The 121779-nt window shown below is 46.3% G+C and overlaps 1 protein-coding gene and 2 long non-coding RNA genes across 9 annotated transcripts; 1 reads left to right on the forward strand and 2 right to left on the reverse strand.

Annotated features, from left to right (window-relative positions):
* Nucleotides 1-2664: 2664 nt before the first annotated feature.
* LOC122468280 lies at nt 2665-56624 on the reverse strand. 4 transcript variants are annotated; one of them, XR_006293191.1, is made up of 10 exons: nt 56329-56624; nt 54033-55685; nt 49690-49845; nt 48998-49045; nt 44373-44500; nt 43064-43188; nt 42301-42359; nt 42009-42185; nt 22861-22946; nt 2665-2761 (listed from the first exon to the last, which is right to left on the reverse strand). It is a non-coding gene; the product is annotated as an uncharacterized LOC122468280 (long non-coding RNA). The 4 variants fall into 4 exon arrangements; XR_006293193.1 differs by lacking the exon at nt 48998-49045; XR_006293192.1 differs by lacking the exon at nt 43064-43188.
* A 79-nt stretch (nt 56625-56703) lies between these two features.
* Nucleotides 56704-97789, reverse strand: LOC122468284. Its single transcript, XR_006293196.1, has 3 exons — nt 97387-97789; nt 58018-58158; nt 56704-56918 (listed from the first exon to the last, which is right to left on the reverse strand). It is a non-coding gene; the product is annotated as an uncharacterized LOC122468284 (long non-coding RNA).
* Nucleotides 95946-110834, forward strand: NR2F2 (nuclear receptor subfamily 2 group F member 2). 4 transcript variants are annotated; one of them, XM_043554774.1, is made up of 3 exons: nt 95946-96777; nt 104618-105145; nt 107932-110834. In XM_043554774.1, the coding sequence occupies exons 1-3, from the start codon at nt 96735-96737 to the stop codon at nt 108204-108206; spliced, it is 846 nt and encodes a 281-aa protein (XP_043410709.1). In that variant the 5' UTR covers nt 95946-96734; the 3' UTR covers nt 108207-110834. The 4 variants fall into 4 exon arrangements, with proteins under 4 accessions (XP_043410709.1, XP_043410708.1, XP_043410707.1 ...); XM_043554773.1 differs by lacking the exons at nt 95946-96777; nt 107932-110834 and adding exons at nt 101766-103030; nt 105528-107913; XM_043554772.1 differs by lacking the exon at nt 95946-96777 and adding an exon at nt 101786-103030.
* The last annotated feature ends 10945 nt before the right edge of the window (nt 110835-121779 follow it).

Genomic DNA, 121779 nt, shown 5'->3' on the forward strand with positions numbered 1-121779 from the left:
TTTTTTTTTTTTCTCAAAAGCCTTCCACCAGGTGTCACAGGGCTAACAAAATGAACACCCCCCACACAACCCTGCCCTTCGGGCACTCACAGTCTAGTTTACACATCTAAGCATGGGCAGTTGAAAAAATACGCACGCATAGACACAACATCGTTGTGTCTGCTACCGAATATCTCTGCAAAGGAGTCCAATATAGGCCACGCCGAAGCACAACTGAAATCATCTTTGATTCTCAACACCCCTAGATCATTTCGCTGAAATCGGCATATAAAATTTTCCATCTTTAGAAGGGAGGAATAAAGAATATGGAAACCGGGTCCTGTTAAGTTCAGTTCCGTATAACTCAATTTAGAATCAGGCATAACTAAAATGGATCAGAAAGATGGCCCAGATCCCAGCTTGACCGACAGAAGTCACACACCGCAACGCGGTGGAAAGGATTTGTGTTGACACAACGTTGGGATTTTTTTTTCTTCCCCCTTATCAAAAAACAGGCATATTTGGCATTCTGCCCAAAGTGCCTAAAGTGGATTATAGCTACATCTGACTTCGCGGTAAGGGCAAAGACAAAAATCTCTGAAATTTATAAACAAAAGTTTCTTTCTTACTTCAGAGTTCAAGGCAAAAAAACCAGCCTTCGCGACTCTCAGGCGTAGTACAACTTGGAAGTTACAAGGATGTCAGATATATTTATTATTGCGGTAGCTCGAAATTTCCATCCTGCTACATTTAAACACTGAGTTGGGGTTTGCAAAAATAGCATCAGCAGCATTGCCAGCGAGATCCTCTAACCTTAGCACAGAGTAAATACGAAAGGAGAAAAGAACTGTAACCTTTTCAAAGTTCTCTCTATGCAAATATCATGCAGAAGTCACTGATTCCTGAGCACTCTGTCGCTTTGATATCTGAACCAGCCCGCGAAACCATCACGGCAAGCGTCTTATTTTGATCTTTCACAGATTTCTTTAAATTCCCGTTCGCTCTCTGTATCTACTAAAAGTAAGTTTCTTTAGCATCTGCTACAGTCATAGCCACAAAATCACAAGAGAAGCCTTTTATGAAATGCCTGGGTCTGTTTATCCTTTGAGCCCAAGTTGCCACTATACTCAGGCCATCTTCCAAAATGATGCATTAAAAATAAAATATACTAACGGTAGCATTGTCTGTGCTGAGACTTGGGGGGGGCCACAAACCCCCTGTCTTGTTATCCCATTTATTTGAATGAGTGCATGTCCCATGTTGTTGGGGGTTTGGACTAACACAGAAAAATTTTGGAGAACAGACATCCGTGAAGGCAGGAAAAGCCAGGTACGTGGAGAAGGGTGCTGTTTTCCCAGGGCTGGAAACTCTGACGCATGAGAGAGACACTGCAGGAAGAGGCAGGGTCTATTTGGATGAAAGCCACAGGGAGACTCCGGTCCAAACTGCCACTGCCTCCGGGCTGAAGTGATAAAGTGGGACACACAGGCAGAAGGACCTCCCCGCCCCCCACACACTCCACTCACAGCCACTCTGACGCTCCGTGCTGAGCTGCAGGGGAGAACTGCCGAGCCCACTGGAGCCCAGATGGAGTGATGGAAGGGACCAGGCAGGCACAGGAGGTCCTGTCGTGTCCAAGAGAGGCTCTCAAGAGCTGATTAAGGCTAATTCGACCTTACGCATGCCCGCAGCTAAGGGAGACCTACAAATATCCAGGTTCCCTTTGAGTTTCTTTGTAACGTTCGTGTATTTATTTTGGGAGAGAGAGAGAAAGAGGTAGAGAGAGAGAGAGAGAGAGAGAGCGAACTCCAAGCAGGCTCCATGCTCAGCGAGGAGCTCGACACGAGGCTCGATCCCATGACGGGGACATCATCCCCTAAGCCGCAGTCAAGAGCGCGACGCTTAACCGACCGAGCCACCCAGGCACCCCCCCCCCCAGGTTCCCATGCGTATGGAATATCCAGCTGACCACATATGACCCACCTGTGAAACATAGGAGTAATATTTGCTAAGCTTAAATGTAAAATTTGAGAATCGCTGACGGAACTCTTGGCAGTAAGTTACCTAAAACGCTCGTTGACCGTGTGAAGCTGAATGCGGGTAGCCTGTCCCTGTGGCTCCTTTCTCTGGGACAGGCTGTCCACCGACGCTAACATACCGCTTCCGCATATTAGCAAAAACTTCTGCAACATTATCTTCGTATAGCTTCTAAGGATGCCTAATTTACAACTAAGCCATTGCTCAAGCATTAGGAGAACCCCGCTCCCTGTCTTTCAAAACGCATCAAGAATTCATAAAACCTAAATATTGTGACTCATCTTCATTGAACGATTGCTGTCCTTAATCATGGGTGTTAATACGGAAGTCTACAATTCGGCATGCACCTTGTGATGCACAATAAAGGATGCAGAAGTGATTGCTCTCGATAAACTACTCGGCGAATCTGGGTGCGGAATCAATCAGCAATCAATGGTATAGAATGAAAAACACTCGTGTTGCAACATCAGAAGTCACCCAGTAACGGGGCAACCCAAACAGAGGAGAAGAAGTCTGAATTCAGTCTTTCTTCCAGCTTCTGGCGGGAGCTCTGAGCAAGAGGAAATAATCGAAATACCCAAGACAGTTTTGCCTTATATGCCTGTTGGTTTGTTCTTGGTTTTTGAGGCAAGAGATCGTTAGAATTTGTACCTGTAAACCTGTATGACTTCTTCCCGCAGCATCACCGTCACCTTAGCAGTTAATGAAGAAGCCGTGTCTTCCCTGAACTGGATAAAACAACACCCTGATCTAAAACAAGAACAAACGGAGGCGCCTGGGTGGCGCAGTCGGTTAAGCGGCCGACTTCGGCTCAGGTCATGATCTCGCAGTCCGTGAGTTCGAGCCCCGCGTGGGGCTCTGTGCTGACAGCTCAGAGCCTGGAGCCTGTTTCGGATTCTGTGTCTCCCTCTCCTTGACCCTCCCCCGTTCATGCTTTGTCTCTCTCTGTCTCAAAAATAAATAAACGTTAAAAAAACAAAAACAAAAAAATTTTAAACAAGAACAAACAGACAAACAAAAATAGAACTGTGAGCAAGTTTTGCTCAATTAGTAAATCAAGGCCTTTTCTTATTCTAGAAAGGTGCGTGGGATCAAAAGCGCGGCATTCCCTTCGACCACACAATTAAGGATTTTTGCCCAGTTGTTAATCCAAAAGCATCTTCCTGTGCAAAGAACCGAGCGATCTGACAACGGGTCCGTATTTTAGCATTTTGAAAGCGTGCCTTTGTGAAAAACATGCCACAAAGAAAACATTTAGATGCGTCACATTCAACAATCTGCTCATGTTGGTAACATGAAACACACACAGTCTTTCACGAGGTCCAAACTTTAAGACTATTTTAAATGACCAGTGAGCAAAGAAGTTAAAAAAGAGTTGGCTTCAAACTTTCCTGTTTGATAGCAGTGATGTATTAGAGGAAAGAAAAAGCCGTCCTTGTCGAAACATCAGTTTGTCTCCCCCGACCAGGTCTTCACAAGTGTAACAATTGCAACCGAAGTTTTATTAAGCAGTTAAACTCCAGCCTTGATTCAAGATGCTTAGTGCCGGGCCACATTTGTCCTAGAAATGTTTTCTTTCTTTCTTTCTTTCTTTCTTTCTTTCTTTTTCTTTCTTTCTTTTTAAGTTTTTGCCCAAACGAACGCATTTCTCAGCCCCTTATATTTGATAGTAGACTCAGCGGATCTTGCCAAAGATCATGGAAACCTTCGGAAAAAATCGCTCTTGTCGACTCGCGAGAAGCCAGAATGTGAAACGGATATTGCGGGGCGGTGGGCTCCCTGTATCAAATCGGATGAGACCGTACTTTGTGAATGGTCGCCAAAGCCCCGTATGCGTGCAAAGTATTCAGACTTCCGTCCCAGCTTCCTTTGTGATGAAGGTGACGAGGACTGTGGTAATGAGAACATTAACAATGGCTATCATTTACTGAATGATTCTCTTTTTTGGGGAGAGACAGAGAGAGAGGCAAGTGAGAGCATGAGTGCAAGAGGGACAGAGGAAGAGGGAGAGGGAGAACCTTAAGAGGACGCCACAGCCCGCTCAGAGCCCGAGCCCTACGTGGGGCTCGATCTCACGACTGTGAGATCACGACCCGAGCCGAAATCGAGTCAGACGCTTAGCCAACTGAGCCACCCGGGCACCCCCTGAGTGATTTCGTTCTGTGCCAGCCACTATGCTAAGCACTCTACACGAAGTTGTTTGTTTGCTACTCACAACCGTCGGTTGATACACAGAATATTATTCTCTCCACTCTACAGAGAAACACAGAGAGCTCAGAGAAGTTAAGCAAATTGCCCAAGGTCACCCAGCTCATCGGCCTACGAGCACGAAAGTAGTTCTTGGCGCCCTCATGCCAACCGAGGCGTTGGCAGAGAATTCACGAATTGGGCCACCGTGTGATGTGCCCCAGGTAACCCAACAGATGGTCATATTACCGTGTAGTCATTGAAGAAAAGGGATACACATACAACTACACCCACCCCCCCCCACACACACACAAAGTTGAATTCACACAGAGTTGAATTCACACATGACAGTTGTGTTCCTGTCATGCGAAGAACGTGTCTAAGATGCGATTTTGCTATGCAAAGGGTCTCTCTGGCACAGAGCAAGCATCCGCTCAATGTTTGCTAAATGAGCACACGCTCCCCGGTGAGGCAGTATTTACCTTACTTTCTTGGCACAGCGCTCAGAAATCCTGGGCGTGCAAATGACGAAAACTCCACCAGCTCAAAGCTAAAGGAGGAGCCGATTAGTTGACGTAAGCGAAGGGTCTAGAGAACTCGGGGTCCCAGCATGGCTGAGCGCAGGCACTCGGGTGAGATGTCTTAGATTCACCCCACTCTGGAGGCTGCCCAGCTCTGCCCTGTCATCTTCACTGGCTTCCTTCTCAGCCAGGCTCTCTTTGCCAGCGGTTACGGGATTACCTCTGGCTGTTCCAGATAGGAGAGGAACAGAGCCCGGGGAAGTCCCGGGGAAGCCTTGAACTGGCTTAGCCTGGATCACACACCCCTTCTCGAACAAATCATCACCTTCAGAGGGATAAGAATCCGACTGGCTAACAGAGAAGGGGGCCGGGGAGGAAGGGAAGAAAAGAGGAGAAAGCAGGGGATGCTGGTCATATCCAGAAGTTTGACACAAGAGAGGCCTCTCCGCCCAGAGGTATCTTGCTGGGTTTTAGCTTCAATCTTATCTCAAAACTTTCGCTTCTAAGGCAGGAAGTGGATTACAGATCACCTCTCCTTCCTTTACAGATCACGTTATTTTATGCCTGCCTTGTTTGTTATATTTAAAGGAAATGAACACAGAGCTTTGAGGACGGCAAGGCTTACTACAGGTGATGCCATTCAGGAGGGAAATTGTTTCTCCCTCTGCTTTATTATATTGGTCATAATTATGATCCGTACCATGGTGACACTTAATTACACTCTTCCAATAAATCCACCTTTGCCTTCCAATTCATAAATTAACAAAAGGAGGCTACCCAGGGTGCCCCGTTACACACTTACGATTTTTTTTTTTCAGACCCTAGAGAAACGATGGAGTTTCCTGTGGTTCTCTCTCACGCAGTCACATCCTTTGGCCCCACTGCACACAAAGGTCTCATTGATTAGAACAGGACACTTCTACGCAGGGGCTGAGGGTTGGGGATCCAGGAAATTCTCAACTGGTTTTACAAGAATGAGCACCACACCTTCGTAAAACTCTACGGTGACCGAGCCACAGAAATTGAGTCTGTAATGAGAATTCTGGAAAAATTAGAGAACTGCCTTCGGGCAGTTCAGGGTCTGTGGAGATTGAGAATTCAGAGACGAGCAAATGAGTATCTCAGGCCCTTCGGCTTCATTCTCCCGTCACGTGTTTCCTAAGCCTTCTGAACCCCACCCTCGGCAGAGAGAGAAAGAGACCCTCATGGAGAGCCTTCCACAGCCAGACAGGTGCCTGTCCTCATGCCCTGAGCCCCCAAAGCACCACTCTTCTTAACTCCTCTCCCTTCCCGTAACTTTTCCGTCACCTTTTCTTTTTCTTTTGGACCCAGGGGCAGAACATTGAGGAAGTCATACTCCTCAACTCATTATCACTGCACGTGTGTGTCTCCCCTTCCCCCTGCCATTTTCCTGTCCCCCATTCCATAAAAGCTAGTATCAGGTTTGACGATATCCTGGAATATGTCTGTGTCTTCATAAGACACGTAGTATTCTCTTGTTCTGTCTGAGTGTGTTTTCAGTTGATACGAATGATGTCCACAGACTTTGTTTTGTCTTCCTTCCTTCCTTCCTTTCTCCCTCCCTTCCCTCCCCCTCTCTCTCTTTTCCTTCTTTCTTTCTCTTTCTCTTTCTTTCTATTTCTTTCTTTCTCTTCTTCCTTCTTTCTTTCTCTCTCTTTCTTTCCTCTTTCTTTCTTTCTTCCTTTCTTTCTTTCCTTCCTCCTTCTTTCCTTCTTTCTCTCTTTCCCAGCACGGTCTTTAAGATTCACCTCTATCACTTCACGCGGTTCTATGGTGTTGCGTGAGAAGCCTCCTTGGCATCCCATTATCTGTCCTGCTCCCTGATGAACCCTGAGATTCCATCACCCCCATTACCACAAACAACACTGCGATGAACCTCTTCATCCAGCCTCCCCACGGGGACCTGATCGGAGCTTCCCCGGGCTCTACACTCAGACGTGGGACAGTCAGGTCATGGGACTAAAGGATGGGTCTCCATCCGGCTCCCCGGTTGTGACTCCTTTGTGGGAAACCTACCAGGGTGACGCCATCAGGTTCATATCATGTAAAGGGGAGAGTCTGAGGCTCCAAGAGGTTACGCGATGCGTGTAACTTCACGTCGCCAGTTAAGTATAGAGTCAGGGTTTAAAGCCAAGTTTCTCTGACTCCCAGGTTAGCACCCTTCCATTGTACTATACTGCCTTCCACAGGAATCGTTTGATTGGATGGCCTAGGCTGGAGGCAGCAAGGCCTTCCCTTTGTCCGGCACCCACTCCCTCAAGCTCCCTTCAAGTCAGGAGGGAGTGGCGAGCCCACCCTGCCGCAAGGGACCAGGTTTCCTAGGCTTGGCCGGCAGCGATGTGTAATCAGAGGTGAGGGACAGTCCTACTGGCTGGGGACCAGGAGAGCTTAGCCTCCCCCTCCACGCACGCACGCGCGCACACACATACACACACACACACACTCCTGATGCAAGCAGATTAACAGCAGCCATCTGGCAAGCAGAGTTTCTCCATGCAAACTGCAACCCCCCACCGCACCCCCCGGGTGAATCACTAGTGCTCCCAATACCAGTCAGGCCCAATGAAAACTTTGATGGCTCTATTAATGAAGATGAAAACTCGAGATATGCCAAATACAGATTAAATGGCATCTTGGGTAACACGATTATCTCTGAATTACTAGCTGCCCAGTGAGATAGCCAAGTGACTAATCCCGGGGTGGGCTGGGCCCTTCGGAGGCGGGATCCACTATGTGCAGCCTCCAGAGTGTCGTGCATTGCATCAGGATGGCACTTCACCAAATGGAACGCCAAGAGTGACTTCCTCTGTTGAAGCCGCACTTTTTGAGGGAAGACTTCATTTCTTCAGGTTCTGAGGTTCCAGATTTAGAGTGGTCTCTGACAAGATGCACGGGGAGTGTGTCAGGCAGAAACAAGGAGAACACGCGAGAATCCGTCTGATGCCCATGTTTACAGCACTGTTGATAAAAACGGGCAGAAGGGACAGGGTGGCGACGATAGAGAGGGGTCGCAAAGCCACCAGGCCTTCTCTCCCACTTTCTACTTCTGTCCCCCATGAGCTGTGATCCAGCAAGTTCTACATTAATGTCTTCAATACGTCAGCTACGTTAGCACACGCAATTTCCACGAGGTAGGAACTGTCGTTCTCATCTTCCGTAGGGGAAAGTTGAGGCTTACAAGTGTCACTGACGTGTCGGAGATCCAACACCTAGTCTGGCCACATTGAAACTCAGTCTGGGGTCTTTTCACGTCCAAGGTTCGTACGGCCTTGCCACGCTTTGACCGTCCCGTTTTAAGGATTTCGAACGGGCTCCAAGAATTATTCCCAACACAAATGGAACGTCGGCGCAAGTAAAGAGGTTATGAAAAATTCATCCTTAAGACACAAGACTGGAGGAGGGCACCTGGCTGGCTCAGTCGGCAGAGCATGCTACTCTTGATCTCAGGGTCATGAGTTCGAGTCCCACGATGAGGGTAGAGATTACTTTAAAAAGAAAAAAAAAGGAGACACAAGATTGGAATTTGCCAAGTAGTTGTGTGTTGGGGGGTGGGGCTGTGTATGAAGACCTGTGAATAATTTGACGAGTAAAATGCCTTGCAATTTGACTGGAATTGTGTAAAAAAAAAAAAGTCTTCATCTGGCAGCTAGGGAATGAAGTATGAAAGCTCCAGGAATCCCACTTAGCCCCCAAATGTCTCTAGATATTACAGTTTAATTATAAGAGGCCAAGGACGTGAATTGGTGGCATGGCAATATGGGTCTAATTGTGCCTAGTAAGAACTTATCTAAATACATATTGAGAAAGCCCCACACTATCTCCTCTCTCTCTTTTTTAAGTTTATTTATTTATTTATTTCGAGAGCAGGGGAGAGGCAGAAAGACAGGGAGAAAGAGAATCCCAAGCCGACCCCACGTTGTCAGTGCAGAGCCTGATGTGGGGCTTGATCTCATGACCTGAACCAAAATTAAAAGCCAAGAGGCACCCCCTCCTGTCCCTTGAAGTGAGTGTATTTCCATGCACACAAGCTACGAAGCCAACCATCGGCTCTGAGACTTCTGACATACTCTACCTTTTCAATCAGATGCATAATTGTGGTAGGACTGCCGCTGTTTATGTGCATCCCACTAGAGACTTTAATTTTTGGTTAAGTTCTTAAAATCCCTTTCTGGCAAAACAAGTGAGATCACAGTCTCCATTCTCCCGGTTAACAGTGCCATTATCACGCACAGATCCTCAAACAATCAGCTAAATTCCATTGTCGTTCTGAATTTCTTCTCTTTCTTTTGTGATGCGTTCACAAAACTTATTCAGTCTTCTGCCTTCTCAATGGAAAAAAAAATTTTATAGAAACTACCATAAACGATACATAATTGTGAATGGCTCTAAGAAGCCATATGGAAGGATGAATAATCTTCCCTTTTGTTTTCATCTTTCCTAAATACTCTTTCCGCTTTGGGTTTTGCGGTACCTTTTGCACCCAGCTTTGGTCAAAATTGTTGTTGGCCATTTGCCAGTTTGAAGTGTCCTACAAAATGAATTGCTCCTTTTGTAAATGAGAACAGACTTTGAGAAATATTGCTTCAAAACACTGTGCTGGAGCTTTGGCTAGGCGGTGGCATTTTCTGTAGGGGCAAAGAGGGTGGCGAGTTTACTGTGTGTTCAGCATGTATAAATCATGATCTAGGTAATATTTTGTGCTTGCCTTCGTATCTTCTAGTGGCTGTGGTGCGGGGCATCACAAATATTCTTTCAGGAGAACAATCACCTACTTCCTATGTCAGGATGGCCTTTCACTTTGGATGAAACTTTCAAATGACACCAGCATCAGATGAAAATTGGGACAAATCTTTACCCGCCAATTTCTTGGCTGAGGCTTAACAAGGACACCATGAGTTCCAAGTGAACAAGTTCACCCACTTTTACTGCCTTCCTTGTCTTTTTACTTGAAGAAGTTAATTTATCCCTCTTACAATTTAAATGCCAAGCTCTTCTAATATTATTCTTGCAAGGTGATTTCTGATTTAGCCACTCTTCCCTTTTTCCCAGATCACCCTATGCTTTTCAGAAAAAAAAAATCTATATCTATAGATAGATAGATAGATAGATGGCACATCACAGACAAATATCAGAGTTGTGACCTCATTCTTAAACCAAAGAGGTTGTCAAAGTTAACCCAACAATGCACTGTGGGCAATTCATGTAGAGGGCACATTATCATATAAATAATGATGTTTTGTAATTTTCACAAACTTAGAAATGACAATGGAAGCACACTTAAGGGAAGTTTTTAAAGCTCACATTTAGAAGAGATAAGGTTCTCTATTTTTGCCCAGTGAAATACACACACACACACACACACATATATATATACATATAAATACACACACACACACACATATATATACATATACTCACACCATGATGATATGTAGGATTATTAAAATAACTGTCCTTTCAATATTTTACTTTCGAAATACAATTACTCTTGAGCCATGTATCTTAATATAATATTCAAAATTATGAGGACGGGACAAAAAAAACGTTACTGAGACAGTGGACTCTGTAAGGCAGAATTGGATCGATGGTAAATGAAAACTGTATCTGTACATTTCCATTCATGATGTGGATTCTTTTTCGTCACTTCTCAAAATTAGCTGAAATAAGATATATTCTTCCAAGACCTCTGGGCAGGAAATTGCCACTAGGTGTGAACAAGAGACAGCCAATCTCTCCATCCTCGGGCATGTCTCTACTGAGAAGAAAAGACAACATATGCCAAAGATTCACATATTTAGAAAAGTGCCATTTAAAATCAGTTTGTGTATTGGGGCACCTGGCAGCTCAGTTAGGTGTCCGACTTCGGCTCAGGTCATGATCTCACGGTTCGTGGGTTCAAGCCCCGCATCAGGCTCTGTGCTGACAGCTCAGAGCCCGGAGCCCGCCTCAGATTCTGTGTCTCCCTCTCTCTCTAACCCTCCCCCGCTCACACTCTGTGTGTGTGTGTGTGTGTGTGTGTGTGTGTGTGTGTGTGTGTCTCTCTCAAAAATGAATGAACCTCAGAAAAGTCTGGAAAAAATCCATTTGTGTACAACCTATAGAGAAGAAGTGAATCACTCAATGCATGATATGTAAAACAACATCAAGCTTTGTTGATTTTAAGTGTCTCTCCCACAGAGTTCTTTATATGAAAAAAAATTAAGAAAAAAAATCAGCTTATTAAATGTCTAACACAGAAGAGAAAAAACATATTTGGCATCTTGGTGCTCCTTAGACACACTGAAAAGAATAACAAAAGCTACTCAGGATCAATACATACGAAACACATGAAATAGTAGAAATAGTTCATAGCATAGTTACCCAACTCATAGCCAAATACCGGCTCAACAATACTCATTGTTGATGAGAGCCTGTTGAATAAGAGACACGCACATTCTCCATCTTTCTAGATCATACCGCTGTGATCTGAAAGACAACTTTCATCATGGGAAAGCCTTCATTCTAAAGACCAAGACCCAATACTCCAGCATCTTGGAGTTTAAACAGAGAATGTGGACAGCATAGTTTCAATGGAAATGTGAATGGAGACCAGCATTTACTGATGTCACGACAAATGACATACCATCTTGAAAAATATTAACTAACTCCTAGGCTTCACTGCCGTGTGTGTGTGTGTGTGTGTGTGTGTGCACGTTTTAATACAAGTGTGTTCTTCGAATCAACTCGGCCCAAAACTCCTTCTTTCGCTGTGAGTGTATTTTTGTTTTCATATGTGGCACAGAACGAATTCCTGTAGTTGTGAACAACTACAGTTGATTAAAATCTGTCAGATTTATCTTTTTAGCAGGAGAAAAGAAATATGTGTTTCCCCAGAAAGGAAATCAATGTGTCTGTATGATAGATGCAGAGAAGAAAGCTGGATACTGTCACTTTAAGTGATGAAGCAGAAAGACAGGGTAGCTGTCTCGTGATCATCATTGGCTGCTGACATAATTGTTGGGAGGCAAAGCCCTGTTGAAATTTTATAATCCTTGTTTATAGGATAGACATACGGCCACTGACCTAATAGCTATCATTCCAACTGGGTACGTTACCGAGTCTCATGTCTGAGGGGTCCACAGTTTGCTTTGTTTAAATTCTCTTGGCCATATCTTTTAGCCAGAGCTCTGCTCTGTTGCCCTTGTGCACCATGAGAAAGAGTGATCCTTTCCCCATAAGAAGGCACCAGGTTTTCGGGGCAGACAACCGTAGCGGAGAATCTCCTTTCTCGAGGTAAACCTCAAAATCATCCCCCAGGCAATGCCAGAGACCAATGAAGCCGAGAGCATTCTCAAAGGGACAATTGGGAGACTGCTTCGTGACAAAAACCCGCCCAGAGATTTCCTCCTTTCTCTTGGGACCCACCAACCTCCCCAGGATCCCAAGTGTCTCCAGAGACAGCTGTGCTAGATAGAAAAGAAAAGCTTCAGCCCTGGGATTGTGGGAGTAGAAAATTCTCCATTCAGAGGTGGTACACTTACCACAGGGTAAGAGGACACTTACCCTGTTAAGGCTGCCTAAGCAGACCGGGGTGAGCCAAGAAGTCTTTGCAGCGTGAGCCTTAGTGTCCCCATGGCTACAACCAGCAAAGCCATTTTAATGAGTTTCTTGCTTTTTTTAATTTATTTATTTTTGAGAGAGACAGAGAGACAGAGAGAGAGACAGAGCACGAGCAAGGGAGGGGCAGAGAGAGAGGGAGACACAGAATCCAAAGCAGGCTCCAGGCTCCGAGCCACCAGCACAGAGCCCGACACGGGGCTCGAACCCACAAACCGTGAGATCGTGACCTGAGCCGAAGTCAGATGCTTAACCGACTGAGCCATCCAGGCGCCCCATCCATTTTAATGAGCTTCTAAATAATTGCCAGGATCTATGAACTTACATGTCAGTTAAAATTATCATCTCTCTTGCTTCGTGAATGGCATCTGTCAGTAAAGTATTTGAAGTGTTTCTTTGCAGCCTATTTCAATAATAATGTTCTATGTATAAGCCCTTCTATTAACTAACTTTTTAAAAAATGACACGTTGTTCTTGTTCCTTTATGAACGAATGTTTCTAGAAGGCATTCCATTGATGTGAGTGTGCATGTATGCGCTCTGTTTGCACATTAACCCAGACCTGACTAAACCATTAAGAGACATTGTAGCCAGAGAACCTAGCCAAAGGTTTAGAACATGGTAGGTATTCCTTAAGGGGTCATTCTTTATTTATGATTCCTCTCTTCAACTGGCATCGCTTAAAAATTAAATAAATCAGCACAAATAACTAATGCATTTGCCTAAAGCCCAATGACTCCTTCTCTTTCCCCCCAAAGTCCCCCTTCCCTCCCAGCCTCACTCCTACAATCTCCAAACTATTCAAGAATCAAAATTTAAGAATTAAACATTAACAATTCATGGGCCACCATCACATCCATTACAAGTGATTGGAAGTCTTCCCACAATTTATGTAAAATTGGAAGAGTTAAGATACATTCTTATATTCTGGCAATAGACTCTATCTGGTAATGGTGTCATATGCTTTTGACACACTGATGGGTTTGATTTGCTAATATTCTGTACATAATTCTTTATATACATTGGTATTCAAATTCTGTACTGTCCTAAGAATCTGTCTTCAGAAAATTATTTTAGTATCTTTCCTTTTTATGGTCAAATAGATTTTATGTAACACTGCAATTGATTTTCAAAACTGGAATGCAGGGTGCCTGGGTGGTTCGGTTGGTTAAGTGTCTGGCTCTTGATTTTGGCTCAGGTGATGATCTCATGGTCATGAGATCCCACATGGGGCTCCACACTGAGTGTGGAGCCTGCTTAAGATTCTCTCCCTTCCTCCCCCTCTGCCCTTCCTGCACTTGCACGTTCATTCTCTCTCTCTCTCTCTCTCTCTCTCTCTCTCTCTGTTTAAAAAAAACAAACCAAAACCAAAACAAACAAATAATGTAATGAATTCACTTGTAAAACTGTCTAGGTCTGGTGCCTTTTTTAGTGATAGATCTTTTTCTTTCCAATCACTTCTACAATAATTGGTCTATTCATGTTTCTTAAAATAATTACTTTAAGAATTTTTATTTTTACCAGGGCATTTTCCACTGCCTCTAGATTTCCAAATTTATTTCTACAGAATTGTACATAACATCTACCAGTAAGTTTTCTTATCTCCATCTTTGTGGTTATATTCGTTAATAATGTTGTATTTATCTTGCTTTCTCTTTATTGAGCTTGTCAAGGGTGTATGTAGTTCGACAATCTTTCAAAGAAACTAATTTTGATTGTATATATCCCTTTTTATGTTTGTTTTCTATTTCATTAGTTTTAGGTTTTATCTTATTAATTCCCTCCTTCTACATTCTTATTTTATTATGCTACTTTTGGATTTGAGTTTTCTAAAATTTACTCTGAATCCTTATTTTGTCAAACAATAAGGGATCCCAATTTTGGGATACAAGTTATTTCCTGAATAAATTTTGCTTCAATGTCTCATGTAGTAAGTGTATACTCACACTATCTTATAAATTGTTAATGTTTTTTTTTTTTGAGGGAGAGAGAGACAGAGCATGAGCAGGGGAGGGGCAGAGAGAGAGGGAGACACAGAATCGGAAGCAAGCTCCAGACTTGAGCTGTCAGCCCAGACCCAAATGCAGGGGTCAGACCCAGGAACCACGAGATCAGGACCTAAGCCAAAGTCAGATACCCAACCGAATGAGCACCCAGGCATCCCACTTAATATATTATAACTACACTTTTGTAGCTGAACATCACACCTCAACAGTTGCCACCTTTGTATTATAAATTTTATGTATATATATCTCACAAAGGTTAGGACATCTTCCTCTTTAAATAATTCTTTGTGTCCCCAGAGTACTCAGCGCAGCTTTTTGCCCATGGTAGAATTAAAATGTTATGGAAAATTTTTTAAGTTGTGGAAAGCAAAAAGACTTGCTAGAGCATTTAACTCGGGGAAATCTATGTACGCCTACCATTTACCTTTTAAAGATCAGGTGATGCTGGAAAAATGGACACTCAGTGCAGGTGATTCTGGTGCATTGGATGATGAGAAGATCTAGCATCAGATTTAAGCAAGGTAGAGATGGGCTCCAACTCCACCTTATCCATTTACCAGCTAAGTGATGTACCTTCTCAGAACCTCAATTTATTCCGATATAAAGAAGGTCTTAAAAAAATAGCTCCTTCCGCGGAGGGCTCTTATGAGGATTCAATGAGATAATGCATGAATGTGCCTGGCACATAATAAGAGCTCCATAATTGTGAGTTCCCAGCATTATTGTTATTAATATTATCATTTCAGTCGGGGCAGGGTACTGAGGTGGTAAACAGTTGAGGGGCAGAAGCAAGGTAAGGGGAAGAGGAGCTGGGGAAAGGACAAGAAACAGAGAACCTTAGCTCAGTCTTAACTCAATGGTCCTGGAACCAATGATTATTTAAGGAACGTTTAAATCATTTCCCAATAATGGTGACATTTCTACAGGCTGGGTCTGTATCTTGTTTCCACTTGGCTAAATAACGTTCCACCAATCCTCTCAAAACAGTGCCCTTCCCACCCAATTCACCCCAAAGAGGACCACAGGGATGGCGTGTGTCAGACGAGGTGAAATGACACAGCAGTAATGGTACCACCAGCTGACCACTGACCACCCGTGATTGGAAAACTTCAGCATTCAGGGCCATTCTTGTGGAGAAAGAAAACACCTCTTTTGTTTTTATTTTGTGGGTGGAACAAAGTCAGTGCAGGAGCAACTGCAACTTATCACTGCCCCAACTGGCCAGAGATCTCTTCGGGGCAGCATGGGCTCCAGCCATATGGCTGGGTTCTAACCCCACTCCTGCCATTGACTGGCTGTGTGGCCTTAGACAAAGTGCTTAACCTCTCTGTGTCTCAGTGAAAGGCGGACTTTATCTACAAACACTTATGGCACTATTTTAAGCGTTTTACCTATGTTAACCTATGTAATCTTTCCAGCAAGCAGAGGAGCCAGGTCCGATAGGGTGTGGTGAGGAATAAATGGTGAATATATTTAAAGTACTTACAGACCCTGTTTGGCATAAAAAGTGCTGTGGAAGTATGAGCTGGTATCGTCATCATTAATGTAAATGCTCTACTTTAGCTGTCACCGTCACCACCATTATCATCATCATCACCACCATTATCACCATCATCATCACCATCAGCATTATCACCATCATCATCACCATCACCACCATTATTAGCATCACCATCATCATCATCACCACTACACTACCATCAACATCATCACCACCAGCACCACCATTATCATCACCATCATCACCATCATCATCACCACCATCACCACCATCGTCATCACCATCACCACCATTATCATCACCATCACTGTCATTATCATCATCATCACCACCACCACCACCATCATCATCATCACTATCATTGGGTTCAGTTACAGTACTGCACTCGGAGACGATACCAAATCCTCTCCCCATTTCTCAGGCACACAGAATCATTTTAGTATCTCCTTCACACTCTTATCCTCTCCTCCTCCCCATCTTCCATTTACCCTCCTCTTGTTCTGAGACCCTACTTCTTCCCACCAACTTAAAAGAATGCCAACTCTTGCCAAGTATAATGTTAGGTGTTCCCACCTACATACAGTCTGGACTCAAGGAGTCATGAGCAGCCCAGTCAGAAAGCTGAGATTCAAACACCTGCCCATTGGTCTCCAAAGTCTACTCCTTGTCCTATTATAACCACATCACTGTAAAATATCCACCCCACTTTCTAAACATTTTTTTCAAGTTTTTATGTATTTTAAGTAATCTTTACACTTAACGTAGGGTTTGAACTCATGACCTCAAGATCAAGATTCACATGTTCTTCTCACTGAGCCAGCCAGGTGCCCCCAAACATTTTTTTACCTTTCATTCTCAAACACTGAACTGGTTTGTTCACAAGGCATATCATCCAAGTTTTTAAAATAAAGACTCATGCTGGGGCACCTGGGTGGCTCAATAGGTTAAGCATCCGATTTCAGCTCAGGTCATGATCTTACGGTTCACGGGTTCGAGCCCAACATCAGGCTCTGTGCTGACAGCTCAGATCCTGGAGCCTGCTTCAGATCCTGTGTCTCCCTCTCTCTCTGCCTGTATACATGCTCTGTCTCTCTGTCTCTCTCTCAAAAATAAACAAACATTAAAAACTTAAAGACTCATGTTAACTTGATGTATTCCTATCTTATTCTCAATCTTCTACAGGCCCCAAATTTTTTTAAAAAGATACATGAACTGATTTGTAGCACACAATATGCCTTCTCAACAAACAATAGTTTCTTAGTCAAGTACATCAACCTCTTGAGATGATTATACCAATCAAGATGTCTTATTGCATACATTTTAGAGCAACATGTTGACAGGGAGCAAAGTTAGAAATGACCTGAATGTTGCGGCACCTGGGTGGCTCAGTCAGCTAAGTGTTTTGGTTTTGGCTCAGGTCATGATCTCACGGTTCGTGAGTTCGAGCCTCACATCAGGCTCCATACTGACTGTGCGGAGCCTGCTTGGGATTCTCTCTCTCCCTCTCTTTCTGTCCCACCCCTGTTCACTCTCTCTGTCTCTCTCTCAACAATTAATAAACTTAAAAAATAATTTTAAACAGGAAATGACCGGAATATTTAATAAAAGTGAATTGTTAAATACACATTAGTAAATCCAGAAAATGGAATCATTTGAAGCCATAAAAATAATACCAAATAAATAGATCTGTGTATGTGGAACAGGATGCGATTTTATGTGCTGAAAGGATATATACAAATGGGATCACGACAGCTGATTTATTGGGTTTTTTTAATGTTTATTTATTTTTGAAGGAGAGAGAGACAGAGCATGGGCGGGGAAGGGGCAGAGAGAGAGGGAGACACAGAATCTGAAACAGGCTCCAGGCTCCGAGCTGTCAGCACAGAGCCCGACGCGGGGCTGGAACTCACAAACCACGAGCTCATGACCTGAGCCAAAGTTGGACGCTCAACCGACTGAGCCACCCAGGCGTCCCCACAACAGCCTGTTTGTAATGGAAAGGAAAACTCATTTTAAGGATGTTCTTAGTTTTGCTCTTTACATATCTAAGTTTTCTCTGTAACAAGTATACATGGCTTTCTGAATATCAAAAACAATAGAAGAACCTAGATTCTGGTGGAAAACACAGCTGCACCTATCTCAACCAGCTCAAACTGTCCCCACCTAAGCTTTTAATCTTCTGTCTCATCAGGCTGTGCGTTTGTCTGAGAGATGGCTGAGTTGCCTCTGGCCTGTCACTGTTATTTGCTTTGAACTCTACACATCTGGGTGGCAAAGTCGGGGGCTGTTTAATATTGCGGAGGGGGGAGGTTAGTGTTTGAATACATAGAAAAAATACATTAAAATTCTTCAGATCATCAGCAGGGAGTTAAGAACAACTAGTCCTACCCATTAAAGGCAAAATCAGCCACATAAGCACAGTGCAAGAAGAGGAACAAAGATTGACCCACATCACGCTCCTGTGTCCCCTTCCGGGGGCATCCGACACAGCACAGGACGCTGAGTGCCCTTAGCCGTGTTGGAAACAATCACACATGCAGGTTCCTTACCCGCCTGCTGCATTTTCTTCCTGGTATAACTGGAGTTCTCCTATGCAAACTACCCCTATGCTTCAATATATAGTTAACCGTGCTCATTAACAGGTTTTAAAGTTCTCATTTTCGGGGGCGCCTGGGTGGTGCAGTCGATTAAGCGTCCGGCTTCAGCCAGGTCACGATCTCGCGGTCCGTGAGTTCGAGCCCTGCGTCAGGCTCTGGGCTGATGGCTCGGAGCCTGGAGCCTGTTTCCGATTCTATGTCTCCCTCTCTCTCTGCCCCTCCCCCGTTCATGCTCTGTCTCTCTCTGTCCCAAAAATAAATAAACGTTGAAAAAAAAAATTATAAAGTTCGCATTTTCATACCATTCCGAACGTGCACTTTATATATCAATGAAAATGAACACGTGTTCAGGAAATAGTAAAGATCCGCATTTAGATTTTTTATTGAATTTATATTTTATATGTATATTTTCTGATTAAAAATCAGAAGGATGGGGCACCTGGCTGGCTCAGCCGGTCGAGCGTCCAACTCCCAATTTGGGCCCAGGTCACCATCCCAGCCAGGGTCGTGGGACTGAGCCTTGTGTCAAGCTCCACACTGAGCGCGGAGCCTGCTTAAGATTCACTCTCTCTCTCTGTCTGCCCCTCTCCCCGGCTCGTCATCTTTCTCTCTCTCACTTTCTAATATAAAAAAAAAAAAAAAATCAGGATAGCTGGTATTTCATTGACTTCTACAGGAGAGAAAGGGAGGGATTGTGGCTGCTCAAAACCAAAAATGTATCTGAAAAACCAAACTTTCAGTTCAACATGCAGATACTCTATCTTCCTCACTTTTTGGGGATTTTTTTTTTAATTTTTATTTAGCCAATTGGCATTGTGTAGAATGCCATAGTGGAACTGAAAAATTCTCCTGTATTTCAAAAACTGGAATAAAATGCACTGATTTTTTTTTCTTGTATCTTTCTCAGAGCTTTTTGGAAAACCTGAAGAGTGTAGGTTAAAAGTATTAAGAGCCACGTGTTTGTATATAAGAGCTGTAAGACGGACATAGCTGAATATTAAGAAGTACTCAAGAGCCAAAGACACTGGAGAAAAATTAGCCTGGAAAAGAGAAGGCTGGGAGTGATTTAACAATCGGTTTCAAATATAACAGGATGGGAAAAAGAAGAGAGAAACCGTCTTTTGCCAGTCCCACTTAAAGACAAATATGAGAATTGGCTTTCAACCCTGTTACGTGTTAGACCAGACATAGCTTCAAGGCTGGGCACATGATGAATATCCTTCAATACCTTCTATTCAATACATCTCCCATACGCAGGCCCATGTGACCTTGTGAGACAGGGAGACAGATCTGTGCTATGCCACCTACCATAGAGGCGAATCCAGAATATTCCGATAGGAGCCACTAATAACCAAGGCAAGCTTCAGGAAAGGGCAGCTGTGTAGAAGAGAAAGGCATCAACTGTCTGAGTTGAGTTTGATGGGTGAAGACACAAGGATTCCAGGGAGAGGGAGCTATACGTTCAAAGGTAGTAACGTCCCATCATGTGGTCAGGGGACACGCTTCCATGTAACTACAGAGCAGGATATGTGGCAAGACGTGGCCCTGGAGAATCTGGCCCAGCCCACATTTGCAAGAGTCGTCCTTTGGCCACGTTAAAAAGTTTGGGTTTCGTCTCCAAGGCAATTGTAGTACTCTTGCAGCAAGGGCCTTTTAGGATAAACTTTTTTTTAAAGGTTATTTATCTTTGAAAGAGAGAGAGAGAAGGGGAGGGGCAGAGAGAGAAGGAGACACAGAATCCGAAGCAGGCTCCAGGCTCTGAGCTTTAGGCACAGAGCACGTCATGGGGCTCGAACTCACGAACTGCAAGATCATGCCCTGAGCCAAAGTCGGCGCTTTACTGACTGAGCCACCCAGGCATCCCAGGAAGGACCTTTGACAAGGAAATGCCAGAATGACGTTAGCATTGTATGTTGACTATACCATTCTGGCAACAGTATGAAAACTAGATTGGTAAGAAAGCATTACTGGAGGCTGGTGCAATATTCCAGATAAATAGACACATACATATGTATATGTATGAATGAAGATGGGGGTGGGGCGCCTGGGTGGCTCCGTCAGTTAAGCGTCCGACCCGATACCAGCTCAGTTCATGATCTCTTGGCCCGGCCCGTTGAGTTCCAGCCCTGCATCAGGCTCTGCACTGACAGCACGGAGACTGCTTGGGATCCTCACCTCCCTCTCTCTCTGCCCCTCCCCTGCTTGTTTTCTCTCTGTCTCAAAGTAAATAAATAATTTTTTTTTTAAGTTTTTTTTAAAGAACCTAATTAAGGGTGTTACCATTAGGGATGGAAAAAAGGAAGCAGAGTCAAAGAGTGGTAGGTCGTTAGCACGGACAGAGCCTGTGGGTTGCTCTGGTGAAGAGGAAAGATGAAGAGAAAAGCCTAGGATAATCCTGGGTTTTTGCCTGGAACAACTGGGTGGCACATTTTCCCAAACTGGGGCATACGGGAGGAGAAACAGATTTTTAGAAGGGAGGTAATTAGGGGAGATGGCACATTTAGGTTTCTAGCATGACGTTCGTGGTGTCTATAAGATGTCTAGGGAAAAAGTTGCACTTACTAGAACGTAAGATCCATGAGGCAGGGACCTTGTTGGTTTAGTTCAACCCATCAAACAACGTGGCTTTCAGCATAATCATTGCTTACTTAGCACAACACGTGGCAGATGATAAATGCTCAGTAAATGCCAGCTGAATAGGTGCTCTTGGATGAACCTGTGGGTCTGGATCTCAGGACAGCCTTCTAGGCAATTATTCAACGCTCTTTGGTGTCCTTGCGCAGAGAATTCTAGAACCTCCTTTGATGTTCACCAAGACCATTTTACACCTTGAAATATTGTGATTCTGGTCCACCCCCAAAGGAGTGAATTACAAAAATGCTGCTAAGGTTCCTAGCGGCCCTATTCCTCTTTGTTTACAAATATAAGCAAGGTGGTTTGTTAACTGACGGAAGAGGCAAAATTGCGAAATAAATTTTGGAAGTGGTCAGATTGAGCGAAATCAGTGGTAAAGTCACAGCATTGGAGTGAGCCTCTGGTATTTTTTTTTAAATCAGACATATGGCTTTCAAGTTCCTATTGAAAAGGCCAGGACAACCAAGTAGAATTGTCGAGGATGGCTGTGGTCCACATATACTGACTCTAAAGGAGATGCTTGCATGAGAATGAGTAGCAAGGAGAAGTATGTAGCTCCAGCAGAAATCTGGAAAAGACTTTAAGAAAGAAGAAAGCAAATCCCCCTAGTAAACGGCTCTGTTTCTTGGAGGAGTTGGAACAAATCTTCCTTGCCAGAGAAGCTTGAATTACCTGCCTATCCCTTTAAGCATTTTCACGTACAAATCAAACACAGATGGCCCATTACGTTTATGACCTCCTGTCAATTACTCTAGATGAAGCATGCATTAATTATTGAAATATTTTCATAGTATACAAGTTTTGAGTGGTTCCATTGCCTCAGATAATTTCAACTTTCTGATTAGAAGCCGGTATAAACTATTTTATTTATGAAAATTAATCTCTTGAATGTAGTAAAAGCTACAAATACAGTAGTAGATTTTTTTTTTCCACTTAACAAAGCCAAACTAAAAATCCTGGCCTCTATCCTTGGAAGTCGGCGTTATGTTAGCAGGGTACGCAATCCATAAACTCTGCCAAAATCTATTACAATTGTAGTAAATTTTGATTACTGGAGTTGTTTGTTATTTATGTCTAGAAGATAAAGATAATATTGGGAATAGCCCTCTTCTATTCGATGTATAAATTACATCCATAAAATACCTTGTTTTGTAAACAGTAAAATAAAAAAAAAAAAGGAAGCCTAAACTTGGTTGAAGCTTCAAATATTTGCATCTACTTTCTTTGAATCAATAAACATTTTGGAGGATGTGAAAGTCCACGGAATGTTTAGACTTTTAACTATGCCACTAGTGTTGGTCTGGCACGGTAAACAAAATACTGGGGCCATTTGACTGTTAGAGAACAATAAGAATATTCCGACGAAGCATCACTTTGAGAGAATGTGAAGAAAGTTGAGAAGGGAACTCAGAAAAAGGCTTACATATTTTCCGTCACTCTGGAAGGAAGCTATTCATTCAGTAAACATCCAACACCTACTATGTGCAGAGAGCCTCTCTGGGCACTTGGAGTACACTGGGGAACAAAACAAATATTTCTGCTCCTATCAGTATAGATTCTAATAGAATTGATTGCCTCCTTTAATCCTCACTGTACAGAGAAGAAAGCAGAAGCCCAGAGAGGCAAGCTAACTCACCTAACATCACCCAGCAAGAAGGCCCAGAGAGGTAAGCTAACTTGTGTACCATCACCCAGCAAGAAAGTTAGAATAAGAGCCCAGGCCATTGGAGCCCATCTTCTTAACCCATCCTATCGTTCAGGCCTTTACCGTTTCCAACTGACCTTTTTCTGGGTCCTTGAGAAGTTAATCCTTGCATGTAATTAGCTGGACTCTCTTCAGTAGATGTCTTCAGCTAGAGAGACTCACCCTAAAAAAAAAAAAAAGAAGAAGAAGAAAAGAAACTTTTTTTTTTAATTTAAAAAAATTAGTTGTCTGTGTTTCTTCTCTCTGAAATCCACTGATGTTTAGGCAAAGAATGTTATAAATGAGATACCATCACAGGAATGCTGATTTCACAGACCAGTGGGAGAAGGTGGCCCTAGAGGCAGCGAAGTTAGCACATAATCATTGACTTCTTTTTCTGGCCAAAGCCAAAGAGGGATTGAAAACGGGAACTCTAGGTCAAGCACAAATGGAGGGTGCCACTGGCCCTGTGCTGTCACAATGGGCTTACACAATATGAAAGAGAGTGATCTCTACATACTATGGTGGCAACTTGGGCCAAAAAATACGGTCCCCAGCTAGAATCTTGCATAGGGGGAATCTAGCCTATGTGTCAGGTGAAAACGATGCTTATCTATTGGATTCCTCTTGTAGGCATTCACCAAAAAACACAGCCAATGGAGAGAAGTCACGGAAATATTAATGATACTAATTAAATGCTGCTCAATTAATTCGGCGTGTTAATTTTGCCAATTAAAAAAAATATATTATATTTTCCGACCATGAATAATAAAAAAAAATGGTGTTTTAGCACTTCATACTTTCTACAACTTTCTCACTATTGGTGACACAAAGTCAGGTGGCTGCCTAAGGTCACATCAGATCTGACAGAGAACAGCCTACAACCCAAGATTCCTGATTTGTAACATCAAGCTCTGGATACTCTTTCAGGCTTCTTCTGATTTGGTCCTCGTCAAAGTAGATAGAGAAAGTATTATCATGGCCATTGGCCACATGAGCGCCTGAAGCTCAGGGACACAGCACAAGTCAACGCCCGACTCGGTTCAAAGAGAAGTAACGGCATACAAAGTCCATTAAGGGTCGGCAAGAAGGAGGGCATGCATAGGAGAAGCTGAATCGCTCAAAACTGAAAGATGAATTATGCAGTAATAGAGGTACGTACAAGAGAAAGAAGTTATACAGAGCTAGACGTAATTCATTTCATCAAAAATTGAGTAATAGTCTAACCAGTTAGAAATATACCTAATTGGCTGTAATCAAAGCTATAACGATTTTGTAACTTGCTAGGCAGTGTCGAAAGCTGTTGTTTTCTAGGAGAGAACATCATAATTGAAAAATTGTAGTCTCGGGCTTAATGAATTAGCAACTTTGGACCTACAGCATAGGAATCTGGTTTTTAACAAGCCATATTTGGAGCCCACGGTCTAGAGCCTTGCTACTCAGAGTATGGTCCCTGGGCCAGCAGCCTTTTAGGAATGAGGAATCTTGGGCATTCTGATTCAGAATATGCATCTTACCAAAATCCTTAAGCGACTTCCTCCACACATTACAGGTTTTTTTTAAGTCGATTTATTTATTTTAAGAGAGAGAGAAAGACAGAAGGGGAGGGAGACAGAAAATCCAAAGCGGGCTGTCTGTTGTCAACACAGCCCGATGCGGGGCTCGAACTCATGAACTTCGAGGTCATGACCTGAGCCGAAGTCAGACGCTTAACTAACTGAGCCACCCAGGTGCCCCTACACATCACAGTTTGAAGAGTACTGGTCTATGACATCCCTCGCCTGCTATGTATTCACCTTATCAGAAAAAATAAGTCAGCTTGACATAGAGTGTTCTCAGTGAACCCATGTGGGACCCACATGATCTCTGCTTCTATCCCCAACTCCCTTCCCAGCCTGACGTTCTAAATCTCCATCACCCTCTGATAAAAAAATTACCGAACATCCAATTAAGATTTTCTCCTAAATCCTGTTGAAACTCCGCATCTAATTCATGGGCTATCGAGTGTTTCAAGCATTTCCCAAAGTCACCTGTGAAATATTTTGGAAAGTAAATCACCACTTGCAGATCTCTCAATTTCCAGTAAATCTCCCATTTTCTACAGTTCCTTGAAGACTAGTCAGGCACTCTGGCAATCCCATCTGCTAGTTTTCTTTGCCCCCCACCCCACAAGATAATCAATCCATCAAGATCAGGAGACAAGGGTGTGTTTATAGTAGCTGGGGAAGATATGACGAATCCTACCCTTGTGCTGAAGCATCAGGTTCCTCTTACAAGTGTTTGTTTAAACCAGTCTCCTTAAGGAGAATTGGTACAGTTTCTCCTTGTTTGTAAGGGCAACGCGTCCTCTGCCCTACTTAGGAGAAAGCCCTCCCGCCGCCATTCTGGGATAACAGAGGAAGGAATCCTCTTCCTCCAGCCCAGGGGGGCCCCACTCAGCTGGGAGCAATACAGCTGGTGCAATGCTTGGATTTTGATATCCACTCAGTATTTCATTATAGAAAATAAATTGTTAAAAAAATAAAATTACTTGCAATTCTACCACGCTGGCAAGTTCATGGGCCATCTGCATCTAGAGTTAGGTTCCCGTATGGGTTTGCCATTTCACTTTCCTTAAGGGTATGTCAAAAAGAGTTTTCAATATTGTTACGGCCTTCACAGCAATTTCAGTATTGACCTGCTATGTGTATGTCACCAGTCTACTACTCTTGGACATACAGTTGGCTTCTAATTGTTCACTATTAGAAATAAGTTTCAACAGCTAGTTTTTAGAGACCCAATCCCAATAATTGCCAATTATCTTTAAAGAAAAGAAAAGTTGGTCTGTGGCCAGGATTTATGTTGCTAACTTCCATTAGGCTACTCCTAAGCATATATACCATTAGTTAGATGGGCGGGGGGGGGGGGGTGGACAGGAAGAAAAGTATGAAGAAAATGATATAAAATCAATGCTCTTTACCTTAAAAATCAACCGAAAGTATATGTTCTACTAAGCGACCCCAAAGTATCATTTTCGTCCATGAATTACTATACATAATATAGACTAAACATGCTATTCATATCCATCGGGTAAGCTTCACTGCGTTACATAGGAGCCCATTTCCTGATTAGATGCTTGCACTAGGGTAACACTGAATAGAAACTTGCTGTAGCCTAACATTTTCATACAGCTGTAATTTCATTACATTCTCACTTTCTGCTGTAGCCTGTAGAATTGAAAACACATAGGGGCACCCGGGTGGCTCAGTCAGTTGACCGTCCGACTCTTAATTTCGGCTCAGGTCGCGATCTCACAGTTCGTGGTCTGGAGCCCCGCGTTGGGCTCTGCCCTCTCTCTCAAAGTAAATGAACTTAAAAAAAAAAAGAGAGAGAGAGAGAGAAAACACATTGCCATCCATCACTTAGAATCTGCTTAACCTTTGTTGAGATTATACTCAGTCCAGCCATTTTATGTAGCACTAACCCAACATCCAATTTCTGTCTTCCCTTCCTTGTGCTAATACCTGTGGCTGTCCCCCCAGATAATGGTGACACTGGTTTTGGTGGAACATGAGGAAGATGGCACAAGCCACATCGAGTCCCCCACTTTGAGGACAAGGTCTCCTCTGGAGTTCAGGGAATGGCATTCCAGGTCAGGGGAAGAGCAGGAAGGGAGCAAGGTTGAAGGAATCATGATCATTCTGTTTTGCTAAGCTGAAGACAGAGAAAGGAGGAGAAAATACGTTTTAAAAGACTGATCTGGGGACAAATCATGGAGGACCTTGAGCAGTAGAATAAGGAGTCTGAATAATAAGCAAATATTGTAAGGGCGCCTGGGTGGCTCAGTCGGCTAATCGTCCGACTTCAGCCTAGGTCACGATCTCGCCTTTCCTGAGTTCGAGCCCCGCATCGGGCTCTGTGCTGACGGCTCAGAGCCTGGAGCCTGCTTCAGATTCTGTGCCTCCCTCTCTCTCTGCCCCTCCCCCCCTCAAAAATAAATAAACATTAAAAACTATATAAAGAAAAGAAAATATTGTAAACAAGAACTAATCTGAACGAGATTTGTGTTTCATGGATTTAACGGATGCAATGCATGGAAAAAAAGAGGCTGTGCTGGGGTAAATACAGACCGACCATATTGTTTAAAGAGCTGGTGGGGATGGGGAGGGTCTGAAGACGCAGCAATGAAGACGGAGAGGAGAACATGGGCATGAGGTACTGCAGAGAGGAACAGAAATTCACTGAGTGAAGGGGACAAGGAAAGTTGTTCTTGGCAGCTTGTTCCAGAACAATGTCCCTCCCAGGCCGTAAGTCCTGAGCAAACACCACCTTTGTCGCAAGGCTGTCTCCTCAAACGCTAAACACCTGCAGGCCTTAAGTATGAATTATCCGAAACAATTGTTTGATTTGGGCATCAATGTCATGGTTGAAATAGAAACATGTGATTGACTTTCCGAACCCATTTGAAAAGGATTCGTAGTGGGTTCAGTTTGGTCTGGTGCTGGGACCCATGCTGCACAATCCCTGACTAGCCGGCCACCTCAGTGGGCCTGAAAAGCCCAATTTCTAGACATCTGGCAGGTGACTGGGCTGCCCCGCCCAGCTTGCCCTGGCATGAGGACAACTCGGTGAGAAGGCTCTTTAGATGGTCTCCATCTTCTTGAAGAAGCAAAGGCAACATTTTTTTTAAATTTTTTTTAACGTTTTATTTATTTTTGAGACAGAGAGAGACAGAGCATGAACGGGGGAGGGGCAGAGAGAGAGGGAGACACAGAATCAGAAGCAGGCTCCAGGCTCTGAGCCATCAGCCCAGAGCCCGACGCAGGGCTCGAACTCATGGACCGCGAGATCATGACCCGAGCTGAAGTCGGACGCTTAACCGACTGAGCCACCCAGACGCCCCAAAGGCAACATTTTTAAACAAAGAACGAGAGTGACCAAGTGGCATGTAGGCTTGAGTAGAATTGAGTGGAATTGGAGATTCTAGGAGGACTTTGATTTAGAATTGCTAGGTAGTTTTGCAGTAGGGGTCGGAAAATAAAATATACATCCCCAGCAATTCCACGTTAGGTGCCCATGCTCAGAAAATACTGACAGCATATGAGCATTAGGAGTGTTACGCATGGAAGCATATGGGAAATACTTGAGTACATAAGGAAGTATGTCCAAGCATATTCAGTGTAACACAGTAGAAGAATATGTGTGCAGCGTATGGGAATAACTCAATGAGCGTTGATGGGCATTGGTATATTCGTACCCTGGGAAATTCCTGAAGCACTTGGAAAGAATGATGTATATCTCTTTCTCCTCACAACGCCCAAACCTCCAAGACACTGATGAGTGAAAATAGCAAGTGTACAATGAGACGTTGCCGACTATGACACACGCTTTAAGGCTTCTCTGGCTGGAAAGACAAAAGCAAGCCTTTGCTAACATAGGTCACATCAAGAAAGCTGGAGAAAACGACTCAGGTTGCAGGTAGTGGCAGGGAGAGCGTTAGCCTTAAGCTCTAAACTCTAGTATTTACAAGGACAGTAAGTGTATGGTAATTGCTTTGAGCTTCAAAATTCATTTAAAAATGTTAAATACCTTGGCCCAGAGGAATTGTGCTTTTTTTTTCCCCACCAAATATCTGCTCTTATGCCAAAGACATCTTTCCTCTAAAATGATGCCTTTTTTTTTTCCTTTTTGAAGTGAAGGAGGGGACACCTGGGGGGCTCAGTCGATGAAGTGTCCAACGCTAGATTTCAGCTCAGGTCATGATCGCGTGGTTTGTGGGATAGAGCCCCACATCGGGCTCTGTGCTGACAGTGCGGAGCCTGCTTGGGATTATCTCTCTCTCCCTCTCTCTCTGCCCATCCTGTCCCTCTCTCTCTCTCTCAAAATAAATAAATTTTTAAAAATTAAAAAAAAATAAAGTCAGCGAAGCACTGGTTTAATCCAAGAGTTAAGGGTTGACTAGCAACGGAAAGATAGATAGATAGATAGATAATAGATAGATAGATAGATAGATAGATAGATAGATAGAAATAGATAGGTGATAGATGATAGGTAGATAGATGATAGATAGATAGATAGATAGATGATAGGTAGATAGATAGATAGACAATAGACATGCAAACCTCCACTGGCCAATCTCCTTTAGAGCTACCAATTTCATCCAGGATTACCAAGGCAACTCTGTTCAATGTAATCGTGCGGTCCCCACAGCTTCAATAACACGGCAAAATAAATACCAATGGCACGCCACTGAATTGCCAATGCAGAGACATCCCTGTGCATGTCACATTTACAAGGGGATGTGAAACACCTATCTTCCCGGAAATGAGATCCATGCACGGAGCTGATTTAAAATCAGAACCAAATAATCTCGATTGGAATTTATTCACTGGAATATTTCTCTAGGTTCAGAAATAAGTAGAAGCAAATTATTTTCTAAATTAGAAACTATGTCTACGGTACCTTTATATGACTTCCAATCTTTGAGGACAAGTAGAGCTGATGCAACTTTAATATAGTTTAGCAGATAGTGATTGCTGCAAAATCGTCATCTGCTCCCTCAGGATTTTTTTTTCACTTAAGAACCTGATGGTGTTTGGGGTAAAGTGTTCTAAGAGGGGTTCAAGCACATGACAGAAAAGAAAACATTAACCCACCATGTAGCCAAGAGCTGGATTAATCTTTTAAGCAATTCAGAAGAGAATCCCATCACGAACCCTAAAAGACCATTCAAATAATCTGGAAAATGCTAAGCTATCTCTGCTTGTAAGAGACCACAGTGATGGGTTTTTCAGTTATTTGGGGCATAACTTTGACTCCTTGATTCAGAAGTAAGCTTTAGTGTAAGTTGTTTTAGTTTTCATGTGTTTGGAAGTAATAACCACCGGACATTTCTTTGAGCCTAAAGCTGGACACAGTCTGCCACCCTGGGCACATGAGAGTCACTCTGAGAAAGGGTGTTTAATGAGTAACTCTGCAGTAAAAGTCCTCGAAAAACTTCTTCTAAACATTAGACCCCGTACTTTCTTTCTGAAATACATTAACAGCCTCCAGAAGGTTCAGAGATGCTGTGGCAGCCCTGTTAGAACTCAGAAGTCCCTGATATCTCAAGTGCATTGAAAGGTTTGTGCACGCTCCCCACCCCTCCCCACCCCATCCCTGCTCTCTGCCCCCCCCCCAAGCCCACCCCCTCCACCCCCCAGCCAGTGTCTGGAGATCGCGTTGACTGCAGTTCTCCCGGAGAGAAAGATTGATAAAGCAAAGCAATCAGAGTTATTTCCTATGCATGAAATTGATTAAATGCTTCACTAAATGGCTTATAAATTTGCTTCTCATATTTCTGTCACCGCTGAAAAGATTACAGAATCTCTGCATATAACCATGTTGTATACAATACCAAATTACAAAAGGTTGTAAAAACTAATGTTTTGTTTAAAGTTTTGAGCAGGACCATATGCCTCCAGTGACCTTGAGTAAGCTATTTTAATTCAAACCATTTCAAAGAATAGAAAGGGGAGAAATATTCCACCCCGTAACACACCAGACAAGTTGGTGGGTAAACCTCAGTTAACTACGCTGAACCCCTGCTCTTTCCTGCCGGGGTGTGGAGTGAATCCTCTCCAGCAGAGGCCTTTGCGTCTCCAAAGCTGGGAAACACATGTGGTGTCAACAGGGATATATTTACAAAGGAGATGAAAATAAGGGCTTTGAGACCTCCCAAAGCTGAATTTGCCCCATTATTTTTCATTCAGAGACATCTCCTAATGAGTTCCGAGTCTTGCGCGGACGTGCGGGACCGTGTAAAAAAAAGACGACAAATATTAGCACGGGTGGTGGGGTTGTCTTACGTTTAGGGTTTTTGTTTGTTTACTTCTCATCTTTGCACATCTTGCAGATGCCGGTTAAGTCCCATTCTTCCTTCCGGGTGAGAATTGCTTCCAAGGCTGGTGTAACCATCGAGGCGGGGGGGGTGGGGCTTTAGCAAAGAAGTAATTTATAGGCCAGCACGTGACCCGCAGATGTTACTTGGGAAACGAATCCCATTCTTAACCTGCCCTTCAAAGCACCTTCACTTCTACGGGAAAAATGATATTCTTTCATAACATTTATTAGACATTACGTCCCCGGCAAGAATTAACATTTGGCATGAACAGGCAGCTCTGTAAGAGCTTCAAGAGAGGAAGGTTTACAACCAAGGATGTGCTTAACATCTCCACTGGGCTGACCTCTGTTAGTGCCCTTTCCCCAACCACCTTCAGGAAGAGCCAGTGTGGAAACCAAGGTGGACCCATGGTCCCTCCCTGGGACCATGTGGAACCCAGGGAGGTGGAAACTATCAGGGCAATACTGTCCAAGGGGAACAGAAGGGCTCGCCAGGATCAGGCGAGGTTCACATCTCCTTTCGTGTGGAGTTTCTGGGGTACATACGGGGAGTAGCCATGGAATTAGCTCTCATTTGTGAACACGCAATGGAATCTCACCAGTAACATCCAGATTTTTTTTTTCTCTCTCTCTCTGTCTCTCTGTCTCTCTCTCTCTCTCTTTTTAAATTAGTACCTGTTCTGGGAGATATGCCAAAAATTCAGGGATAATTTAACCTGACCATCAACAGCTGGACAACTTATTTAACTCTTTGGTGATGGTTACGTGAACTTTCTCGTTGGCTTTAAGCCACCGCGTAATTAATGTTGATGTCAGACACAGAGGGTTTAATAAATCATAACAAAGAAAGCGGTCCATTATTGTACAACACAGAGAATAACTACCTTGTGCCCACAGGTGTTTGCCATCTTAAAACATTTGAATCCGTGCTTCCGAAAGTTTACTCCTTGAAACGCTAATTCTCTAAGATTATCCTTCGCGAAAGGGTTTTGTCGATCAAATCCATTGGGCAACGCTGTCCTGGAGAATTACAGTGCGTGGTAACGTGTTAGAGGCCTCTGCTGCAAACCATCCCGTTTGACTCAGTTTAACCTAGAGTTTTTCGCTTGACCCGGACTTCTTTTTGTATTAATGTTTCGAACATCGGAACTGTTCTGTAAAACATACTCAGGGTAAGATATTTAAACCTACTGCCTGTCTGGCTGACTAGCCCACCTCTTTTGAAAGTTCAGCAAGCTCTGGGCTGCCCCTTCTGTAAGATTCTCAGCCAAGATAAGAGAAATACTCCAGGGGTGTCTGAGTGGTTCGGCCGGTTAAGTGTCCAACTCTTGCTTTCGGCTCAGGTCACAATCTCACGGCTAGTGGGTTCGAGTCCCACGTCGGGCTCGGCACCCTTGGTGCCTGGGATTCTCTCTCTCTCTCTACTCCTCCCCTCCTCTCTCTCTCTCTCTCAAAAATAAGAGAATGGCATTGAATGCCCAGATGAGTATTATTTCCATTTGTAAGTGAATATTCCACATACATTGATTTTTTTTTTCTTACGGATTATTTTTGGCCTATGAGGATTATTCACAAAGTCACTTCTCCTTTCTATTTTATTTTTTAAAACATTTTTCTAACATTTATTCATTTTTGAGAGAGAGAGAGAGAGAGAGAGAGAGAGAGTGCAAGCGGGGGAGGGGCACAGAGAGAGAGGGAGACACAGAATCTGAAACAGGCTCCAGGCTCCGAGCTGTCAGCAAGGAGCCCAACACGGGGCTCGAACTCATGAACCGTGAGATCGTGACCTGAGCCGAAGTCAGATGTTTAACCGACTGAGCCAGCCAGGCGCCCCTCCTCTCTATTGCAAATAATAGATTTCAAAAGCCATGTTTCTTCTTCCGTTTCTAGAATCAAGGTCACTCATGCACCAAGATCGTTCAAGAAAACCTGTGCGAGCATAGGAGAGTGACGTAATTCTAGAGATAGGCCGGGATTTACCTTCATTTAATTTTTTAAGGAAATCAGTTATTTGCACACTTCTGCCTCTTAACTCGTTTGAGTAACAAAGGCATCATGTGGCGCATCAGGGGTGACAGAGGACGGCATGAGCCCTGGTGAGGATCTTTGGCTCGAAGTTGTACTTCGATTCCCAAACCTGTAAGGTGCCTCAGGGTCCCCCAGAGGCCGTGTTGGGAGCACAGACCTCCGAGGCCCCGCGCCCAGAGCTCCTGCTTTGGTAAGCTTGGAGAGGGCCCCGAGACTCTGCATTTCCAACAAGCTCCCAGGAGATGAGGTCTGCCCCAGGCCTCTTCAAAGCGCAGGAAGGCTGAGGACCCGGGGATGCCTCATCCAATAACTTGTCCAGTAATTGGTATATTGATTGCTAATGTCACCATGTTTGAGTACCTATAAACCCCTCACTCTATTACACAGCCCCCAACAATCCAAAAAGTCATTGTTTATTCATTGTGACTCCCAAACTGGCCCTTGTCAGTTCCTGCTGGAAGGCTTGCTGATAAAAATCAGCAGATGATTGGACGCACACATTCTTAACATGACTGACCCATGACATCTCCGAGGGCAGTCAGGGAGCCTGTCATTATAGCACAATACTTCTCTTTCTTCCTCCTTATCTAGCCCCAGATGACTTTGAGATTTTTATTAACTCATTAATGACTGAAGATGTCATTAGAGCCACGAGAAGGTTCCCCCTCACCCCCGCCACCACTTTTCTTTCTTCTTCCTTTTTTTTTTCTAATAGGAATCAGCATACAATTTGCTCATGGGGGGGGGGGGGGGGGGGGGCTGCCAGCCAAGACAAACCAAATGGAGGGACCCTTTCACTTTATTAGAATTTGAAATCTGATGGATGGGTACTAGGATTGAAAATCTGCACCCGGAAATACCAAGTTGTTCCAGAAATACGGTGGGCAAGAAAAACAGGGCAGTTCAATAAAGAAACAGCAACCCATAAAATTCAGCAGTTTCTATTATGTTGCACGCTAAGTCTTTCCAACCTAACCGCTAAATTAAAAAAAAGTAAAAATTCAGAGGAAGGCCACTGAAACCTCTAAATGTTTCTTACCTCCACATTCATTAAAACATATCTTGTTTCTGCGTGCCTTTAATTTTCACATCTGCAGAATTGCTTTTAAAAATCAAATTAGATCTTTTGAAGGCACTTAAATGGCAACAGCCTTATGTTTTTTTATATGCTCCCCGGGTTTCAGCCTTTTTATCTGGGTTGTGTGTCCCATTAATGGCCTCTCTCAAGGAAGTGCTAATCATTTCGAAAACTTGAGAATATAAAAAGCCAGCAGATTATTTTCATTAGAACCGATTGGATTGAGAATAAGCTACAGAGGAAATGCTCAATAATCATAACTTTTTTGAGATGAGATCACCAAAAAGGTCAGTCACATAAGATGCTTTTCATTGCAGTCAAGTCTTTGAAGACCGGTTTTAGGAGTTGTTTGGTTTTTTGTTTAAGTTTATTTATTTATTTTGAGAGAGAGGGAGAGAGCGAGCACAAGCAGGGGAGGGGCAGAGAGAGAGAGGGAGAGAGAGAGGGAGAGAAAGAGAATCTCACGCAGGCTCCACGCTGCCAGGACAGAGCCTGACCAGACTTGATTCCACAAACCGTGAGATCCCGACCCGAGCCAAAATCAAGAGGCAGACGCTTAACTGACTGAGCCATCCAGCTGCCCCCAAAGACCTGTTTTCATTCCATTCCTCTTGGGGGTTCAGCTTTGGGCATGTCAGGAGGCCGGGTGGAGAGTGGGTTTACACTGATTTTATCAGGCCAGATCATTCGCTTGGCAAAGAAAATGTCTGTTACTAGATGTATCTCACATGTTATTAAGTGTTTACAAAACTTTACTATTGTCAAAACACTTTGTAAATTCACAGATCCTCATAATACATGGAGACTCGACTCCCTGAAAGAAAAAAGTAAAAAAAAAGAGTGTCCAAAGACCTAAAAAGATTTTAGCCCAAGGAAACTGCTGTCGATAAACTATGACCAAGATTGAAACATGCCTCAAGCTAAGTTTTTTCTTAAATCACCTAATTACATCTTTCTCTCGGTATTTACTGGCCTGCTGGAAAAATTTTCTTCATTAAATGTTATGTTAAATAGAATAATTAGTTAATATTTGCAGATTAACTAAATATAAAAATTGTGTCTAATTCAGCAGTAAGAGCATTAAATTCTTTTTCCCCCTTTCTGTCCGTGATGCCAACCACCAGATAAAACCTGGGAAATAAGAGTCAAAAACCCAGATGTTTTTAAAGCTCCAGATGTTTGCTGTCGTATAGACACGGTCTTAATCTGCTCAGTCATAATCACAACGTTCTTTAATATCATTTGCCAATATTTGAGGCCCTTCCCCCCCAAATCATGTCTAACAGTCCTGTTTAATTCATTCATGGGGGAAAACACAAAGCTATTTTCTTCAGAAAATACTGAGTCCTCAACGGACTCAAAATACAGGAACACCAGCCAGAACAGTGCCCAAGTCTTTAGGTTGAAGAACGTTTCCTATCTGCATTTTTTTTTAAATTTTTTTTTTCAACGTTTATTTATTTTGGGGACAGAGAGAGACAGAGCATGAACGGGGGAGGGGCAGAGAGAGAGGGAGACACAGAATCGGAAACAGGCTCCAGGCTCTGAGCCATCAGCCCAGACAGAGCCTGACTCGGGGCTCGAACTCCCAGACCGCGAGATCGTGACCTGGCTGAAGTCGGACGCTTAACCGACTGCGCCACCCAGGTGCCCCTATCTGCATTTTTTAATGATGAAAAATAATACGGCTTAAATGGAGGGAATTTTAATTGACATGTGCGTGCTAACTTCGATTCTGGTAAGTCGTTGGGAATAACCAGCTCTCAAGTGCAAATGGCGGCCATCTTTTCAACGGGCTCCTTCCCCAAACTCACTCCCTTGCTGCCAGGTCCCATAAGAGATGACACATTGGGAACAATTTCTGCTCTGGTGACTTTGGGTTAGAGAAGCACTAGCAAGGTAAAGCCTTGGTGAGCCTCAGCACCTTCGTGTTCTGTGTGACCCTGAGTTTGTCACTTAAGCTCTGAGCCTCGATTTTTACCTCTTTAAAACGGAAATAATAACCCTGCCCCCAATAAAGCTGAGGATCTCATGAAAGAACTCTGGAACCACAACCGGAAATGCACATGATCATCAACATTTAAAATATTTTACCAGGGGCGCCTGGGTGGCTCAGTCGGTTAAGCGTCCGGCTTCGGCTCAGGTCACGATCTCACGGTCCGTGAGTTCGAGCCCCGCGTCGGGCTCTGTGCTGACGGCTCAGAGCCCGGAGCCTGTTTTGGATTCTGTGTCTCCCTCTCTCTCTCTGACCCTCCCCCGTTCATACTCTGTCTCTCTCTGTCTCAAAAATAAATAAAACATTAAAAAAAATTTTTTTTAAATAAACTATTTTACCATGAAGTTTACATATTATTGTTTAAATATTATTACATAAAAGTATCGTGACTGTTAATGTGGAATCCAGGGGCACAAGAGAGACAGCCACACTCAAAAAAGATCTGGCCAGCTAGGGGCGCGCTTGGGTGGCTCAGTCAGTTAAACATCCACCTCTTGATCTCAGCTCAGGTCAGATCTCACAGTTCTTGAGTTCGAGCCCCTCATCGGGCTCTGCACTGATGGCATGGAACCTGTTGGGGATTCGGACTCTCCTTCTCTCTGCCCCTCCCCCACTTGTGTGCGTGCGCGTGCTAGAGCTCTCTCTCTCTCTCTCTCTCGCTCTCAAATAAATTAATTTAAAAAAACAAAGATCTGGCCAGCAATTTACTGTTTACAAATTGGACACAGGAATGACCATAACCCCTGGGTGTGCAAAACAACGTCAGATTCTCCTCCCTTGCGTTCCTGTGTCCTTCCTGAACTTCACCTGGTTGAACTGAGAAATCGTTTTAGTACTACTCTCTTTATGGTCACTAAATAGATTATTCATAGATCCCACTGGCCGGGTCTGTATTACAATTAGGGCACTTCTGCCAATCGGGAACCATAACCTTGACGAACTGTTGGCCTTAACTCTGAGGCAGCTCACACACCCTCTTGGCCAATGGCAAAGACTCCATCCAGCCTTTGCATATGGCAGTTTCGCGTCCTGCCGAATATTGAGACAGACCTCACGGTTTCTATCAAGGAACATTGCTTCCATGTTTTGTTTTGTCTTTTACTGTTAATAAAACGTAGGTCCTGGAAAGTTGTCATGGAAAAACACACCAACCTTCCTCCCCACAATGTAAGAGCGTGTCTAAGTGAGAAGTCAGCTCACACCCCTGTAAAATGCTAAGCACTAAAACACCTTTCCAGCATTTCATTCTTACACCTTTTTGTCATAGCTCCAAGATCTTTGGAAAATACCTCTGATTTTGAATTCTACTTTTAAGATATCGAAAGGTTTCCACAGGATAAAACAAAACAAAACAAACAAACAAATGGGAATGAAACTAATGAAAGGAAGGCGATGCGGTTCATTTAAAATTCGTAATGTATCTGCGGTGTCAGAATGCTCCGGTAAAACGAAAGCTCCCATAGTAAGAAATGTCTTGAAAAGTTTAGTCTAACTTTGTGCTCAATTATATGACCCCTGGGCGGGCGGGGGGATGACCGATCGAGTTTTCGTTTCTTCGCCTTTTTGAAGTCACAAATCACCCATTAGCATGTTGCTGTAGTCGAGTGCTCGCTTCGGAGAGCCAGGAGTCAATACAAAAGGAAACAATAATAGGAAAGGGAAAGATTTTTACCGTCATAATAGGGAAAGGTGTGTGAGCTGGAAGAAAGTACAGTACAGAAGCTCATGACAAGTCATGATAAATGGGTCGTTATAAAATTCATGTTTAGGCAGCACCAGGCCGGGGATAATGCCATTCGTCATGGCAACACTAGGCCGCTAATGAGCCCTCATTGCATATTCATGTTTGCTGTGGTTCTTTTCTCCCTCCCACCCTGAGCTAGTGCCTGGAAATATCTCCACCTCAAGCTGAAGCTCAACTAGGCCTTCTTCGTCTTCTTCTCCTTCTTCCTCTTCTTCTTTTTTTTTTGTTTTTGTATTTGTTATTGTTGTAGCAATTACACTGTAAAAGTGCTACCCAAGATTGATTGCTCTGATCTGTAGTTCAATTGTAAATTAGAATACACATCCCCCCAGGGACACACGGCCCCTATTTGTGATTAAGAAAAAAGCCCCATAATAGACTAATAGCTAAAGTTCTCTCTCTTTTACTTTCAGGCAATTAGCTTGATGAAATGGCCTCTTTTTGTGTGTCCTGGAAGTGTAAACCGATATCATAATGAAGTATATGATGTTTATTCTATTATTTTCACCTTGCAGGGTCTGCAGGAATGCATAAGTAATGGCCGCTTTGTCTAGTACGTTTACTGATTCACAAGTAAACTATTTCTTAAAGATGCAGTGTGTGCATTTTGAGGCTCGAGCTAAGTAACCCCTCCCTGTGGGCTCACCTCCCAAGGCAAAAGACTTTCTACCAAAGAGGAAAAAAACCAAATTGCTCAAGCGAGCTTGTGATATTCAAGAGCCATCTAGCTACTGGACCGCTCTGGGGTGGATGAGGTGGCTGGCGCTCAGGATCAGTAAAGACCCCCGGGGCACTGTAGCAAAGTACCCCACGGCGACGTTGTGCCCCCCCCCCCCTCCCCCCCCCGCCCTGAGCCCCGGTGGTCAGCTGACCATAATGTATCCCTTCAGCTCCACGAATCGGTGGCGGAACACCAACTGGATTTCTCCTCTTGGGTGGCCGAAGGCAGCCCTACAATGATTGGCCACTTTTAAATGTGTCGCACCCTCCCCCACTCCAAACGTCTTGTCTTTTCAAGATCCAAAACTTTGATCTCCCAAGTCGACAAGAAAGCATTCCTTAGCTTCCTACATGCACCAGCTGACGGAGGTATTGACCAGCAAGCCAATGAATACAACCACTTGTAGCTGGTCCATTTCCAAAGCCACTTGTGTTGTTCCTCTATAGTCTTTTAATATTTGTTTTCATTTCATTCATGAGGGTCTCAAGAGTAAAGGTGGGGGGGAGGAAGTGTTCCAACTGGCATGATAGAAATAGGAAAGAAGGAAAAACAGAAGAGAACAAAACAAATCTACCTTGGTCTAAAATGGTTTATGGTTTTATACTTCTCCAGATGTTAATTATGGTTCCGATTCTATAGTCTAATTCCCGGTCACTCATCAGTAAGCCAGTTTGTACTACCCCAAACGTTTTCTGGGCTTGTGTTGTCTGAATAAACTCACCCCTGTCCTCTTTAATACGAACCCGATCTGAGTCTCTAGAAAGTCATTTTTTTTATAGCAAAAAGATCTCACTAACGTTTTTCGTACTGACCTGGATGTGCATTTTTAGATTTGTCAGGTTGTAAAACTGATGTCTGAGAGAGAGTCTTCTGTTACATATAAAATGTGTTTGCATTTCCTCCCGGTTACGCGAGCTACTTCCTGGTTAAATAAGACTTTTTGAGAAAGTTTATTACTATATCCCAAAAAGTCATTTTAATGTTAGATCATCTCCAAACATACTACAAAATGAGCTACCCAGGAATATCCCAGGAAAATTCACTTTGATATCTTTCTTGCTATAAATCACAAGGTTTTACCAGTCTTTATTTGGGGACTGACTTTCTCGTCCGTGATATTTATACATTGAATTGCTTGCCACGTCGATGATAAACCTGCAACATAATGTAAATTTCCATTGCTTTCACAAATGTTTGAATGTCTGGCTGTTACATTGCCACCATATTTGAAATACGTTATCGTAAACTTTCAAGTGACATTGAGCCTGGGAGGGTCTCGTCCACACTTACAGCACCTACTTCCAGTAACCAGTAACATTTTTTAAGGGTACACTTATTCTATAACAATAATGCCTGATATTGACCAAGTGCCTTATAATTTTTGAATCTCTTTCAGACAGATCCCCTCACATGCATACTTCTATGAGACAAATGAGGCAAATAATTTAATTGTCACCCCAGAGTTGGAAGGGAGGACACTGAGGCTCAGAGAGGTTAAGTGACTTGCCCAAAGTCACAAGTCAGCAATCGCAAAGTTGAGCCTTGTCCCCAGGCATTTAACTCCAAACTCTGACCTCCTGCTGGCTGGCCATGTTGCCTTTATACTAGCTGCACATTCACCATTGGGAGTAACCCTCCAGAATCTCAAAGCTTTTATGAAAAACAAATCTTGTGATCTTCATTTATATCTGGGCAAGATAGACAAATAAATGTAAAGATCCGTGCGTACACACACACACACACACACACACCCCTTGATAAAAGCCTACAAGGAAAGGAGGGAAGGGATGGAATTCACACAGATTGTTACCTACCTACCTAAATATAAGATAAAGAATCTACATTTGATTACTAACAGATGCCTAGCCTAGGTAGGTACTAGCCACAAAATTGAAGAAATTATCTAGAGAACTCAACTTCGAGGGACAGGGGGAAGACCACTCTTTTCAAGAGACATGGGTTTGTATCCTAATTTTCCAGAGGCTTGGTTGAGCCTTCTTATCAGACTTATCTCCAGGACCTTTACACACACCACTGCCTCTGCCTCATCTTTACCTCCTGTCACATATTCCCATAGAACTAATTCAAATCTGACCATCAATCTAGAATTAGCTCAAAGATCATTCCTCCATGGAGATGGTCCCTGGCTTCTCTCTCTCTCTCCCTGTTCCACATACCTCTTAGATTTGATCCACAAGTGAGCCTCCTTCGTCCCCATCCATAATGACCTTTTCCATCCTGAAGCCAGTGAAGACAGGATTTGGATCTAGAATCCAGCTACCGACTCTTCCAAGGGTGTGCTGGACCTGTCTGCTGAAATGTTCCCACTGTCAAGATCACCAACATATCAAAGTGCCATGCTCAGAGAGCCCTGAGATTAGCAAAGAAGCTCCGGGCCATTCTTTGCCAATGAATGGTCATGACATTGATGAGGAATGGCCACTCCTTTGTTGGAGTGGCCTTGAAATGACCAGATAAAACACACAAAACAGAATCCACTGGAATAGGCCAAACCGGAGACCAAATCGCCTCAGCCAGGATTTCCTACAAAAAGCTATTCCTGCCTGAACATGAGATCAAGACCTCAGAAGTGAACCCAAAACAAATGATCCCCAAACAAAGAGTTTATAAATATGTCCAAATCCCAGATGGGACATTCCTTAAACTTAAGGGAGATAGGAGAGGCCGTATCATTATGTCATTCATTCATCTATCCCTCCATTCAATAAATCATTCAACAAATACTTATTGAACGTTGAGGAGATAATCACAAAAGTAGACATCATCCTTGCCCTCACGGAACTCACAGTATAATAGGGGAGACAGATATGTAATTGCATCATCGAATATAAGATTATATATGTAATGCATGCAAGAGGCATCAGTACAGATAAAATGGGACTCTTGGTGGGAACTTCATAGAGACAGACGCTTCAGTATAGAAAGTCTTACAATACAAGCCTGAAGAATGAGGTTACAGATGAAGGTACATGGGGGAAGCACTGGCAAAGGCCCAGGAGTGGAACACAGCTAAGTTAAAGGGCCATTAAACAGTCCAGCGAGAATGGATCCCTGGGATCTGGAGGCAAAGTGGAATGTGACCAGCCCCGGGGGACACAGGAAGGTTGGGCCAGACCATGCAGGGCCTTTGAGGCCACAGTAAGAATTTTGAATGCCACCTGGAGTCCAGCGAAAGTCAACTGAGGGGTTCTGAGCAGGAAATGCTCATTTGTAATAGGCTAGCTGAGGATAGTATGGTGACAGTCTGGATGAGGAACCTCGATGTTTAAAGCGTACGATGGTCTTCTTTTCCTGGCACGGTCTACTATCCCTGCTCTAGGGAACCACATCCCCCTTACCACTAGAAAACAGACCTCTCTCCACCCCCTGTTCTGCGTGAGCCCAGCTCCGCGCCTTCCCAGCGTTGAGCAGGGAAGATCTGGCATATCAGGCATGACATCAAAGAACATCTGAGTCAGTTCCAAGAAACAATGACCGCTCTTTTGGTAGCAAGCCCTCCGTTCACAGGCAACAGCCAGAGCTAGGAGATGCTATATAGGCTCTGAATGAAGCAGGCTGTCCAAAGATCCTGTAAGCGGTCATTCTCAACATCTTGAAAAGCGGGCTGTGGTCACAGGCCATGCTCCTGAGTCACTTCCCCGCACCCTTTGACCAGGTCAGGACCTACTCACTTTGAGCCCCCCGCCCTGTGGTAGAACCTCTGCTGCCATCACTTGTTAAGGGTCTTGTCTTCTCCACTCGACAGTAAGAGCCACAGAACGGGAGGGATGCCTCTTAATCCCTTTATGGCTAATGTACCTGTTAGCGCTCAGTAATGGGGGGCTGTTTCATTTGCTCCGTGGTATACAACTCTCCGTGTTGATTCTTCTTCTGTCTCCTTCCGGGAGTTCCTTGAGAGCAGAGTCAATGTCGCCATCTTTGTGTCTCGTGTCTCCAGTTGGTACTTGCTATAGGATTGATTATTTTCTTAGTCACCTAATACACGGATAAAAGGTCCTCGTTAAGACAACCAATCCTACCTCCCCTTCAGTCAGCCACAGGCTATGCAGAACCACATCATCTGAGGATATTTTATACCATCAATACTTACCAGTGAGAGATGTGCCTTAACACTGATGGTCAATGCATTTCTCCAGATTAATATAGACCCTAAAAGAGAATGCATAAAAAAAAAAACTGTTTAAGTCCCAATAAGGTCTATAGCTGCGATAACAGTGCTGAATCAATTTCCTAATGTCGACAAGGTACTATGGTTGTATGAGATGCTATCCTAGGGGGAAATTGGGTAAAGAGGACAGAGGATCTCTCTGAATTATTTTTACAACTTCCTGTGAGTCCTAAAACTTTTCAAATAAAATAGGATAACTTTTTTTTTAATTTTTTTTCAACGTTTATTTATTTTTGGGACAGAGAGAGACAGAGCATGAACGGGGAAGGGGCAGAGAGAGAGGGAGACACAGAATCGGAAACAGGCTCCAGGCTCTGAGCCATCAGCCCAGAGCCCGACGCGGGGCTCGAACTCACGGACCGCGAGATCGCGACCTGGTTGAAGTCGGACGCTTAACCGACTGCGCCACCCAGGCGCCCCTAGGATAACTTTTTTAAAAACACATTTGTATTTTTTGTTCTCATAGTCATACGCCTTCATATTTTTGTTTATATATATATATATATATATATTTTAGTTTCACATGTATTTGTAGAACACCAAAGAACCATCGTAAGGATTAAATGATGCTATCCTGCACAACACTATCATAGAGGAAAGGCAATGCCCTGATTCTGGGCATTGTTCTCCTGGTCTGATCAGGCTGGCATGTCAAATATGCTGGAAGGAGAGGGAGGTACATTACTTTTGTCTGATTCAAGCTCATCCTCAAAATGATGTTTTCATCAACAAAGCGCCGACGGCTATGATCTTATCTTCTCTTTTCCTTTTATCCTAATTCAGGTCAATAACAGGTATTTCTGCTGTCTTCTGCAGATTCCAGGTTTTGGAAGAGAGAGAGCTATTATAAGCTACAGGGAAGTGTTAGTGAAAAACTCACAAGAAGCCAGCGCGCCTTTAAAGTTCTTTCTACCTTAGCGTGTCTTTAAAAAAAAATGAAGGCTAATTTTATGTATTTTTTTTTAAATATTTATTTAGGTTGAGAGAAAGAGAGAGATACCGTGCAAGCGGGGGAGGGCAGAGAGAGGGAAACAGAGAATCCCAAGCAGGTTCCACATCATGAGCACGAGCCTGACACAGGAGTCAAACTCACAAACTGTGAGATCATGACCTGAGCCAAAATCAAGAGACAGCCGTTTAACCAACGTAGCCACTCGGGTGCCCCAGTTTTCCTTTTTTTACTTTTTATTTTTAAGAGAGAGCTAGAGAGCGAGTGGGGGAGGGGCAGAGAGAGAGGGAGACAGAATTCTAAGCAGGCTTTGCATTGTCAGCACAGAGCCAGACCTTGGGCTCGAACTCACAAGCCGAGAGATCGTGACCTGAGCCAAAATCAAGAGTCGGATGCTTAACCATTAAAGTCCCATTTTAGAAAGAGATGTTTCAAACAAATAAGGCTGGTGTTTGTGCTCTGACCGTGTTCCTGGAGTTTTTATTTATTTTTAAAAAAAAATTTTTTTAACGTTTATTTATTTTTGAGACAGAGAGAGACAAAGCATGAACGGGGGAGGGTCAGAGAGAGAGGGAGACACAGAATCTGAAACAGGCTCCAGGCTCTGAGCTGTCAGCACAGAGCCCCACGGCGGGGCTCGAACTCACGGACCGCGAGATCATGACCTGAGCCGAAGTCGGCCGCCCAACCGACTGAGCCACCCAGGCGCCCCATGGAGTTTTTAAATCACACGTTCAAGAACCCGCGGTGGGTTACGCGGATAACAATGTGGGTCATTGGATCAAAACTCTTCTGAAGCATAGTAGGCAGTTTTTCTACAATTGAGAGATCAGAGAACGACCCACGGGAAGTTCCTAGGCACGGAGATCGAGGTAAAAGTTCAGTTTGGCTTCAACATGGAAATTTAAAAAGGACTCCCTCGGCGTAAGAAGCTGCCATTTATAATACCGTTCGGTTTATAAGCTTCCCGTAGTCCATACCGCGAGAATTACCCCCTCGTTTTGTGATCACGTGCTTAAATTAAGTTCAGCTCGAGGTGTGATACCGTAGCCGCATCTTAGTGACCCTCAGGCTTGCGCAGAAAAGATTCAGCAGGATACGGTATGCCAGTTGCTAAAAAAGCTCATCAGAGAAGCCCATCCATCTTTACTTCTTCAGGATAATATCCAGAAGCTGTAAAGACAGAGTTTCCCTTAATAAAAAAAAAAAAAAAAGGAGAAAAAATGCAGAACTGTTTTTACCATTTGCCTTATTGATGCGGGAACCAAAGAAAACACACACACGCGCGCGCACACACACACACACACACAATCACCTGTGGCTCCACCAGAACTGAGCGATTTCTTCCGCACAACCTTTTCAGGAGCAAGAACAAAGCTTTCCTCCAAAGAAAATCCACTTTAAAATACCCACAAGATTCTGCAGCTCTTTAATGCTTGCCATGGGCCAAATCGTCCAATTAGAATCAGTCACTTTAAGTGCTAAAGTCATATAATGCTAATAGATCACTTTATAATGTGAGCAGTTTTTAAAAGTCGTATTTAATTTTCCATTATTACTGTACTGAATGCTAGCTGCGTCCGTCCATTCGCTCATAGATTCTTAAGTCCAGAGAGGGAGGGGACAGGATGCCGCTGGCCGAGGCATTGCTCGATTCTGGCTTTAATTCTCAGAGAATTAAGAACTCCAAACAGGCCCGATTTCAACCCTCTTCCTAAATGTGTTTGTTGTTATTTCTGAACCAAAGGATGGGGGCTCCTTTTGGTTTCGTAATTATTTTATTTCCAAACATACACATCGGGGCAAAAGCCTCACTGATGTGTGTGTGTGTGAGCGTGTGCACACACGTGTGTGGTTTTCTTTAAGAAAATGAAATGAAGCATAAAATAGCCCCTTAACGGTAACCTGAGGAATAAAACAAAATCATTTACAACACACGGGATTGTTGCAGGATATGTCAAGATTAGATGGTTTAAGGGCACTATCCCGAATGTGGAAGCAATTATAATGAAATTCACGACTCATTAGCAAACATTCCATATTGTGTTTCTCATTTCTGGGTCAATGTTACCGGGAAATATAGACTTAAGATTGAGATGTTTCATTGACTTCGCCGCTAGATTATATAGTTGGACCATGCAGTGACACAAAGCAAGGACTCCACGATGAAGTTCCTCGTTTCTCAGACGCTGGCAACTTGGTCCTCGAGCCAAGTGTGAACAAACTAACCTCGAAAGCATATTGGGAAGAATTAAGTTGGTGATAGAAGGGTTGACTAGCGTGAGACAAATACGAACCGGCGGATGGCGGGGGTGGGGGGGGGGTCGATTTCGCATGCACACTGCTTGGTATGCAAAATGCCTGGTGAACTCAAGTACCCAATACTGTACGTAATGGGAACCAGATGTCTAACAGAGAGAGAAAAATATTTTATAGCAATAAATGTGACATTGGCTCTTAAAAGGTTTGCCGCTTTTAAACAACTTCCCCGTCTTACTTTCCCTCATGTTTCCAAAGAGCTTCGAGTGGATTGTGTAAAGAGATGATTTTCCTATTTGAAAAAAGAAAAAGAAAAAAAACAAGTGTTTCACCTGCCGCGGACTTCTCAAATAAATGCCTATGTAAGGAGAAATGATCTGAAGGCGATAATTTGGGAACGCATTCGTTCACGAAAGCACTGTGCTCGGCGATGCAAAAAGGACATTGAGGCAACGAAAGCACAACTCCCCCTGCCCCTTGCGAACTTAAACTCTCCAGGCTGCCGCAAGGTGCGCAAAGCTGCCATGAGGTCGTGGCACAAGGGAGCCCGGGGAAAGAGACGCAGAGCGTTTTTGAGAATTCACAGGAGGAAGAGGAAACGCCTGTGCTGGCAGATTCCACGGAGGAGGGTCTAACTCCAGGTATCCCCCATCCACCCCCTTCTCCGCACCGCACGGACGCTGCTCGCTGCGGCCCTCCCGCTCTCCTGCCGGCCACGGCAGCGGACAGGCACGAAGCCCCCCTGCTCCGTCTGCTGGCCTCTCCTACCCACTCCCAAAGCAAGCCTGCCTTGGCTGCCGGGGTAGTGGTTCTGAAGCACGGATGCCATCTGGGAGTCAAGCGGTGAGCTCTGTAGTCAGGCCTGAGGTCCCCTTCCTGCTCTGCCGACTGACTGGTTGTGACCTTGGGGAAGTCACTTAAGCAACCTCCTTCTATCCGTCTTTCCTCATCTGTAAGGCGAGGGGAATAAAAGCACACGTCTCCTGGGCTCGGTGTCAGGACGTAATGAGGTTCTGCACACATCGTACTCTGCAAGGTGCCACCATTGAGGTCAGGGCACTGTTAGTAGGCACTCTTTGTAGCTATTCTTTGATCAGTCACCAGCTCCAGTTTTTATAGCAAAAAAAAAATCCAAATTCCTTACTTTGGCACGCCTCCCCAACTCTCTTCTCTCGGTCCCTTCCTTCGAATATCCAACTCCTCTCCCGTCCCATCTGTTTGTCATCACCCAAGCAGGCCTCTGTGCCCAAGCCCCAGTACCTTTGCACGTGCTATTCTGCTCGCCATGGGTGGTCCACCCTCCGCCTGAGCAACTTCTTGCTTACCCTGCAGCCCTCCTTTCTAGCACAGCTCTCGGGGGAAGCATAAAGGCCCCTTAACTAGGCCTGTGGTCATAAGCCCATGGCTCATCCAGATAGCAAACGTGGTGGGGACAGTGCTAAAAAAGAGAACCCAAGCCCTGGCTAACGGATCAGCCACTCCTCACTGCTGCCGGGGTAAATGAGGGCTCGGTATTACCAATACATCCATTTATTTGTTTGTTTCCAAAGGGAGACAGAAATCTCCAGTTGTTAACGGTTGGCAACTAAAAATGTTTTAAGTGCTGTAGCTTTGGACCAACCAACACCGTCTGGAGACCATCAGGCTAACCGTGCGGACCTTGGCTCAGGAATTTCCTTATGCGGAACCGCCTCCTTTCTGGCAAATTTAACTTGGACCTAGAATTGTGTGTACATCTGTTTGTCCAACAGACAATGCTCCTTGAAGACAAGGAGGCTGTTGGGTTTTCTGTGTCTCTCCAGTGCTCAGCACAGTGGATGGCTCAAAGAAGCATCTCACGGGATCTCATGTGGATATTTCCTGAGCCAGGAAGCCAAGGAAGGGTCTACAGGTGGATCATCCCCAGCAGGTCAAGGGATCAAGGGGTTCTTATTTCCAACATTCTTATTTCCAGAGAGGAAAGACTGCCTAGATATCATTCAGCCCTGGTCAGTATCTGACTTCCTTAGAACGGTCTAGAACTCTTCCTCAAAGCTCCAAAGCCCACTCCGTAGTTAGCAGGAGTCAGCTCTGAGAATATAAACCGATCCTTTAAGCCTAGCTTATACACAAACTTAATCTGCACCTGGCATGTGAGCGCGTAACTGAACGAGTGAGTGAAATCTACTCGGAAGAGCCTCAATTTAAGTGTCCGATGTAAAAGTCAACAAGTAAGTAAATAAATAAAAGAAATGTCAGATGTGACCCGGTTTTCACTTTGTTGGAAGCTGAGCGTACAACAAATCCTGGACCCAGAAAGAGACACACTGTCTCTGAAACTGTGGACAAGAAAAACATGGGAAAGCCTGGGGTGTAGACAACTTAGATGATTCAGCAAAAGCAGTGACAGTTCTGAACTCTTCAATGTCCATCATCTGTGGTCTGAAGATGCAACTTCCAGCACTTGTCTCAAGAAAATCATACATGGGGCGCCTGGGTGGCTCAGTCGGTTAAGCGGCCGACTTCGGCTCAGGTCACAATCTCGCGGTTCGCGAGTTCGAGCCCCGCGTTGGGCTCTGTGCTGACAGCTCAGAGCCTGGAGCCTGCTTCAGATTCTGGGTCTCCCTCTCTCTCTGCCTCTCTCCTGCTCGCTCCCTGTCTCTCTCTCTCTCAAGAATAAACAAACATTTTTTTTTTAATTTTTAATAAGTAAATAAATAAATGAGAGAAAAGCATGCATAAATATTTGGGGATCTTCATTACAGCTTTGATCATAATGCTGAAAAACAGGGGGGTCGTTTCATGAGTAATTACAGACAATTTAGGATTTTGATCATTCGTGCAACTATCCGCAAAATCTACTGAAGGCTTACTTGTGTGGCAGATTGTGTCCTGGGGACGTTTGATACATTACATCACTTGACCATATTGTTATATCCATGTTACGGATGCGGACTCTGAGACACAGAGTGTTTAAGTAATTTGCCCAAATCACATACCAAACTAAGTGGCAAAGCAGGCATTTTGGACTTAGTGCTACCTAATGAGTCAGAGTTTGAGTAGGATGGTCCACTTTCCCCATAAATATTCAAACATCCACAGCTGTCCCAAACTTATAATCTGGAAGAATGGATAACGACCCCCCCCCAACAAAAAGTTTATGAACCATGATTAAGTGACAAGAGCAGGTGGCCAGGGAGTGTCTCCTCTCTCAACTATTGTTAGGTGGAAATACCAGAATCCCACAGATACAGCTCCCCCACTGAGGAAGGATGTGAGATACGAACAAAAGACCAGGGGACAAAGTTCCCCGAGGGAGTGAGTGGCAGGATCCAAGCAAAGCCTGTCAGCAACTGTCTTCTCTACTTGTCTCTTGCAAACCACCTTCTCCAATAAAGCTTTAGGCTTCAAAGTGAAAATTCCAATTCCCACCTTGATGTGCTGTTATGGCTCCAGATCCTAATATCATCCGGTTTCATCCTAAGGCGAGAGCAGATGGCCACAGAGGTTCAATTAGCTGGGGCCCGAGACTGTAGATTTGTAACAGTTGAGTCTACAAACCGGGGGCGCCTGGGGCGGGGGGGGGGGTGGCGCTCAGTGGGTTAAGCGTCTGACTTCACCTCAGGGCGCGATCTCATGGTTCGTGGGTTCGAGCCCCGCATCGGACTCTGCACTGACAGTGCAGAGCCTGCTTGGGATTCTCTCTTCCCCTCGCTTACTGCCCCTCCCCTGCTCAAAATGAACAAACTTAAATATTTTGTAACGAATAAATACACATTTAAAAAAAGAGAAAACAGTTGAGTCTATAAAACAGCAAACCGCCTGAAGGAAGGCACTGCCCACTACGTAGATGGTCGTGATTCTATTTTGTTGCAAATAAAAATGCTCAGTATGGAGGGGTCAACAATGTCGATGGCTACGACGTTTGTTTTCTTATGGTTTTTTTGCGGGTTCTAAGTTTTCCACAGCAGGTATGTATCGCTTTTATACGAAGAGGAGGAAAGGATCCCAGTCTGCATGAGGATTAAAAGTGAATGTCTATAGTGGATAATATTTGGAGACCAGAGACCAAGACGAGGGGGGAAACATGTCTTTAGGGGTGATGGGATATAAGACACTCTTACCAGACAAAGGTGGGCAGCTGAGCAACATATCCCGCCTGAAAGTCCACGGGTGTGAACGAGGCCTCACCGCAAAGATGTCAAAACTGTATCCGACGGAGATGCTGGGCATTGGGCACACCGGGGCCATGGCCCTGAGACACGCCAGACAGACGGCACCTAAGATAAAGACAAGTCAGACAGAGAAGAAAGGCATGAGCTACATGGACGGAAGACATGGCGTTAGAAGGCAACAGACAATGGCCCGGAGGAGGGAGCCCTCAATGAAAATACAGATTTGCAAGCGGGCAGGTGCGTGGGACGGAGAAGGGCAGGGAGAGCTACTGGTCTGACAAGGGCAGCGGAGAAGCCAAACTCGAGGGAGAGGAAGGGGGTGGTGCGTCTTTTCCACGCACAGAAAGTATCAGGTGATGACCAAGGGAGAGAAAGTGATGGAGACAGCTTTCGGATCACAGAAGAATAACGTGGTTGAAAGCAAGGATGGTTGGTCGGAATGCAGGTGAGGCAGGGGGAGAGAAAACAGGTCACAAGATAAGAAGGTATCAAGACAGACACGAGGGCTTGGATAAAGCGAGCCGGAACACCCACTCCAGAGATAGGGGGTGTTAGCCGCAGCCATCTGATGCGCCCGCAAAGCCCTCCAGAAGATAAGAGGCCAGTGCCCCCCTGCCCAGTGCCGCAGGCCTCTCCACATGCAAGAGCTGACCTTGTACCCCACTTGGTGCATATCCCTCTACCGCCCCACCCTTCTGGAGCCTGGATATTTCATTCGTTTGCGAGGATCACTGGCTTGACTTTCAGAGCTCCAGCTAGACAAGAAGGTTTGAAGGTCGAGAACAGGGGACGTCGTGACTGGACATCTTGGCGGTTTTCAGCCACAGCCACAGCTTCTGGAACACTCCTCAGATCCAGAGGAAGCATCTGCGTGCCTTCTCCTTGAATCTGAGCTGAGCTTCCTCACTCGTGGACCCACAAAGTATTGCCTGGGCCGGGCCAGAGAGGAGGGTTCAGCTTCCACCTTGCTCCCTTGGGTTACTCGCCTTGGAGCCCCGAGTAGACCAGGAGAGAAGCACAGGGACGAGATGTGGTGAGAAGTGAGCAGGACCCAGCCGAGGCTGCGGCGAGGGCCAGCGTCAGTCCTCGAGTGCCGGTGGGGAAGCCTTATGGGCGACCCAGCCTGGGCCACCAGCGGACCTCATCATATCTCCCGATACGTTTTCTCTCTGTCTCACCCTCCACAATTTTACGTTCCTTAGTCGGGTTCTTCTTGTCTTCCAGTCTCTTCCTTACCCTGTTTTCCATCTCTCTCTCTCTCTCTCTCTCTCTCTCTCTCTCTCTCTGTCTCTCTTCAAATCCAGAATTCTCCCCTTTTTTTTTAATTTTTTTTGAATGTTTCTTTATTTTTGAGAGAGAGAGAGAGAGAGAGAGAGAGCACAAGCAGGGGAGGGGGAGAGAGAGAGGGAGACACAGAATCCGAAGCAGGCTCCAGGCTCTGAGCTGTCAGCACAGAGCTCAACACAGGGCTCGAACTCACGGGCCGTGAGATCATGACCTGAGCTGAAGTCGGATGTTCAACCGACAGCCACCCAGGCGCCCCAACTCCCCTTTTTTTTAATGGCCAGGGGACTTGTGGAAGAGAGCACCACATTCTCTTATACCTATAGAAGGCTTCTGTTTTCTCTTTTTTGGCATACATAAGCTCAGATCCTTTAAAAAATAACCGGTCCCATTTTTGTTGTCCTTTGCTGATACTATCCCTCCTTCCTGAAGGATCTCTGGGCCTCGGGCATACTTTTTGGGTTGTAAAAACTATGAACAAGGGGTGCCTGGGGGGCTCAGTCAGTTGAGCCTCTGACTCTTTTTTTTTTAAGTTTATTTTTATTTATTTCGATAGAGATATAGGAAGCAAGCAGGGGAGGGGCAGAGAGAGAGGCAGACAGAATCCCAAGTAGGCACAGGGCTGTCAGCACAGAGACTGATGTGGGCCTCGAACTCACACCCTGTGCAGATCATGACCTGAGCCAAAATCACGAGTCAGACGCCTAACCGACTGAGCCACCCAGGTGCCCCCCGGGGGCTTCTGACTCTCGATCTCGGCTCGGGTCATGATCTCACAGGCGTGAGCTTGAACCCTGAGTGGGGCACCCAGCTCGGCACGGAGCCCGCTTGGGATTCTCCCTCTCTCTCTCTCTTTCTCTCCTCCCCCCCCCCACTCATGCTCGCTCTCTCTTTCAAAAAACAAAACAAAAACAAACATCAACAACCACAACTGTGAACGAGATACTCTCCCCAGTGATGATATTATCTAGCCTCTTCTGGAAAGCACCGTTGTTCGGGCCACCCTCGGATCTTCCGGTCGCTGTCCCGCCCACTTGCTGCGGGGGAGTCCTGACTCGCTTTCCCCAGCGGGGACAGGGGTGTGCAGGCTGCAGCTGATCAGGAGCTTGAGTGGGAAGACAGCGGGACGGGGCGGGGGGCGGGGGGGAGGGTCAGGATCGCTGTGAGGACGCCCCAAGTGCAGCTCCAAATGAGACCTCCTAGGAGGGGTGCAGAGACCGCCCGGTCACCTTGCTCAGAGAGGGGGTGACGCCCAGAACGGTCACCGAGCGGCTGGTTGAGCAATGGAGGCTGAGGGATGGGGCAAACACCGGACCAGGACACGTCCCCGCTCACTGAGTGGAAGGGAGCGTCTCCCACCGACGCTGCCCCCAAGGGTCGCCTGAGCCACCACCTCGAAATGCCACCTAGGTGGGTGCACGTGGACAGATTCAGGTGCTTGCACAGATGCCCAGAACTCTGGAGGGGCACAGCACCCCCCAGCAATGGCAGGCACGTGGCTCAGAGGACCGCGTGCGGCCTGGCCGAGCGCACCCCTGGCAGGAAAAGTAATACCATCTCAGGTCAAGGAGAAAGCCCCGCAGCCCAAAATAGCCGCCCTTCCCAGTTGCCACACGGTCTAAAATTATACCACTGAAGATTTATTCCTTTGCACACCTCGCTTCCATGGGGGCCCGGCCTGGAGCCGGGGTGGCGGAGAACCCATAAAATGTCTTCACGTTAAGGTGCAAAAGGCCCGGCTGTTCCACAGAGTTCTGTAGGGCCGGGAACGGAGGGAGGTGTTGAAAGGAGAGGAAGAAGGCAAAGGACGCGTGGGTGAGGGAAACCAAAAGGGCCCTTCTCCCATTTCAGGGTTTCTCCCAGAAGGAGCCTGGCAGACCGCTACCTCGTAAACCCGAGGCCCGCGCACTTTGCCAGTAAATTTGAACCGTGCGTACCAACAATGCTAATAACTGCTTCCTTGAAAATGCCTTTCTAATACATTATCGTGCAAAGCTGCACGGGCCTCTCCTTCGAATTGCCTACGTGGGAAAAAACTAAAAGTGAATTAAGGGGCAATTAGAAAGAAGAAACGCTGTATGCCTCTCATATTCTGGAACACGGAAGGAAGGGACAAGCAGGCAATCAGGTCATTTTAACCAAAGTCTCCGTTTTCTGGGGGGGAAGGATTGCCTCAGAAATTCAGGCAAAGCCCCTGTCTTTCTAGAAGTGTGGTTCATCTGACCCCGGGAGACCCAGCAGTAAACAAAATAAAACCAAGCAATCGCTGTTGGAAATACACCTCCAGTCCCCTGTGTCAGCCGGCAAAATGTTTCAAGTCCTTAAGAAATAGACAACATTTCAGGGGTGCCTGGGTGGCTGGCTCGGTCGGTTAGGTGGCCACCTGTTGATTTCGGCTCAGGTCACGATCTCCCAACTGTGAGATCAAGACCCACGTCGGGCTCTGCACTGACGGCTCGGAATCTGCCTGGGATTTTCTGTCCCTCTCTCTGCCCCTCCCCTCCTCGTGCTCGCTCTCTCTCAAAATACATAAATAAACTTAAAAGAAAAGAAAAAGACAGTATTTCGGAAAAGTAACCACCGCCCCCCCCCAACCCCTGTGCCGCCCTCACCTAAGTCACTTAGCGGAAAGCTAAGTGCCACGGGGGGCCACTGATGAGTTTTAGGCAGAGGCAGGGACAAAAACAGGGAACCGAGAAAACAAGGAAGGAGACGGGAAAGAGAGAAGAAAGGGCGTGCAGGGCTGAGGAGGAGAGACCAGGTGACTTCCCCAAGGTCATCCAAGGGAGGCGGCTGGGGACACGGCAAAGCGCTTCACACCCACTGGTGTCTAACTAAGTTCCCTGGGTTTTTTTCTACTCCAACCGTCTTTGGAGTTACAGAATGTCGGGATTCAAGAAGTGTAACTCCTGGGTCTATGGGAACTTACTGGACGATTTCTATAACTAAGGCTTCCCTTCTCCACCTCCATTCATTCACTCACCCAACAAATAAGGATGGAATCTTACCTCCTGCCAGGCATTGTCTGGGAGCGTGGGTTCACCTTCATGGAGATTTCACACCGATGCTTCCTTGAGGGCCAGCTCAACCGGCCCCTTTTCAGTGAGTTACTCCCTGACGGTGCAATCTCATGGGGCCCCTTCCATCCTCTGCCAACCACTCTTCTCTAATTTTCCCGTAGTACTTACGACGACTGGAGACCCTGTCGTTCATCTTCGTTCACTACGTCGCTGCTCATCTTCTCTAGGAAATTGGGTCCTTCCAACAAGGACCCTGTCTCATTCAACGCTGTCTCTCCAGTACTTACAATGATTCCTGCACGCAGTAGGTACTCAAAAAAAAAAAAAAACCTGTCCAATAAGTGGAATGAATACCAAGGAGAGCTTTTTTCCGGTGCCTACTATGTGCCAAAGCCATATGAGACTATGCACATCAATCATCTCGTTTAATCAAGATCGGATACACCAAAACCGAAAATACCTGACGAAGACAGAGTTCTAATGATGACGAAGGGCTTGGAAAAATTAAAGCAGAACTTGAAACGCCTGGACCCCGGGCCCCTTCATGCAAGAACAAGGCCATCCTGTGACGTTAAAAGGTAACAAATTTAAAATGAAAAAAAAAAAAAGGAAATACTTCTTAAAACAGCATATAATCTACCTGTGGAATTCACTGCCGCAGGGTATTATTGAGGCAAATAGTCTAGCAAGATTCAAGAAAGGATTAGACATTTATATGAATAGGAATAATATTGGCAGTTACGCTAACTAGGTTAAAAAGTTACAAGGCATGGCCGTCCTGGGCTCCAGGGCATAACTGTTCACCAGCTGGGGTGAGGAAGGAATTTCCCCTCGCGACGGAGCATTGCATAATTGGCCAGATGCATGATGGCTCGGATTTTTGCCGTCTTCCGTAACATGGGCAGAGACGACTGCCCAGGGAAAGCTCCTGGAGAAGGCAGCCCAACGACTTCTTCCCATGGCGTTTCTGACTCCATACTGCACAATCCCGGATAAGAGGTAGGGAGGCCACAGAAAGTCCTTTGGGGGATTCACACCCGAAAATGTTTCCACTTCCAAACAACAGAAACGGTGCAAAATAATTTTCTTCATCCTGATGATGAAAATATTTCATGGGCTGATATCGGGCCCCGGCTGTCAACTTCTTAGCGCCCGGAGGCTGTATGGGCATCTCTAAACCTCAGCCCATCAGAGTCCTGGGAGAATCTTCTACAAAGGCATCACCCACCCATTTGTCACATCCGTCTAACACTGTGCCTTACGCACACGCGCTTGGCAAAGGTGTGTCTAAAGGTAGTGCCTTTCTGCAGGTGCGCTAAGGAAAGCTATTCATAATGCCGTCCACTCGCATTCCAAAGCTTTTTTCGATTACACTGCCAGGCACAGACATGGATTCTTGGTGATGTGTGTCGCGCATTTTTTTTTCACCCTACCATGGAAAATCCAGAAGGCAGTCGTGAGCCTTGCGTCCAAATCCAAGCGTTCACGGCAACGCAGTGCAACTAAATCCTTCATGAGACTCGAGTGACTTCACAAACCTTAGTGTCGCAGGTGTAGACGAGGCTCCAAAGAAACCGTAGGGGTGTCTGGAGCACCAGCGAAACAACACCCCCCCCCCCACGTCGGGGGCCAAAGAACATTCTGCAAGCCAAAACACAAGGGGACATTTTGATTTATTTTTTTTTTTAATTTTTTTTCAACGTTTTTATTTTTTTTGGGGACAGAGAGAGACAGAGCATGAACGGGGGAGGGGCAGAGAGAGAGGGAGACACAGAATCGGAAACAGGCTCCAGGCTCTGAGCCATCAGCCCAGAGCCGGACGCGGGGCTCGAACTCACGGACCTCGAGATCGTGACCTGGCTGAAGTCGGACGCTTAACCGACTGCGCCACCCAGGCGCCCCGGGACATTTTGATTTAAACCTTCAACCCAGCCACAACCCTGAAAGCTTTCAAAAGTAAACAGATATGTAACAAAACGCGGCACAGATGGACACGTACGTATTTTTCCCCCCGGAATCAGACACCACAGTTGCCACCAATATTGTCAAATGCATTCTCGCACAAAATAAGCTAAGAACCGCCGGTCTAGGGCCTGGTCCTCAAGAGAATTCTCAAGTCTCTTTGGACAAAGTCTTTCCCACCTAAACGCAAGATTTGCTTCCTTGTAAAATTTACTTCCTTAAATTGGCAGAATAATATTAATTGGATTCTCTCAGCGAAAGAGAGAATTAATTCCCATCCAGAGAAAAGACTTAAACAGTAACTGTTGCTTCAGATACCCACCTGGCATGTTATTGGCTGGTCGCAGATGAGCTTTTTCAACTTTGGCGCCTTCTCTTGGTCTAAGCTTTGCTATGTACTTTTCAGTGTGATTACCAGAAGAGCAAAGTTTGTCAGATTTGTGTGTGTTGATGCTGGCTTGTTTTGGGTTTGGAGTTTGGGGGCTTCTTTCCAGGGTCTGTTGCGGGGGTGGGGGGGGGGGGGGTGGGGGTTGGGTGGCTAATATTTGTTTTTTACTTAAAATTATCCGCATAAAGGATGCGTGGGTGGCTCAGTCGATTAAGCGTCCCGACTTTTGATTTCAGCTCAGGTCATGATTTCACGGTTCGTGGGATCGAGCCCCACATAGGGCTCTGTGCTGACGGTGGGGAGGCTGCTTGGGATTCTCTCTCTCCACTCCTTATCCGCGTACACATGGGTGCACGCTCTCTCTTGTTCTCTCAAGATAAATCAATAAGCATTAAAAAATAAAATTATCCACACGTCATGAGGAATGATAAGAGTGTAAACTCTGTCGTCAACCAGGATGGGGTTCAATTCTCACCCCAGCAGTCCGACCTCAGATAATCCAGTGAACCTTCCTCTTTCTTTATCTGTAAAATGGAGACCAAAAAAATCTGGCTTAATCTGGCGAGCACGCCCAAGGAGGCAGTGATTACAAAGGATCTGACACATCGCCTGTCATATATTAAGGAGACAATAAATGTTATCCATTATGATGACTGAGCATATCTTGCCCACATATCTGTAATCATCAGGAGTACACATCCATCCCGATGTTATGACATCATTTGCCAACCAACATCAAGAAAACATTTGATAGTTCCATGTCCCATATTCTTAGGTTTACATTAAGATTCTAAGTACTGTAAACAATAGTTTAAAGAACATCTTGGAGGGGCACCTGGTTGGCTCAGTCTGGTGGAGCATGTGACTCTGGATCTCGGGCTTGTGAGTTAGAACCCCATGCGGGGTGTGGAAATTCCTTAAATGAATAAAAATGTTTAAAAATTAAAATTAAAAAAAAAGTAAAGAACACCTTTGAGCAGTTGTTGTTGTTGGTACTGAGATTGATTCCCAGGAGTAAAATCATTTGCTCAAGGGTTATGAAAAATTTTTATGGTCTTCACACACTGCCAAATGGGTTTCCAAAAAGGGTTTTGACAATATACCCCAGCTCTATTGGACTCCCCCCCACTTTTTTTTAAATAACTCCAAGTGTGGGTCTATTTGTTTAATCTTTATTTTCGAGGGAGAGAGAGACAGAGTGTGAGTGGGGGAGGAACAGAGAGAGAGAGAGGGAGACACAGAATCCGAAGCAGGTTCCAGGCTCCGAGCTGTCAGCACAGAGCCTGACGCGGGGCTCGACCTCATGCACCCGTGAGATCATGACCTGAGCCAAAGTCAGACGCTCAACCGACTGAGACCCCCAGGCGCCCCTGTAGGACTCACTTTTGACCACTGCTCTGTAAACAATGGGAATCACCATTACCAGGAATAAAAAGGGTGGGGGGGATAAATAAATAACAGAAAGACCGTGTACAAGTAAGCTTTTGTGTTTCCAGATCTGGAAAAAAATGCTGTGAATGGTACAGATTTCCATTCCCTCAACATCTGTCAGTTTCCTCCCAAGCCCTTTCTCCAAGTATCCTACTCAACCTCTCAGCAATGTCTCATCCGACGGGCACACACCTCGTAGTTTTCCGGCTGACCGAAGTCACGGCTTCCTGTTTTCTGCCAGATGTCCAGTGGTCCCGTGAAGGCCAGCGATTCGACTGCCCGCCCCTGGCATGAAGACAGCCCGCTCAGGAGCAATCCCAGAGGAAACGAGACCTGGTGAGGCCCATATAGAAATATTTTCTTTGCAAGGTGGAGTCACGAACAATGACACAGCCCACATCTGACCACAAAACGTGGAAGGTGTAACCCGAAGAGGCATATCGCCTGAGCTCTGGAAGGCATAATCTGAGGAGGGACAGTTGGTCTGCGCAGCTTTGCAAGAGACCTAAATAATACCTGGTTTTGTGGGAAGAAAACAAGAGAGAAAGAGAACCCTTTGGCCTTCGCTAGTGAGTTTAGCACACGTGAAAGGTGAGGGCTTGACAAGGTCAAAATGGAAATTTTCTAACGCAAGGCAACCAGAAAGAGGCTTCTCCTCACCCTTTCCACACCAACGTCCTGGTGACCCCCTCTTCCTCTTGAAACCAGTCCTGAGGAGCCCCAAAACTTCATCTGAAGCCTGCGTGGGCATTTTTCTAATGAGGGGACCTCTGACCCCCGCTCATCCCCATAAAACTCTCCGAGGAGAAATCTCTCCTGGGTTGCTGTCTCTTATAAGGAGTGTTCAGCCGCTTCTCCTGGCTCCGTTACAATGGCATAGGGCACACATCACAGCTGGACTCTTTCGACGCTTCTGGATGGCGCATGGCACCCTTTGCTAAATTCCAGAACGTGGCGTTAGTTAAACAGGCTAGTGAAGACTAGTTACTCCAATGAGGGGGATCGTTGGCATGGCCTTTTTGCCTGGTTCCATGGATTCCTGCATTGCTGGGTATGAAACCCCCCTACAGGCAGGCCGCAGGGTTGGAGAAATAAAGACTCAGCCTCCTATCGCTTACTACCCGTGTGACCCAACACAAGCAGTGAACCAGTCTGAGCCTCCGCTGCCTCCACGTTAACGGGAAATAGTAACACCCGCCTTGCACAGTTATTGTGGGGGAAGTCCCTGTTCCTGGTACACAGAGGTTGTTATGTCCACACACACACACACACACACGCACGATGCATATGCAAATACAGGTGCGTGCACTTGAGTTTTTGAAAATCAATTACTCCTCTCCTTTTTTATAGCTCACAAGGTGATTTTTGAAAAGTCAATCAAGAAAGGAAGGAAAGAAACAGATTTTCCTCTCCAACAAGGAAAAGCAATTAAACGTCAAATATTAACTGTTCCTGGGAGTAAATTTTTTTAATGGGTTAAAGGCCTGGCCATTACAGGCCTCCACTATGTAATTTCTAAGAAAGGACCAGGTAATATTTTTAAAAATTAAGTGGAAGATAAAATGCTAGAACCAGCGCATCTATTCAGAAACCACTTTTTTATCCATTTTCAGGGGCTTCCCAATTGCATCATGCCTTTTAAGAGACCCAATCTGTTTAAGAGCACTTTATTTCAAACCTTCACTTGCGAGAAGCATTGATTTATGATAGGGCTGATTAAAGCAATGGTGTCTTAAGCAATAATGATTTCAATTATAGGACTTTTCACCAATGTGCATTATTCTGGTTTGCTCTCCACATGTCTGTTCACTAAGGGAGGGAGTAGAGGTCGGTGTAATTTTGAAAAGTCCCTGGACAAATTTAATACCAGAAAGGAATGTAGAGACAGGTGGACTGATGTATCCTTTTTGATGATGTGAATGTATTGTATTTTAATATGCTCTGACAAACTTGAACAATTCCCTGATGGGCTCCTACCCGATATCATTAGGGTTATTTAGAGCTCCAATTCTGCTCTATTCCCACGGGGGTATATTCAAGTCGTAGGAATGTGCCCACTACAAAATCCCTCCAAGCACAGTACGTAAGAGTCTCCAGTCTCGGGCTGGAGAAAACCATTAAGCTCAAGGTTAGAGCTTTAACTCATTCACATCTGACATCAATAGAACACATACCAGGGGCGCCTGGGTGGCTCAGTCGGGTAAGCGTCCGACTCTTGATTTCAGCCCAGGTCATGATCTCGAGGTTTCATGTGTTAGAGCCCCGTGTAGGATTTTCTCTCTCCCCCTCTCTCTCTGCCCCGCTCTCTCTCTCTCTCTCTCAAAATAAATAAATGAACTTTTAAAAAAAGGGGAAAAAGGGGTGCCTGGGTGGCGCAGTCAGTTAAGCGTCTGACTTCAGCCAGGTCACGATCTCACGGTCCATGAGTTCGAGCCCCGCGTCGGGCTCTGGGCTGATGGCTCAGAGCCTGGAGCCTGTTTCCGATTCTGTGTCTCCCTCTCTCATTGCCCCTCCCCCGTTCATGCTCTGTCTCTCTCTGTCCCAAAAATAAATAAATGTTGGAAAAAAAATTTTTTTAAAGGGGAAAAATATAACACATACCAAATATCCTCCCCTTATCTGAGTGTCTATCCCATGGACCTGCCTGGTAGGTAAGAAAGTGAAGTCATCCTAGAGTCAAATGGTTAAGTGGCAACAGGAAGGAGCCCGGTCTAATGGAGGCACCTGCTCTTGGGTCCCAGCTAATTGTCACCATATATAACTGTGGAACAAATAGTGCCACACCCTCAACTGTCAAAAGAATCCAGAAATCCATATTGTTTTTGTGAAGTTCAAGTTTTCCAATTTTTAAAATTTAGACAAACACTGGTTAATTGATCTAGTAACTGGGGGGGGGGAGGGGGGGAGATGGCATGACATCTTTTTGTTTAATTAACAAAGTATTTGGGGGCACCTGGGTGGCTCAGTCAGTTGAGAGGCTGACTTCAGCTCAGGTCATGATCTCACAGTTCGTGAGTTCGAGCCCTGCGTCGGCTGGCTGCCCGCTTCGGATCCTCTGTTTCCCTGTCCTCCCTCTCTCTCTCTCTCTCTCTCAAAAATAAATTTTAAAAAAATTTTTTTAAGAAAATATTTTGATGCTGCTACTTCATAAACATTTAGTAAAAATCTAATATCGTGCTAAGAACCATGTGCCAGGCATTGGGAAAGCAAAAATGAACACCCATTTTCTCCCATCAAGTAAGTAACAGTCTTGGGGCACGTGGGTGGCTCAGTTGGTTCAGCATCTGACTCGATCTGGGCTCAGGTCATGGTCTCCATCTGTGAGTTCGAGTCCTGTGCTGACAGTTTGGGATTTTGTCTCTCCCTCCCTCTGCCACTCCCCTGTTCACTCTCTCCCTTTCTCTTTCAAAATAAATTTAAAATCTTAAAAGAGAGAGAGAGAGAGAGAGAACTGATAGCCTAGCCCTTAGTATAAGAAGTATGAGGGATTTCATGTTCAAAAAATTTAGGAGAAATGCAACCTAACATTGGGATTCAATCTATTACTTTTTTTTATAGTAAGTTTCTCCTTTGCTATTCTTCAGGTCAGTTAGTTTGTCCTTTGGCTCAGCTTTGAAGCTCCATTTTAATTTGAGAGCTAGTCCCGTGAATACTAAAATTGAGGTAGGATATATTCCCTGGAAAGGAAAATTCGGATCACACCTTGACGGTGTTCTTCCCTCCGTCAAATCAACTTTACAGGTTTCTTAATTCAGTGCGATTAATTGGACTCTCGCGCAATTTCAATCTAGCTCTTAATCTCCACTATTCTGTGATGCTGTGGGCTTGATGAGAGCTGACCAGCAAAATGCTTTACGCATTAATCCCTCTGCAAAATCACCTTAATAAATTTTTTAACTTCTTTTTTTTTTTTTGGAATTAGAGAAGTCCCACGAGACGCAAATGAAAGGGTTTGGGTCCAGCCGTTAGAATTTTCAGCTTAGCACTTGAAAAATGATGAGCCTAATTGCTTCACAGAAGAAAATCAGATCAAAGTTAAGATTCTTTCTTTTTAAACTTCATAATTATTTCTCAGACACCTCCTTGAAATGCCTTAAAAATACTTCCATTGAAATGTATATGGGCTTCTCCCCTGTTCTTTTCAAATATGCTCAGTCGTGACTTTGCTGGGTCGTCTTCCACTGCCCCCTCTTTGATGGAACTGCCTGAAAGGAAAGTTCTCAAACATCACCACCACTGGCTGGGTATAGAGACAGACAAAACAGGTGGTTCGCTGTGCTAACAACTAGGCATCGCACCGTTTTAAACACAGCATTTGATACATTCTGTAGCTCAGAAACAGGCAATTACAGGAGACCTCATTTCCTTCTTTGCATAAAATTTCAGCCAACGCTTAGCACACAGATCTCCTTTCTGTCCCGTCCTTCCCAGCCCAGCCCCGTAGCAAACCCGCGTCCTGCTTCCCAGGAGCATTAAATCACAGCTAATACACTTCAACTGCTCTGGGCGCTGGCTGTTGCGGGAACATCTGAACCTTCTCGTTTGCTTTACACAGCAGCCAATTCTTGCAAGGTTAGAAGCTACCTTGGTGATTCTTCTCCAACCCCTTTATTGGACAAACGAAAGGGGAAAGACCCAAGGAGAGAAAGTGACTTGCCCAGGCTCCCACAGCAGGTCCCTGTGACTTTCCTTCCGGTGCTGTTCCCACGTCCACGCCCAGCCACTGTGCCAGACCAAGAAACGGTTCTCAAACCTGGGATTTTACGCAGGCATCGCCATGAAAATGAATTTATTATAAAAGCATTGATGGGCCCCTATTTTGTGCCAAGTGCTGCGTTCATCTCCAGAGACTCGATAAACCATGCAAAGCATTCTAATACTGATTCGATCACCCGCTAATGATCCTCCTCACTGAGCTCGTGCACAGAGCTCCTACTGACTGCACGTTGCATACGGGGTGAAAGCTGGGAGGAACCTTAGAACTTTCATCCTGACTTCTTGTTTTATAGGGGAGGAAACTGTGACCCTGAGAGGCCTTAGAGTCAGTTCATGTCCCAGGCAGGTGGAGGGCCTGGATGGTGTTAGAGGCAGGTCTAGAACCCACGATGCCTATCACTAAAGTCACATTCGCTTTGCTTCAGGACATTCATCTCATTCATACATTCAACCTAACATGGGGGCTCAACCTATCACATTTATCAGAAACATCGTCTTTGTTACCTGTGCCTATGCTGTGCCCTGAAGCTCCATTTTAATTTGAGGACTCCTCTATGAGTACTAAAGACCATGTAGGATATTCCCATTACAATCCCCACCAGCGGGGTGCTGGGAGCCGCAGTCAGGTAAGCAAGCATTGGCCTGTTCATCTTGGCTCAGGGCATGATCTCACAGTTCCTGAGTTCGAGCCCCACCTCGGGCTCTGAACTGATTGTGCATTGCCTGCTTGAGATTCTGTCTCTCCTTCTCTCTGCCCCTCCCCGGCTTGTTCTCTCGCTCTCAAAATAAATACACAGACTGAAAAAAAACTGGGAGCACTTGGGTGGCGCAGTCGGTTAAGCATCTGACTCTTTGTTTTGGCTCAGGTCATGATCTTACAGTTCGTGAGTTCGAGCCCCATGTGGAGCCTGCTTGGGATTCTCTCTCTCTCTCTCTCTCTCTCTCTCTCTCTCCCTCTGTCTCTGTCCCTCCTCTACTTTTTCACCCTCTCTCTCTCTCTCAAAATAAATAAATCAACTGTAAAAAATATATTTTATTATAAATAAATATATTTTTAAAATTATAAATAAATAAATAAATAAAATCCCACTAGCAATTGGACAGTGGTCCCTGGGACCCAGAGTTTAGCTAAAACCTGTGCAGTAGAGCTATAGTGACTTCCACGGTATGCATGAGAACGGCATACACCCATTCCTCTAACCCCTTCTAGATAAATCCAAAGGACTGGTGTGATGAGCCAGATCAACAGAAACACTAAGGGTAGTGTTTGCACCGGCACCATACTAACGGAATTGTTAGCGTTACCATAGACCTATTTAAAATAGTCACGGCAGTTTATATATATTTCCAATAATCTTGTAAATCAACAGTGTTCAATAATCTTAGCTGACGCTATAAATGCTATCCGGACCCATTAAAGAAGAAATAAGTTAGAACTTCTATCTTTTTTTTTTTTTTTTTTTTTTTTTTTTTTTTTAATGTGGTCTTCCAGGAAGCTGCCTCTGGACATAACTACAGAAAATTAACACAATAAGTAAAGCATTATAGAAGAGCTATTAACTGATTACGCTAATAAAAACCAAATGGGGGCCTTAATTCTGCCCCTCTGGGAGAGAAGGACAGATAAAATAAACAACAGAAAAAGAACACGGAGTAAAGGATAATTGACTTTAAACAATAATAATACAGAAACCTCCCACCAAGCAACCAAAAAAAAAAAAAAAAAACATCCAGATTGCTACCTTCACTTTGGGAAACATCGAAGAGAAACTTCATTCCGCCTTGTGAAGACCTCAGTTTGATACTGATCAGGGTGCTTTCCAGGCTAACAAATTGGAAAAATTAAGGCGGGCTAACAAGGACGTTCTTAAATGCCAGGCACCTGGCCACGACGACTATTTTGCCCTCATATCGAAATGAGGAGCCCTTCCTGTCCCGCTCAGAGGCAAGTCAAAATCTAAACATTCAGGGCTCATGCTCGATCAGGCTGGGACGGGTCCAGTGATGTCTGGCCTCCATGGAAAGGGCCAACCCAGGCAGAGGAGAAGAGGAAGGCAGGGACTGGAAACCCCGAGAACCCACCCGGTGCACAGCGCTGCCTGTCGGCTAAACCCTGAAATCCTCGAGCGTGCTTGCAATTAACTCTGTGTAGCAGAGAAAGGCCTTTTCTTTCCATTTTGTTAGCTATAACATGGCCTGTGCCCCTGCCTTCAAACCTGCCCAGGAGCTTGCACTTTGTCTCCGTAAGTGCCTGGTAGGTAGCAAGTGTCCAGATGCCTGACACACGTTGTCTGTCGCCCTAACGTTTTACCGGTAATGACCCCCAATTTAGAATCGCAGAAATGCGGTCTCGGAGTAATAGGGAGACCATGCGTTCAGCTTCCCAAGGCTGTCGGGCCCGACCCTCTCCAAAGCGCTCAACCCTTCTCTCGCCACATAGGTGACCCCAACTGTGAGTAACCGTCGCTCTCACTCTTCTTCCCAGTCTCCCCCCCGTGGAACCGGCCCTCCTCGCACGGGCAGCTGCGAAATCCCAGGTCATTGTTACTTTTCGCCGGCCAAAAAGTCAGCAAACGCAAATGAAACGGTTCGTACGTGAGAAAACAGTGGAGCGTTTTCTCAAAATGCAACCATTAAAAAAAAAAAAAAAAAATCTTCCACAAGACGCTAACTTTGAAGGTGGCAGAAAATAGCCTGGTCGTCTCATATGCTGTGCTAAGCAAAACGATAGCAGTTCAGGTTTGCCATGAGTGTGGTGGTCTGAGAATTGATCTCCCCCAGAGGATTGTGGGTTTTTAGAAAAGAAGTTTCAGGAGGTAAGTGATGAGGTTGTCTGTATAGAGATAGAAAGTCTATGCGTCCGAAAAGGGTAAGACTTGTTCAGTGCTGGGCAGGGAGGGATGGGAGTCATCCAAGGGGACCAATGAACAGAAGGCTGACGAGGGGGATTGCCATTTGAAGCCAAAAGCACTTTCCAAAAGCCAGAGTTCTTCAAAACTGCCATGTATTCAAGCCATCACATTTAATAGTCAAATATCAGAGGCGTTTCAAATAAAGAATGTTTTTGAATAATCTGAAAGTTCTAACCATTTGCAATACGACAGGAAAAGATGAAGAAATGACGTAATTTGTTGGAAGAGAGCAAAATTAGCTCTATTTGCAGATAATAGTTAGCTATATGCTTCAAAAGAATCGATTAGCAGGGGCACCTGGGTGGTTCAGTCGGTTGAGCGGCTGACTTCGGCTCAAGTCATGATCTCGTGGTTCGTGAGTCCGAGCCCCGCGTCAGGATCTGTGCTGATAGCTCAGAGCCTGGAGCCTGCTTTGGGTTCTGTGTCCCCCTCTCTGTCCACCCCACCCCTGTTTGTGCTCTGTCTCTCTCCATCTTTCAACAATGAATAAACATTAATTTTTTTTTTTTTAAAGAATCAATTGGCAAACTCTCTAAATAAAAAACAGAAAAGTGGTTGGGGCACCTGGGTGGCGCAGTCAGTTAAGCATCCGACTTCAGCTCAGGTCATGATGTCACAGTTTGTGGGTTCAAGCCCCACATCGGACTTGGCACTGATTGTGCAGAGCCTGCTTTGGATTCGGTGTCTCCCTCTCTCTGCCCTCCCCTGCTCTCTCTCTGTCTCTCAAAAAAAAATTTAAGCAGTGAAGTGGCAAATAGCAAATAAAAATATGTAAGTAAGTAACTTTCCTCTGCAGTGGTGAAATTTAATAGAGAAATTGTATTCATAACAACAATGAATAAACTTGAGACTGTAGTGAGAAGTTACACATGGAAGCTACAACTTGGCAGGAATCTGGAGGAAAAGATAAATGGTAGATGAGAAAACTCAGAATTAAAGACTTCAAGTCCCCACACATTAATGCATAACTTGCACTCACATTTTGAACTGGATGAGTTCGTGCAGAATAACAAAAAGGGGGGCATAACCCAGAAATTAATTGTAAGGATGACAAATTTGTATTACTGGATGTGAAAGCATATTCTTTTTTTAATGTTTATTTATTTTTGAGAGAGAGAGAGAGACAGTGTGCGAGCAGGGGAGGGGCAGAGAGAGAGGGAGACACAGAATCCGAAGCAGGCTCCAGGCTCCGAGCTGTCAGCACAGAGCCCGACACGGGGCTCGAACCGTGAAATCATGACCCAAGACGAAGTGGGATGCTTAACTGACTGAGCCACCCAGGCGTCTCTATGAAATATTCTTAAATTGCAATAAGGCAAAGGGAGAGTTTTGGCCGAAGTAGTGGAGGCATACAGATAACGCAATAAAATTTAAAAAATACAGAAAAAGACCCAATAGCATTCAAGATTTAGATCAGTAAGCAAATGAGGTCTCAGTACCTAGATTCTTACCACACAGACCAAAATAAATTCCAACAACGGAGAGATTTAAACACTTTTTTAAAAAAAATAAAAAGAGCCACAAAAATACCAGTAGAAAATGTAGATTAATATCTCTCTGACCCTGGGATGTGCAAGGTCTTTCTGAACATAAAAGCAGAGGAAGGAAGAACAAAGAAAAATATTTATGTACTTGGATTTATAAACGCACACCTTAAGAATCCATTAACAATTAAAAATCAGGGGCGCCTGGGTGGCGCAGTCGGTTAAGCGTCCGACTTCAGCCAGGTCACGATCTCGCGGTCCGTGAGTTCGAGCCCCGCGTCGGGCTCTGGGCTGATGGCTCAGAGCCTGGAGCCTGTTTCCAATTCTGTGTCTCCCTCTCTCTCTGCCCCTCCCCCGTTCATGCTCTGTCTCTCTCTGTCCCAAAAATAAATAAACGTTGAAAAAAAATAAATAAATAAATAAAACAAGCTTCTGGGGCGCCTGGGTGGCTCAGTCGGTTAAGCGTCCGACTTCAGCCAGGTCACGATCTCGCGGTCCGTGAGTTCGAGCCCCGCGTCGGGCTCTGGGCTGATGGCTCAGAGCCTGGAGCCTGTTTCCGATTCTGTGTCTCCCTCTCTCTCTGCCCCTCCCCCATTCATGCTCTGTCTCTCTCTGTCCCAAAAATAAATAAAAACGTTGAAAAAAAAAATTTAAAAAAAAAAAAAATTAAAAATCAAATGATAAGATGGATAAACTGTTTGCAGTGCCTGATCGTGAAAGAGTTAATAAGCCAGGCGAAGAAGGTTTCCAATTTAACAGAAACTCAATTTCATAAATTTTTAAATACGTAAATGTGGAAATGACAGACAAATCACATACACACAAAACAAGCCAAGCAGCCAAGAAACATGAAGAAAGTTAGCATCACAAATAATCAAAGAAATACAAACCATAATAGGATTCTAAATTTCTTATCTTAGTTTGGGGAGACTTAATGATGGTTGGTGAATTCTGCATTCTCGTTCACTGCAGGTGGGAATATAAATTGGCATAAATACTTTGGGCTCTGCAAATCTTAGTCCAAAAAAAAAGGCTTTGACCCAGGAATTTTGCCTACAGTCATTTCTAAAGGAAATGGAGATGTATACAAAGATTTTATAAAGGCAAAAAGTGATAAACAACATGAATATCTAACGGGAGGTCAGTTGAGTTACGATACCTACAAATAAGGAAACAGGGCGCCAACCTAAAAGTCATGTTTTACAATGGTTTTAACCACATGAGCCAATACTTACTACGACTTGTCCGATGGGAAAGCCGGATGACAAACTAACGGATGATAGCAAGGAGTCAATCTTGCTGTTCAAGCATACACACGCATGCACGTAAAAAAAAGTAGAGGAAGAAGATTAGAAAAGTAGGGGCACCTGGGTGGCTCAGATGGTTGAGCTCCGGTCTTGATCGGCTGGGGTCACGATCTCAAGATTCGTGAGCTCGATCGAGCCCGAACATCAGCGCAAAGCCTGCCTCAGGTCCCCTGTCCGCCCACCCCCCTTTGACCTTCCCCGGGTCTCCAAATTAAAAATAAAACCAAAAAAAATGCTAAAAGGAAAAAAAAAAACCATACCAAAGCGTTGGCAATGATTTTACTCAAGCGATGGGTCCATAGGTCATTTTCATTTTGCCTCTACCTGTGTTTCCATAATTTCCAAATGTTCTACAATGGACTTGCATTATTTTTGCAATGGAGGCGGTAACATTTTTTTCTTGTGTGTTTTCCAGTCTAGTCGGCCGGAATCGTGGAAGCCTCGGGTCAAGAGGCTGCAGGAGAATAAAGCGGGACCTGGTCTGCAGCCTGCTCAAGCGTGTGAGTCCTGTGGCTTCACCTTATTCTGGCTTGCGTGTTTGTTTGTTTGTGGTGGATCCTTTTAAATCTGTTCGCAGAGAGCGTGCAATTTCTGACACTGTTTTATTTGCTCCTCCCGCGAGTGACAGAGCAGAGTGTCCCAACAATACTCAATGTATTTCGCGTCAGGGGCCTGTGGGTCAGCAAGGTTATTAATAAACATAGCCTCTCGTTCTAATTTAGCTCCCTTCTCTCCTTCGTGTCTCTCCTCCTGCCCTGCTTTTCCCTGGGCTGGTCTGTCTGACCCTCTTCCCTTTCTCCCTGATAGAAACGATTCTGCCTTCCTTTTCGCTCAACTTCTGGCGCTTTTCCCAAAAGCGCTTTGCTGATGCTCTTGTTGGTCCTGTTAAGTTTTCACGGGGAATTTAATTTTTGCGGAAATGCGTAGTGTCCTAAATCGATTCCAGACGGGCCGATGCGATACCACGATCTGCCACGCCTCGCTGAGTGCAAGATTGAGACAAAATGTGGACGAGCCACGAGGGCCACCTTGTTTTGCGAAACTGAAGTCTATTCAACAAGATTCCCGGACACAAAATTAGCTAGACGCGAGAGGCCGCCACGGTCAGCCCTTCATAAAAGGAAAGGAAGTTGAAAGGCACAGGCAGCTTTGAATTTTATTATTTTTCTATTGTCTTTTTAAAATTGTTTTTTAAATATTTATTCTTGAAAGAGAGATCGAGCACAGGCAGGGCAGTGGGGGAGGTGGGCGGGTAGGGGCAGAGAGAGAGGGACACACAGAACCCCAAGCAGACTTCAGGCTCCGAGCCGTCAGCACAGAGCCCGACGCCGGGCTTGAACCCACGAACCGTGGGATCATGACCTGAGCCGAATTCGGACACATAACCGACTGAGCCGCCCAGGTGCCCCTGTTACCTTTGATGAGACAAAGAGCATTTACAGAGTTGATCGTGTATATTTGGAGTGCGTGTATCAATTTTATTTTCTGTTTAGACCATAATGTACTACCTAAACTTATATTTATTTTTATTTTTGCTGTTTTATTTTTGCTGATGTTATTACACAGGTAGGAGTGGCTGGAGGGTCGTCTTGACTTACCGAATTTTTGGCCACGTGCCCTACAAATCCTCTGGTCTTTGTACAAATCCTGTTCCAATTTTTTTCACTGTCAACATTTCCTAGCTACAACTTCAAACCACAGAAGATTACTCTGTGAACTGAAAAGAGTCAGTTCCTGCACACACACACACACACACACACACAAACACGCGCACACGCGCGTGTGCAAACGTCTTTCCACATGTATTGAACTTCAATGGTTACTTTATTCTAATAAACACAGTATCGCATCTCCTGTCAGAGACCTCAGGAAGTCACACGTACCAACGGGGAGTTTGCTTAACAATGACAAAGCAACAGTTTTATATGGGAAAATACGTAAAAAGAAATGCATGGTTCTGTGTTGAATTATTCATACTTTTCAAATTAACCTATTGCACTTCTTCCTGTTCGAGAACACAGTAGTTTTTGAATATGACCTAGACTACCTTTTCTCGAATAAGTGAAAGTCTTTTACAGTGATGCGATTTTTTTAACACATGATTAATTCCACTCCCAACGAGGGTCCTCATCCTGAAGAAATGAGAACCAAAAAATGAAGAAATGACAGGGAAGCGAAATTTATTCTGGAGAAAGATAGTTTTCTATGTCCAAATTCATTATCAGGAAGCATACCACTTTTATAGCGTTAGTAGGATTGCGCCCGACTTTTGGTCTTTCCCAAACTAAGGAAGAAAATCTCTGTGCCCTTTGAATGAATCACGCATTCAACGTTCAACTTCTTAAAATGGTCTCCCCTAACCACTGCACATTGATAGAGAGGCAAGGCTCCTATACTCAGCTAAAATAGCCACTGGAAGTAGTCATTAATCGCGCCTGACTGAATGTCTAGTTCGGTCCCTTTTTATTTTTTCCTTTTCCTTTTATTTTTTATTTTTTTTCAACGTTTATTTATTTTTGGGACAGAGAGAGACAGACCATGAACGGGGGAGGGGCAGAGAGAGAGGGAGACACAGAATGGGAAACAGGCTCCAGGCTCTGAGCCATCAACCCAGACCCTGACGCGGGGCTCGAACTCACGGACCGCAAGATCGTGACCTGGCTGAAGTCGGATGTTTAACCGACTGCGCCACCCAGGCGCCCCTTTCCTTTTCGTTTTAAAAAGATCATGCTCATTTGCCCTCTAACAACCATCAAAGGAGGAGCATAGCTTTAAATGTGTCCTGTTACATATATGGCCATTTGTCATTCGTGGAATTCTATTTAAGTTATTTTCTTTAAAGGCAGTATTTTTCTTAATATACATAGGCTTACGTGAGCATTAAATTATTATTAGACCGTGGTGGGGAAAAAGAGGAAAAAAGAGGAGGAGGAAGAGGAGGAGTTGACCGAGTGCCTACTTTGTACCGTACAGTATGACAGCTGCATCCATTCATTCGGTGGAACTTTTATGTTGTGCTGAGTGCTTCAGCATAACCTTTTCTGGTGTTGTCTACACAGCACCACAATGAAGAAGATATGGGTCACCTCAGGAGGCAGATGAGAAGACTGGGGTTTAGAGAGGTCAAGCAACATACCCCAGACGCACGCTCAGGGCGCCACGGAGCAGGGACTCGAGCCGAGGCTCTCCTCGCCAAACTCCAGCCTTTTCAACGATTGGGGGTAGCCGACTTCATCGTCGACAGTGGCAGGTGCTCAGGGTAGAAATGAAATCCTGGAGTTTACCGCATTCTGGGCTTGAGGTCAGTGACACATGATGGTTTCTAAGGGGTGATGTGGGTACGTCTGGAAGAGCAAGAAAGAGGTCCCCGAGAATCACCGTAGATACCATGGTGGACAGAATCATGAAAGGGCTGACACGGTAATTCTCATGGGAGCGTGACAACACATCTGTTCCTATATCAGAACACCCATGACCGGGGCGCCTGGGTGGCTCAGTCGGTTACATGTCCGACTTCGGCTCAGGTCATGATCTCGCCGTCCGTGAGTTCGAGCCCCGAGTCGGACTCTGTGCTGACAGCTCCGAGCCTGGAGCCTGTTTCAGATTCTGTGTCTCCCTCTCTCTCTGACCCTCCCCCGTTCGTGCTGTGTCCCTCTCTCTCTGTCTCAAAAATAAATAAACGTTAAAAAAAAAAAAAAAGAACACCCATGACCCTGTGGGACTTGAGTGGACGAACCAGTAAATTTCAAAACCTGGGCATCTTTGTGCCCTTGCTTTAGGTATTTTAAGTACTCTGTATTAAAGAGGGTCATTGGTTCCAAGATGTTCCTTTACGTTTTGATAAATAAATATTCTGAGGACCGCCTATGGGGAATTCTTCCCTCACATAATAAGGTTGGATGCAAACGTCTGCCCTGTAGCAGATCTTTTGTGCATTTTTTTTTTTAGGTTTTGTTTTGCTTCGAAGTCTTTTGTTTTTTTGTTGTTGTTGTTGTTTTTGTGTGTTTTTGTTTTTTTATACCCACTCTGCGTTAGCTTCCTCCAACTCCCAGCCTGGGCTCGGCAGGCTGTAGGACGAGGAGAGGGTGGTGAGTGTCGGGCTACAGTTCTGAATGCTCCGGGGCTAAGATTTCATATGAAAACCGGCAGCTTTTTTGTTCTTCCTCGGCCTTTTCTCGTACACGGCCAGGTCTCTCTCTGTGTAGCTGCGCCCGCCATGGCTGCGGCTGTCCCGGGCTAAATTTTATGCCGCTGACAAGTGCCATTGAAGTGCCTCGGTGGCACAGAGTCAGTGGGAGTTGTGTGTATGTAAGCACAGGCCGACTTTGGCCCGCTGAGTGTAATAGCATATCTGCCTTGGGAGATTATGGGGATGATATGGGCGAGGCGTAATGGAGAGGGCAGTCTGTGTACAAATTTCAAATGACTTGCTACACCCCTCCAGGATGGTTGCTGTCAAAAGTATTAGCACTTTAGACACACAACAACTGCGTATCATATTACCGGTGGCCCCTGCTCCCACAGAGTGGCTCCTCCCACGTCTCCCAGAAGGTAATTGCTTTGGGGGTACCTATTGAACACATACAAAGGAGAAAACACTGGCGAATTTTATGCTTTGAGCTCCACTGTAGTCATATAGAAGGAGGAAAACACTGACCCTGTTTAAATTAGCATGGATGGAAGTTCAAAGGGAATTACGGGGCGGGGGGAGGGGGGGGAAGGTGTCTCCGAACGATTTCAGTTCGCCATCCAAGTAGGACCTGATGTCATATACCGAAGCTGAACCCAGGGGAGCGTTCTGTCGCTGTGCCCGTAAACCAAGACCTACCCTGATGTGGGTTGGCACTTTCGTTTCGGTGTTAGTGGAGAGGTAGGGGACTGCAGAAACTTCCAGGCCATGGATGATGTCTAAAAACATTTCATTTATTTCAGCATGGAGTTCTGAATGAGTCTGCCCATGGCTGGGGACTCTGCAAAAGTTGAAACCACGTGCGGATCTGACCAAGGGACGCTAGCATTCTTTGGTTGAGCTCCTTCCTGCGCTAAAAATAGACAGTGTCTCCTCACAGCTTGGTACAAGCAAATTAAGCAGAACCTTTCTTTTTTTTTTTTTTTTTTTTTTTTCCTGAGTTCAGACCGGGGACTGGACCTAAGCGTGTATGTGACTTTTCTGGCCTTCCATGCTAAATGGAGGCATAACAGATTAACATCAATAAAGACAACAGTGACATGGATGATCCTTCACGGAACAATTAGCAGCAAAATCACCACCGTGATGATGGTCTGAGGTTGAATGTGCTTATCCAACCTGTTTCCCGCGTCAAGGTCTTTCTTATAGTAACACTGAAAATCTGTTAGCGTTAGAGGCCATCGCGTTGATTATACTCCCTGCTTGCATCAGTGTCTAAAACGCTGCGGCACCTCTGTTGTCCGTTTACCCAATACATTAGCCCCAAATATATTCCAGGCACAGTACAAGTCTCTGGAGATACAGCTATACGTGGTCCCCGTCCTTAGGGATCTTGTCTTGATTTACGTTCTTTACACGATAAATAGTGCATGTTAGGTGCCTTTCGCTTTACCATCGGTGATAGTTACATTATCATCTCCATTTACAGATGAGGAAACTGAGGCACAGACAGGTTAAAGCCACACGCCCCAGGTCACACATCTGGTATATCAGGAGACTCAGGATTTAAACCCAGGCAAATCTACTTCCAGAGACCCTACCATTAATCACTGCTTATGAGCCTATGGAAGAAATAAACCTGTAACTCTCTTCAATATAATTACTAGTGGCATCAGAGATCCTAGTGACTCCAGAAACCCAGGATTCTGCAATATTTACATCACTAACTGGGCAACACTTTGTAAAAGAGGAGCACTTTGGCTGGCTCGTTTGGTAGAGCATGCGACTCTAAATCTTGGGGTTGTGAGCTCAAGCCCCACGTTGGGGGTGGAGCTAACTCAAAAAAAAAAATAAAAGTGGGAGTCAATTTGTAAAGGAACAAAAGATGAGAGAGACAGACTCTATAAGCTACCAAAAAGCCAAGTCAAAATGCAATTTAATGGGGATAAACATGAGACGTTCTTAAATGCAATAAATCCCCTGTACAAGCCTTAGATGGCTGAGATCTGACTCCTGGGATGGGGGCTCCTCCCTGGCTCACGGCTCTGTGTAAAGCCAGTCACAGGACCTAGTGGACAGCGCTGGTCGCGAGATGTCTAAGTATTTTATTTGTTTCTGGACACTTAAGAGAATCTGGCAAACCAAAGCCAACCGAAGAAGACCAAACCTCCGAGTCCGGGTCATACGTGGGAACCAGAGAATTTCACCAATAAAACAAAAGCGGTGGGGTACCTGGGTGACTCAGTCTGTGAATCACCCAACTCCGGATTCTGGCCCCGGTTATGATCTCACGGTCGTGGGATTGAGCCCCACATCAGCCTCCTTGCTGAGCATGGAGACTGCTCGAAATTCTGTCTCCCTCACTCTCTGCCCCTCTCCTTCACTCGCATGCTCTCTCTCTCTCTCTCTGTCAAAATACATAAATAAACATTTTTTTTTCAGTGGTGGTTTTGAGATGGTGAGGAAAGGGCAAGTTGTCTTCAAGTGTTTGAGGGTCTGTCATATGATAGAGGAGCGAGGTCAAGTTGTATAGCTTCTGAAGATAGAATCCAACCCAGTAGAAAGATACTCCAGAGACATGAATTTTTCCTTCCATAGAAGGAACAAAAATTTCTAAAAACAAAGCTCCCAACAGTGGTAGCCTTGGAGAGAGTCAACCCTGCCCCTCCCATCTCCTGGGTGGCTGGCCTTGACCAGTCTGGCAGCCTTCGCCCAGACCATCACACCTTTATGTCAGCCTGACCACCTGCCTATCTCCAGACCTCTGGCTTCGGCGAAAAGTTGGACCGGTGTCCTCCAAGCTTCCTTCAAAGGAAAAGTCGCCATGACTTCTTGATTCCATTACAAAGCCTTGAATTCCAAAACATTTTTTTTTAAACCAGTTACCCCTGCTTTATAGATGAAGAAATATCGCAGGACTGAGTAACCAATGGAATCAGGGACAGATAAAATCTCCCCTTTCATACCTAGATTCCTGCTCACACTTGAATAACTATTTCTACACAACCAACCTTAGCATTGTTCCAGAGCAACTTAGCCCTAACCTTATTCTAGAAAATTGGTCTGGTCCCCCGTGGCCACTAGATCATTTAGCTGAGAGCTTACTATCATTTCTCAGTTAATTTGTGAGTTAATTGTAAGTGTCAGGAGGCTCTGACACTGCAGAAAGTGGTAAATTATTGAGATAAACCAGGGTCAGGAAAATCCCTGTTGTTTGTTGATCAGTTTTTATCAGAAAAATATGGTTGACATGGGAGGGGCCTGGAAGGGCACCAAATATGAGTTGCCTCGGAAGACAGCCTCCACTAAGTGGACACTTGATTCTTGAGTGAGAAAAATGCTTTGGCCACCAAGATTCCCGTAACACTCCACGACCACCACGTCAATCACGTTTTCATCTGAATAACTATCCAACCTATAGGACTTTCTTTTTTAATGCTGGCTTGAAATTTTTTGTAATGTTTATTTATTTTTGAGAGAGAGACAGAGGGCAAGCAGGGGAGAGGCCGAGAGAGAGGGAGACACAGAATCCGAAGCAGGCTCCAGGCTCCGAGCTGTCAGCACAGAGCCCGACGCAGGGCTTGAACCCACGAACGGAGAGATCGTGACCTGAGCTGACCTTGGACGCTTAACCCACTGAGCCACCCAGGTGCTCCCCCTCCCTATAGAACTTTGAAAAGAAGAGCTCAGTCCCTACCTGGGACATTTCCAATGGTCTAAATGTGGTACTGAGAGCGGTTAGATCATAAATCTCTGAGCACATACGCATTACGGCTATCGGTAAAATAACAGCTTGTCTTTTCCACACCGCTGCGTTTGGCAGGCCTGTGCCCCCCATTTCTCTTCCTTGCCGTTTGACCTTTGTGGTTCCCTTCCCCCGGCAAGGTCAAGCCCTTAACATCAGGATTACGTTAAAAGAAGGACGAAAATTTTCAAAAAACTTCTGGAATCATCGATCGGGTTTGCGCAAAGTGGGAACTGGCCCTCCTTTGGAAAGGGAGCAAACTGAGCCTCAAGCCCAAATGATTCAAATCCCTACCAGCTTCTGAGTTGGGGACCACACGGTGCCTCTTTGTTGCCCACCATGGCTTGGCCACTATCTATGTCTGACTATTCTCAGCAGTGCAGGCTCGTGGTATAATTTCACAATCTATCATTTGTTACTGATTAATCCTCAGTACGTTGGCAAATGGGGCTAAACTGGAGTGCTGTGGGAATCAGGCAAAGGACGTCAGAGAGCTTTTATTTTATTTTATTTTTTTTAATTTTTTTTTCAACGTTTTTATTTATTTTTGGGACAGAGAGAGACAGAGCATGAACGGGGGAGGGGCAGAGAGAGAGGGAGACACAGAATCGGAAACAGGCTCCAGGCCCTGAGCCATCAGCCCAGAGCCTGACGCGGGGCTCGAACTCACGGACCGCGAGATCGTGACCTGGCTGAAGTCGGACGCTTAACCGACTGCGCCACCCAGGCGCCCCAGCTTTTATTTTTTTTAACTTCCTCTGCGAAAATGATTTTGGAGGAGTAGCAAGCTGAAAAACCATATCCTGACACATCATACCCGGTCGGACCCTTGTCTGGATAAGAGGATCCAGTGATAAAAGAATCCATGCTTTCATGCAGGGATGTACGTGTTAAATGTCTTACCTAGAAGACAATACTCCGTTCCCCATCCACTTTACAGCCAACAGCAACAAGGCTTTTCTTTAATTTTATTTTAATGTTTATTTCTTTTTGGGGGGGGGGGCGTGAGCAGGGGAGGGGGAGAGGGAGACGGAGACACAGAACCCGAAGCAAGATCCAGATGCTGAGCCATCAGCACAGAGCCCGAGGCGGGGCTCAAACCCACGAACCGTGAGATCATGACCTGAGCCGAAGTCAGATGCTTAACCGACTGAACCCCCCACACACACAGGCGCCCCTCAACAAGCCTCTTCTCTCTGCTTTTTCCTACGCTGAGACACACGGGTCAAAAGAGAAGTCAAGTTAGGCCAAAATTGCTATAATTTTCAATCTCCAGTCTGTGGGCCAGAATCAACCGGGTCTTGGCTACAAAACGTAAACAGCATTGTTGCCTCTTAATCTGGGTAATTGGTCCCACATGCTGTTGCCACTTTTCAGATCCGATGCTCTCCATACTTTTTTACAGAACCTGGAACTTTTCTCCTTTGGCAGGGAAAAGTTTGGAGCGTGAGCTGTCTTTTCATCAGCGCTCACACTCCTATAAACAGCCAGGTGATTCCATTCGGGGGCCTGTAAACACAGGAGGCTTGGGCCTGCTTCGAGAGTTCCACTCCGTTTTCAAATGTCCATTCATCTATCACTTGCTCCCACACCCGAGCCGACTTCGGTGTGTTTACTTAACATGCACAAGCGCCTGCAAGAGCTGAGCAGACAGGGCCACCTCTCAGAGGATGCCAGCCAGAATTCAGGAGCCGGCCCATGTCTCACTCTGGCATAATGTGTTCTTATCGGGACGTTCCTTGCGGGTAATGCACCGTAATGAATTTGGCCGAAAACCAGTGGTTTTATGACATCATTTTCTGGGCAAAGCCCTAGGAAGGCTGTGTGAGAGAAGCCGCCAGTGGGGTGTTCTGAGAGGAGACCGGGCTTTGGAACACTCAGGGGGACTGCAGGCTGTGCGAGCCCAGGCAGGCAACAGAACTTCTCTGAGCCTCGGTTTTCAGATCTATAAAGTGGGTGATACATAGCTCGCAAACCCATCACAAGAATGAAATGAGAAGGTGAATAGAAAAGTTATGGAGGCCTGCCACCTATTACGATGATACAAAGCAATTGTGGGGTTGGTTTTTTTTTTTTTTTTTAAGTTTTTAAAATTTATTTTGAGAGACACAGAGACGGTGCAAGTGGGGAGGGCAAGAGAGAGAGGGAGAATCCCAAGCAGGCTTTGGGGCAGCTCAGAGCCCGACACGGGGCTTGAACTCACCAAGGCGCAAGATCACGACCTGAGCCCACATCAAGAGTGAGACGATTAACCCACTGAGCTACCCGGGCACGGTTTTTAAGCCGTAGTGTTTTAGCCTATCTTTAAGCCTCAACAACACAAGACAGGGGAGAAAATCAGTCTTTCCTGTGAAATCTCTAGCTCGGGCTTCAGTATTCCAAGAAAACAGAGCTTGCATCGTGGACCCGGCAAGACATTGACACAAATCTGAATTCCCTTAATTTGCTTTCCTCTCAGACTTGCTGTTTTACGGATTTCCAATCTCCTTCATGACATTTTTAGGCCCTTCCTTTCTCCTGTAAATGTGTCTAGGATCCTGTTGAGTTCTACATTGACTGATGCTTCTCCAAGTTTTACTTATTTAGGTTTTTTGTTTGTTTGTTTTCATCTTTCCTCCCCAATCTCTCACTGGGTCGTTCTTGTACTTTTTCTAAATCCCACTCCATTTATCTCTTCCACCTTAGCATTAAGGTATTCTACACAGGTAGCATTCCAAGTGCAAGCTCAGCAAAGGCTTATGGGAGATCTGGGATGTCAACTCCCTTCCCACTTCTGGGATAAGGTTAGACAAGAGCGAGCTTTCTCTCCTTTGGCTTTTCCCACTAAATTTACTATCGTTCTCAGTAGTTTAAGAACAGGAAAATGGGGCGCCTGGCTGATTCAGTCGGTTGAGCGTCCAACTCTTGATTTCGGCTCCGGTCATGATCTCACGGGTTCGTGAGTTCGAGCCCCGCATCAGACTCTGCACTGACAGCGTGGAGCCTTCTTGGGATTCTCTCTCTCTCCCTCTCTCTCCGACCCTCCCTTACTTGCCCTTGCTCCTTCTCACTCTCTCTCTCAGAATAAAAATAAGCATTTAAAAATTTTAAAAATAAAAATAAAAACAGAAAGATCTCTCTCTCTCATTCCTCGTCTGTGGCGGTTTGTTTTCCAAACAACACCGTAATTGTGTTTCCTCTGTGGGGTCAGGAGGTGCTGAAGCGCAGAGATCCCAGGACCAGACGTCCTGGGGTTCAAATCCCCTTTTGGAACAGTGTAACCTTGGGCAAGTTATGTAACTTCCCCGTGCCTGCTCTTTGTTCTCAACAAAATGGAGATGATAGTGTTTGTCCGGTACTGTGATGGCAAACCATGTTGGATCACCCTACATAAAGTGCTTCGACCGGTGCCTGATTATAGCAAGCACTCAAGAAATGTTGGTGAACGATATTCCATCTGGATCCTCCTTTTCAAACAATCCTATGTACATTTCACTGTCAGTCCTTCCTCTGTCTCTCATACGTGGTCCTCTTTCCACACACATTGAAAGTTTGCTTCAAATGCTATTCTTCCCCACTTCTGAAATTTACAGGAAATGTGAAGAAAAAAAAAGAGAGAGAGAGAGAGAGAGAGAGACAAACAGCAATGTCAAAACCATCTTCTGGTTCTCTTCCCCAGTGCATCATCTGTTCATCATTAGCTAAAGCGGGATGAAAGTTTCACTGTGAACCCACAACAGAACCCCAGTGTACCTAAAGTTAGTGAGTCTGGGTCAGGTTCAGGAAAACCTGGTTTGAATTTTAGGTGAACCTCCTTTCTACTCTCAAATGCCAGAAGAGGATTTATAGTTTCAGGTGGATAGCAAATGAAATTTGGTAAGTTCATCCGGGTTTTACTTTGGGTTTGTCATTTGAATGAACTCAAATTTCATGCAGCCTTAATCCTTATATTTATGGGTCTTCTGCCATATTCACCCCAGTTGATAAAAAAAAATTTTTTTTTAATACAAATTGAGGCATGCTGTATGGTATTTGAGCAAACTGCAATATTATCGAAGGCATGCATTTCTTTGTCTTGATAATACAAAATTATAAGGAAAATATATTTGGGGTAACATGTGCTTGAAGGAGTCAAGCTATTTGGGCAAATATTTCTCTTTATAACATACTGTGTTTGTTGGCCATGAGATCCCAACCTGACCAGATGATAATTAACAAAATTATCTATTTCTGTGGACACTTAAAGATCTGCATCATGCTTTATCACTGGCTCCGTTAAACTGTGACTTTAAAATCAAATTTGTACAATTTAAGCTTTCTCCATTTTTGCATTTCATCCCCCAGAAGTCAGAAGCCCAGACTTTAAACTAGCCAATTTCCTCAAATTATATGCTAGAGGTTTGAGGAGATTTAAGGATAGATCTTTTATGTCAAAATGATAGGTTCACAGTTTGTGACTGATGATCTTGTACATATAAATGATATATGCCCATTAGATAAAGGGGCCTTCTGGGATGAGAAGATTGGGCAAGAGTGAGCTTAGAGAAATTTCTAAACCCTACCTTTACGGCAACATGCTTCCACTTCCCCTTTTATTATAAGCCAAAATAATCTTAAATAACTTACATATGGAGATTAATATATCAATGAGCCCTAAAAAGATTATTTGCCTCAAAGCGCATTTTTCACTCCAACCGTTAAGTGGAAGGAAGCATTGTAGTTACATTACTTTGAATATCTATTTCTTCATTTAACTAAATAAACTTATTCTGGGATGAAATGTTTTTACTTTTTTTTTCCCCGAAGAAATGTGCACTGGATAAAATCTCCCCAGATACTGCAAATACCTTTTCATAAACTGACCACATTTTAAAAATCAAAATCTAAAAACACAAAATGTCATGGTTTTCTTCTTCTTCCCCTTCTTCTTCTTCTTCTTCTTCTAATCTGTAGTCCCCAAATGACCGCTCATAAAAATAAACTTTACAACATCTTCGAGAATCCCAAAGAACCCCGGTCAAGATTTTTTTGGCTAGAAAAGAAAGCAGTTTTGATATTCAGAAATTTGGCCTTGCTTAGTCAATCCCCAAAAGGGGAAAAAAAATCAGCTAATCTTAGAAAGATGGTAAATTTAAGTATTTCTCTAATCCAAGTTAGTCCTCAATCATGTTTTGAAGTATGATCACGCAATAAGTACTGGGAAAAGTCATAGAAAGCTTCAAAAATAACTCAAGATAGAAAAATTAAGCGTTTCTTTACGAGGCTTGTCTGTTTCTAAATTCGAGGATGAATAGTATCTTACTGGAAAATAGCAGCAAAGTTTGTGCGGGCATGCCCCCTCCATGGTAACAACGACAACAAAAAAAGATCCACTAACGTATTGTTACTGGATCGTTTAAAGCCGCATTAAACATCAGATTTGGGTTGGTCGACTATTCCAGGTGTCACACCGGACAGCAAAACCAGCTAAACATGGACCCATCTACACGCAGGCTCTAACACACAATAAACAACTCGGCAGGCACGCACCCTCGCACACGCATGCGCACACACAAACATACACACGCGAAACCTGACCGGGCTCTGCTCCGAGTCCCTGATAAGTCTGGCCCTGGAAAGAATTTTAATCTACATGGTTTGAAAATAGGGGCCTTTTAAATATGCTGCAAACAATTTGTGATGGTCATGTCTAAAATGCTGCCCCATTATCCTTTTCCATTTGGAATGAATGAGGCTAATTAATTTCAGGCCATACTTGATGAGGTCAGCACCATACGAGGGGTGCGTGCTAGACATTGCTAATCTCTTTCAGCTGAGAGTGATGAATTAAAGATGAAGCATGCCTTTGCAGGCCTAATTTAGAATGTATATCAAAAAAACCTACAGCAAATAATACTATACCCTACAACAAAGGAAAACTTGTTCTCTCAGGCTCCCTGAGTTGTGTTGATTTTAAAGACATTTTCAGCCTTCTTTGCAATCCCAGCTGGGGATGGGTGAACCATATCAAGAAAATCAAGCCATCTCTCACACATGGCCATGTGGACAAAAAGTGGGATTAAAGGAAAGAAAGACAGAAAACAAAAACAAAATACAACAATCAGGGTTTGATCCCTTGTGTATTAAAATTCCACCTACACATTAGGCTTCCCTCCCCCCCCCCCCCCCCCCCAGAGCTACCGGACTGACAAAGATCCCAAATTAGCAATACCTGTATTCAAGCGGTGACCACCCAGTTCTGCTGGGACATTTCAAAGCAACATGCTAAATGAGGCGGCCTGTTGTTTTTAAAGCAGATATCCTAATGAGGCTTATTAGGTTTTTCCATGTCTCTATTTTGAAAGCCAATAGAGATTGACCAGGTAGATAATGTGATAACTTTTATTAAGCCAAGAAAGAAATTATAATACAGATGCCTCCGGGCCAAAGTGTTCTTATGAAAGTTAATGCTAAGCCAACTTCCGAGTTGTGAAAAAGGGAGCTACTCACTGATCCCAACTGGAAAGAGAAGGAATTAGTCATGATTTCTCAAAGATGACTACCACAAGTCCCTAGGGGTGGCAAGGAAGGTGACAGAGCCCAGACACGAGAGAATACACCTCGCAAAAAATATTTCAGCAAACCTAGCCAGAGCAATCCTGACAGATTATCCTAATGAGGCTGAATTTCCAACTGGGGGCCGCCAAGAGCTCCTCACTCGGTATCCCGGTAGCTTTCATTAGGACAAAGCTGCTTCGAATTAGGTCCAATCTACATGCTGAATCAATCTTTCATCCTTTTGATTGCTTCTGAAAATATTTATATTTCTTAATAATGCACATTTTGTCTTGCAACTTCTGATGAAACCCAGACGGGGGTTCCCAAAGCAGGCGATGTATGTGGAAGGGTGATTTGGGACAGGAAAAGGAAGATAAAAAAACACAGGTTTTTCCCATTGGGGAACCATTAGAGAATATAAATCTAGCAAGTTTGGTTATGTATACATCAGAGGAGGCTTGTAATAAATACAGATTGGAATATTACAGTGACCTAATGGAGATTACAGCATATTCTATTACTGTGTGATTCTTCATAGCAGCTGCGACTGTTTGGCTGGTTAACTTAGTAGATTTTATGAAAAGTTATTGTGGGAGAGATTTAGGAAGAGCTCACGTTACAACCAGTAATAACGCACATAACGTATCATGTCAAAAAATGGAGTCACAGAAGGGCGCCTGGGTGGCTCAGTCGGTTAAGCATCCAACTCCTGATCTAGGCTCAGGTCGTGATCTCAAGATGGTGAGATCGAGCCCTGTGTCGTTCTCTGCGCCGGGGTGGAGACTGCTTCAGATTTTTCTCTCTCCCTCTGCCCCTCTCCCCTGCTCGCATGCACTTGATTGTGCTCTCTGTCTCAAAAAAAAAAAAAAAAAAAAAAAAAAAAATAGAGTAACAGTCATAATGGAGCCATGGCCAGATGATCTAGTCTGTTTTTGTGGAGGCATCTGGGTGGTCCAACTTCGGCTCAGGTCATGATCTCACGGTCTGTGGGTTCGAGCCCTGCATTGGGCTCTGTGCTAACAACTCAGAGCCTGGACCCGTTTCAGATCCTGTGTCTCCCTCTCTCTCTGCCCCTCCCCCACTTGTGCGCACGCTCGCTCGCTCTCTCTCTAAAAAGTAAACATTAAAAAAATTAAAAATGAAGTATGTTTTTGTGGAATGAGGAGCAGAGAATTGGGAAGATGGGTTTTTTTGGGGGGGGGGGGCACTGGGAGTGGATTCCTGGTTGAGGGGGCTGAGAGAAAAGGGGCTTACTTTCACCTTGCCACCAATCAGCTGGGTGACCTGATGTAAGTCACCTAACGGCTCCGGACCTCGGGTTTTTCCTCTTCTCTCTGGGAAAGTTTTTCTTGCCAGTGTTCAATTGCTTGGTTTCCTAAAGAACCACCAGTGTCTTACATATTCAGCGCTCTCTGCAAGCGGAGAGAACGAAAGCAGAGACCTCATCCAAAGCCAAGTGTCTCCAGTTGGAGAGATGTTAGTGACACCTTCTCAAAGTGCCCTACACATTACTTGTCCCCCTCACCCCCTCAGACCACGGCCGCTGCCCCGGGTCCTCATTTCTTTCCTCTCAGACACCATGACAGAAGAAAGCACCCAAAACCGACGTGTGTAGTTTCATTTACTCCAACCCTCCCATTTCAGAGATGAGGAAAATAAAAACCAAAGATGTTGAGGTCACACAGTAACTGGTAAAGCTAGAATTTAAACCCAGGTCTCCTTATTTCCAAACCAGGGTCTATTCTGCTATGACAAACTGTCTCAGAGTCCGAGGGACTTCGCGTTCCAAAAATCAGTGGGATTTCTTGTGACGGCCCCATAGTATTGAAGATCCCTTGCAATTAGAAACGGGAACATAGTCCAGGGCAGTGGCTTTGAAATGTAGATTTCAAGGAACACGTCCCCAGCTTACTGGCAATGTGAGTTTCGGGTGAGTCCCCAAACTCTATTAAGACTCTGGGGTTCTTTTGGCTCTAGGATCGTGGAAATGATAACTGTATTTACCTCCGAGAGTTGGATAGAGATTAAAATGAATATCTTATATATGAATATATCGAGGTGAAATGAAATGACACGTGTAGAAGTTTCCCGTTCTTGCCTATAGTAAATGTTACCTGCTATTAGTTTCATTGTCATTATCTTCTTCTTCATTTACATAATGACTCGCCACGGAGAGACCCTGAAAGGAACCTAGGAATCGTAGTTAAGAATTCTGGCTGTGGGGAGCCTGGGTGGCTCGGTCGGTTATGCGGCTGACTTCGGCTAAGGTCATGATCTCGCGGTTCGTGAGTTCGAGCCCCGCGTCAGGCTCTGTGCCTGGCGCCTGCTTCAGACTCTGTGTCTGCCCTTCCCCTGCTCATGCTCTGTCTCTGTCTCTCAGTAATAAACATTAAAAAATTAAAAATAAAAAAAGAATTCTGGCTGTGCTCCTTTTAGCTTCATGGCCTCAGATAACTCTCTGAGCCTCAGTCAACTCAGCAGCAGAATGGGAATTCAAAGTATCTGCCTGTGAAGAATTCCTGTGGCAATCCAGTGAGCTGTGAATGTGAGACAACGTATAAACAGGTGGAACCCTCCAAAAGCCCACGGGTTCATGGTTGTATTCAAACATTATTATTCCTAGGTTGGAAACCCTCCGGCTGCCTGGAGTTGGTTAGCAGATCATAAAAGAGATAACGCCACTGTTTTATTCCTCGAGTAAGCCACCTTAGACATAAAACACCATTAAATCATAAAAGGATGGATGCGTTTCCTCAATTATCACCGTTATCCTTTTAATCCTATTCTACTGTTCTCTACCTAAGCAGGTGGTTCTCTCATAATTTTACCTTACCAGAGGATTAGATCATGAGTAGCTCACAGGGACAGGGTTTAGAACAGGAAAACAGCACACCCACTCTCCTCGTTGCCTTCCAAAGTAAGGGGGAGAGAGATCTCGAAGCAAAGAAAATGCACTGCACGAAATACTAAACGCAGGCTTCTGAGAAGCCTTCACAGCCTCGTTAAAATACTATCAAACTTTGCTATTGACTAGCTGCCCATTGCACGTGAACTTAAAAACATATTCGTTATTGAGATACAATTTTGTTTCAGCTAAAGAAGCATCATGGGCTCGGGAATTGTTTTCTGAGTGGGATTATTAAAGGGCTCGGGGCCTAAAGGTGTATGTCTATTTTAAAAAGAAATTTTCTGATTGCAGATAACTTCTCAATTTGATTTAGTGTCGAACGATAGTGATGGGGTTGATAAGTGAGCGTTCATCGGTAATTCATCTTGTGCTGGTAGAAATTTACAGCAAAGCAGTGCTTTCCCAACAGTGACAAGCCCTATTAATCTTCTTCAGACACATTTCAATAGGTGTTCCCATCTGTGGCCAACATCTAAACACTCTGGCATCACCAGCGACTTGAAGACACCTTCATTTCAAGTTACACTACTGAAAATGTGATACTAGATTGTACTCTATTTTTTAACCTAATTCTCTCTCTTCATTCAATTAGCCTTTCTTGCCTGGATTTTCTGCTCATGTGTAACATCATTTCCCAGGGAGAGCTCTCAAAGATTCGGTTTCTTAGAGATGCACAATCTCCTCCAAGGTTAACAACCAACAACTTTTTTACAAATTAAAATTGCATAGATTCCAGTTCTGACAGTCACTGGCCTCTGATTGCATATGTCCTTAGAAAGCACACCCTGCTCAAAGAAAGGCCGCCAGTGCTTTTGAGAGGGCTTAGGAAAAGGAGAAGGCTGTAAGATCCATTTGTGTTCATATTCAGAATGCAATTTGTTATCCTCAACTATGATGTTAAATTTCAGTGCAGAAGAAGGCTGAGAAAGGGAGAGGCAATTAAGAAAAGAGGGTGATGGAAATGTAGCCTCGCGTTCAAATAGCCACATTTACTCAGCAGATTCATTCCATAGGATAAAATCCTCTCCTGTTCCTTTGCATCTGCTGGGGGACCTCCCATTAGAGAAAGAAATACAATAATCACTTTAGGAATAGATTATTTCACCTAAATTGGCTTTATTCTACAGGCAACATGCTCTCTCTGGCTACGAGGTTAGTCAAGGCAAAAAATGTGGAGGGAGTGTTTGATTTTGGATTGCACCTAAGTGCTTTTTTTGTGCCATTTTCAACCTCATAATGGACTTGGTCTTGCAAAGAAATAGGATTTGAACAGCATTTTTCTTGTGCACTTCAGAAACCTTTCAAACGAGAAGACTCCCTGACACATTCTTACTTTGGAAAGGTTAGATATTACCTGCATAATGAAGGGAATCATTTCTAACTTCATTGAACTTTTTTGTCCATATGTGATCTGAAATACATACGTGTTACGTGTGTGTGTGCGCGTGCACGCACGCGTGCGTATGAGCATTTGAGTTTGTTATAGATCTCAATAACCTTATTGTAGGTGGCAAGTTTAAATGTGCCATATTAATAACTTGTTTTCCAAGACAAATTAAGTCCTTATGTGTCAAAAGCACTCCGTACTGGATTATCTACAAGACAAGTATTTATTGAATAAATGTTCAGTCCAATTTCATTTTAATGTGACTGACTGTATGTTTCAGCCTCTTAGGCAGAGATAAAAACACTCAGACCTATAACTGTGTTGCAACATTACACCTAACTTGTCTATTTCCATTATTGTCTCCTAACTTAGAATATGGAAAGAAGGCTTTTTTTTTTTTTTTTTTGGTTGTTGTTGTTCTCAAGAGCAGGGAGAGAGATAGAAAAACGGCTGGCATTCAGCCTAAAGAGAAATCATTGAAACAAATTAATCCTATGCCGTTTAAATTGACATGGTAATCCATCATCAGAGAAGGCAAACTCTGAAAGCAATCTAGAATCTGCCCTCTGTTCTTTCACTGGCCCTCGAGGCACAAAGACAGATAGTAAAGGAAGGGGGGGGGGGGGAAGTATCATAAAAGTTAGGAATGACTTTAGAAAATAATAAAATTGATTAGACCAGCTCTCACTGTCCAGCCTCTGCAAACCTCCTTCGGAAAGGAGAGGTTAACTTTCAACAGTTGCTTTCAAAGTTTACCTCGAAATGGTAGGTCATCTGCAGGGGAACAGTTTGCTTCCTTCTCAAGGCGGCCAGGCTGCTGACGGGTGTGACCATTGCCTGGCGTGTTTAAAAAGTAGACCAACTGGGAGTTCTGGCAGGACCCACAGTTACACAGAAACTTTCCCTCCAGTGGTAAGGGGCTTCTTATGTGGGGTGTAGGATTGGGGCTTGTTTTTGTGTTTGGTTTTTGTTGGGGGGGGTGGTGGGGGAGGCATCTTTTTCTTCCTTTTTTCTCCTATCATCATCTTGCTCTGCCCTCAGTGAGAATGCATGTTATTGTGATGTTTCAGTGTAACTCGCATAACATCTTGGAAAACCAACACGAGCCACCGTGCCCTGCCTCTTATTTGTGTTTCTTTTTTCTTTTGGAAGCTGATTTTTCAAATCTTCCTTCACTCCTGTGATGCTATGTTGTTTAAAACTGGTCTAAAAATCATAAATTGTGTATAAAACCGAACTGTCACATCCTGGTGGATAGTTAAGATGAAAAAAAGCCTTACTACGAGCTCTGTTGTAAAAACAGTGTGCTTGTATTTCCAACACACTGAATCCTAAGGTGGTTTTTTTTTTTTTTAATCTCTCTTTAGTGTGTTTATGTAATGCTTTTATTTTTGTTTTTGTTTTTTGGGAGGCAAGGGGGGGGTGGTTTGCAGAATCTCACCTCCTCATTATTGCCTAGACATGTAAACTTGAACACAGAAATGAATATTATTTTTAATTTAATAATACATCCAGCTATAAAAGCAAGACAACTTGAATTTTTTTTTTTAATGTCAAAACCTACTCTGTTAACAATAGACAGTGTGTGAGGACAAAAACCCAGATACCTTAGTGCCAAAGGCAGGAAGGTAGGACACGGGTATAACCATACCCCACAGCTGCCCTATTTAGGTTTATCTAGGGTACAGTTTCTTCTAGTTTATTAAGAAAACTTTGTATGTTCCTGAAACTTCAAAGTAAACATCACACCTCTTTCCTAGACTCAGGTTTTTTTGCTCCCTGGTTTTTAAAAGAGGGTGAATAATTCTTGCATATTGAGTAATGCTTTTTAAAGCACAAAAGACACATTAAATGCATTTCCAGGGTAAAGAGAAAGAGAGTTAAAGGCTCCATAAAACATTCATCCACAGTCATGCCCGTAACAATTTTAAGAGTTGTTAGCAAAGAAGAATAGGTTTAGATGTGTGTAAGCGTGTTTGTTTTAAGTAGAAGCTAGGAAATTTAAATAGCAGTTCTTCAATAACTGAACAGTCAATTGCACTTTCTGAAAAAGATCTGCGTTTGATTTTGTTTTCTATTTATAAACAATGTAGACTCCAGCAAAATAGTATATGATTTTAAAAGCCATTAAATTAAGCAATATCCTATGAAAAGAATCAATGAGGAAATAAGCGTGAAGTCTTGGAGACTGAAAAAAATTACTTTTTGGCCCCACCCCTTCACCCCCCAAGCCCCCTTACATTTTTCAATATTAGCTTCCTTCTAACTGTATGGGTAATATGGCAGCAAAGTATATGCAAAATGAAAATCTGCATAACTTTTGGAGTCAGGAAATGAGCTATTAACATACATTCTGCCAAGAAGTAGGGTTGCCTAATTTGTTAACTTGCCTCTGACATATGATGTGATGTGGTCCTGTCAGGAAATACCCAATGTGACATTTTTCACGGAGGCCAATATTCCCTTCCTCTTATGTTTTCACTTTTGCTTTAAACTGTTTTAAGTGATATCATCTAAATCAATTTACCTCAGTCAAGCGCTTCGTAATCTCTTAGATAAGGTTGATTAATTTATTATAAATTGTAATGGACAGATGGGAAAAGGAGCTTTCTCTATCCCATATTCAAAATAAAAGGGCCAGTGTGCGTTCTATTTAAATACTACACTTTGTAAACTCTCAGGATGAAACTTCCTGTGGTCAAGAAGCTGAATATTATGTGAAACATCTTCCTCTTCATTTTGGACAGAAGTCCTGCATTTTTCATGTGTACCTTCAACATTTCAGGAAATCAGCCTTTTAAGAGGAGAAAGGCAATTGGTAATTAATTAATTATGTGTTCGAAATTCACACATAGTGCTTTTCTCCCCTGGCAATGTGTCTCTGCTCATGCACTTGTTTAAGTCTATGCTTTATGTTGAAACTTTGCTTTTCGCCTTCTCAAAACCAACAGAATAAAAACTGCTCCTTCCATTATTTTTCTCCTTCCAAAATTCACCTTGAGTTTGTGGCTAAAGGAAATTAAATCAGATAACCCCCCCCTCCCCTTTGTTGTTCTGTTTGCATTTGATTCAAGTACAGGGATCCCACTAAGCAGCAACAATAATTTCTCTGGATATGTGCCTTACTAACCCCTTCACATTTAAATGACTGGCACTTGATGTCATTTGATTCATGCTTTTTGTGACATACCAAAAATGAACTGTCATTTTGAAAATTTCATAACCAGGCTCTTGTGAGAAGGGGGGAAAAATACATGGAATTAGATGATCTTCCCTCACTCTGTCCACTTCTGAGAACTGGAGTCCACATGGCTTTCGATGTCTTTAGAACTTTCTCATCAGGAACTGCCTTACACGATAATATTAAAAGCGTGTATAGCCCACATGAGACTTGGTTACACAGGCAACACGCCCCTTATGCTAGCATCTGTATCTGGCACCTCTCCTCTTTGAATTCTTCAATTCACCGAGGAGTAAAATAGGGTGGAATGTTTAAACACCTACATTAGGCAAAAGACGCTCACCTTTTGTTTAACTGGCCTGCCAAAGCTACCACCCTGAAAACTGACATTTTTACTTTGAAGTGCCTTTCTATGATTCTGCAAGGCACAATAGCTTTACCATTACTAACTTGCTTCAGCTTGTATCTCAACAATAGTGATTCCAAGGAGCTTATTCAGAACTCTTTTTTGCACTGCTTTCTGCCAGACCCCCAGCATGTACACATGAGTGACAGCCTCTATCTAATGCTTGAGTATATGAACCTTTAATCCATCATGGAACTTCTAACACCCTAAGAATATATACACACCCACGTGCATACACCTTCACGCACATAACTGTTGCATAACTGCCCATTAAAATGCCACCAGGTCTGAAGCCAGCAGAATGAGTATTTTCCTAATCTCATCCAGATCTTGTGGCTGTAATTTGGCTACTGGCAAGATTCTAAATTAGCTTTTACTGAAATGAAAGAAGGTAAAATATGTAGTGTAGTACTCTACTGTTGTACACATGTCAGAATTTTTTTTTTTTAAGGGAACTGGGTGGTCAGTTAAATGGAAGAAAATATTTCACTACATTATGCTTTCTTATTCCCTAAAGTCCACCTTCATGGAGTGAGCTTCCTTGATGGATGAGACTGTTGTCCCTCTGAATGGAAACCTGCTTTCCTAGGAAGGACGGGGGTGGGGGAGACCAGTGAAGGGCAGCAACTAGAGCGAATTTTCCCTCCCTCGCCCCCTCCCTCTTTTCTTCGTCCCTGCCTTCCTTCTTTCCTTCCTTTCTCCTCCGCTTCCTCCTCCTTTCTCTCTCCCTTCTTCGCTACAGCCCCTTTGGTACATGAGTGTAGTTAACCTCCGCTCTGGCCAAGACCAGGAAGGGTTAATGGAGACCGGGGGTCCTGACAGTGTCCAGGTCATGAATACTCTGGAGCTAACATCGCAAGAATTAGAGTCTCACCGAGCCAGGGATTCCAGGCACCAATCGCCTCACACCTGAACACACTGCGCCAATCCATTAGGATTCATATTGAAAAATAATAATAATAACTACCCCTTCTGGAAAACGGTTAATTGGATCTGAAGTTCTATTTCCTGTTGCACTGAGGGGCCAGGCAGGGCGACCTGAGCTGAATTCCTCAAGCTGCCAAGAAAATCGAGCAATTTGGGGGGAAGAAGGAGGGATGGATGGATGGATGGATGGATGCATAGATAGATAAATAGATAAATAAATAAGTAAGTAAATAAATAAATAAATCTATTCGCTTTTCGGCAAGAGCAGATTTTTAAGAAAAGGCCAGGTGTTGGAAAAGGAAGAAGAAACGAATCAGATTCTCCCCTTGCCTCACCTTCCGCCCCTCCTTCCCCCCCCAAAATTAGTGTCTTCTTGATTATTTGCAGCTGTGTCGAGCCTCGAGGTTTGTTCGCAGTCACCAGCGAGGCGCCCGCTTCTAGAAGTGAAAAGCCATTTTCACGCCAGGACTTTGCTGCTTGAGTTCGGGGAGAAGGTTTCCTCACCCTCCCAGCAAACTCCCCCCCCAAAGCCTGGCTAACTTCAGCGAGCCCTGGGAGCCTTTACCCCTCTGCCACTTGAGGCTCCTGCACGCAGCCCTGGGGCCACAGACCGATTTCCACCGCTGGAGCGTGGCTTGAAGCCCCCAAAGCTAATTCCCCGCCCTGGAGGGAACCGAGACGTCTTGGGGGCTTCGCTAGTGTCTGTCACCCAGCCCCCGACTGCCTCGTCGGCCTCAGACTTCCTCCCACCTGCCCAGGAGCCCCGAACCTGGAATCCACTAGCCCTGTGGTCCGCAGCGGGTTCCGCCACCCGGCGGCAGCCCTAGACACTGGGTGGGTGGGAGGGACGGGCAGCTAGCGGGGCTGGGCCGCCGCGTCCTCTTTAGGAACATCAAAGGAGGAGAGGGACAGAGATGTATCAAGGAGAAAGTTCCAGGATGCTGCGGGTCGCGGCTGGGGCGGAAAAATGCAGCCCTTTTGGGTCACACCTTTACTCCAGGAGGTCGCCTGGAGAGATGCGCTGTGAGGGGACCTGCCAGCGTCCCCGCGCCGGGCCTGCGATCCACTGCGGCGGCCACCTGACCACTGTCACTCGCAGCGTGGAGCCCGTGGCTCCCAAGCCCTTGGCCCCGTGGCGGCCGCGCAACCCTCCCCCGGCGGCGGCCCGCAGGAGCCGGGCCTCGGCCGACTCCCTGCGGATTGCTGCGCCCCTGCGTCTCCCGTCGAGTAGGGAGGGACGGAGGCCTGCGCCCGGGAGCTCCCTGGCGGTGGTCCGGCCGCCCCCCTCGAGGGTTGCTCCCCCTTCTCAGCCTCGCCAAATCCCTGAAAGCCTGGGCCCCCTTCGTCACCCCGGGGGCTTCTAATCACTCCGTATCGATTTCCCTAACTCTTTTCATCCCGTTGAAGACACATCTTAAAACACTCCAGCCCGGAGTGTGCTCTGGGCTTTATCCACACTAATAAAATGATTTACCCTTCTCTCTGCGCTCTTCTCACAGAGGAAAATCGTTCGAGCCCCGGCTACTTGTGTGTGATCAGTAAATATTTAGTGCGGTGACATCCTCAGCTAGTCTTCGGATCGATTCGGGGACCACCGGGAGGTGCACACGGTCCGGGCGGGGCCGCGCCAAGCCCGCCGAGGGGGCTGCTCCCGCCCTCGCCGCCGGCCGCTGATTTACGGCCTCGGCAACCAGCAAAAGGGGGCGAAAGCGCGCCTGGAAAATTGGCTTTTCAACCTTTTTACTTTTGACATTCAGCCACCTCCCCAGGCTCTAATTCTCGCCTCTGCTCCTGCCCACCCCGCGCCGCGCCCGACCAAGGGCGCCCTGTGCGCCCCGCGCCACCCTGCCCGCGGCAGCGCGCTGCGCTCGCGGCCCGGGGACCACCTATCACAACCCTGCGCCGCGACGCGGGGAGGCTCAGGCCCCTGCTCGGGGGGTCGTCGCCTTCGTGGTGAGGTGCACTCTGCCCGCCCACACCTCAGAGGCAGGCGAGAGGGTGGAGAGGCCCAGATCTCCATTCGCCCAAGGAGCCAGTCTCCTCGCTACCTTTTCTCCGACCCTCGGTCATTCCCCCATTCCTGCGCCTGGTCCTCGACGCCCTTCGGGCCGGATGGCGTCGAGTGGGAACTTTACTTTCCCCGCAGAGGAGCTCCCGTTTCCTTAGAAGCGAAAAAGCGCTGAGCTTGGATGTGCTGGGAAGGGGGCCTCCTACCCTGATCTTGACTGCCGCAGGGCTGCGGCCGCCGCAGTGGCAGTGTCCGCGGCCCCTTGGCCCTCCCAGCCTCCCCTGGGCGCACGCTCTCATTGCAAGGCCGCGCCCTGGACCCGGACACCGGGCGATGGGCCCGACCTGGCACGGGGCACGGCACTCTCTCGCCACCCCCCCACCCCCCCCCCCCCGCCACTCCTGCGGGACCCGCCACCTCAGCCGACTACATTGTCCCTCCGAGTAAGGAGACGGGAGGGCTACTAACACCCTGGGTTCCACCTCTCTTCGGCCGGGGTCGGGGGCTCGGGCCTGACCACCTGTTAGCGGGCCTGCTCTCCTCTCACCTGAGGCCCGGGCCTCTGCAGTTCCCTCGGGCCCAGCGAGGAAGGCAAAGGCGACCTTGCTGGGTTCGCGCACCCCTCCCCAACGCTAGCGCCCTCTCCTTTGTCCTAAGCATGATTTTCTAAACTGCCTTATCTGCAGACTATATCTTTATACTAATGCATACTTAATTGGTCCGTCTTGACTGTCCATATAAAACAATTTAATTAGGGTGCTTTCTTGCTTTGGAGAGCAAAGAAAAAAAAATCTGCCCAGTGCTTATTGTATTTAGCACCAATACAGGCAGAAAATGTAGCACAAGTTTTTGGTTGAAAGAGCACCTCTGTGCCCATTGAAGGGCGTTGATCCGAAAAGACAGAAAGGACAAGTAAAATCGATTTGAAGCGACCCTCTCTGTCCCTTTCACACCATTCAGAAACTCCATTCCTTCTAAGACAAAGACCAGCGCCTTGGGAATTCTCAGGGAAAAAGAGGACTCCAGTCCCACAAGCCTAGGGCACTTTTTAAAAAATCCTTAATACTGCACTTAAAACCGGCCCTCAGTTCTGTGCCCCCCACGTGTGGGTTTCACAGACACCCCCTCGGAAGCGTCAGGCAGTATGGCTGGCCACACCACCCACCCCCCACCTCTCCCCGAGCTCGGCCTTCTGGCCAGGCCAGACAAGCCTTTTAGGGTTAGTGCAGCCCTCACCTTTGACCCCCAAGATCGGAGTGGCTGTCACGCTCCAGAGTGCAGAGTTACAACTCAGGCCAAAGTTAAAACAAAACAAAACAAAAAACAATTCTCTACTCCCAAACCGGTTCTGGTTCCGCCGCCTGAGCCACCTTGCCCAATAACCCCTTCCACACTCAAGTGTTTTTTTTTTTTCCCCCTTCTCTTGCCATGAACTGCCCTAGCCACCTCTGAAAGAAGGAACTTAAGATGCCAGGGCAGCGTGGCTGGGTTGCGGTGAGTTGTCCTCCATTAGGAACCAGAATGCCAGGTTACCCGACAGGCGCCCAGGCTGGGGAAGGCGGTCATCGATCAGACCTGGCAGGGAAGGGAGGAGGGAGAAATGAAGAGAAGAGGGCAGGGGAGAGGAGAGGCTGGGCAGTGATCACCTTCACCTGCCCTGAGCCCAGCCCCCCCACCCCCATCTCCTCCCGTTCAACTATCCCCCCCACCTTCTGCCGGGGTTAAAGGGGGCGGGGGCGGAAGGGAGGGGGCACCCCCTGAGTTACACAAGTGGCCTCCTTCTACAAGAGAATGAGTTCACCACCTCCCCAGAGAAACCTCACCATCCATCCACTCGATATAACTGATGAGACAAACCACAAGGAAAAACTTCTGTAGCCCATATTTATGGTATTAATGAATAGTTAAAAAAAGATTTACACTTCTTATGATCAATATTCTGAGTTATTTCCCTCAAAGTATATAATTACAGTGTCTTCAGAGTTTTCATCATTGTTTGAGGTGGCAAAACCATTTGTAATTTTCATTAGCCAGTAAACATGTAATTAACATTCAGCACTGTGTTTAACTTAATTCCTGTTTAAGACAAGGACAAGAAGCAGCCGAAGAGCGTTAGTTCCATTTGTCAAGTCTGACATACATCTTACCATAACAGTTTCCTAAAATAAAAGATCCGTGTTTCCCCATTATTCTTCTCTTAAAACAAAACAAAACAAAAAAATCCATTAGTTAAAACTGTATTAAACTGCAAGAGGCAGCATAGTTTTTCCTCAATTTTCTCTAGTTACTGTATTCCTGCTTCCTTTTTCCATTTGGGAGGGTGGGTGGAGGGAGGGGGTTAATTAAGCATTCATTATTTGAAGGCTTGAAATTGGGAACCCCTCCCCCCCCAAAAGAAATAGGTTTCCTCCTCAGGAAAGTTCTAGAATGGGGACTGGAAAAGGGGGGCACGGCTCTGCAGGGGAGTGGGAAAAATCACTTGGGGGGACATGAGTTAAAAGTAGAAAATGAGGATTCCAACGGATTCCTAGGAAAAATGTTGCCCTCCTGCTTCAAGTTCTATCTTTGATCCAGGGTGAGGGGAGCCTGTCTGCCAGTCTGCTAGGAGGCTGCTTTTTCCCCCTCCTCTCCCACCTCTGTTTTTTTCCAACTTGCTTTAGGATTAGCCTCCATCCCTCTCGACCCCAAACAGTGGAATTTGGCTGTGCCTCGGGTCGTCTTGCTTTGCAATATCGCCTATAGTTGCTGGCGGTTTTCCGCCGAGGCTGAGCCGTTTGCTCCAGCCTCCGACTAAACTCATTAAGTTGGGAGATTTTTTTCAATTGGACGGGTGTTTTTAAAGTCTCGTCTTTCCAGCCCCAAACAAGGTGTAACAACGCACTCTTCCTTCTAAGGAATGAGATGAGAGACAAGGATCACTCCAGACATCTCCTACCTACGGTTTGGGGTTTTTTTTCTTAAAGGCGAGGCTCGCATTCCTCAGCAGCTATGTACAAAGCTCCCTGAAACCTCGTCTCTCTAAAGTTAGTGTGCAGGGCTTTCCAAGGCTGAGAACGCCTAATACATGGGGAAGCACTTCCTTGAGGTGGAAGGTCTCTCCCTTCACCTTTCCTCTTTTTCCCTGCAGGCTAGTGCCTACTTTTTATCAGTTTGCACAATCGCTTAGATAAACACCGAGGAGGAGATTCTCTTTAATTATCAAAGACACATCTTTTCAGGGGGCCAACAAAGCGTTTATTTCACCCGCCAAACTAAAGGAGAGTTATTCCAGTTTAGAAGGAAGATGCAAGCGGTTTGGGACCTTGAACAAGGCAAATATGGTTTTGGTATGTTTACTTACAGTATTTTTTCTCTCTCTCTCTCTCCTTTCTCACTTTTCTCCTTGTGCTGTGTGGGGCTGGGGGTGACTTGGGGCTTTTCAAAAAATCGGTTTGCTAACGTGTCTGAAATGCCTAGGACTGTGGTTTCAGGGGTTTGGGGAGGGGGGGACAGTCAATTCAATGCATTGCCATATTTTATTACATGTGTGTGATAGGGGAGGTGGTGGAGGGGGGAAGAGGGGGGAAAATACAATTGCAAAGCTGCCAAAATATGATTAAACCGAAGCGTAAAGACTGCCGTGCCTCCCCATCTCCTCGTCCTGTCTCCTCAAACTCCTTTCCTTCCAGAGAGCAAACTAAAAAAGCCAGTCCTATAAGCGTGTTTTTCCAGGCAACAGACGACTCGGTTTTCTAGCAAAGGAGCTGCGAGGCTCGCTCTAAGTATCAGCATTTACTGTTCGATTTGCCTCTGCGCTTCATTTTGCAACCTTGTGCAACTGACAGCCAGCCAGGCAGGGAGGGAGGAAAGTCCTGCCCGGCGCCCTCGGCCGCGGCTCGGGGAGGCAAGCGCTCGGTTAAAGCTAGGAGGAGAATCGCAACGAGAAGGGTACTCACCATCGGGCGGGGTGGCGGAACTGGCGTGCGGATTTCAGGCAAACGTTTACCTTTTGGCTGTCTATTGCAACCGCGTCGGGCTGACTTAAGAAGCAATTCTGTGCTCTGTCCAGAACATTCAAGGAACGGTTCCTCATTTTTAAAAAGCCAGCGAGAGAGACGACAGAGACAGAGAAAGAAAAAGAGAGGAGGGGGTGAGGGGGACGCACATAAACCCAGTTCAGGGAGGAAAAAAAAAAAAAAAAAAAAAAAAAGAAGAAGATCACCTCTCCCCGCCAGTGACTCGGGAAACGCAGCGGTGGCGAGATCCGAGTCCGGTCCAACCAAGCTAGAGCCAATTAATTTTAAATCCTGAAGAATTATTCAGATTAAAATGTACAGAAGTTTCATTCTCGTATGCCTACGTGAGCTCCAAGTCGTTTCCCTTTAAGAGCTCCTTTTCTTTTAAAGTTGAATTTTAGGCAGCGAGGACTCTTACACTAGGGGGCAGACAGATACTGTACTTGCTCCAATGTTAAGCAATTTTTTCCCTCCCAGCATATGCTCTGATTTAGCACTGTAAATTTTTCAGAGGACCCAACTCTGACAGCCCCTGGTGATTTTCAAAGTACCACAAGCCAGTGGTTAAAAATTGCATTGACTTGGAAGTTCAGAGGGACACAATGGAAACCCCTTTCCCTATTCATGGAGCTCCAGTGTGGTGGAAGAGAAAAAACACACACGAACTAGATTGAGGGAAAGGAGGAATTCAATGAATCCTGGTGGACAGAACTGGTTTCTACTGAGTTCAGAGTTAAACTCGGCATTTGCTGGGGTCTGTATTCATATTGTGATTTCATTTGGGGAGAATGACAGCCGTCAGGCCACTTGCTGCAAGAAAATCATATTCCTGGGTGGGTTTGCTTTACTTTTTTTTTTTTTTCCACCAGAGTAAAACAAATGTTTTTCCAACTTTCTCCAGCCAAATTAAAGCTTGCCATTCCCCTCATTAAAATAAATTTACATCTGCAATAAAAGACTGGGCTGGATTTTTTTTTTTGAACAGTAACGACATATTGATATTTCTCTTTTAGTCTTAGAGCTGTTTTATTCAAGGGAAATGAGCATCTCTGAAGAAGGCATTTGAAAATATTCTCCCCTCCTTTTTTTTTTTTCTCAGTCTGCAGTCCTTTCTCTTCTTATATGCAGTAAAAATTAACTACAATTGATATGGTCATTTATTTATTGTTTTGAATTTCTAATAGCATCCCCATAACTGAATGAATCTAAAATACAGAGTGAAACACGTCTGACTTCATGGGAAGCCTGTGGTCGTGTGCTGTGGCAGGCTCCAGTTTTGTAGGAGATTGGGAAATTCTTCATTTTAAATCTGAGTCCATCAGAGCATACTTCAAACACCAAAAATCTCTAAGTGCCCTGTGGAAGCTGTTGCTTTTCCGAAATTTCCCACTGCATGTCTGTAAAAGGTGATCTTGCTATGGAAGTGTCTGCACTCAAGAGGCAAGATTAAGATTTCCCTACAATCAATTATTCTCTTCTATTAAATTGAGATGGGTATGTCCACTAGATTTCCTGTCTCATCCCAGCCCCACCACATCTCTGCTGAGATTGCCCCTAATCTACTGACATTTGTAGCATTAGGCAATCCCTTGAATCATAGGAGTTGAAAGGGGGGGAAAAAAAAACCTTTGAAATGATTTCTTTTCCATCCTTCTGTCCTCTTTAAGAGAAAGTGATATTGTGTCTCTAATCAACCTGAAATTCTCAGCCTGCCTTCTCTGTGGCAATCTCATTGCACACCAGGTTTATGATAGTTCAGTGTCCACTGTAGTTGGTTTTTTTTTTTTTTTTACAACTTTCAAATAATCCCAGCACCTGCAGCTTTAGTGAAATACGTGATTTCAGCGGAGAAAGGGTGAGGACTAAGAAGGTTTCAGCAAGGAAGTGTAAAGAGGGTTTCTCCTCTCCTAAAAACTAGCCCCTGTCTGCCTATATCTTCACTTAGTACGTACCTTGTATTCTGCCTGTGGGTAAAGGGTATTTATTGAATGCAAAGAGCACACACCAGCACAGGTCAATCGTATGTGTGGTCTATGGTTGGTTTTTTTTACACCTTTCATCTCGTCCATTTTTTGCACTATCAAGGATGCTTTCCTGGGGTCATTACTTTACTCTTCATATGTGTTCATGTTTCCTGAAACTCGGTGTGGTTGATGTAAAATATTTCAACTGTTCATAAACCTGGTTGGCTTCCAAGTTTACAGTTTTTCTTGGGGCAAAACGTGTGCGATGCTGTCAAAATTTTGTTTTCTAAACGTTGAACAATCATAATGAACTTCTCATGATCAAACCGAAAGGTGCCTGCCCTGAAATACAGTGTGTTCCGTGGGGCCAATTCTAGATGTGTGATGTTTAAAGCCAAACGCCCTGGAGTTCAAAGACACATCCATGTTGATGATTTTAGCACATTGAAGCAGACTGGCATAGGCTATTAAGTTGTTCTTATTGCAGTGAATCTCTTGAGGTGGCCTGTGGCTTGTGTGTGGTTCCTGTGAGTTGTGCTTGGTATTATTTCCAATCTGGAGCAGGATCGCTGGTCGTGTTTTAATGACTCAATGGATGCCTAAAAGGAACCTGAGGAACAATGAAGTTCGTCCTCAACTGTTCCATGACCTAGAAGCATAGGCGCTGAAGTCTTTGTCTGTGTACATTGACAAATATGCATCTGATACATGTGCGCTTACATGTGTGTACAGAGGGTATGCACAGGGGAGGCTAGGAGGCTGGGAGGCTGCCTCGGCTCGTCCATCAGCGGACAGAACGGTCTTTTCACCTCTCACCACGACTGGGTAGTGTGGCAGGACGTTGGCTTGTGAGTTAGCTATAACTAATGAGAGAGGATGAAGTTGGGGAAAATTGATTTTAATTGCGTCATGACAATGAGATGAAGTCTACTTGTGCTTCTCAGCATCCGAGATGTTTCATTTGAGCAATTAAAATGTCAGGCCACATACCTGTGAAATGTTAACCCTGCAAGGAAAAGACAGATACCAAATGGCTTCTTTCTTTTTTCCCTCTAAAAAGGAAAAAAAAAATATATGTCTATCAAGCCACAAAACCAAGCAAGTGATCAGAGTTGCTTAAGAGAAGGGTCTACCGTCACCCGGATCTGACCAAATGTTTCGTTTGCAAAATGCCTCCAAGCTCGGTTCTCGGCACCTATCCTGACCCCACCCACTACCCCTCTGCAAAGAAACCGGGGAACTTTTCTCTTTCTCTGGCACTGTGGGCACAAAGATGCGCCGGGAGTCCCGGGTGGTGCGCGAGCGACGGATTTCGTGGCATCGCCAAGTTGCGGGAGGCGAAGTCCTCGATTCCATCCAAAGCCTCTCGCGGAGCCTTTAAGAGGCGTTGTGTGTGCGCGCCGCGCTCCTCTCCCCGTTGGGGCGGAAACCTCCGGTGCGGGGTGCGGAGAGCTCGGGGGCCGCGTGCCCGGGGCCGGCCCGGGCCCATCCCCCGCCCGGCGGTGGTGGCGGCGCGGCCGCCCCCTCCCCGCCCCCCTTGGCCCCCCGCGCGCCCCGCGCCGCGGCCGCGACGCCGCTCGCGCTAGGACCGGGCTGAGCCCGCGGCCGCCATGGCGGGGCCGCCGCGCTCCGGCCAATGACGACGAGGGGGCGGCGCGCGCGCGCCTGGCCAGGCCAACCCCGGCTGCTGCCTTATAAGGCGCGCCGTCACCATGGCAACGTGCGCTAAGTTGCAGCAGTCGTGTCAAAGTTCACTATATAGAGAGCTCAGTGAGCTGATCGCGGAGAAGCCACTTCTGCCAGCCCCGGCGCCTATAAATCGCATTCCCTCCCGCGCCCCCCTTTTTAGCATATTTGATCACTTTGATTCTCTGTTCTTTTCTCTCCGCGGTGTGTGTGTGCGTGCGCGCGTGTGTGTTTTCTTCTCCTCCTCCTCCTCTCCCCGAGTTGCCTCCTTTCTCCGGGTGCCGTGCTGCCTTTTTTTCCCTTCTTTCATTCTTTCTCTCCGTCTTTTTCTCCCCCCTCTGCGCACGAAGGATGTGCTTCTAGGTGGTGATCTGCCCTCCTCTCTCTCTTTTATCATTTCTCCCCCGCCGCCGGCGAGTTGACTCTTTCCCTATGTGTGTGAGGCGGCGGCGGCAGCAGCAGCAGCAGCGGCTCCGGCGGCGGCAGCAGCGGCAGCAGCGGCTTCAGCGGCGGCGGCGGCGCTAGACGCGGCGGCTCCGGGCCCGACCCGGCGGCTTCGGCGGAGGCGGCGGCGGCTCCGGCGGCGGCGGCGGCCCGGGCGGCCCGCAGGGAGCGGCGAGCGGCCTCCATCCGGCGAAAGCGGGCGGCGGCGGCCAGAGCGAGCGAGGCGCGCGCCGGGCGCCCGTGGCAGGCGGCGGCGGCGGCCCAGCGCCAGGACGACGCCGCGCAGCGCCCGACGCGGACCACTTTCATGCTGATTCCCCCGGACCCGGGCAGCGCTCCGGCCACTCCGCGGGCCGCCGGCCTCCGCCCCGGCCTGCCCGGCTCTCTGGGCGCGCCCGCGACCGGCGCCTCCGCTCTCCCAGTCCTCCTGATTTCGATGGCTTTCCTGAATGGCTGACTGTGGGCTGCCCTGGACTTGGCCCCCGGACAGTCGCCTCTCCTCCTCCTCCTCCTCCTCCTCTTCCTCCTCCTCTTCCTCCTCCTACTCCAACTCCTCGGCACACCAGCTCTGAGAGCGAGAGAGTGAACGAGAGAGGGAGGGAGAGAGTGAGAGCGAGCGAGATCTTTGGAGAGATTTTTTTTTTTTTTTTTTTTGCCTCCTACTTCTGTCTTGAAGCCAGACAATCGACTTGCAGCTCTCCCTCCCCTCCCTCTCTCTCCACGTTCTGCTCCCACTCTCTCTCCCCTGGCCCCTTCCCCTCCCCTCCGGGCCGAAAGCCCCCCGAAACCAACAAAGCTGAGCCGAGGGAAACAAACAAAACAAACACACCGGGCCAGACAAGCAATCGACAAAACTTTGCAAAAGCAGAAACAAAAAAGGAAAAACTAACCAACCTCAACCAACCAGCCCCCGAGCCACCCGGGGCGCCCTCCCGCGCCCTCTCGCACCCTCGCACACACAAAAGGCGGCGCGCCGGAGCCCGAGACCCGGGAGCCGCCGCCGCCCGCAGCCAGGGGAGCAGGAAGTCCGGACGCGGCCCCCATAGATATGGCAATGGTAGTCAGCACGTGGCGCGACCCCCAGGACGAGGTGCCCGGCTCGCAGGGCAGCCAGGCCTCGCAGGCGCCGCCTGTGCCCGGCCCGCCGCCCGGCGCCCCGCACACGCCACAGACGCCGGGCCAAGGGGGCCCGGCCAGCACGCCGGCCCAGACGGCGGCCGGTGGCCAGGGCGGCCCTGGCGGCCCCGGCGGCGACAAGCAGCAGCAGCAGCAGCACATCGAGTGCGTGGTGTGCGGGGACAAGTCGAGCGGCAAGCACTACGGCCAGTTCACGTGCGAGGGCTGCAAGAGCTTCTTCAAGCGCAGCGTGCGGAGGAACCTGAGCTACACGTGCCGCGCCAACCGGAACTGTCCCATCGACCAGCACCACCGCAACCAGTGCCAGTACTGCCGCCTCAAAAAGTGCCTCAAAGTGGGCATGAGACGGGAAGGTATCGGCCTCTCATTTCTCCCCCCCACCCTCGCCTGGGGTCCCGGGGCCCTGGGTGCGTTTGGCTAGCCTGCTCTGGGTAAGGACGCAGAAGCCCCAAGCTCTTCTCTTCGTATTGCAGCTGAAAGGGGTTTTATACTAGAAGCAAGTTCTGCACTGGAACCCAGACCCCCCAAATCCGCATGCTTTGGCCGACTGATTTCCTCCTCTACTTTCTCTTCGGGCTGTTTCATTTTCTTTGCATTGATTGCGAGTTCATTCGAGTTCGCCTTTCTGCGAGGGATGGGGTGTTGTCTGTTGTTGTTTTAAAAGCCTGGTTTACTTCTCCGTCTTTCCTCTCGATTTCTCCCTCTCTCCCCCTTGTTTTTCCTGCATGTTCAACATATGTCCCTCCTCCCCACCCCTTTCCCCAGCCCCCACCCTCTCAAAAAAAAAAAAAACCAACCTGAGATTGTACTTTTGTACAGGAGGTTCAAATTACAAATGGCAATTTTATGCACTTCGCCGTATTAACGCTGCCGCCCGGGCAGCGCTCATGTGACCCTCCGTGGATTAACATTCTGCTAAGAAAAAAAAAAATACCTCTGTTTTCTTTTTTCCTTTCACTTTTGAAAGGAGGAGAGCGCGATAGGAGTAGGGACGGGTGGGCGAGGGGCCCTCGGCGGCTGCTTTCGCTCTGCGCGAGTTGGGTCTTTGTGATATGAAATTCGCCGAGCGCCGCGAGCTGTGCTCGGCCAATGGCGCGCTCGGCGCCGGGCGCGGGCTCCGGGCTTGGGCGAGCGAACGCCGGGCTTTCTTTGTGTTTCTGCGAGAGCGACTCTCCCGGTCCGGCGTCAGATAACAGCCCGAGCCCGAGCCTCGCCAGCTTTCCCCGGCCGTCTCGGGCCCTACCCGGGCTGCGCCGGCGCCGGCCGCCTGCTCCCCGCCTCTCCCCGGCTTCCTCTCGCCTCGGCCGGCCTCTCTCTCCGCCCTCTCCCTCCGTCTCTCTTTCTTCGAGCACACTGATCAGGCTGCCGCCAGACCTCGGCTCTCTGCTCTTCTCTCACCGGGGGGCTCCCCGCCGGGCTGGGGCTGGGGCTGCCGGGTTGGGGGGAGAGTCGTGGCACGGTGGCCGCAGGCCGTCTGGGGTGAACCCTTGTGTCTTTTGCAAAAGCGTCTCACCCTCCCCCCCAGACTCGCCCCTCCCGCTCCCTCTCCTCCAATCAATAAGAAATATCAGCTGTTTAGCAGTAAAGAAGAAAGATGCCCCCAGAATGCTCCATCCCGCCCACAGTGCCGGGGACCCCGAGGCAAAGCGGCCACTTCTGGGTCCTCGGCGGCCCAGCCCCGAGCGGGCCTCGGAGGCAAGTGTGCCGCTCTGGCCGCCAGAGCTTGCCTGGGTGGTGGCTTGAGTGGAGTGCTGCCGGGCTCCCGGCGACTTCCAGGTCTGTGGCCCTGGCGCGCTGGCGAGAGGGGCAGGCCTGCCTGTTCGGGCGCGGTGCGGGCTCTGGGTCAGGCGGGGGTCGGGCTGGGGCAGACCCTGCCGGGGGAGCTGGGCGACCGACGAGGCTGGTCATTAACGGCGGGGTGTCTCCTTTCCTCCCCGCAGCGGTGCAGAGGGGCAGGATGCCGCCCACCCAGCCAACCCACGGGCAGTTTGCGCTGACCAACGGGGACCCTCTCAACTGCCACTCGTACCTGTCCGGATATATTTCTCTGCTGCTGCGCGCCGAGCCCTACCCCACGTCGCGCTTCGGCAGCCAGTGCATGCAGCCCAACAACATCATGGGCATCGAGAACATTTGCGAACTGGCCGCGCGGATGCTCTTCAGCGCCGTCGAGTGGGCCCGGAACATCCCCTTCTTCCCTGACCTGCAGATCACCGACCAGGTGGCCCTGCTTCGCCTCACCTGGAGCGAGCTGTTCGTGCTGAACGCGGCACAGTGCTCCATGCCTCTCCACGTCGCCCCGCTCCTGGCCGCCGCTGGCCTACACGCCTCACCCATGTCCGCCGACCGAGTGGTCGCCTTTATGGACCACATACGGATCTTCCAAGAGCAAGTGGAGAAGCTCAAAGCGCTGCACGTCGACTCCGCCGAGTACAGCTGTCTCAAGGCCATAGTCCTGTTCACCTCAGGTAGGAAGGAGCCCTGCCCTCTCATGCCCAAGGACTCCTAGCTCAGAGTTAGGGCCCAGAGAACTTGGGAGTCCCCAGAGTGAGCCCAGCCTCCCCCTGGAAAGGCCAAACTGTTGAGGGCAACCTGGAGTGGGGACTTTGTAGAGCTGCTGGGCCTCGCCAGGCCTGTCCTGGGGACAAGAGAGGAAGGCTGGGGCTTCGGGAAGGTCCCTTAGGGCACATGCTCTCAAAATGGGCCATGGGGAAGCCTCTCAAGCCTGCCAGACTGGCATGCGTGTTTCCTGTGCCTTCCCTTGGCCCAGGCCTCCTGGGCTGGCTGGTCCTGTGCAGCCTCCTCTGCCCCAGGGCGCTCTCTCTGTCACCCTGACTGAGTCTCCAGGAGATGCCTCTGGGCCCTGCAGCTGTCCTGGCATCATCTCTGCAGGGGAAAAGTTTGCCCCTGCAGGGGAAAAGTTTGCCTGCTAACTCAGTGGGAGCTGGAGCTCCAGGCAAACCCAACCTGAGGGCAGCAGTTTTCAAAATCATATTCTTATTAAAACAATGCAGACTGCCAGGAGAGGAGGAAGGCTGTCAGGAAGGGGGCAAGAGGAAGAAAGGGGGCATCATAACTGTCCAGGATGTCTGCAAGGGGTTGAAGACTCTGGCCTCTAGCTTGCTCTGCCCAAGCAAACACTTCAGACAATTTTCAGACAACCCAAAATGTATGCCAACTTGGGCTGGGTATGAATGTTGCCAGAGATATAAAACCATCATTGACTGCGTTATGAAATCTAATTAGTTTGTATGTAGTTTAACCTGTGTGAGTAATAGATCTAATATTAATTAACTCTTGAGGCCAAATGATTTCTGAAGGTGTCTGGCTTTCCACTTTGGGCCACACCTGAGCCTTTTGGCTGCCTCCAGGCTGAGTTCAGCACATCCCAGGTGGGTGGAAATCACCCCCTCTCCATTCTCTTTCTAAGTTGTCAGCTGATCCCTTTGTCATGGCTGAGAGGGGGGGGAAAGAGGTTCCCAATTAAGAATTACAAACATTTGGACGTTTGTGGGGCTTGGAACCTAGGAACTGCAGTTTTTTACAGCTTGTAACCAGGACACTCGGAGAGCTGGGTAGTTCTCGTGGCAGACAAAAAGATTCACAGTCTCTTCCTTATTGTTTGAAGGAAATCTGGGGACCCAAGTCATTAGCTCAATCGATTGTAGGTTCTGAGTCCTTAACCCGCTGTCTGTTATACGCTGCTGGTTTTTTTTTTTTTAACACATAACCTCCCCCCACAGCCACCCCAAATTCTGCCTTTGAAAGTCCTTAGGTAATCAATTAAAGGGCAGTGTCTGGGCAAGGAAGAGCTGTATAGAGAGGCTTGGATCTGGAGTATTTTTCTCAGGGGAACTGTCATAACTAGAACATTTGCCTGATGCAAATGTACAGGCAGGATATTCCCCTAACCCCATAGCCCCCTTCACCCCCAGCCCACAACCCTCCACCCAGCCAACGATCCCAGACGACGGGGGGTGTTGTTAATTTCTCCATATCATTGTTAGCTCTTAGCCTTACCCTTGGTCTCTTCAAGGAAAGAAATGCCTGATACTGTCGTAAGAGTTTAATTTATTACTATTTGCAAAATGCAGAGGCCTGTGTGGAGAATGCAGATCGCCTCACAAAGAGATAAAGGTCCCTCTTATCTGATTCGTAGGGAGACACACAGTGTACCCATGCAAAGGGAGGGAGTCCAATGCAGACAGATCTTTTAATTCCTGACCACAGACACCTATGCATTCTTTACATGCAGAGTCCCTGGATACACACATGAGGAAATTACATGTGTCTTCTGGTTCTGGGGGCTGGAGGTAGTGGCGGCTGTTTTGAAATATCTGTTTTAAGGATTCACAGTATGCATGTGTTAGCCCCAAGTCTTGTCTGGGGCGCCCAAAAAGGTCAGGTCACAACCTGCGCCGCCCTCACTGAGAAGCCTCTCATTTCAAAGGCATTTATTGTATTTTCACATATCCCAAAGAGAAAAGTGTTTTCCTGAAGATAACAGGGAGGGGTTTCTTCTTGGAGGGAACTGGGTTTTAAAATAAATAAATAAATAAATAAAGGGGGGTAGGAGAAAAAGGGAGAGAGAAGAAAAGGGGGGAAAAGAAACAGCTCAAATGAACAGAGAGATCACAGTTTGCATGGCTGCCCTTCAATAGGGCTAAACTGACAAGATCAGTTTTAAAGGGCCACTTAAATCAGTTTCAAAGACCGGAGAAAAATGAGTCGCCCTCTTTGGGGAGAATCTGAGGCTGGGTCGTGGACGCCATTACTAGAGGCTGGGCCAGGTTGTGGCCCTCCTCTCCCACCACCACCACCCCCCCCCCCAATATATAATTATAAGCCAAACTCTTATTTACAGAGGAGGAGGGGGAGGAGCACTGGCAGTTTTGGTTTCATCTGTTTGTCTGTCCGTCAACTGACTTGAGCCAGATTCACCCAGTGCACTTTGCTTGGGCCTCCCAGGGACCAAGCCTGAGTTCTGGTGGCGTGAAAGCCTGCGGTGCACTGAGCTGTGTTTTACTTTAAAGCAAATACCCCCAGGACCATCTCGTGCTCTCCAACACCCCCCCCCCCCATCCAAGTTTTCAGTATACTGGCATTTGCTCCAACTCCGGTTGGGGCAGTTTGACAAAGCACTGCACACACACCTCATGTGACCCATTTCAAACCTCTTAATCTGATGACTGAATCCTTCTTCTTCTTCTCCTTCTCCTTCTTTTTTTTTTTTTTTTTTTAAACTTTCTTCCAGATGCCTGTGGTCTCTCTGATGTAGCCCATGTGGAAAGCTTGCAGGAAAAGTCCCAGTGTGCTTTGGAAGAGTACGTTAGGAGCCAGTACCCCAACCAACCAACGCGATTCGGAAAGCTTTTGCTTCGCCTCCCTTCCCTCCGCACGGTCTCCTCCTCAGTCATAGAGCAATTGTTTTTCGTCCGTTTGGTAGGTAAAACCCCCATCGAAACCCTCATCCGGGATATGTTACTGTCCGGCAGCAGTTTTAACTGGCCGTATATGGCAATTCAATAAATAAGAAATCAAAATAAGAAGGGGGAGTGAAACAGAGAGAAAGAAAAGGCAAAAGACTGGTTTGTTTGCTTAAATTCCTTCTGTTAAGAAAGGATATAAAAGGATGTTACAAGTTTGCTAAACGAAGAGAGGGGAAGAATTTAATGGACTGTGAATTTCAAAAAAAAAAAAAAGACTGTCAAATGAACTTTTACAGAATGCATTAAAAAAAAAAAAAAACTCCTGTGTCGGTCAGAACAACTTGCTACTTATCATTTTTGTATAAAAAGGAAATTAGTCTTTTTCTTTTTTTGGTAAATTTTTGAAAAATATTGCTAAAAGTGCATTTAAGGAGATTGGGAGAAAATTAGCAGAATGGAGAAAGTAAGTCTTTTTTTTTTTTTTCCAAATTATTAATTGTCCTGTGTCTATGTACCTCTAGCTGTTCTTTTTTGTACTTTTCTGGTTCCAAACCAGTTTATTCTGTGGTTCTATAATAAGTTTTGATATAATCTTGGCTTCTTAAAAACTGTGTATCCTTAAAATATATGTTCTGCAAGAATTAAAACTGAGTCCATGAAAATACCATAGGAAGACATAAAACTTTAAAAGGCAACTCAAAGGTGATGGAAACGCACTTACAAGTGGTGACCAAAAATTTTAGGTGAAGTTGAGCACTCTTTAATTTGAGAACTGGAGGAACCACACACAACACTTAACTTCCCCTACCCTGCCCCCCCCCAAAAAAAGACACCATGACAAACCTAGCTTTTTAAAAATATTTTAAGAAAGAGAATGAACTGTGGAATTTATTGGCAGCCAAGGAATGTGTCCAAGACACGTGCTGAGGTTTTGAATAAAAAGTGAACTTTTGTAATTTGAATTGGGTCCCGCTTAGTTCTTGAATTGTTATGAAAATCCTATATCTGTTTGTATATTTGCAAACCCTTTGTATTATAATTGTTGATATTTTCCCTTTTTAAAAAATACCATTGAAATCAGCATGACAAAATAACACTGTTGGCACTTATAGGTAACGTGATTGATTCAGTATCTTAGAGTTTACAGTTTGTGTTTTAAAAAAAAACTGAAGGTTTTTTTTTTTTTAAGTGCAACATTTCTGTATACTGTAAAAGTTATAATAACTGAACTGTTTGGTCGAGTCTTTGTGTGTTATATTCCAAGGAAAATTGAAAGTATTCAGAAATTAAAATATTATTTGATATCTGAAATCTGTTTGGCTGTCCCCACTCACTGTCTTTCCATCGAGAAGAGCCCCTGTGAGCTCTCGCTGAGCCGGGCTGGGGGCTTTCATGTGTTTACTCCCCTCAGTTTGTTCAAAGGTGGACTAGTGTATTTATTTGCCTGTTTAATTTGGGTGTGTGTGTGGGGGGGAGAAGCTGAAGTTAATGGTTTATCTATGGTTTAGGAAGTGCCATACTGATATAGTAAACCACCCCCATTCACCTAATCCTCCTTTTAATTAAAAATGGATTTTCCAGGAAAAAAAAAAAAAAGGCCCTTATATTTGTCACACTTAAGTGCCTGCTTAGGGAAGGTATTGTGGAAAGTATTAGAAATCTTGAGATCAGTATCTATTTTATGATCAGAAAAAAATACTGTTTTGTACATTTCTGACAGTTCAGCAAAAGACAGTTCTAGCAAGCTAATCACAGCATTGTAAATAGAGGGCAGTTGTTTGCAGTGAGTTTTTCCTTAAGTAGGTGTGATTTTTTAAAAATACTCTGTGGTTCTCATCTAGCTTGGTTGTTGAGAGGATTTCAAATTCAGTGATATAGCTTATAGTGCTGAAGGGTCTGTTGTTAGTGTATATATGATAACTTGCCGCTGGCCTGTCTTTCCCCTCCCCCCCTTTACGTTCATTCTGTGAGAGCATGACCACAGGTCAAGGGAGTCTTTTCCACTGGAGTTATGTACATAAAAACACATCGACATTTTGACATTTCGGATTGTGTAGATACAATCTGTACTGCTCTTGGGATCCTTTGTCCTTAGAAGCCAAATTAAGAAAAAGAAGAGAAAAGAAAGAAGGAAGGAAACTTTACAGGGTGTGCTGATTTGGAAGTAGTAACTATTTTGTTTTGGAGGTTTTTTATTTTTTCCTCTTTCTCTTTTCCTGGTTTGGAGGAAGCTCAGTGTGTGGGAGCTTGCAATTTTGTTCTTATTGAGGCTTTCCAGCACCACCCCCCACCATACTTCCCCATGTTGTGGTTCAATTTTAAAAGCGGGTGGGTAGGGCAGGTGGAAGAAAGGGGATCATTTTGTGAAGTGTATTAAACTTTGATACTCAGTTCCAGTCAATACATGTAGACCAGAAAAATCTGTCTGATGTGTGCATTTGAGCAGAGTTCTCCAGCTGACCCTCAGCTTCTTTCTGTAGATATATACATCCAGAAATACAAGTACGTACTTAGGGCAGAATATCGCTGACCTTTTTAGTTCCAGGTTTGTCGGTTGCTGTTTATTTTCTCCTCTTGCAAGTGCTATCCATGTGAGTGTGTGAAGTCTCTCTAATAAGTAAAACACAGGCCCTTTTCCTTGTTTGTTTTGTGTTAGTTTATTGTAAACAGCCATTTGTTGTAAATTATTATTGGCATTAAATTATAATTTATGATTTTCAAAGCAAAAGCCAGTCCCTGTTTTATTATGCTTTAAGCATGTGTTCTAGTCATTGGAAATCTCTCTCTCACTCTTAAGTTTCAGCAAGGAGCTTGGGGGTCTGCGAGGCAGAAAAACAGGACCCAAAATTTTTCAAACGGGTTAAAACAAAACCCCTTGTATATGTTTAGAGTGGCCGGAGGAGGATCTGTTTAGAGTCTTGAGTTTGGTTTAAGTTTATTGCATTTAAAGAAAGTTTTTCTTTTCACGCTGAGTTAGAACAAAAGATCTTTGCTGCAACTGAACTGGACAAAAGACGAGGGCTGGGACCCAGCGAGTGCGTTCTGTGTGAAATTGACGAGATCTTTAAAAAAGCTGCTAAACATGGCGACTCTTTCCCTTTAAGTGTCTCTTTTTCCTTGCTGGTTTCTTTTTTTTTTTTTTTTCTCCTCCATCTGATCTGAGCTCGCTTTATTTCTTTTCCCAACCCGCTCCCCCTCCTCCTCTTGGCGCTCGGGGGTGTGAGAGAACCCAGTTAGACGCGAAATGCAACAATAGTCCGAGGAGAGAGAGAGAGAGGGGCGATCGCTGCTTCTCGCCACTTTCAAACAAACCTGGGGGAAAGACTGAGCTGGGGGTGGTGGTGGGAGGCGGGAGGGGGGGGGGGAGGATCGTAGCCCGTTCGCTCGGCTCGCGGTCGCCCTGCCTCGGCCTTGCAGCGTTAGTTCTCTCTCTGGGCCGCGAGGGGCTGGGGCTCAAAGTTAGCGGGCGATGTCCGGGGCTGGTTCCGCGGAGACGCCTGGGTTCGCATCCGGCCGGCGTGCAGGGACGGGGGCCTGGAGTTGGCAGCAGCTGCGGAAAAGTGCCTGCCCCCCCCCCCAGCCCCCGCCCCCCACTTACGTGCGGCGGAATTCCGCCAGCGCCCCGGGAAAGTCCGGGGTGCCGGGCGCGCGGAGCTGCACTCCCTGGATGTGCACGAAGCGGCGGCAGGCGGGGGGCGGGGGCGGGGGGCGGTCAGGGGGAGCTCGAGCGTGTGAAACTCTGCCTCGAAGCTCGCTTTTGACTTGGTCCTATGAGCTGAGCCAACATGGCGTCTCCCATTGCACCGCGAGCGCCGGGCTGCCAGGCACGGCAGGGCCGGGTAATAGAAAACACATTGGTTACCAAAAAAGAAAAAAAAAAAAAAGAGGTGGGGGGGGGGCGACCAAAGACCATTGCATCTGCAGGCAGAAAACCCTCTTTTAAACTCTTGCTGGCGAGTGAGTGCGGCCCTCGATTGTTCTGTAATTAGAGCAGCAGAATTCGTAGGGGAAAGATTGGTAACGCAGTGTCCCCTTCTCCCTTCGCTCCCCTCCCCCCTTGTAATTAGAGTTTATTTCATGTCTCCCCTCCCAACAAGAGCCAAATTAGAAAAAGCAAAAGTCTCTTATCCTCAAAGCATCTTAAATGTCTGAATGGTATAGGGGGAGGGGAGAGGCCAGTATTTACAGACCTGGTCAGCGCTCGCGCTCATTAATGCAGGGGCTGCGCCGGGGTTTGTGCGGGCCGGGTCCAGCTGGGGGTGGAGGCTGGGCAGCGAACCCCGCCAGGCGTGGGCAGAACTTGCTGCTTGCCTGTCAAAGTTACAGCAAAGGTGGCTTTCCGGGCGGAGGGCTGACTTGGGGGCGCGCAGCGGCGGAGGGCGGGTTCCGGGCGGGTGGTCGCAGGCCCAAGAAATGTGTGAGCCTGCGTGGACGGCGCCCCTGGCAGGAGCGCGCCTGCAGCTGAAGATCCCCTTTCTTTAATAGGTTTGAGCGGGCGAGGCCGGCCGTGGGACAGATTTGGCCTCCCAGAGAGGGTCTTCAGAGGGCCTCTGGAGAGACAGTGGATTGGCCCGGGCTGAGCTCTCAGCGGATGGGGGAATCGCCCCTTACGTCCAATGCCAGCCCCTGCCCGGGCCTGGAGACCCCTACCCTCAGCCGCCTGGGAGGGAAGCGAGGTACTCTGTGAATTCCGGGCCTCGTCAAGATTTATTGAAGTTGGGTTTTAAAAACGTGCTTCAGATGATTTTTCCCATTTTCTCAGATTTCAAAGGCTCCCTGCAGTGCGGCTGCCTAATTAATGGTGAAATTCAACTAAATCTAATTATGCAGTAATTTTAAAGCAGTTAGTGCTGGGCGTTGGTTTGTAATAGGACCCCAGTTTTTTAAAGTTTGCTTACTGTGTTGGTTTAGGGGAAAGCCATCTTTTGTATGGCAAAGAAAGACGGGGAAATAGTTTTGCTGCACAAACCGGAGGGCTGAGGACCGCCCCCACCCCCTCACCTCTGTCCCCATCCCCGTGTCTGCCTCCTGTCCCTTCTTCTCTCTCTCCCTGTTTTGCCCTCTCTCAGCTCAAGCTCAAAAGCTGAGCGAGGTGCTCACCCAGCAGAGAGCCCCGTTTTCATAGCCAAATGGGAATGAGACAATTTTTCATAAGGAGACACAAAGGGGCTTCGTATCTGCCCTCCTGGACCCATCTGTAAGTGCCCGAAAACAGGGAAGGGACTCTCATCTTCTCTAATAGAGAACAGATTTCCTCCCCTTCACATCCATTGTCATTAAGGCGAAAAGCTGACTCTTGGAGTTATAAATCTTATCGTCCTTCTGATAACACACTTGTAATAAGTTAGCGTCCTATTCAAAGTGAATTGTAAAACTGCCTCATTTAATATGGCATCTGTGTCATTAAAACTTTTATTATTTTTTTCCCCCTCGCGTCTTGCAGGCCTGGCATTCTGTGGAGCTCGGAGGTGCCTATTGGCCTCTGGGGTAGGGCCAAGGGGGGAGAAGGTGTGAGAGATGGGCTTCCTGGTTTCAGCCTCTGGATCCTAGTCTGGGGTGAGAGACCCCTGAGGCAGAGAGGGCCTGGGGGGGGGGGTTGTGTGTGCCGTGTCCCCCTTTCCCATCCCCCGGAGCGGCCCCCTCGAAATGACGTTCCTTGAAAGAAACATGCTTGTGATTAGCTAAGCAAACACATCTGCTTTCGGAGTTGGGCCTTCGTTAATTAGCTGAACAAAGGGCCGTTTTGCCTTTTACCTTTTGCTGGGGGAGAGTGTGTTATTTCAGGAGTGTCGCGGGCCCACCTCTTTTCAATTGCAGCCACGACGTTAATTTTATTGGGATTACTGATGGGAAATGAGGTGGCGCAGGCTTCCGAGAGGAAAAGCTTGATCATTACCCCCTTTGGAACTATATTTTTCCACCAACCTCCTGCTCGCGAGGAGGGGGTGGGGGGGGTGCAAAACTGCGCCGCAAGTTCGGAGCCATTGGAATCAGGCTCGCGGTACGCTGATCTCGGGTGACAGAGCGTGTGTTGGAGCTGAACTCTATAATTTGCGCTTCTGTTCCTTTATTAGCCCTGGACAACGAACTAATGAGCTTTGGCCCAGCACAGTGTCACTTGTATTTATTTTCTTATGGCAACTTTGAGATAGCGGAAGTGTTCCTTACCAAGAGCCAGAGAGGGCCGGGAGTGCTGACCGCTGCCTTCCTGGCCCAGGTCAGTGGCTGCATCCCAGGGGAGCCAGGGCCCGCGCAGAACAGACGGAGTTTGGGGACCGGGCCTTTAGGCAAGGTCTTGGGGGTGCTCGGGAAGGCGTTAGGCCCTTTGGAGGCCCAGGCATTCCTGCAGGTCCAGCTGCCGAGGTTGAGGTCGAGGGACGCGGGCCAAGTCTGGGGCAGGTCCCCAGGCACGAGATGGTGGAGGTGCAAAGGTGGCCTGGTGCTCTTCTGGCCTAGGAAGGGGGAGGGATCCACTGAGCAGAGCAAGTCAGGCCAAGGCACCCTGGGAGCAGCCGAGGTTATCGTGCCCTGTGGCCACGGGGACTGCCTGCTTTGTGCTGAAGGAGGCCCGGCTCAGCTCTCTGGCCAACTGTTTGGGGCATGAGTGGGGTGGAGAGGTTGCTTTAAAGGAGCTCTTGGAGTCCTCGGGTGCGGAGGCTCCTTTCGCTCTAGTCCGGCTGCTCCAAGGAGTCTCAGTTGGAGAGGCCTGGAATAAAGTAGAGGTGTGGGGGGTGGGGACAGATGGGGGCGATAAAGGCAATGCGGACGTCCCTTGTGCCCTGGTAGAGAGAAAAGGAGCCCCTCACGCTGCCAAGTGCGTGTGTGGAAGGGGGTGGGGGGAGAGCCAGGGAAGGGGAAGCCCAGGGAACTGCCAAGCGAGCGGGGGACTTCTCCGCTCGGCAGCCCGCGACTTCCTGCGGCTCTCGCCTCGCTCCCCGCCAGGCAGCCTTTGCTAATAACGCCCAGGCTCGGTGCCCCCCGCCCGCCCCATCTCTCCTCGCCTCTCCTCGCTTTATCCCTCTGCCTTCCTACCCCTCCCCACCTCTTCCTTCCTTCCTGCAAATGGGTGTTAACGTGGGTCTTTATGTTCTGTCTATAACTAGGATGTAATCACGCGCCCCATGCCTCTCTCTAAAAGCATTTAATAAATGTCTATTAAAGCGCTACAAATGTAAGATGAATTTAGTGGCGCGGCTGCCTCCCTGAATCCGAACAGTAATGATGGATTTATCAACGGGGATTCGCCTTCAGCACAGCGAGGGAGGTTTACTCAGCAAATATGTCGGGGAGCACCCACCCAAATACAATCATTTGACCCCCCGTGCCGGGCGCTAGCCGCCTCACCCATTCTGCCGGGTCAGCACCGAGCAGGGAAGACCCAGAGGGGCATGGCCGCTCTCCTGGCCTCTCACCCCCTCCTCTGTCTCTCCCCACCCCCCACCCCCCCAGCCTGCAGGGCTCTTGGCGGGGGTGTGGGGGACCTGGCATGGAGGTTTGGAGGTGGGGAGCTGGTGGGGGCAGTGTTAGATCACACGATGAAGTGTAGGCTGTTCTTGGATTTGCCGGGAGACTTCAGTGGGCGCTCTCGTGACCCTCTTGGGTCTGAAGGGGTGATAATTGTTTCAGTCTGCGAGTGGGCTCTCGAGTACCTTGACTTTGACCAAATCTTAGGTCATGGGGTCCTCGCTGGACCCGCAGGCCTATTCTAGGGGAGGGAGCGCCGAGACAGACACCCCCCTGGCTCCCAGGCCCTCAGAGGGGCCTAAGTGTGCCCAGGGTGGGTGCCTTGCCCATCTACCTTCCCTGGGCTCCCGGAATCCCAACCATCCGAGGCAGAGGCAGGCGCCTGTTATCCAAGGGTAGGGTGTAGCCTCCAAGGTGGGGGCAAAACTCCCAAGTCTCCTCTTGCCCTGCACAGATCCGGCTTCTCTGGCACCTGCCCCAGCAGGGCCCACCTGGCCATTTTAAAGTTTTCGTGGCTGTGGATTTTGAGAATTTGGTTCGGACTGTAATCGTTAACACACGCAGCCCCAGTGACCACCCCCCTCTTTCTTTTTGTCTTTTATCTTTCTTTCCGAGGGGGAGGAAAGTGCTGGCCTGTTCCATCAAGCCCAGTTCGCATTTGCTTTGGCCTCTGATTTCTCTTTCTTCTTTGGAAATTTCATTGAGATGTCTCTGTACTTCGCTTGTCAGTTATCTTTGTTCCTTTTAAATAAAGGGCTTTTAAATGGACTTATTGCTCCCAGCGTGGGTTCCTCTCTCTAAATGTTAGAAAATTGTGCCATCTACCCGCTATGCTGAGTACTGTCACACTCGGAGACCTCAGGGACCTCCGGGCCGGCTTCAATGCTGCCGTGTCAGGGGCCGCGGGCGGCAGGAGGAGGGGGCGGCTCACGTGGATTTTTACAGATCTCCGCCTGCAGCCGGCCCGCGTGGCCACGCCAGGGCACGGCCCGCGACGAGCGCAGCCGCCAGCTTGATGGCGGCCGCGAACTTGGCGGCAGTGGCTGATCGCGGACCAAATCGCAGGCGTGGCTGGGACCCTTCCCTCCTCGGAGATGCCCGGGCCCCCGAGGGGTGTCGTGCGGGGGTGGGGGTGGGGGGACGCTGGTTTAGAAGGAACAGCCGCTGGGGAGGGGGGGGTCAGGGATAGCAGAGGACAATGTGGGGGGGCTGCCTGGGAGGAGCAGGGAGCGGTTTTGTCGCGCAGCTTTGGGGAGCTCCTGCCGGCCTCCAGCTCCCCCTCTCCCTCCGGAGAAGCCGGGCTGAGGCCGATGGAGAGCGACGGCCGCCGCCGAGTGGCTTCCCGGTGTTTGGCTGCAACTTGCAGCTCCGTTTCCCGGGGTAGAGAGAGATTTCTGGTGTCTTCTGGAAGGCCCGAACTTCCTTTCCTTTAGGGGAGTGTGGTTTAGATGGACCACGTTTGAAACAGGTCAGATGTCTGATGTGGGGTCTCCTCGCCCCGACCCCTCGTCTGCAAAACATCCCTCCCGCAACCTCAGGTTCTTTTTGAATGAGTTAAAATGGATTAACAGTTTAGATTTTATTATGTGGCTACCTCTCTCACAGGGCTGTTTTTTTTTTTTTTTAACCCCTTAGGGGTATTAGCTAAGATTTCCAAATGTCAGTTGGGTATTTATGCTTGTGGGGAAAAAAAAAAATTCTCCGATACGGTTTATGACTTTTATTACATGTTTCACACTGTTCGAGAAATGGAGTTTTAAGCAACATACAATTAAACCTATATTGCTCTTTGGAGAAGGGCCAAGGAACTCGACAATCAATTAGTTTAGATCTTTTGATACTTGTTGCTAAAATTAAGTGTAAAAATACAACCCCAAGGTCTAGCTGCTTCCTCATTTTTCCTAAGGTCATGGAGCCACCTCGTAGGAAAGGGCACTTGCTGTTTCTTCCTCCCCCAGTTGTTTTTCCTGATTATTCTGCACAGATTAGTCTTTAAAGAATCAGGCCCTTTTCTCTGTGTTTCCTTCTCTGTCTCTCGCTCTCACTGCAGTCTCTCCTCTCCTGCCTTTATCGTCCAGGGTTCATTTTTACAAACACACTCATTTCAAATTGGTATTATTTGAAAAATGAATTTTCCTTTCGCCCTCCCTCTCATCCCTGCTCCCCTGGCCTGACACTAAGAAGGGAAACTGTGTTGTTTAATAACCGCAAAGCTAGGGTCTTTTCTAGACAAAGACAAAATTATATTCTTTATAATCACAACAGGATGGGGATTGGGGATGCTCTCTCTCTCTCTCCCTCTCGCTCTCTCTCTCTCATCTCTGTCTCTTTAAATAAGCAGCTTAGGAAATATAATCTCTGCCATTGAACAGAAACTGCTTCCTTCTTGAAAATGCCACCGCTCCCACTCCCCTGGCTCTCTCTGGGCAAGTCCCCTCTGCTGCCTGGCAGGTATCTGCTCGCCCTTGGTCCTGAGTAGGGGTGGGGGCGGGCATATGGAGATCCCAGGGCCCATGAGAAAACTGCTGTGGGGTCCTGCCCGCCTGTCCCCCGGCAGCAGAGGCAGAGCGATAACAAATTCCAAAGAGGGGCTTGCTAATTTATTAAATAATTCTCACCTCCCCTCTTCTCCCTATAACCACCCATGATCCTAAAAGGATGGGGGAGGGGTCTGGGAGCGCACATCTACCCCCCTATTTCCTTTTCCTCTTTCCAGCCCCTCACCCCCACCGGCTCACCAGCCTCATCACTAATTTAAAAACCCCGTGGCTTTGGGACTGAGCAGGCCAGTCATTGAACTGTCAATCTCCACCAGGATGGAATGTCTAGAATATCCTCCCTTCTCCAAAAACAGGTTCGAAACCAAGTGAAGCGATTGGGCAGAGTGCCACTACCCCCCCCCCCCCTTCAGAAGCCTTCCTTCCTTTTCCTCCCAGGACTGGAGGCACCTTGGCCTCCACCCAGTGCTGTGGCCCCTGCTAGGTTGCCTTCGACCTCTCGCCCCTCTTGCGCCCATCCCTATGCCACTGCCCTAATTGTAAAGCAGGTCTGGGAAACATTTTCTCTGTGCTAATTTTATATTTCCCCTTTCCCCCTTGCAACATTAAACATAATTTTGCGCTGTCACTGTCACTAAGACTGTGGTTTGTTGATGTCTCTACTTGGAAACACGACCCCTTTGCCTCCAACAGGGAGTCCTCCCCAGGCAGCCTCTGGGAGGCCCATTCTCCATAGGTGACTTTAGGGTTTCTGTGAAAAGGCCAAGGGGGGCGGAGAGAGACCACAGCAGTGAAGGCCAGAAGGGTTCCTACCGGAACCCCATAATCATTTCAAACTCTCTTTCCCTCTGACAACGGGAGCAAATGTGTTTTTGATGTGCCTTTAGTTGTTGGCTTGTTTGTTTAATAAAATCCCTGTGTGTGTGTGTGTGTGTGTGTGTGTGTGTTAATGTCTCAGTGTCTGTGACATATGTAACCACAGCCACTCGACTCTTCAAATTTCCCTTTGAATTTCTTTTTTGTTTGTTTGTTTTTGTGTCTGTCCTCTTCAACTTCTCTCTCTGTTCTTCAGCCCTCCGCCCCACCGTCCCCACCCCGCCCCCGTATATTTTCTCTGGCTAAGCAATAATCCTCTGGCCCGGTGGCCACGTTCCTGGAGATAAAATCCATTTATCCCTTGTGTTGCCTCACCAAGGCCCGGTTATCCGGGGCCTTTGGTGACAGACTGGTGCAAGAGAGATGAAGACATTTCTCATTTCCCAGGCCCCGCTCCTCCCTTTAATGTGCCAGCCTAGGGCGGCAGGGGCGGGAGGTGGGGGCGGGGGTGGCGTGGTGGGGGAGGCTCCACAGTTGAACAAACGTACCCAATGTCTATAGGTTTGCTCTCTCGGTGCCTGGTTGTGGCTCTGCCTGCTTGCATTTGTTTGCCTTTTCTTTGGAGGAGCTGGCTAGTTACTCTCCACAACAGTGTTTCAGAGCTCGTTTGCACCAAGACTGGTGGGTTTCAGAGCGATTATCTCATTTCGCTGGTGCAGAGCGAAGCCGCTTGCAGCCCCTGGGTCAGGCATTCAATGCAGGGCCCATGTCACAGACCCAACCCCGAAGGTTAATTTTCCCTCATTAGCATCTCCATAGTTCTCTCCTTGCACAGGATCTCAGGTCCTTGCCTGCTGTCTTCTCCCTGCTCCCCCCACCGCCCCCCCCCAAGTCTCTGGCATGTTCTCTCTCATGGTTCCCTCTGCACCGGCTTATATTCTGCAGGTTCCTGTTGGACCCATAGACTCTGATCATTGAAAACCCATCTCATCAATTTCCAGTTTGCCTACGTTTATCCCAGAGCCCCTCTCCTCCGTCCACATCTCCCCTCCTCTCTCTCCCTCTCTCTCGCCCCTCCACCTCATTTACAAACGCATTCTGCTTTATTTGAATTAGTTCGCTTCTCGTCTCTTACTTTATCCCACCACCCCCCTCATTCGTTTATTCACTGCTAGAAAAAGCAAAAGATACAAAATGGCAAAGTTCAGCTGCGCGTGCATGGGGGGAGCCCGCCATCCCAGCCACCTAGAAAGAGGCTGGAGATTTGTAATGACAGAAGAAACAACAAAGAAAAGAGAATTGCATTTGCGGCTTAAGTGGGCAAGTGTGTTTGTGTGTCTATATCTGTGTGTGTTTTTAAGATTTCTTTGAACTGCTTTTGTGCTGACTCGACAGAGGCATTTGCCGAAGCTAGTCACGGTATAGGAACTTTGAGTTAACCTCTTATATCAAATGAATCTTTTCATTTAGAGACCAATAAATCTCCATCTCTAGCTACCTTTTGTAGCCTGAGCTCCATGAGACAAGACTGAGGTTTATAATAAAGGCCAGATAAAGTTTGCCAAAGTTATTTTTCCCCTTCCATCTCTTTTTCACCAATCTGGAAAATTCCCCCATCCAACAAATAAAAGTTCAGGGAAGTAGCAGCTTTTCCTCGTGAGTAGAAGGTTGGAAATTTCTTTACCTTTTCACAGCAAGCCTGTTGACTGAAGTGGCTTTCCAAGCTCAGACAACCGAAATGATTTATAGTTTTTCAACAAGTCATTATTTTGGTGCGTTGTTGAGGTGGGGCTGAGACAATCTAATAATCAATGTAAGACTGGGGGAGGGGATTGTCTGTGACCAAGAGGAGAGTTAACACCAGAAACATGAAAGCCAGGCGGGTCTCCAGGGATGGAATTTTGGAAAGAGCCTGCACACGTCTGCTCCTGGGCTATAAAGAAATACATTGTTAACAACAACAAAACAGACAATGCCCTGAGCTCTGCCTTGATTCAGAGCTGAGCTACTTTCAAGATTTTTTAGCAGCACTGTTCATTTTGATGGGGTTTCTGGGCCATTTGAAATTCAACCTTTAGCCAGCCTGCTCATGGGGTATGGTTACAGAATTCATTTTCTGATTTACTACCCCTCCTCCTATATTTTCTTTATTTCCTGATGGCCTCCCATGGGGCTAATCTTTTTTTTTTTCCTTTCTTTTATTTTTTCCAGTTTTGTTCTCCTCACTAACGACTCAGTGTTTTTCCTGTTTCTACTGATCACTCATTTGCTTCCTTTCTCTCTTTCCTTCCTTAAGAGACAGAGGAAAATAAAAAGCATGGGAGGGGGATTTCCAAATGATTCCTAAGTGTTATTAATTACTGTTACAAGGCAGGCGATTCTTAACTAATAACAAAGTTGTAAATTACCACTGACTTTCAGATATTTCTCATTTGTCAGCGCTGATTGACTTGATTAATATTTCACTCTTTGAAATAATTTTAGCAACACTTACCATCAGCTTCAGCCATGAAGCAAAGAGCAGATCGCCACCCCCTGCACGGGACCCTCTCCCTCTGGTTTTACTCTTCATGTGAAGTTTTGGTTTCCGTTCTGAGGCCTGATTTGGACGGGACAGCAGTGGTGGAAAGGTTCACAGGCCGTGAAAACCGCAGGGATGGAGTTCACTGGCAGACCTGTAGATGTTCAGTGATTTCTACGTAATTTGGAAAACACTGTCGAGGAAATTGATCGTGTGGAAAAAACCAAACAATATCATTTCCTGGGTCTCCTGAACATTTTTTCCCCTCCAGATTCAAGGCTGAAGGAGTGGATCTTTGAAGGATCCCTAAATCCATGAAATCCACCCCCCCCCCAAGCAAAGCCCTATTTCTCCTTAACCTCCTCCTTGACATT

Source organism: Prionailurus bengalensis, chromosome B3 (genome assembly GCF_016509475.1).
Source record: "Prionailurus bengalensis isolate Pbe53 chromosome B3, Fcat_Pben_1.1_paternal_pri, whole genome shotgun sequence".
In the NCBI taxonomy this organism is placed as follows: Eukaryota; Metazoa; Chordata; class Mammalia; order Carnivora; family Felidae; genus Prionailurus; species Prionailurus bengalensis.

Bases quoted from the DNA above. Each gene is read 5' to 3' on its own strand.
- NR2F2 (XM_043554772.1), top strand. From the start codon at position 102,589: ATGGCAATGGTAGTCAGCACGTGGCGCGACCCCCAGGACGAGGTGCCC. The intron at 103,031-104,617 runs GTATCGGCCTCT...TCCTCCCCGCAG, and splicing joins AGTGGGCATGAGACGGGAAG to CGGTGCAGAGGGGCAGGATG. The intron at 105,146-107,931 runs GTAGGAAGGAGC...ACTTTCTTCCAG, and splicing joins CATAGTCCTGTTCACCTCAG to ATGCCTGTGGTCTCTCTGAT.